The following is a 140,369-nucleotide window of genomic DNA, read 5'->3' as shown; positions in this document are numbered from 1 at the left end:
TATAAGTCATGATGGGGGTGTTGCAGAGCCATATTTAAGGTATAATCCCATAAATTTTTAAAAGTGCAGAGCAAATGCATAAAAATATGATTTTACAGGCCTAAAAACAAGCATATAGATGCAAAAATGGTGTGAAAACAGAAAACATTTACTCTTCACTTATACACCTCCGTACCAACTGAAATGTTTTTGCATTAAGGATGCTTCAATCTTATGCCACTTTTTGTCAATCCCCCCACCACCACCTCCAAAAAAAATCTTCGAATCATACAAAACTTGCATCCTCTAAGATGTATTTGATCCAGTGCTTTCATACTTTTCTAAAATATTCCGACAAAACATTTCTTGCAAAGCATGCACATACACAATCACAGTGTTCTCTTCTACCATTACCAATCATTGGCCAAGACCCTTTAAGGGCCCTGGGAACAAGAACTACTAACACGGTTGTCTTTAACTCCCAGAGCCTAACACTGCTGCCCTGCAAGAGTCTGCTTCCCAAGACAGAAGTGTCAGAGTTCTCAGGGCAACAACTCCATGGGGACCAGAAGACAACAACAGATTTATGTCTCCTAAGACTTGAATGATACCTACTTCAGGTAGGTTTATCAAATTGAATTGACCTTTTCAGAGTCCAATAAGCTCACTTAATAATGTGCAACTTTACTACTCAAAAATAAATTATCGTTTAAAATGTCCAATACTTACCCTTTGTCAAAGAAAGACGTATGTCCTGATCGAGAGAACTTTGTGCCATTGCTATTCATCACCCCACAGTTCACATTCCCTGAAATATAGGATTTTCGTGATGCTTGGTCCTTTGCAAAATTCCTGCAAGCTGCTAATTTGGATTCTAAAGCCTACAGAAAGAAGGAGGAATGATATGGTTGTCAAAACAGTAGCTGTACATAAAAATCTGCATTTCAAACCATTTCTATTTCAAGACTAAAATTACTCTCTCTGTGTTGATAATGGTAGCCATTCAAGCCACAATCAATCACCTCTGATAGAAAAGAGGGAATGTTTATTGCTGACTCCGATCTCATGAGCTCAGAATAACGTACTAATTCCTCTCAGTATTACTGATGAATACAGATATAATCTTGACCTTACAACTTAGAAAAATGTGACACGAGTAGACAGATCCCAGGGCTCTTGACCTACACCCATGGTCCTTTCTAAGTTGGGATTGTTAGAGAGACACTAATTTCTTGTATTCATTCAAATACCTGCTGAGCATGATCATCTAGCAGGTACAAGCTGTGTCTGAGGCATCGGTAAGACAGACGTATAAAGGGAAGCACCAGGTCCAGCACTGGGGGAAAGAGTGGTCAAGAAATGCAGACTTAGGGCAGCCCAGGTGGCTCAGTGGTTTAGCGCCGCCTTCAGCTCAGGACATGATCCTGGAGACCTGGGATCAAGTCCCATGTCGGGTTCCCTGCATGGAGCCTACTTCTCCCTCGGCCTATGTCTCTACCTCTACCTCTCTCTCTACCTCTCTCTCTCTCTCTCTCTCTCTCTCATGTCTTTCATGAATAAATAAATAAAATCTTTAAAAAAAAAAAAGGAAAGAAAGAAACGCAGACTTAGATTTCATACCAGGTAACAAAGTCAGGGCTATGAATGATAAGATCAGGAATTCAAGGACAGAACTCTGAATAAAATCAACCTGAAAGGGTGGGCAGATAAAGACCCAATGAGATGGCAGAGAGGAATGGGCAGGAAGCAGACCTGACACAGCAAAAGAGCAGCAAAGGAGAAAAAAACATTGGGAAAAAAAAAAAAGTCGGTATTGAATGTTCTAAGTAAAAGTAGGGCAGAACAGCATCCACCGGGCTTGGTAGTGCTGAGATCATCAATGAGCAGTTCTGGTGGAGTGAGCAGGGAACTGAGTCCAGACCAGGATGTCTGGGGAGCAGGTACAGTCAGACATGCTAACTATAAATGAAGACATGCTTTCGAAAAGCTTGGCTATGAGGGAAGAGAGAAAGAGGGTGACAGCTAAAGACAGATACAGGGTAAAAGAATAGCTGTTTTTACTTTTGTTTTTTAAGATTAAAAAATTGTATGATATGTAATACACAAATATTACATATGAAGTATGTGTATCATATATAATGTGTAATCCATACAGATTATGTATATAAATACCAAAATACAGTAAAAGGCTGAAAATACAGGAGACATCAACGAGAAGGCTGGAAGGGATGGGATCCAAGGCACAGAGGGACAAAATTAGCCACAGGCAGGAACAGGATCCTTTAACCACTGAGATAAAGAGGAAGAATGGCTATAAACAGAGGCAATAATAGGAGCGTAATAAAAGAAGTCAGAGAGGAGAACAAACAAGTGGGAATCAAATGGCCTAGAATTCTCAGTGTTAGAGGATGCAGGGGTGGGGATGGAGCCTCCAAGCTCAAGTCACGGGACAAAGGAGGCAAAGAAGTAGAAAGGGAAGCACTTCGAAGAGCAAGCAGGGGCTGGCTGATAACCACAGACCAGAAGTCCCAATGATATCCTGGAGGCGGAAGGTCAGCCCAAAGGACAAACCGAGGGAGGACTCCCAAGATCACCTTTCATGCACCATTTCTGAATAAATTACATAACTTAATCAGCAAAACAAACAAGGGACAGAGAAAGCTGCAGACATGAAGCCCAGGAACAGACAGAAGTAACTCAGGAAGAGAAATGAGGCAGCGTGCCAGCCCTGCAAGCCCCTCAGAGTGCTCAGCAGAGGGAGAGAAAGAAGCTGCAGACGTGAGATGGAGCCAAGAAAGGATAGGTTTCTTCTACCCACAAGAAAAAGAAGGTAAGTGAGAAGATGTGGAAAAGGAAAGTGTACATGAGGCAGCTCTGATACAAATATAAAACCCTTGGTATGATTTTGAGTAAATGATAAAAAACGTAATACATGAAACATCTGTTGAGATGTTACAGATAAAACGACCCAAGAACCCAGCTCCACCTGATTTTGCAGTCTACAATCCATACATGGGCAGAACATTGTAGAAGCTGCTAATTTTCAATTTTCAGAACCAACCAATGCAGGGTTCAAGACAGGAGAGAGAGAAAGACACAAACATACAACAGGGAGATAAGATGCAATCTAATAAATTCAGAAACAGAGGTTTGAGCATGCCAAAGATTTTAAATTATCAAAAGAACAGAAAATTTAAAAGTGGGAGCGTGGGAGTTAAATTCTTCATCTTTTTGCTTAAAGTTGGTAAGTCAAGACACCAAAAAATAAACACATCATTTTGAGTTATGGAGCCAACTGTCACATCTCTTACAACAAATAGCATTAAAAAATGGTTATGTTATGAGGGAAAATTACTCTATACACTGTGTGAAATAATTTGTGTGTGTTGCTTTTTATAGCAACGTTGAACTGCAGATTCAGAATTAATCTAATGATCAGAAAATAATTCTGTAAGTCAGAAAAGGCAAGCACAGGGCCTTGTACCTCAGCCTCCCATTTCTTCATTATGTAAAGTATAATGCAATTTCTGCTTTTTTCAGCAGATGTCTCTCACAAACAAGTGAAGGGGCGGTGGATCGCGGGCAGTTTCAGGGGTAAATTACTGAAGGGAGAGGTAAAAGTTGCCCAGGGAAACAGGAAAGGGAACCCACGCAGGAGATGCTAACTTCACAGTGGCGTGAGTCCACAGTTATGTAATTGTTTCCTGCACTCCAGATTCAGGGAAGGAGAGCTCCAACTGCTGGACTGATCCAGACTGTAGGTCTCTTCCATGGCCAAAAAGACCATGAGTCAGCAGTGACAAAGGAAGCCATCTGTGGGATCACTGATGAGCAGGAAGGAACAAAAGTAAGAGATAGCTAAAAAACCCAGAGTCCAACTGTTGATGAAGTCAAAGAGTAGGTATTCTACAAAGCAAAAAACTGAATAAGCAGAAAAACAAGTTTAATATTTCCAAAGCCCAACTGTTCTGGAATCCAAGATTAGAGCCAAGGAGACAGCACAGAAGCTAAAGTGGCCAAGGAGCAAGAAGACGGACATAAGTAACTGAGAGCCCCAAGTCCTTTCCGGGAGCCAGTGCTGAAGTCCTACAAGGAGAAAGCTCCAGGGCGGCCCCAGGGAGGGCAGACTGCGGCAAGCACAGGATACAGGAATGGTCCAGAACACACAACAGGCCAGAGAGCAGTAATCTTAGGAAAAGACAGAGGAGTCGTGATGGAGAAACAGTCATGGGGAAACCGAAGAGTGCCCAAGGGGGATCTCAAGGGCAGCGCACAGGGCCTTTTGCAGAGGCACCAGCAAGCCCAAGCCCAGGCGCTGTTTACCGGGAGCAGCCTCAGTGGTCACTGGATGCTCCCGCCTCTCTGCCGATTTACAGCCTTCACCACAGGAAGGAACCCTTCTTTCTTCCCGCACTTCAAATTAAGAACTCCACACCTTGACAGCTTCAGTACTGAGGGCTAAATAATGGAATGCTTACCCCTACTTTCCGTAAGAGATCTCCCACGATGTTTAGCGCTGATATCCTAGCAGAAGGAGTTAGTGGACTGGCACCAAAACCATTTGGTATAGCTAGAGAGAAAGAAAAGGTGATTGATTACACTTGCAGGTCCCTTTTGTTGTTGGGTGTCACTGTGCAGCATATGTTCAATGACAAATCAATATAGTATGCCAAACTATGGGTGTAAGGTTTAAAGTGGAGACACCCTAAGTATGCTGAACGGTCTCCTTCAGCTGATTTTACATCATGAATAATGCTAAAAGAACACATATCCTTAAAACATCTAGACAAGTATTTCCAGAGAAGAGATTCCTAAAAATAGAACTGCTGGATCAGAGGATATGCTCATTTTCTTCACCTTAATAGATACTGCCAAAACACTCTCTGAAAAGGTTGTGCCAATGTCAGCAATCTCTATGGTTGTGCCCTCAGTAATATTAGACGTTACCTTTTTTTTGGGGGGGTCAATTTGATAGTCATTTTATTTTCTCTTTTGTTTCCTTAACTAATTATTTTAATATCTTATTCTAGAAATCATGTTTATCCTCTGCACTTTGTCTACCGGGTTGTCTTTCCTTTAATCAATTGGGCAAGGGCACTAAATGCTATATATATTCACCCTTTCTCTCATAGATCTTGTTTTTTTTTTTTAAGATTTTATTTATTTATTCACGAGAGACAGAGAGAGAGGCAGAGACACAGGCAGAGGGAGAAGCAGGCTCCATGCGGGGAGCCTGATGTGGGACTTGATCCTGGGGACTCCAGGACCAAGCCCTGGGCCAAAGGTAGGCACTAAACTGCTGAGCCACCCAGGGATTCCCCAGATCTTGTATTTCTCAATGTGACATTTATCTTTCAAACTTTCTGTTTTGGTGAGGTAAGTTTTGGCTTCCTCACCTTGTTTTCCTAATTTTTTTTTTTTTTTACATTTAGATTACTTAATTCATCAAATATCTAAATTTTTTTTTCATCCAAATGGATAGCCAATCATCCTAATACCATGTTGTGAAGACTCATCTGAAATGGCACTTTACATATACTGAATTCCCTATATATTTTAGTTCCACTGAATTATTAATCTATTTCACCAGAAACATGCTGCTTTCATTATTACAAAGTTAAAACATACTGTGGTACCTTGAAGGGGAAAGCCTCTTGTCTTCACCTTATTTCGAACTTTCTTGGCACAGTTATTCTTCAGAGTAACTTTAAAATCAACCTGCCAACTTAAACCCTGTGTTGATGTCATTAGGAATTTAAACAGCTGACTGATTTGGATACAATGGCTACTGTAAGAGGCTTCCCATTCAGAATCGGAGCCATTCAGGGTGACATTCCCATCTTCTTGCACGCCTCTCGGCAAAGGTTTTCAGTCATGCACATTTCTTCAATTTATTTTTGAAGTCATATACACGATGGTTAATAGCTCTTGGGCTACACTGCAAGAGACAAGTCCATCTCTGCCATTCAGTAACTGTGTGAGCTTTAGTAAGTTGCCCATATGTAGAAGAGGGCTAATGACAGCACTTATAAAGTCATCATGAAGTTTCAGTTACTATGCTTTTTAAATACCTAGCACATAGTTAATACTCAATAAATGTTAGCTGTTATTCTTTCATCCATTTTCTACAGAGTGCTCTTCAGTATGTAAATGCTTTGTTGCTGCTGCTGTTCTGTCCTCAGCCTCCAGGAGATAATCTCACTGAAGATAGGGACTTCACCTTATTATTCACCAGTCGACCCCCACCACCTAGAAAAGTGCGTGGCACAGAACAGGCACTTGACAGGATATAAATAAACTGCTGTACTTTTCCCAGCAAGGATTTCCAGATCTCAGTTCTCCCTGTTCTCCACAAATTATGAAACCTGTGCTTTTATGGTAAGTTGTCTTAAATGCTTTTTGGAAACAGTCATTGTTATCGATGAAATGCAATTAAAGACAGACCACTTCATCGGGCTCAGCCTTTCCAATTTGCACTGATTCCTCTAACCTCCTGCTTCTCATTAGGTCTGTCCTGACTGATTTGTCATTCAACTGCTGTGATCCAGCGCACAGCAGCTTTTAGGTTAGTGAAAGTTCATGCCATCAGTTCCAGTCTAAAAATCTGTCTACTTGGACAAATTTCCTGCCTTGGAGTTGACATGTCTTAACCCTCTGCCAGAGCAAGCAAGCTCTGTGTCCCACTGACCTCGCCCGGCTCACCGCAGCCAAGTCCCTGAGTTAAAACTCTAATCAGCTATTAGAGGATGGGCACCTCCCTGGGTATTAACCTTGACTGAAGTTCCAGACTATTCAGAAGATTAGTACTCAACTAACAAATTTTCAGAACTGACCTGCAGAATTCTAGTTAGTACCTAAAAGCAAATCTTTGTTAATTCTCAAATGTTAGCAATTCTGAGATCCTCAAATGCCCAAGTAGCCCTTCTGAAAAGTGGACAGTGAGTTTCTGATGGCTGCTGTCATCTCTACCCTGCCTGCTCTCATCCTCAGCAGCACACTCAGCATGAGTACAAATAACACCACCTCTGACTCTACAGTATTTTCACGCTAATAGCTAGATGAAAGTGGGATGAGTAGTTATCCATTCAAGGGCTTCTGGGCACCTGAAATGCAGCTAATACAACTGAGAAACTGAATTTTAAATTTTAACTAACATTAATAGAAATGTGAACAGTCACATGTGGCTAGTGGCTACTGGAATGGTCGGCACAGACACAGAGCACTTACTTCACTAACTGCCCAGAGAAAAATCCTTCTATCACGCTGGAAGATAAAATCCTTTACTTAAAAAAGAGGGGAAGAAAGAACTTATTTTGGGAAGAAAAAAAGTATGGAGGAATAGGAAATGCTGAAATAGCAATAAGCTCAAAAACAAAATAAATCTGAATTAAGAGCTTTGGGGTTCCATTGTAAGGTTCTGTGTATAGTGGCTGCTAAGTGTTTTCTCTGCTTATCTGGATTAAAAAAAAAAAAAAAAAAAAAAACCTCTGCTGATGGAAAAAGGAACATTCTCCATGTATTAGTCATTGGTTACTCCAAACGTCACCTCTGAAAACGGCAGCCATGTAAAAGAACATGTATGCATGTAAGCATGTAAAAGAACAGCCGTGTCCACCTGAGCCAGTCTTACATGAGACTGAATGGCAGCTCAACGAGTCTCTATACAGTCTGTGTAGGAAGGCTTCTAGTCCTTTACAATCGGTTCAGTGGCAAGAGAAATAAACCATATATAAAAATGATCCCCAAACGTGAAACAAGTAGGCGTGTGCAAAAACAAACAAGCACATATGGCAGGGAAATTTGGTGTCAAGAGTAGTTGGCTTTCAGGGGTAGGACTGAAGAATGGGCCCCTCTCTTTTCTTTCTCGATTTTTTGGCATAAGCGTATATTACTGCCATCATCAAAAGGTCGACTTTGCCTGAAAACCTTTCTTTTTAAAATCTCAATTGATTGAGCTGCTCCTGTTTTACATGTGGCCACCGTCACCCCGCTCCCCGTGTGGGAGCAACCGTGGAAACTTCTTCTGCCTCACAGAGCGCGTGACTTCCCCAACTTCTCCACTGAAACCATCGCTTACACGTGCCTTGCCCTGCTTCCCCAGCAAACCCTCCTCAGTTGGATAATCTACCACAGGTTCAGAAAGAAAAGACACTGCAAACCTTTTGGTGAAGGAAAACTGTTCTCTGTGCCCTTGCCAACAGGAGTGGCTGGCAAAGAAAGTGACGCCTGGACAGCAGAGTCCATCTTTTCACAATCAAGAGTCGGAGAACTGGGGGCCGACTTTCTGGTTACTTCCTGTTGTCTTTCCCGAACTGCCAGTTCTTGTCTTAAATCTGCAAAATGGGGCACAGGTAATAGAACTCACCAGAGGAAGCAAATCACCCAAGCAAAGTCACCTCTAAAATGCCATAACTTCCACAATTACTATATCTCAAAAGAAGAGTTTCCTACATAACACTTTTTTTTCCTCAGGGTATAAAAATGACAACCCTACTGTCTAAATGATCTTTGAGAATAATTTTTAAATGCTAGAATTGATACAAATGCTATAACCTAAGAGAACAGTTAACTATGCTCATTATATAAAAATAGGGCAGAGTCCAAAGAACAACTCGCAGTGAGCCTATATGACACAAAAATAAATATTCTTTTCAACTCATTTGCTTTTATTTTGAAATGATGTACTTTGGCAATTACTGCAAAATCAATGAAGTACATTTTTATAATTTTATATGGGTTAGTATTTTTTTATTAGTTGTCAAAATGCACTACTCTGTTTTAGAAAAGAAGTATTCAAAATAGTTGCAATTTTTTTCTTGCTTTCAAATACTGAATTTTTAAGCCAAAATTAACACTTTCTTTTCCAGTTATGCAACTGACCTACAGAACACACATTTAAAAAGGACACAAAGTTATCCCATTTCTGAGTATTATATCCAAATGTCTGCCCATGGATAATGGATAAAGAAAATGCAATACAAGCATTTAATATGATCTTATTCAGCCTTAAATAGGAAGGACATTCTGATACGTGCTACCACATGGATGAACCTCAAGGACATTACACTAAGTGAAAAAGGACAAAACCCCAGTGACAAAAGGACAAACACTGTATGACTCCAGTATATGAGGTCCCTAGAGTCATCAGATTCATAGACACAGAAAGGAGAATGGTGTTTCCAGGGGCTGGGAGGAAAGGGGGAGGGAAGTCAGAGTGCTGTACACATATTATGCATGTGGTGATTATATACTTTCCTTTAAAAGTCTCTTTCCCTCCCTCTCTTTTTAATACATGGTAGAATGCAGAATATCATAAAGACGAAAATAGCCTCTTCTTTATAATATGTGCACATATGCAGTGTTACTATGTGCATAACACAAAATTATTTACACAGAAGCAAAATATAAAACACCAAAACAAACCAAGCAGGACATGAACAGTGGGAACAGAATTAAGGTTTTGGAAAAAAGACCATTGTCTGAATTCCCACTGAAAAGCTCTTAAGGCTTTGGACAAAACTCAAACTCTCCATGCCTTGGTTTTCTGACCCATAAAATGGGGATACTACCTACCTCTCAGAGTTGGCTCATAGGTGTTAAGAGACTAAAAACACTTAGTGTAGTGCCTGACAAAAGTATACAAATGTGCACAACTTTCAGAGCAGATCCCAAACCTAACTTAGAACTCGGACTTAGAGACATTAAGGTAAAGGATAAACTTTAAGTTGTCAGTTTTTACCTCTTGCTTCATCCTTTAACCGTTGTACGGAGACCAACAAAGATTCCTTTTCATCAAGTTCACTTTCTAAAAATGCATTGCGTTCAATGGCCTGATTTAACCTTTGTTCAAAGTCTTCCAGTGAAACTATTGTTGCCCTTAAGAAAAAAAAAAAAAAATGGAGTCCACAAATTAAATAAGCAGCATGCAAATAGCTAATACAAAAGAAAAATGTCAGTTGATCTCATGCCATTTCCTGACCTAGAAAGCCTGGCCCAGTTGAAAGAGAATGATCTCAATGCCTTCTGACTTTTGGTGGCATTTAGTATCTCTGCTATTAGTTCGGGCCATTCAATATATTCTTTTAAATTCCCGCCAAAATTCCCTATGATTCCTTAAAGGAAGGCCATTTATTACACATTATATCTCCCCACTGAATGTTAAACAATCAAAGTTTACACATTTTCAAGAAGAAAACTTTTCAACAATTTTAGAGTACACTAAGAATTAGTTATTTGTTTGAAACATCAAGTCCTAGCTCCCACTCCATTTACTTCCTAACTCCTCTTTCTGCATTTTTTATGTTACTCATTTATTCAGCAAACAGTAACAAGCACCTACTATGCACCACCACCACCACCACCACCACCACCCTGACAATATGTGCTATCTGCTACAGAAATAAAGTTCTATAACCTCCAGTTAGAACTCCTAATGCCCTGGCCAATTTTATCAAGAAGTCTCTCAATTCCAGACTCCTAACTCTGGGAAAAGAACAAGGGGTAGTGAAAGGGGAGGTGGGCAGGGGGATGGGGTGACTGGGTGACGGGGCACTTGTCAGGATGAGCACTGGGTGTTCTATATGTTGGCAAACCGAACTCCAATTAAAAAATATACCAAAAAAAAAAAAAAAGATGTCTCTCAATTCCATCTGCTCTCCTCCAGTTTTCTGTCCTGGCTTAATTCTTCATCCATCACCTAGATCACTCCTCAATGGTCCTTCCTCTCTACTTCCAATTCCTCAGTATTATCCTCTCAGCTCAAAATCTGATCTTACTCCCTTGTTTAAAAAAATTCTTTACAATTTTTTTTATTTTTTTTATTTTTTTTTAAAGATTTTATTTATTTATTCATGATAGTCACACAGAGAGAGACAGAGAGGCAGAGACACAGGCAGAGGGAGAAGCAGGCTCCATGCAGGGAGCCCGACGTGGGATTCGATCCCAGGTCTCCAGGATCGCGCCCCGGGCCAAAGGCAGGCGCCAAACCTCTGCGCCACCCAGGGATCCCTAAAATTTAAAAAAAAATTTTTTTTTTTTAATTTATTAAAGAGCCCCTCATTGCCTACAGAATGGCTTTCAAACAGAGCAAAGTTCTCTGTAATCTGGCCCTAACCACCCTCCAGTCTCATCCCATTCAGCCACACTATCTCTATACACTTCAGTCAAAGTGAAATATTCCTACCTTTTAAGCCTTCCTGCCTCTCTGCCTTCATATCTCTCTCTTCACTTGGCTGGCTTCTTTCCTCCTTGCAAAGTCAGCTTCAATACCGGCAAACTTCCCCCAATTCCCCCAGGGCACTCTAGAGGCTCCCTCCTCGGAGCCCCAGAGCTGCCTGTACACTCTCTTCACCAGAGTATTTCTCAGGTGCAATGTCCACATCTGTCACCCCTAAGAGTAGAGTAATCTCCTCAACTCTAGCATCGAGTCAGGCATTTAAGAGTCACTCACATATTAATAATTGCAAAGTAACAGGAATTAAGTTTGGAATGGTTAAGAAATGCGAATTATAATTACATAATAGCTTAGCAACAGTAACAGCAAGCCGCTCTAGGCCGTGCCGCAATCGTAAGGGAAGCGGCACTCTGAGAAAATCCATCGGTTCTGTTAAAGCCAAAGAGAACAAAAAGGAGTTGAGATGTAAAGACAGATCAGCCATGAAGAAACTGCAGACTTTGGGAAGAAGATCCAAGGCCCATGACAAGTGTGGGAGTGCTGAGAGAACACAGAGGGAAAGAGAGGGATGAATGAGACATGTTTTAGAGAAAAACCAACAGGACCGAGCACCAGACCTGCAGGGAAGGAAAAGGACAGAGGGAAAGAAAACCCTAGAAGGGTACAATCTGTGGAGATAGGGATTTGGGGTTGGTGTCGATATGACCAGTTACAGGGGACGTGAAACACCAAAAGGAGATGTCCTGGGACTAAGACCCAGGTGACAGGCTGAGCCCACAGACCTAGATTTTTGTCATTGATGGCCACCTTCACTTATTCTAACCAAACAAGCATCCTCCATTTACCTTTTCGCTCGCTCCAGGTCATCATTGGCCTGCTCCAACTCTCTCACGTACTTATGCAGCTGCTCCTTAATGGCCCGAGTCTGACTTAAATCATCTTCCAATACTGACACCTGCTTGTAGCTCTGTGCATACTGATGTTCTAGTTTCTCCTGAAGGCACAGATATAGGAAGGGGAGTGGAAGTCATTAATATATAGTTTTCCTTAATAAAGGAAGTAACCCAAGTTATAGGTGCAGGTGGCGGGGTAGGGGGGAATCCAAGGAATTTACCCACAATCTGAGTTGATGGTATCCCTCTCCTCCTTGTAATATTAATTTAAAAAAAAAAAAAAAGACACAATCATCCCAACTACTTTAACTCATAAATTTAGAGAGTCAACCATTCTCCTCTCAGAAAGAAATCTAATAATGATCTCTCTGAAAAGTACAACAGTGAAACTGCCACCTCAGAAATCCCACAGTTGGTGGGAGGACCTCTGCATTCTCAGGCTTAAACGCAGCCGGGGAAGCAGAAAGGAGACTGCCACTCTTGAGTTCCAATTCCCTCACTCTTACCCACCATCCCCACCTACCTAGAACCATGCTCTCCCCAGGCACAGAAACGGCTCAAGCACTTGGCTCAGGCAGGTGCTGAACAGCAGCAAAAGGGGTTAATCCTTTTACTCCTGGAAATCCCTATTTAAAAAGGAATTTTTTTAACCCTAACTAAACTTCAAAACCAAAGAGACTATGAACAATAATGAAGTAAATGTGTATTTCATACAAATATAATTTTAAAGTACCCTGGAGTGAGGCAATCTGTCAAATCAGGCAGCTTTTGAAAATGAAAGGAATTACATTATTACAAGAATAGTATTGCTAAAAAACTGACAGCTACAGAGTTTCTAAGTGAACTCCGAAACTCTAAACCACCTTTTCCCTGGCTCCCTGAAAGAAAAGTTTATTTTGAAAATTTATTTTGGAAAAAAAAAAGAAAAGAAAATTTATTTTGAGCCTTTTCTATTTTGGAGGTCCCTGAGTGGCTCAGTCGATAAAGCATCTGCCTTCAGTTCAGGTCACAATCCCAGGTCCCTGGGATGGAACCCTGCATTAGGCTCCCCGCTCCTCCCTCTCCCACCCCCTACACCCCCAGGTGTATGCTCACTCTGTCAAATAAATAAAAATCTTAAAAAAAAAAAAAATACAATAAAAGCCTTTTCTATTTTCATGGTTGCCTGCTGCTCTGAAGCTCCACCTAGAAAGATCTATTTCTCACTTTAATCTAAGCCAGCACATTAGATACCCTTCTACTTCCAAGGTTACCTTTAATGCTTCCACTTCATACTTCAGTCTTTGGTTATCAGCTTGCAAGTCTCTGTTTCTTTGTTCAGCCTGTACTAACTGTGCCTCCAGCTCTGCTTCTAATTCTCTGCTTCCCTCCTGGAATTCAACTAGCTCATCCCGAGCTTCCTGGAAGCTGATAAAGAGATAAAGTGGGAAAGAGGAGTTAGAGCAAGAATCACAGGGTCAGCTTGAAGATGATCATGTATCAGTTGAGTAATTTGGCCTGAATGTGGCACTACCACCAAGTAGACTACACAATAAAGACAATCTGTTCAGCAACTCGTACTCTATACTTGGGGTTCAGTGAAAGTGAGTTAAAAGGCCCCGAAGGACTCACATTTTACAGACTTGTACGTCTTTCTTATTTAAGGTATTAATAAAGCAGCACATACTACGATGCCACAAAGTCATCTAATACTTACAGTTGCTTTCCTTTGTAATTCTATTATTTAATCTTATACGTTTAAAAGCACTATTCTGAGAAGGGGTTGCAGGTTTCCCCAGCCTATTAAGGCATCTATGGCACAAAAAAGATTACAAACCCCTACCACAGACTGACCCCTTCTACAACCACTGGCCCAATAACTGCCTTCAACAATAACAATGAAACAGCAATAACAGGTGTGATAAGGCTTAGCAAGCTCTGTAAACCAAAGCAGAAAAATGTGTATGTTACAGTATGTTTTAAAAAGAAATCTAAGACAAATTTTGGTGCTTGAAGGTTATTATATAAAAGTTTTCCCGGGGATCCCTGGGTGGCGCAGCGGTTTGGCGCCTGCCTTTGGCGCGATCCTGGAGACACGGGATCGAGTCCCACGTCGGGCTCCCTACATGGAGCCTGCTTCTCCCTCTGCCCCCCTCTCTCTCTCTCTCTCTCTCTCTCTCTGTGTGACTATCATAAATAAATAAAAAATAAATAAAAATAAAAAGTTTTCCCAACTAATTAAAATAAGTGAGATTTTATAAAATGCTCCATACCCCTGAAACTCTTCTCCCCACTTCACAATGATGCTGGCTCCCAACACTGATTGAACTTGCCTGAAAAGACTAGATTCTGCTGTGTGCGCCTGGGACAGCTTATCAGAATCTCCAAAGACCACATCATGAGGCAGAATCAGGGCACATACAGAAGGCCAAGGACAGCCAAATGTAATGAGCATAAAAGCAGGTAAACTACCAGAAGAAATCACAAATATTAAGTTTTCTTACTCTTTCAATAATTTGAGTAATGAAGATTTATGGTATTATTATACTATTTAAACACAAGCAATGCTAGGACTATTTCCAGAATCCTAAACCTAAATCTGAAACTCTAAATTTAGCTGATGGTTAAAAACAACAAAAACCACACATGCTAGAGTTGCTATATTCCAAATTCCCTCCCCTATTTCCAGGATGCTTTCAACATTACCTTTGTTTATACTTCAAGGAAAGTTCTTTCCAGTAAGCAGTTTCCTCCTTTAAACTCGAAAAATCTGGTATATCTTCACCATCCATGATCAAGAAAGCCTGTGAAATATTAAAAACAAATCTTTAAACTAAATAGAAACAGGGGCACCTAGCTATCTCAGTCGGTGGAGCATGTAACCCTTGACCCTGGAGTCATGAGTTCAAGGCCCACATTGGGCAGAGAGCTCACTATAAATAAATAAATGACAGCTATTAAAAACAAACCATATGAAATTTTAAAAAAATAGAGAACATAGAAATCTAAATAGAAGTATAAAATCTGGGACATTAAATCTGCAGCATTCTGGATGGAGTTAAACACAACAGATTCTGAGAGTGATTAATTCTCTATTATATGTCAGACACATGAATCACTTTACTGCCCCAACCTTAGGGACCACCAGTATTGTGGATAAAGGCAGCACAGGAGATCTACAAAGTGCTCAGGTATGAAGGCATATGAGGCACTCTGGGTCGAAGCATTAGGTTCTAGGTGAACTAGACCCACAGAATCATCCCACACATGGGGCTCCAGCAGTTGGGTTACAGCCAGCCAGTCTTCTGGGAGTCAGGTGACAGGAGCTGATGCTACTACTGCACATCCCTCCCTGCTGTACAACTGCTTCACAAGGCCTCTCTGAAACATTTCATGCCAGGTGACCATACTAGGAAATCAGGTACCACATTCTCAATAATTTACCATCATTACATTTCTAAAAACTTAATTATCTTTTAACCCCACAGCTTCCTCCGTAAATTCACTAATCCCGAGCTTCAGTATTTTCTCATCTTGGTTGCTCTCCCAAAGCACTATTTAACATTGCATTTGGACTAACCACCTAAAAACCCCCAACTGGCTGGACACTGTGCTCACCCTCCATTCACACCTAGACCAAATGTCTTATTCCTACAGTACACCGCCCGCCCCCCCCAAGTGTTCCACTTCACATTCCAGCAATACTGTTCAAAACCGTCATAACGCAACATCAGGTCTGGACACTTTCTCTACCTGGAACGGCTCTCCCTTCCTTGTGCATTTGGAAAGTTCCTGCTTGTCCTTTAAAATGATGACCTAGCTGTCATCTTTTACAGAAAGTCTCTCCTGCCCTCACCCAGACAGCACAAAAATCCCCCACACTCTTGCCTACCAGACTACCCCTGAATATACTTACCACACAGTAATGCATTTGCTTTAACCTGCATCCCTATTAGGTTGTGTATTATTATTTCTTTCCTGGCACGATGTCTGCACAATAGCAGAGACTCAATAATATTAGCTAAACTACACCTAAATTGAATCAACTTAATCTATACCAGGCAGTAAGAACTAAACCAGCTTTGAAAGTAAATTAATAGAAACCCAGAGTTCACACAGCACAATCCACTGGCAAAGGCTGAGCAAGAAGTAACAGACCAGAAACTCCAACTTCAGGAGGGGTATGCCGAAGAGGTCTGAGAGTGATTTCTCGCTGACTAATATTGACATATCATTTCATATACTTAGTTTGAGGCTGATTGCAGTATTCTGTTTCAGCCAAGTCTTCCTGACCACACCACTTTCTGACTTTTGACAAGTTAGTCAATCATCTGATTATCTGAAATTCCCTATCAGCCCAGAGCTCTTTGAAAAGAAACAGACTCTTGGGGTGCCTAGGTGGCTCAGTCAGCCACACATCCAGCTCTTGGTTTCAGCTCAGGTCACGATCTTAGGATCATGGGATCTAGCCACACATCAAAAGCCATGCTCCGTGTGGAGTCTGACTGATATTCTCTCTCTTCCTCTCCCTCTGCCCCTCCCTCCACCTGCACATGTGTGCTCTCTCTCTAAAATAAATAAAATCTTTACAAAAAAAAAAAAAAGGAAAGAGATGGATTCTTGACATGCTTTGCATCCCTTCATGCATAATACTTTGCTCAGAGAAAGTACTTAACACTTTCAAGCATTTACTGAGCAACTGCAACAGTGTCAGACACTGTTAAGTACTGGAGGAGTACTTAGGACCCCAGCTGTGCCCTCCTCCAATGCCATCACCCCTACACTAGTACACTCCTGTCTGTACCATGCTCTTAGGGTCCAATAACACATGAAAACATAAACTTCAGAGTGGGGAGTTCTGCCGAGACCAGGCTCTAGGGTTCTGACTCTGCCATCCAACTCCTTAAGCTATCTGCCTCACCCTTCAAGGTCTGTTTTTTCATCTAATGAGAGTCTGGACCAGATGACAGGGTTCTTCTAGTATGTGAACTCACTAGTAAATATTACGGATTAATTTTACAATCCTATCCTTTCATCAAAGTTCCCAATTCCCACTCCATTTTCCCAGTTGTAGCAATAATCTCATTTATAGCTACAGTTTGTAGTAAAGTGTCATGAGGATGAGGCTAGTCTAGCAGAAGTATCTGTATTTCAGAATATCCAAAAGCCCTTGAACAGGCATCACCATGTGGTGACAACCTCTCAATAACCCTTGAGAGCTCCTGCCTAAGTCTCGTTAACGGAAGGGGCAGATTTTGTATGAACAATCCAGATGAAGGTATAATTACAGCACAGAGGCATCTCAAGGTGAAGTAACAATCTCCGTGTCCCTTGAATGCTCCACATAAGGTCCTTCCCCAAACAAATGCCAAAAAAAAAAAAATGCTGGTTACATCTGAAATCTATGAATCTAGCCCTAAAGAAGGTCATAGGCACAGGTCCTCAAATTTGGAAATGCACTCATCCTTTGAACACTGGCAACCATATTATCAATGTATAGTTCAAATATCCAGTTTTTTTTTCAAATATCCAGTTTTTGATACACAATCCGATCAATTATGGTTTTTGCAAATTACGGGACAGGAGAGGCAAAGTTTGCTGCCACTTATTCTAGCTCAAGTAAGAAATATTTATAGAATCATAATGAAAGGGTAAGTCTCTCTAGCCAGCCCCTTGAGGGCAGGACCAGTGTCTTAGTTATAAATCCCATCTGCATCACCAGAACACAGAACACAGTAGAAACTCAACAAATGTTTGAAGTGACTTATAACCTCTTTACTTTCCAAAGCACTGCTTTCCTTTATTAAGATCTAAATTCCTATTTCAGGAATGTTGTAAGAAAAAGATGTGTGGGTAATTTATTTCTCACAATGCACCACCATGTTTTTTGTTTTTTGTTTTTTGTTTTAAGATTTTTCATTTACTTATTCATGAGAAACACAGAAAGAGAGGCAGAGAGACAAGCAGAGGGAGAAGCAGGCTCTATGCAAGAAGCCCGATGCAGTACTCGATCCTGGGACCCCAGGACCACACCCTGGGCCGAAGGCAGCGCTAAACCGCCGAGCCACCTGGGCTGCCCTGCACCACCATGTATTAAACCAGGATTATAAAACCTATCATTCTCGGCTAGACAAAATTATCAGTCTGATGCATGCCAAGCCACATTCATAGTCACTTAAAAAGCTCCACGCAGGCTCCACACCAAAGAATAGAAAGTGGACGGAACTAACTGGGGAGAGCCTCGGAGACTCTGCCACGTACTCACTACCTAAAATAATCACTGTCCAGCTCTTCAGTCTTAAATATAAATGGACAACCAAGAACCACCGGACAAAGACAAAACCCAGGAGCATGAATAAGAAGATCCTAGGACCTACTGAACTGAGAGGAAACAGGTAATTCAGACAGTGAGAGAATTTTTTTTCTCCTACAAGAACTCAGGAGGGTTACCTCCCACACACTTCCTGAGACAGTTACAGAAGGGAGAGAAAACCAAGACCCCCGCAGCACAGGGTGCAAAAAACAGCGGCTCTAGCTTAGGACTGCGAAGAACAGAGGTCCCCAGATGAAGAAGCCTAGTCTACCCATCAGACCAAGGGAGTACCTCAGCCAGACGGAAGGCTCCAGGAAAAACAAGGAGCCTGGGAAGCTGGAGAAATCTGAGGTTGTGTTGAAAGCACATAGCTCTTGTGCCAATCAGAAAAAAAGCAAGTGGGGGCACTTGGCTGACTCAGGAGTGTGTGTGACTCTTGATCTCAGGGTTGTGAGTTCGAGCCTGATGTTGGATGCAAAGATTACTTTAAAATCTTGAAAAGAAGCAACTAAAAACTCCAGAGGGGTGCCTGAGTGGCTCAGTCTGGTTAAGCATCTGAGATCCTTAAGAGCCCTGCATCATGCTCCCTGCTCAGCAGGGAGTCTGTTTCTCCCTCCCCTGCTCCCCTTGCCTGTGCTCAGTGTCTCTCAAATAAATAACATCTTTGAAAACAAAGAGAAATGAAAACACAATCTAAGGTCCTGACCCTTATATATACTATTTTAAAATTAAATATCTCAAGTCTAAAATTTTTAATTTGCTGATTTTATGTTATTTATGCATTTGAGACAAGTTCCATATTTTACAGCCATCAGTATATTTCCTATTTTTGGCCTTAAATTTGCCCTAACTAAAAAAAAAAAAAAAAAAAAAAAAAAAAAAAAAAAAAAATTTGCCCTAACTTTTGTGTGTTGCTCTTCTGTAAGGTTCTAAAATTCGATGCACGGGTTTGTATTATTTTTTTAGGCTTTTTAATTTTGTACTTTGATGATAATACTTCTCAACCTTGGTCTTTTCAAGGTGAATATTTCTTGTCTTTGTAGCTTATAGTCACCTGGCAGCCATCTTTGTCCCTTAAATATGTCACTGTCATGCTTCGGACCTTCTCTAGATTACATATATGGCTTTCTGGAATTGGGGACTGGTGTCTCCTCAGTATTTCAACATTTTATTCATGGGTAGGATATTTTTAAAGTTTTCAGTACTCTTCCTGTTTCTAGACAGTAACGGCTAGGGGTGGATTGTGTGGTCCATGGACCAGAGTCCTTACGGAAGTTATAATGACTATCAGATGCTGTCCTTGCATCTAATATTTGAATTTTTTTAAGATTTTATTTATTTATTCATGAGAGACAGAGACAGAGAGAGAGAGACGAGAGAGACACAAACAGAGGGAGAAGCAAGCTCCATGCGGGGAGCCTGATGCTGGGCTCGATCCCTAAACCCCAGGATGACACCCCCGCCAGAGGCAAAAGTCAAAAGCAGCCCCACCACCCAGGCATCCCTATTTAAATGTATTTTAATGTGCAGCCAATCCTTCTACAAATAAATTTTATTTGTAGAAGAATTGGCTCAACAGTTTTTAATCTACAGACATTATCATTCAAATGCTCAATGTGAAACTTTTCTGGGTGAGGCTCTTCTGTTGACATTGGCTCTTTACTCAGTATCAGAAGACTCATGAGTAGTAAAGACACTGAGAAGCACTGAGCTAAGTAGTGTTCCCTAAGGAATCTACCTGTTTACACTTCTGGGTGTGCTATAGAGTATTCATTTGTCCCTGATTTTTGGTTCCTAAATAGGGCCATATTCTTAATACAACCACCAACTTTTCCATCAGTATCCCCTGGTGACTTGGGTTTTAAATAGACTTTCCTGCGAAACTTCTTCAATATCTAGCTCTATTTCTTGTGTCCTCCTTGTCCAACTACCTAGTTCAGTGTCAAATAATGCTAGCAAAACTAATATGTGTTTTTATTTCACACATGCATCTCCTATTTTCTTGCTGAATCTTACACAAATTGAAAGTTGACTACAATTTTTCAGTTAACAGGCTACTTTTACAACTTGTTTATTGGCCCCTCAAACAGTATAATCAACAACTGAAGCCTTTTACTAAAATGACCATTGCCTTTTCCAGAAGAAACCAATTAAAAACATTTAACCTGGGAACAAGTGGGAGAACCAACACAGCAGTAGTGGGGAGCCCAGACCCTGGAGCCAGACTCCTATATTCACTAGCTAGGTGACCTTGGGCAAGTTACTCAACAACCCCATGCCCCCGTTCTTCACCTGCACAATGGAGATAATAATTTAAATAGGGCCGTTATGAAGATTAAGGGAATTAATATTTATAAAGTAGTTAGTATAGAGCCTGGCACATTGTAAATACAGCATAAATTTAATTAAATTGTAAAAAAAAAAAAGTTTAATAGTGGGCCTCTGAAGTATGACCACAAAATAAATGTGCTTCAGAACTTATAACATATAAATGATTCCTTAATTTCTTACAGAAGCTATATCCATAGTCCAATGATACCACCATAACTGAAAACATTTTTCAAAACCTGTTTTGGAATAGCCTTCAAGAGCCAGATTAAAAACTGAAGGGGAAAAAAAAGTATTTATTTGTGGTCACACCTCATTCTTAATGCTTCCTGGTTGGTATTACCTGTTTTACCACTCTGGTTTTATTCATCAGAAGTACCCTTCCCAAAAAAAATCAGAATTTTTACAAATGATCAAAACTTGCTACTACCATAGATATTCAAAAGATCTTCTCAGGGGCTATGGAGATAGTCTGTTCAGTTTGTTTCAGGTTACAGGGGGAGGATGTGTTCACTGTGTTATTTGAAACTATGTAACTGGAGATATGAAGGCTATAGAAAGGTAGCCAATACAGACAAATTCACTGCTAAAAAATGTTTTTAAAAAGCTTTAACAATACATCAACAATCTTATGAGGCTGGTGAAAGCAGATAATTATGTACTCTCCCCTGCTCCCCAAATATTCCCTCCATACCATGTCTCACACAAACGGGAGTATGGATCTCAAAAATATGACAACTTTCACATAGGGCATATCACACTGTATGTGACCTTCAGTTAGCAACTGACAAATCAACTCATTTGGGTGAAAAACAGCCTGTCCAAAATGCTATACTCACTGAGAACTACTTTTTGTGCAATGGTAAGAAAATCCATCTCACGTGATATGGTCATCCTATTTTTTTTTAAGATTTTTTTTTTATTATTATTCATGAGAGATGCAGAGAGAGAGAGAGAGAGAGGCAGAGACACAGGCTGAGGGAGAAGCAGGCTCCATGCAGGGAGCCCGACGTCGGACTCGATCCCAGGTCTCCAGGCACACCCTGGGCTGAAGGCCGCTAAATCGCTGAGCCACCGGGGCTGCCCTGGTCATCCTATTAATAGTTCTACTATCGATGAATGAGTTCTGGAACTCACTTTAGGTAATACATGCCTTTTAACCAAAATCTTCTACTTCTCCCAAAGGTGACATTTACAGAATTTTTTCCTTTCCAAAGCTGATCATAAATACAATCTCCGTCTCGGTCCTGACCACCAAATTTCTTCTTCTGCCTTACAAAGTGATCAGGCACGTATGTCAGAAGTCATTTTAAGCTTTAGTCACCACATTTATCTCAGCATGATTTAAAAGGAGAATAAAAATAAGTTTTGCAGATGTCATGAAACCCAGATGTAAGTGTTTACTGAGGTTTTCACTTATTTTTAATGTCCCTTACCCAACTCAAATTTATTAAGTTAAAGGAGTCTACATTGAACTGAAAAAGAATAGCTTTGTAAGATTTAGCAACTATGTGGACCAAGTCAACCTCCAACCAGAGCCACCCAAGGTCTTCTTTGTTCCTTATAATCTCCCAATTTTAAATATTAGTTGTAATAAAAATTTGTAAGAGTTACCTTCCTCCGCTCCCCTTTTACTTCTCTTCAACCCACGACTTAAGGTTGCGTTTACCGCACCTCATGATTTAGCAAAGGCATTACCCTACTTCAGAAGTGGATCAAGAGCAGCACAATTTTTCACGCAGAACAATCAGCCAGCGACCCAAGAGCTGGTTTCAGACAGAGTAGGATTCTCTTGATGAGCGAGTAGCAGTTCTCATCCCAGATGAGTCTGCTCAAAAAATATTCGAAAGCATCTTCTACTAGGTTCTAGCAAATTTTCGTCAGGTCCAATTTTCTGCCGTGCTTTTCTTGCTGAGAAGGGTATAAAAATCACAAACACACACACACACCGTAATTTCGAAGCAAAAATGTAAAATCCCATCCAAACGAAGCCGTTCGCCAACTGGTAGCATCCAAAGCACCGTATAAATTACTTCCTCCCCCAGCCCCACCCCTACCCCCCGCCGGGGCTCAATTTCCCCACCCGTCAAATGGAGGTCACACAATCAGGCACAAGCACAGGATGATGAGATTCAAGAGACGGCAAGGAGTGTTCTGAAATGCGTCAAGGCGCTGCAGAATTGTAATGTCATTATCGGCACCGAAAGAACCCCTCACTTCCTCCGCAAAACTTAAAAGGTTACTTCGGTTGCTTACGAGCAAAAGAAAAAAAAAAGGAGAAGAAGAAGAAGGCGGCGAGCACAGAGAGCCCGAAACTGTCCCCGGTGCGGGGACACTTTTGCCAACTCCAGGAGGGGCGGGGAGTCACGGGGACGCCCCCGCCGCCGCCCCCGCCGGGAGAGGCCCCGGGCGCCGGGAATCCGCGCCGGCCCGAGCCCTGGCCGCCCTGGCCGCCGAGGGCAGCCGCGGAGGAGGCGGGGGAGGGCTGGGCGCGCCGCGGCCACCAGCGCCCCGGCCCGCGGCGCCACGTCCCGGCCTGCGCCCGCGCCCGCGCCCGCGCCCGGCTCCCGGGGCCACACCGCGCACCGGGGCGGGCAGTTAGAGCGGTTGGAACAGCCGCCCCGGCCCGGCCGCCCCCAGAGCCCGGGCCCCGGCCCGCGGGCCCGGCCGGCTCCCCGGGGACAGGCCTCGGCGGCGCCGCCCGACCCGACCCCTCGGGAGCGGCCCCGCACCGCCCGCTCACCTCCAATGTGTCAAAAGCGCATGTTCGCCGCCGCTCGACCGACGTCTCCGCTCCGCTGGCCCGGCCAGGCCCGCCCAGCCGCTCGGCTCCGCTCCCCTCCGCGGCCCGGGGCTTCCCTCCGCGCACCTCGGCGCCGGCTCCTCCCCGACACGTCAGGGGCCGCCAGGGGTCCGAGGCCATTCTGTGACGCACGGGGGCGGGGCCCGGAGCATGCGCGAGAGCGCGCGCGGCCGGGGCGGGGCTGCGACGCGGGGAGAGGGCGCGCGGGCGCGGCGCGCTGACGTCCGGCAGGCGGCGGCCTCTGCGCAGGCGCTCCCGGGCCTCGCGGTTTCCCCCGAAAGCGGTGCGCTGTTCCGGGGAGGCGCCGCCCCCCCGAGGGGTGACACCCTCCTGCCTCCCCGTCTTACAGCCAGCGAGGCCCTTCGAGTGTGAGTCTCAGGGAGCTCGTTTATAAGGACTCACCTCGGAGCGCACCCCCAGCACCCCGGTCCCCCTCGTCACTCCCACCGAGGCCTGCACGGTGTTGACGGCACTCCCTCCAGCTGACATTGCACGCCCCGACTTGTCTCCCTCTGGCACATTGTATATTCCACGAGGGCTGAGCCCCCCATCCCCCACCCCGTCCAAGGAGCTTGGACACACAGTGGGCATTCAGATACCTGCTGATCAGAGTGAATGGACTCGTTGAGGGGCATACAAATACATCCCCTTATATATTTTGCATCTCTAACTGTATGTTATTAGTGGTTTTCTCCCCCTGGGGCCCCTGAAGACTCTCACATCTATAGGGGACTTGAGACGGAAGAGGGCTGAGGGGGTACTCAGCTCAAAAAGTAGAGAGGTGAGGGATCCCTGGGTGGCGCAGCAGTTTAGCGCCTGCCTTGGGCCCAGGGCGTGATCCTGGAGACCCGGGATCGAATCCCACGTCGGGCTCCCGGTGCATGGAGCCTGCTTCTCCCTCTGCCTGTGTCTCTGCCTCTCTCTCTCTCTGTGACTATCATAAATAAATAAAAATTAAAAAAAAAAAAAGTAGAGAGGTGAGGATGAGCAACTGCTTGGGGAGCAGAAACTTGAGTAGAGCTGTTTTAAAAACACCTCTAGGAACTTTTACTGCATAACGTGCAGTGTAATTATCTCTGATGTCAATGCTCTCAGAATTGGATCTGTGGGTTTTTTGGACACGGTAATCATGTGAAAGACAGGCCTCAAGGCAAAAGCAAGGTGAGGGTGGGAGATCCAGTTATGTTTTTTGAGGCAAATGGACATAAATGAGAACCATGCAAGATGGACTGGAAGAGGGGTCCAAATCAATAAAAATTGGAGATGTGATGAATGGGATTTATGAGAAGGATGGCATGTTGAGCTAGACTCTGAAAGATAGAGGCTTGAGAAGATCATGATAATGACAGTAAGAGTAGTCCACTTTTGTTGTGCTGTGTGTATGCACTGGCAATGATGTGAAAGTTTGGTGTGCATAATTTAATCCACACAACGACCCTGTGAAATAGGTACTGTTAGAATTCCCATTTTATTGACGCCCGAGTGGCTCAGCCATTGAGTGTCTGCCTTCGGCTCACGGCATGATCCCGGGATCTGGGATCAAGTCCCACATCGGGCCCCTTGCAGGGAGCCTTCTTCTCCCTCTGCTTGTGTCTCTGCCTCTCTCTCTGTGTGTGTCTCTCTGTGTGTGTCTCTCATGAATAAACAGATGAAATTTTTTTTTAAATCCCATTTTACCAATGAGGAAACAGAGAGTCAGCAAAATGGTGTTGCCCAAGGTCAATCAACTAGAAAAAGAATAAAATATAAAAGAGGACTCAAGATCCAAACCCAGATGTCTGGATGGTTTCATTCCAGAAACCACACTATTAACCACTACTATACTGCCACTCAACTAAGGATCTGTTCACAATAACTACCATTTATTGGGCTAGAGCACTGTGCTAAGTGCTTTACATAAATTGCCTTCCTCAGTCCTCACAAGCAGCTGGAATTATTACCTCAAAGTGAGGCCCAGAGGACCTGGAGTCTAAACCCAAGCTGGAGTTTAAACTAAGTGTCCAAGCCCAGTGACCTGTGGGACACTGCGGAAGCTCTTTCAGGTCTGAGGCTCTGCTTCCCTGGTCAAAGCTGTGGTCTGACCGATGAGATCACAGGCAGAGAGATAATTAGGCAGGGAGGCCTTCCTGTGGACCTGGAGCCAAGATATAGCAGTCCCACCCGGAGAGGAAAAAACAGAGTCTTCGAGTCTTGTCCCCACCTCCTGGCTGAAGTCCTGGGAAATACACTGAGTCACCTAATGGCAGGCCAGGCCCTGCAGAAAATGTTGGCGTCATCTTGCAGGCCACCACCCCTCCTACTCAGTCTGGATCCAGAACTGGTGTTTGTCAGGACTCGTGCATTGGCCCCATCTTAATGAATGGGCTCTGCCTGGCCAGGCTCTCAATAAATAATATCAAAGCCCTTTACTGATCTTCCACTGTGCTGTTGCGCTTTCTCCCAAGTAATAGTCAACAACCTTTGCCCCACTCCCTGTTTCCACTATGCCCTTCCAGGAAAAGTAAAGTGGAAGTGAAGCCAGAAAGCAGTCTCGGAGGGGAACAGAAGTGACAAAATCAGCTTTGTAAATGTAAAAGAGATGAGTGAGGTTGCTGCATCTTCTGCCTTCATAAACTAGGGGGGGTTAGTAGTTTAGTAGGGGTTTCCTGAGGCATGGGTCCTGGCACAAGGTCCTCTTCGGGTCTTTGGAGCCAAAGGGGTCAATATCACAGTCCCTGAGAGCATGCACAGAATCTCACCTTCCCTCCCACCCCCTCAGAGACTCGGGAAACAGAGGCCAGTTTCTACTGGGGGAGGTAGGGGTTGACCAGTTGCCTTAGGAGAAGTTTGGCCACAAATGAAAACTCCAGCTAATGAGAATGTAGGACTCCAGCCACATCACACACAAAAGACCTGCTCCCTGCAGGCCTGCCTTGAAAACGCTGGAGAGATGGGATCCATGTAACCCTCCATTGAATCAGGTAAGCAGAGATCATAATCAAAGGTTTGATTCAGCCTAATAATCTCTCCATAATTTTTTGGCCAATATTTTCTTTTTTTTAAGATTTGTTTATTTATTATTCATGATAGACACACACAGAGAGAGAGAGACAGACAGAGACAGAGACACAGGAGGAGGGAGAAGCAGGTTCCATGCCAGGAGCCCGACGCGGGACTCCGTCCCAGGACTCCAGGATCGAGCCCTGGGCCAAAGGCAGGCGCCAAACCACTGAGCCACCCAGGGATCCCCTGGCCAATATTTTCTGCTGGCCTTTCAGGGCATAGATCTCTTGTGCCCAGGCTGGCCAAGGGACTCCCAAAGGGTGGCTGGTTCCTAAAAGCCAGCTGGATACATCTACCAGACATCCCACCACCACCTCCAACTCTGCCTGAACCCCACACAAATCCTCCCTTTGCCCCAGTGGAAATTTCCAAAATAAGTTTCATGTTTCTGACAATGTGTTGACACTCACCTAGTTACTAAGGCACAAAAGGCCTCCTCCGATCCCCTTAATTATCCCCTTTCCCAGGGTTTTCCCAGCTTTCATTTCACTCTTGAGGTCACCAAACCCTGGTAGACTCTCCCATCACCAACTCTCTCAAATCCATTTTCACAGTATTTTCCTCCTGGATCTTCCCAGTTCAGACCATGCAGCCATCAGAATAACTTTTGCCAAAATCCCTCTGGCTATAGAGAGCATCACTGGTTCCAAAACTTGTTTCAGCATCCTGTTGTCTTTGTGATAAAGTACAAACTACAAAGCCAAGCATTCAAGGTCCTTCTAACCCACTTCTACAGTCTACTTCCTGCAGTTCACCTATCTGGGTCTGGCTAGACCCTCCACTGTGTCTCCCAAACAGTTCCCTTCCTCTCTGGGCCTCTTATTGTCTCCCACTGCACTATGGACTACAGCTGCTCCCTAAGCCCGGCCAACCAACCTTCCTCTCTGCCTTTTGAAGTCACATTCATAAGTTACCTTCTCCAGGAAGCCTTCCCTTATACCTAAAGTCCCCAAATCAGTGCTCCTTCCACTGAATTCAAGTAGAACCCCACATAGTTCACAGGAGAATTGCTGAACATGACTTTTTGGTCATGGAGGTGTCTAAGCTCTCCCCAGGGAGTCAAAGCTCATTGAGCACAGGGGATATCTGTCCTACTATTGATTATCCTACTATTCTCCAGCAACAGGTATTTAGCAAACTCTCAGTTAGATGTGTTTCAATTAGGGACGCCTGGGTGGCTCAGTGGTTGAGCATCTGCCTTCAGCTCAGGGCGTGACCCCGGGGTCCTGGGATGGAGTTTTGCATCAGGCTCCCCACAGGGAGCCTGCTTCTCCCTCTGCCTGTGTCTCTGCCTCTCTGTGTCTCTCATGAATAAATAAATAAAATCTTTTAAAAACAATAATAAATGTACTGCAATTAAAAGTGAAAGAATGAATTAGTGGTTTGGTGGCCATAACACCAAACACAAGACTGATAGAACTTTCTGGAAAATGCTCCAAATTTTGAGGAAAAAATACCATAGAGAGAGAGATCTTCACCAGTTTGAAAGGCTGAACTTAGGCGGTGATGAAGGATGTGTAATTCAGGTCATGGGCAATGATGCCTTTCCATAGCCCAAATCTTAAACCCAGACTATATCATCTTTAATCCCCAAAGCGACATATTTTGCTTCTGTATTAAACAAAAATAGTCATAGGGACATCTGGGTGGCTCACTGGTTGAGTGTCTGCCTTTGGCTCAGGGCGTGACCCTGGGGTCCTGGGATCAAATCCCCTATCAGGCTCCCTGCAGGGAGCCTGCTTCTCCCTCTGCCTGTGTCTCTGCCTCTCTCTCTGTGTATCTTTCATGAATAAATAAATATTTTTTTAAAGAATAGTCATAATAATAATAGGGTTTTTTATTTAAAAATTATACTCCTGAAAAAAATTATACTCCTGGGGCAAAAAAAAATTATACTCTTGGACCTTGAGGTAAGAAGTAGTTTTCTAGAGAGAGGTAAGTCTCTCATTCATCTGCTAGGAGTTTAGTGCTTGCTCTGTTCTAGGCCTTGGGGTTCAAGCTGTCATCACTATCAAAAGCACCCCACCTCCACAGAGCTTATCTTCTAATGGGGAAGATGGATAATAAGCAAACAGATCAATTTATTTCTGTCAGATCATGACAGATGCTATGAAGAAAGATGCCCAGGGTAAGAGCATAAGGTGTGGCAGGGGCTGCTCCCAGAGGGAATATCGGGCTTAATGTCATGGGATCGTCTTCTCTATAAAACTGACAAGACCCTTAAAATAGAAGACTGCTATATAAAATGCAACAGAGATGTGGAATTAAGAACATAATAATGTATGCCAATGCCCTAGATAGAGAAGCTCATCTTACTTTCTATCACAGTGCCTGGCATAGAGTGGGCAGCCAATAAATACCGATTGGGTGAACCACTTGCTAAGTGGTCTACAGAATGCCCAGCCTTCGGTCAGATGATAAATTCCCCCTTCTAAGATAAGGCATGATAACCAGTTCATGTCTGATTTAAGAATACCCACTTCTGGGGCACCTGGGTGGCTCAGTGATTGAGCATCTGCCTTCGGCTCAGGGCGTGACCCTGGGGTCCTGGGATCGAGTCCCACATCGGGCTCCCCACAGGAAGCCTGCTTTTCCCTCTGCCTGTGTCTCTGCCTCTCTCTGTGTGTCTCTTAGAAATAAATAAAATCTTTTTAAAAAAGTCTTTGCTTAGCCTTTTTTTCCTCCCCATTAATGGAACCTGATATCCTGCCATGCTCCCATGAATCTCTTGGAGCTGCCCTAATTATTCCCCAGCAACCTACCTGAATTGTGGGCTTCCTCCCGTTCTGGAACTATCTGAAGCCTTGTGGCGTTCCTGGCTTCAGAGCCTCCACTCCCCCCAAGCTTCTGTCTTCACTGTCAGCCCTGGCTCCCAACCAGCCGGCCCCTTGTGTCACTACCCACACCCCTGAGTGATAGCTGCCTCCGCAGGAGAGGATGGCACGACATTGTTAATTGCTAGCATGGTTAACACCTGGCAACCCCAAGGGCTATTGACATCACACCTACATAAACAATGTGACCATCCCCAGACAAAAGATCTCCTCACATACCTTTACACAGGCAAGGTGGCACTGGTTTTGTTCACTCCCAAACCATTCTGATGAAATGACAAGGCTGAAAAGAAATGGAGTGTTTCTTACCAAGCTGAGCCAATCATATTAGGCAATTTCAGCCAAATTCCCATTACTGGGGAAGCCAGTGAGTCAAAGTTACCAGGACTGAATGATCATGCACGCAAGCATTCAACAGATCGTCTTTTGAGTGCCCTCCCTGTTCTAGGATCCAGGAATAGAGCAGTTAATGACACAAGCTCACAGAAAAGACAGGAAACAGAAAAGAGAGACACATTAGCCCATCAGGTAGTGATAAGTACTGAGGAGAAACAAAGAGGCTAGAATTTTTAATATTTTATATTTCAGGGGGCATTTAGGACAGCACCTGGCACGTAGCAGGTGCTTAATTGTTGAATGAACAAATACCCTGCGACGAATGTTTTTAAGTTCTGAGATATTTTCTTTGCTCTCAGCTGCTCCTTCCTCTTTTTTTTATTGTTTTTTTTAAGATTTTATTTATTTATTTATTTATTTATTTATTTATTTATTTGAGAGAGAGAGCGCTCAAGCAAGGGGAGGGGCAGAGAAAGAGGGAAAGAAAGAATCTCAGGCAGGCTCCTTGCTGCACGCAGAGCCCGACGCAGGGCTCCATCTCACAACCCTGAGATCATGGCCTGAGTCCAAATCAAGAGTCAGATACTCAACCAATTGAGCCACCCAGGTGCCCCTTCTTTTTTCTTCCTTTAATCAAATCACTTTTTATTATTTAGAACTCCAGTAAAGAACTCTCCCATAAAACAAAATAAGCAAGAAGAAGCAGCTCACAAAATTTAAAAATACAGGTGACTAATGCGCATATCATATTCACCTTGCTGCTAATCAAAAGCATTCCAAATAGAACAGCAAAGAAGGTGGGTGCTGGGGTGGCTTAGTCGGTTAAACATCTGCCTTCAGCCCAGGTCATGAACTTAGGGTCCTGGGATGGAGTCCCACGTCAGGCTCTTGCTCATTGGGGAGTCTGCTTCTTGACTTCTCCCCCTGCTCCTCCCCCCTGCGCTCTCTCTCTCTCTCTCTCTCTCTCTCATATCAAAAAAAAAAAGAAAAATATCTGGAGAAGCTCCAGAGAGTTTCTTTTAAAGAAGAAGGAGAAGGAGAAGAAGAAGAAGAAGAAGAAGAAGAAGAAGAAGAAGAAGAAGAAGAAGGGCAGCAGTAAGGAAGAGATTCCATATTTCATCCAACAAATGTATGAGATTTTAAAACAGTAGACTCCAATATGCAGATGAGAGCACATAAAAATTAGTACTGCCGTGTGCAGCGCCCAGGGGGTGTCCCTAGGTGAGAGCTTTTCTGGTACACAGCTTAGCAGCAGGAATTAAAAACTTTAAAATGCGCAACCCCTGTGATCCAGCCTCCCCTCGGAATTTATCCGAAGAGAAATAGCAAGGATGTGTGCAAAGATTTTTCCATTAGGATTTTCATCAAGGCATTGTTTAGCAAAAATTTGGAAGCAAACTAGGCAAAGAAGTGAGTTGAGTGGAATGATGTGATTGCCCCACCATACCACAGTACACAATTGGTAACAATGTTACTGACGAATATTTAAAAACAAAAGATATTCACAGATACGCCCTTAAATGAACAAAGCAGTTAACAATATGTGTAATACAATCCCACTATTGTAAAAGAAAAGAAGAAGAAGAAGAAGAAGAAGAAGGAGGAGGAGGAGGAGGAGGAGGAGGAGGAGGAGGAGGAGGAGGAGGAGGAGGAGAAAAACATGTGTACGTTAAACATAGAAAAGTTTGGAAAGGTAGATGATGTTAACAGTGGCCAGCTCTGGGAGATGAGATCACAGGTTATATATTTTTTCTCTTTCTCTCTCTGTCATCTGCTCTTCCTTCCTTTTTTGTTTCTTTTCTGTACCTTTGAACCAAAAATGATTAAATGTATGTTTTTTTAATTTAAAAAAACATAAGAAAGCAGCCACACTTAAGCTAATTTCCTCAAAATTCTTTGCAAGTGATTTTATCCAGTCTGTGGCTTTAGGACCTTTTTAAACTCCATCCTTGCAGCCAAGTCTTTCCAGCAGATACAAGAGTGATGTGGACACACTGGGATCAGTAAGTTTTAATAGGGGGGCTCCTGGGCAGCCTGGGTGGCTCAGTGGTTTAGCGCCACCTTCAGCCGGGGGGCCTGATCCTGGAGACCCAAGATAGAGTCCCACATCAGGCTCCCCGCAGGGAGCCTGCTTCTCCCTCCCTCTGCCTGTGTCTCTTCTCTCTCCCTGTGTGTGTCTTTCATGAATAAATAAAATCTTTTTTAAAAAATAGGGGGGCTCCTAGTGGTGTGGCACTGATCTTAGGAAATACCTTCTTCTGCTAAGACTCCCTGATTGGCCCAATCTGATGTGATTCCCTCCCATAAGCATGTACATAATCAGTTTCCACCCTACAATCTTTTTCAACTTTGTATCACCTAAATACCTGTTAACTGACAACATAATGATATTTGGGATTTTGAATGGTGGAACTACCTTGGAGGTACCTGGAACTACCTGGAACTAACCTGGAACGTGAGGATTGCTTTTCTGTGGGGGGGTGGGAGGTGGCGGGGAGGAGTCTCAATAAGGGGAACAATACCCTGACCATGTATAATTATAAACTAACTTGGGATCCCTGAATGGCTCAGCGGTATAGAGCCTGCCTTTGGCCCAGGGTATGATCCTGGAGTCCCAGGATGGAGTCCCACATCGGCCTCCCAGCATGGAACCTGCTTCTCCCTCTGCCTGTGTCTCTGTCTCTCTCTCTCTGTCTCTCATGAATAAATAAATAAAAATCTGTTTTTTAAAAGTGTTATTTTAAAAAAATTATAAACTAACCTGAGTCCCTGGGATCTTGGAGGAAATTGCCACTAGCCTTCATCCATCCCTACCCAGTATAATGCAGAGCAGGTCCCGATGTCCACTTTGCAGACTGAAGAAGAGGAGTTTGTGATCTGAACACGAGAAACATTTTCTGCTCGAAATTAGATTGGGCTTTTTTCAGGAGTGTATGCTCCACGGAGGCTGATTTTGACTCACAAATAGTGCAGAATGAAACATCCCAGGTTTTGTGTTAATTATGGTAGAGGGACACCTGGGTGGCTCACTGGTTGAGCATTTGCCTTTAGCTCAGGTTGTGATCCCAGGGTCCTGGGATTGAGCCCCGCATCGGGCTCCCCGCAGGGAGCCTGCTTCTCCCTCTGCCTGTGTCTCTGCCTCTCTGTGTGTCTCTCATAAATAAATAAATAATCTTTAAAAAAAAAAATCACGGTAGAAATGTGCCTGCCATGAAATTCATGTCCTTTGGAGGAGAGTGGGCCAGGCAGAGAAGATGTTGATTTAAATGCTGGCTGCAGGACCCAGGTGTGGGTTAGAGCAGAGTGGGGGAAGAGGAGGACAGGAAAGCCTTTTCCCCAAGCATGTTGCTGTTTCAACGATTTTCAAAAGTCATGTGTTGACAGGACAGTTATTAAAACCCTGATAAAAAGATATTAGAGGCAGGGCTGTGAGAACAAGAGGCCCAGACACACAGAGAAGGCATCAAAGGGTGGAAGGACCCACCCTCTACCCCCAGCCAGAGCCCCGCCCCTTCTCAGGTCTCCTCACCCTGGTGTGAGAACCTGCAGCCTCTGCCTGGAGCCCTTCCCTCCCACCACCTTAGACATCCAGGAATTTCTTCTACTCCGTCAAATTGGGCCCCATCACAGGTGATTTTGCCCACATCTTGAGAGTCTCGGGTTCTTTCTCTGTAAAACGAGCAGGTTGTTGGCAGCTCCCATGAGTCAGGACGAGTCCTGCCCTCTAGGTGCCCAGCACCCTCACGGGGGAGGTGAGATCCCTGCCTCTCCCGGGCCAATTTACCCTACAGTCATGGCAGGGTCAGGCCCCTCCTCCTTCAGTGCGGGCAGGCAACTGAGGAGTCTAATTCTCCTGTCAAGTTCCTTTGCTATGCTCTAGAGAGTCTCTGACCTTGCAGAATGAACCACTTCCAAGGGCATCCCACGTCGGGTGTATTCGACTTCTGCGGCCACTCTAACAAATTACCACATGCTTAGTGGCTTAAACAGCACTACTGTATCCTCCTACAGTTGCGGGAAGTCAGGCATCCAAAATGAGACTTACAGGGATAAAATCAAGGTGTTGGCAGGGCTGGTTCCTGCTGGTGGCCACCTCTCTCCAGCAGCACTTCTGGGGTCACGTTGCCTTATCTGACTTTGACCATCACCGCCCCCCCACCTTCTTCTCATGAGTACCTTTCGATTACGTGGGGCCCATGTTGATATCTCAGAATAATCTCCCCATTTCAAAAGCTTTCACCACCTCAGCAAAGCCCTTCTTGCCATATAAGGCAACACATAGGTTCTGGGGGTTCAGGTGTGGACATCTTTGGGGGGCTATTATTCTGGCTACCACATCTGATGTTCGCATTTTACACTCTTCACAATATTTGCCATTTCTGCATATCATCTTTGAATTTTCTTTGAATTGAGTCCTTTTTAGTTTTTAAGTAGGCTCTATGCCCAGCATGGAGCCCAACATGGGTCTTGATCTCATAACACCAAGATCGAGACCTGAGGTGAGATCAAGAACTGGATGCTTAACCAACTGAGCCACCCAGGCATCCCTAAATTAACTCACTTTAAAAAAAAATAGACCTAAATCCTTCATTAGCCTCATCCTAAATAATCATATCTATGAAATCCTGGAATTGATCCCAGTCCTATTTTCCCTAGTATTCCGAAAAATAAATACGTAACAATTAAAATGTCAAGTGTCGGGGCACCTGGATGGCTCAGTGGTTGAGCATCTGCTTCTGGCTCAGGTTGTAATCCCAGAGTCGTGGGATTGAGTCCTGCATCGGGCTCCCCACAGAGAGTCTGCTTCTCCCTCTGCCTGTGTCTCTGCCTCTCTGTGTCTTTCATGAATAACTAAATAAAAATATTTAAAAAAATAAAATAATAAAATAAAATAAAATGTCAAGTGTCCATGTCTGTGCCATGTAACATCACTTTGCCTGCTACCAGTCATATAAAGGACACTCTTTGGGGAACAAAGATAGAATCCAGCCTGCTGGTTTTACAGAAAAGGGTAATTTGTCCAAGAATGTATAGCCGCAAAGAGCAAAATTTCAGCCACACCCACAATTTCTTCCCCCTGCTCCGTGCTCACTCATCACAACTTGAAAGTGTGTCAGTTTTTTAATAGCATCCCTACGTTGGTGATTCATATCACCTCGTGCTCAGGTGCCCTCCTGTTACACTCATGGATATTTTATATTTAGAAAGTGGAGATTCCTATTACATCCCCTGTCCACCAACATTCGTGCATTCCACTTATCTGTGTTCAACAGTCGCATGTCTACTTGGCCTGCATCTGGACAGTGTCCAAGCCCTGGGGAAGAATGATCTGAAAAGGAAGGTCAGTGGCCAGTGGTGACTTTATACTGGACTCGTTGGCATCTGTCCCAGCTGCAGACTGCACTTTGAAAACCACTTTTGAGATGACAAAGTTCTTTTCCATCCACACAGTGTGGGATGGAATAATTACCCTTTCTTACATAACGATCGGCGTGCAATAAAAATAGCTTTCATTTATTGGATACTTGGTATGGGAAGGCCCTGTGATAAGTGCTTGCCAAACATCCATTCACAGCAACTCTATGAAGTAGCTATTAGTGTTCCCACATTACAGATGAGAAAACCAAGTCTCAGAGAAGGTAAGTAGCGTGTCCAGATCACACGGCAGGTGTGAAAAGTCTGTATTCATAGTGCCTTGGAAGATACAGGAGAACTTAAAAATCCACCAGAGATGAGGAAGGAGGGTAGGGAACCCAGAGAGGCTGAGCAGTCTGCCTGAGGAAACACAGTTGGTGACAGGCTCAGGGACAAGATTCAGGTTTCTTCCATGCTCAGATCAATTCATTCTTTCTGATTTTCTCTCTTAAGATAGTACTTCTTGGATGATTTCTTCAGACACCTGCCTGATATGTTACTGTTGTCTCATCATTACAAACATCCCTCTTCCCTAGTCTTTTGCCCTCCATCCTGTTCACCTGGGGTGAAATCTGTGGAGGAATCTAAGGAGAACCCCCAGTGACCTTTCTCCATCTCTTCCTCCAACTCACAGGAAAAAAAAAAAAAAAAAAAAAAAAAACAGACAAAGTGCTTGAAAATCTCTGTGAGTCCGTATACACTGATTTGGAATTAGTAATCATTTAACTAGGAAAGGATTAAAGTTTGCCTTTTATCCTTCCCCCCTCCAAAAAAGAGATTGCTAAGCAGATAATACAGTAGCAACAAGCTTAGATGAGGTCATGATCAAAAGGAGAACTTGTTAGTGAAGATTTTAACCCAAAAGAACTTAAATGTCCATCAATAGGGTATTGACTAAATAAACGATCATATACCTATACAATGGAATACCATGTTACCACTAATAATGATGTCATACAACAATGTATAACAATACAAGGACATTGTGCTTAGTAAGTTGAAAACATGAATACACATTAAAATGGCTCTTTTATAAGCACATAACTATAGAAAAGGTGATTCGTGTTTTCTCTTTTGTTCATCTATATTTTCCAAATTTGCCATAGTGAACACAGATTTCTTTCTTTCTTTCTTTCTTTCTTTCTTTCTTTCTTTCTTTCTTTCTTCTTTCTTTCTTTCTTTCCTTCCTTCCTTCCTTCCTTCCTTCCTTCCTTCCTTCCTTCCTTTTTTTTAAGTAGGCTCCACATTCAGTGTAGAACCCAATGCTGGCCTTGAATTCAAAACCCTGAGATCAAGACCTGAGCTGAGATCAAGAGTTGGATGCTTCATCGACCAAGCCACCCAGGCACCCCTACAGGTTATTTTCTTAATCAAAGGGAGAGGAAAAATATCATTTAAAATTGTATACACAGTCATTAAAATCCACTGTTTTCTGAAGCCTGTTCTCTGAGACTGAATATATAAGAGCTCTTTACAGAGCTGGCCATATACCAACAATTTAACAATTTTGCTACCCCACTAGAAAAATGAGCAATGGATATAAATAAGTGGTTTAGAAGAAAAAAAACACAAATAGCCAATAAATATGTGGGAAGATACTCAACCATATCGTTAGTAAGTTTTGAACATGTAAATTAGAATAACAATGAGATATCATTTTGCTTATCAGATTAGCAAAGTTTAAAATAAACGATAATGCTCATTGTTGTTAAAAGTATGCGAAAGCCAATGCTTTTGTATAATGCTGGTGAGTGCAAATGTTATAACCATCGCAGTTACCATGTGGATTGAATACTTGTATCTTCACTTCCTCTTGAAACACCACAAAAGGGTGCCTGGGTGGCTCAGTGGTTGAGCAACTGCCTTTGGCTCAGGTAGTGATCCTAGGGTCCTGGGATCAAGTCCCTCATTGGGCTCCCCACAGGGAGCCTCTTCCCTCTGCCTGTGTCTCTGCCTCTCTCTGTGTGTCTCTCATGAATAAATAAATAAAATCTTTAAAAAAAAGGAAAAAATCACAAAAAAGGACAAGAATTCTAAAAGGCATAAATCCACCAAGACGCAGTACAGAAGAGAAGACAATGATGGACACAAGGTGTTAACAGGATCTTAGAAAATGGAAAGTTAGACTGGTGAGTGGTAGCTGATGGAGTGGATCAGAGAAGGCTGGAAACCGAATGCCAACCATAAGCAAAAAGTGTTATGCCTCTGACCCACAGGCAGGCTCGGGAATTGGAGGTGGCAGCTGCATTAGAAGGTGTGGTGGGGCGGGGAAGATCTGTTGAAATTATGGTATGTTTACAAAGCATTTTAGAGGCTGACTTCACAGCCTAGGCAATGACAAGTCACTCACTCTAGCAGGAGGAGGACGTTTACTCTAGAGAAACTAAACCAGAGAAGCTCCAGACCAGGGGACACTGGGCCACATTGGAGGGCAAGGCTAAGTCACCATGCTACAAAGAGAAGGCAGATGGAGGGAAGGTAGATTCTTCGAAGGCTGCATATAGAATGATGAGATCCCAGCTTCCTTCCCCTGACAGCCTCCCAGAATGCCTGCAGCCTGACTTGTACCCCCAGGCAGGAGATCAGAGAGTTTTTCTCAACAGAACCCAACTGGCTCAAGAGAGGTCTCCCAACCACATGGTCTGCTCTGGATTACCTGACAGAGAAGCCCAACAGCCAACTAGACCCCCTCCCACCTGCCCAATCCCCGTACACACAGAGCCTCCAATCAGCTTATAGTTCCTTGATCATAAAAATGAACGTGTAGCAAGGAACCACCAAACACTGAAAAAGCCTCCAATGTGAAAAAAGAACAAAATCACACAAAAGAAATTCAAGAGTAGTAGATACAATGGAGGAAGCAGAAGTAAACTGGAAAAAGAAAAACTTTAATATCTTCTGAGAAATAAAGGTATCACTACATCCATAAAACAAGAACATGGTGTTACAAAAAGGAGCAAGACAAAAACCTTTTGATTTTGATTTTGATGAGAGTTGAAATTAAAATATGTGGCAGTTGAAAACAAGATGAAAACAGAGAGATTGTCTGACCTCTCTGATCCTATTGAGAAAAATTTTAAAGCCCTGTTGGAGAGGAAACATTGATATGTATGTGAAAACTAAGAAAATGAAAAATTGAGGCAACCATCAACTCCAGGGGGGAAAACATAGACAAAATGAAATGTAAAATGAAGGTAATAATAATAATAAAGTAGATAGCTCAGAGAACAATACTTCTCCCTTTCCCTCTCTCCCTCCTGCTATTCATGCTCATGAGCTCTCACATTCTCTCTCTCTAATAAATAAGTAAATAAAATAAAATATTTTTTTAAAAAAGGCAAGGTAGGGATCCCTGGTGGCGCAGCGGTTTGGCGCCTGCCTTTGGCCCAGGGCGGGATCCTGGAGACCCGGGATCGAATCCCATATCGGGCTCCCGGTACATGGAGCCTGCTTCTCCCTCTGCCTATGTCTCTGCCTCTCTCTCTCTCTCTGTGACTATCATAAATAAATAAAAATTTTTTAAAAAGGGCAAGGTAGATATTTATAAATTAACCTTAGACAATACCCAAATATTAATGAAAAAGTCTTTTTTAAAGATTTATTTATTTATTCATGAGAGAGACACAGAGAGAGGCAGAGACATACACAGAGGGAGAAGCAGGCACCCCATGGTGAGCCTGATGAGGAACTCAATCCCCAGACCCTGGGATCATGCCCTGAGCTGAAGATAGACGCTCAACCACTGAGCCACCCAGGCATCTCAAATGAAAAAAGTTTAAAGGACAGAATTTGACATAAGAAACATTTGTTTTAAAAGTCTAGTCAACTTCCAGCATATTTAAAGAACTCCTACAACTCAACAGCAACAAGAAACAACTCAATTGAAAAATGTGTGAAGGACTCAAATAGACATTTCTCCAAAGATGTATAAAAATGGCCAACAAGCATATGGAATGATGTGCTAGGCAATCATTGATTACTCATCACTGATTACTACGGAAATGCAAATCAAAATTGCAGTAAGATACCACTGCACACTCAATAGGATGGCTACTATCAAAAACACAGAAGGTGGCAAGTGTCAGCAAGAATGTGGAGAAATTGGAACCCTTGTGTGCTACTGGTAGGATTATAAAGCAATGCAGCCACTATGTATGAAGTAACACAATTCCTCAAAAAATTAAAAATTAAAAATAAAACTGCCATATGATCCCAGCAATTCCAATTGTGGGCATATACTCAAGAGAATGGAAAGCAGAGACTCAAACAGATATTTGTGAACTCATGGTCCTAGCAGAATTATTCACAATAGCCAGAGGTGGAAGCAACCTAAGTGTCTATGAACATACAAATGACTTAACTGAATGGTGTCTATACATACAATAGGATCATACTCAGCCTGAGAAGGAACGGCAGTTGTGACACATACTACGATAAGGGTGAACCTTGAGAGCATTAGGCTAAGTGAAATAAGCCAGTCACGAAAGGACAAATACTGTATGATTCTATTTATATGAGGTTCCTAGAGTCGTCAAACTCACAAAAACAGAAAGCAGAACAGTGGTTTCCAGAAGCTGGGGAAAAAGAGAGTGAGGAGGTGGTATTTAGTGGGGACAGTTTCAGTTTTGCAAGATGATCAGAATTCTGGAGACGGATGATGATGATGGGTGCACAACAATGTGAATGCCCTTGATGCTAAACTGTGTACCTAAAAATGGTACATTTTATGTTATGTTATTTTATGTTTTATGTTATGTATATTTTACCACAATACATTTTTAAGTCCAGAAATCATGAAAAACAAAACAAAACAAAAAACCTTTCACTTTTCTGTATTGTGGGGGTTTATAACGACTATTGCACCAAGAAAAAAAAAAAAGTTGAGTTCCATTTAGAAAATGAAATAAAAGTAACCTCAACTCCTTTAAGGATATCATCTTACAGTTTATGAAACACTTTCATAATCGTTGTCCTGCTTAAGCATCGCAAAAATCCCACAAAACAGAGACACTGTGACATTTAGTAGACAAGAAAACACGTTCAGAGGGGAGTAACTTGGCCATGAGTGAAACAAGGAGCCTGGACTCCTGGCAATCTTCTAACTTGGTCAGCTCAGTGTGATGTTAAGCATCACATGGACTATGTATATCTCAGGCAGCCCCAGATAAACCTGTCTGAACCCAGGAAATTCTCTGCAAGCCTAGAAAATACCATCGAGGCAGCCCAGGAAGCAAAAAGAAACAACAAGGCAATGGGATCTTAGGGGGATGTGGAAAGACAACGCAGCGCTGGGAAGCCACCAAAACAAGTGGCTGGTGTCACTCCCACAGAGGCATAACCAGCTTGACAAGCTGACCTCAGCCTTTGACAGTCTCTCCTACTACATGGATGGAGAGAAGGTCCGCAGGCCACCAGGAGTCCCCCATGTTGGAGTGTCTCAGGCTGACCCCCACCTGGCCCAGACCTCCTCCAGTCAGAGCCCCCCCGGTCCCCTGCTCCCCACCACCCCATGGTACCTGGTCCTGTGTCCCGTGCCTCACCAATCAGACCACCAGCAGTACACGGTTCCTAGCGCTGAACCAGCTGAAAACCAAGCAGAAGTCAACAGGAAGCATGAGAAATCACCGTATGACAAAAGAGGCACAAGGACAGGAAGTGGGTTCAGCCCACGAAGGCTGGGGCCTGTCATCTGGAAGTGAGGCAATCCTGTCAGCCTCCTCACTGAGCTGGAGTCGAGCAACACTTCCTTCCATGGTCCCGAGGAAGGGGAGAGAGAGATCAGGTCCTCACCCTCAGCCAGGCGTTCAAGGCTCCCTGTCACAACATGCCTGTATGCTCTGGTCCCTGTATTTGGAGAAGAATGAGGGAAAAGCTGTCACTCGCTAAAGGTAGGAGCTGCGCAGCACCTGGCATAGCACATACGTGGCATAGAAGAGGATGAACTGAAGGCAGAGGGCCGTCATCACTTTTATAGCTGGGAGGCCTGAACGAGCTCTTGGGGTCTGAGTCTCACTTTCCACATCTGTGAAATGGAGGTAATTCTAGCACCGGTACCCACAGGTCTGTTTACGCTTGAATGACATAATGTGCGTAACAGGCTTCACACAGGTCCCATGAGTCCCTGTCTGTCCCTCCTCCCCTCTGCCTCTGCAAATCTGGCCCACTCCTCAATCTATATTAGATTGGACAACCCTGGTCTGGTTCTGGTCTGGAGACTCACCCCAAACAGCAGCTATCATTTAGTCTCCCTATGTAGGAAGAGCACTGTTTCTTTTTTATTTTACTTTTTAAAGTATTTTATTTATTGATTCATGAGAGACTCAGAGAGAGAGAAAGGCAGAGACACAAGCAGAGGGAGAAGCAGGCTCCACGCAGGGAGCCCGGTGTAGGACTTGATCCCAGGACCCCAGGATCACGCCCTGGGCCGAAGGCAGACGCTAAACTGCTGAGCCATGCAGGCATCCCTTATTTTATTTTACTTTATTTTATTTTATTTTGTTTTATTTTTATTTATTTATTTATTTATTTATTTATTTATTTATTTTAGAGAGAGAGCACAAGCAATGGGAGGGGCAGAGGGAGAAGCAGACTCCCCGCCAAGCAGGGAGCCTGATGTGGGGCTGGATCCCATGAGGTCATGATCTGATATGCTCAACTGACTGAGCCACATGGGCGCCCCGAAGAAGCACTGTTTCTAAGAACCGCTACTGAGGCCCTGCACTGGCTGACCATTCCTTTTCCATGGTGATGGGTTACCTCCCTAGGGACACCCAGTGAGGGTAGAGGCTGTGTGGATCTGTCTCTGATTCCCCCAGAACATCTAGCAGAGCACTGGAAGTCAGTCTCTAAATGTCCATGAGCCTTTGAGATGCTGTGGAAACACCACCCTATTTAATGCACGCAGGCAAACTCAGGAGCCTGGGCTGGGGACCTCACAGCAGTGGGGTGAGGCTATAGAGGCCAAGGCAAAGCCTTGCATGAGGGCAGGGCCAGGATGAGCTTTGGCTCCTCTTAGCACCACTCATAAATCCCTAAAATCTTTTTTTTTTAAAGATTATTCCCTCCAATTTACCACTCCCCCAGGGTGGGTGCCTAGCTTCTTCTTTTAGTGCACCCTAAGCCTTGCTGAGGCTTACTATGTGTCAGGCACAGTACTAAGTGTCTTACCATAGGACATCCTGCTTTAACTTTCAAACCACTCTCTAAGGAAGGGGCTGTTAATCTCCCCTTTTTTTTTAAGTTGTTATTTTTTAAGGAATGTCTGCACGCAATGTGGGGCTTGAACTCACAACCCCGAGATCAAAAGTCACATGCTCTTCCAACTGAGCCAGCCAGGCGCCCCTCTTCCCATTTTACAGATCAGGAAACTGAGACCCTAAGAGGTCACACAGCTTGTCCAAACTCACCCAGCAAGTGGACTCACACCTTAACCCATATGGGAGACATTTCAGTGATATTTTACTCCAGAAAGCTGCAAGTCCCGAGGGCAGAGCCCTCTTCCACCTCCTGTAGTGCACAGAACTGAGACCTTGTGGACAGTGTGTTCTAGATGTCAGAGTTACTGAGCATGAGTCATAACCAGGGAGTTGGAAATGCAGATCTCAGCCCCACCCCAGGGCTACTGAATCAGAATGAGCATTTTCTTTTTTTTTCTCAAGATTTTATTTATTCATTCATTCATGAAAGGCACACAGAGAGAGGCAGAGACACAGGCAGAGGGAAAAGCAGGCTCTCTGTGGGGACCCCGATGCGGGACTCGATCCCAGGACCCTAGGATCACAACCTGAGCCCAAGGCAGGCACTCAACCACTGAGCCACCCGCGTCCCAGAACTTGCATTTTCACAAAAGAACCACGTAGGTGATTGGTTTGCTCATCTGGACCCATGTTGTTCCAAATTAAATTGAACAGATGGTGCTCTACAGGTACCCACAGGGGAATATAGGGGATATGGTGGGGGGAATATAGGGGAAAAACCTCTACAGGGCTCTTGATCTTGGGGGTCTCACCTCTGGAGGAAGCACAGAGCCAAAAAGTTAGGGCTCAAGACTGCTCGTGCCTCAGTTTCTATTCCCTAGGCACTCAACCAAGATTTTGGCCCCCTCCAAGCTTGGATGGCAACGGCACGTCTTTAGAGTGCCACCTGCTGATTTTGTTTAGGTATGCACCATACATTTCTGCTCCAGGCATCCCCTCCTGAGAAGACAGAGAGCCCCAGGTCAGTGTCTGGGGCTGGCTGAGCTGTCTCTCAGGGGTTCTCTCAGTTCTTGCCAACCTGGTTGACTTCTGCTCCTGCCTTCCACATCCACTCTCCACTATTCTTGCCACTGGTTCAGATAACTCCTTCCTCTATACGTGATAACAATGCGGGGCCCCGTGGTGGATGAGCATAATGACCTTCTCAATTCAGTTCATTTCAATAGGCATTTCTTGAGCTCCTACTGGATGCAGAACATAAGACTTCAACCGACTTCATTCCTCTTCTCACTGACATCAGAGCGAGTGGTCAAAGCGGGAGCATAGTGTTCGAGCTAAGGCGTCAAAATTTAAAACTGATCTCTACCAGAAAGTATTTACAACATTCACACCCACATATCTCTATTTACCTCTATTTACATCCATCTAAAATCAATAAGAAAAGGAAAGCCCACTTGGCGGGATGAGCACTGGGTGTTATGCTATATGTTGGCAAATTGAACTCCAATAAAAAAAAAAAAAGATTAGCTATTTGGCAAAACAATTTAATTGAAATTCTCATCCACTTACACTAATATAAATTCCAGTAAAGAGTAATGTAAAGAAATAAAGCACTACTAATACTGAAAAGGAAAAAGAAAAGGAAAGCAACCAGCTAGAAAGCTGAACAAAAGATATAGATAAGTTCATGGCAGAAGAAAATCAAATAGCAAGGGCATTTTTAAGAAATGTCCCTATTTTAAACCTTTTTTATATTCTTTTTTTTTTTAGCTTATTTGCTTATTTAAGTAATCTCTACATCCAGTGTGGGGCTCAAAATCATGATCCCAAGATCAAAAGTCACAGGCTTTTCTGACTGAGCCAGCCAGGTGCCCCCAAGCTTTTCTTACGTTCTTTTAAATTTGATTTTTAAAATTATTTCTCTTTTTCCCCTATTAGCTTCATAATGAATTGTACATTCTTTTACTATTCTTTTAATGGTTATCAAGAAACTATGTGCATCTTTGAATTATTAATCCACTAGAAGTTATACTTTTCCCACTCCCCAAATAATTCGAGAATCTTACAGTTTAATTCTATCTATCCCCTGCCTGCTTTATGTTATTACTGTAGAGTATTTTAATGTTTCACATATTTTTAAACTCTTAAGATTTTTTTTCTGTGCAGCCAATATTCATATATTTTTCCTACACACGTGCCTCCTTCCTTCATTCATTCCTTCATTCTTTGCTCCCATTGGGATCATTTCCATTCAGCCTAAAGAGTATCCTTTAGTGTTTTTTAGCATAGTTCTCTTCTCAATGAATACTCTCTGCTTTCATTTGTAAGCCTCTTTGTTTCACCTTCATTTTTTGAAGACTATTTTTCTTCATATAAAATTCTAGATTGGCAGTTGTTTTCTTTCAGTCATTTAAAGATTATATTTTTTAAAGATTTATTTACTATAGACAGAGAGAGAGGCAGGCAGAACACAGGAGGAAGGAGAAGCAGGCTCCATGCCAGGAGCCCGACGTGGGACTCGATCCTGGGTCTCCAGGATCATGCCCTGGGCCAAAGGCAGGCGCCAAACCACTGAGCCACCCAGGGATCCCTCATTTAAAGATTATAAAACATAGCCTTGACTTCCACTGTCTCCTGGATCCCATCATTTATTTTACAAATCAGCCGTCAATATTGTTACTGCTCCCCTAAAAGTAATGTGTCTTTTTCTCTCAGCCAATTTTCTTTTTTTTTTCTTTTTTTTTTCTCTCAGCCAATTTTCAAAGATTCTCTTTGTCTTTGGTTTTCAGAAGTTTTACTACAATGTGCCTATGCGGGGATTTTTTTTTTTTTTGTATTTATTTTGCTTGAGATTTGTCATTTGTTGAACTTGTGGTTTAACATCTTCATTAACATTGTAGCATTTGTGATCAGTAACTCTTCAACCACTGCTTCTAAACTGATCACTAACACTCCTTTACTTGAATGCTTCCAGTTAAATGTATCTAGATCTTTACACCATATTCCATATTCTCTGATGTACATATTGTCCGTGCTTTTCCCCCCTCCATGTTTTGCCCCCCTTTTTTCCCCACTCCATGCTTCAGCTTGTCTATTTGCTACTGAACTATCTTTCAGTTTACTAATTTTCTCTTCTGTTATATCTAACCTGCTGTTAAACCCATCTATAGTGGGGTTTTTTTTCAGTAATTGTATTTTTCAGTTTTAGAATTTCTATTTGGTTCTCTTTATTTTTTTAAAAGATTTTATTTATTCATTTTATTTATTCATTTTATTTATTCATTCATGAGAGACACACAGACAGAGGCAGAGACACAGGCAAAAGGAGAAGCAGGCTCCCTGCAGGGAGCCCAATGTAGAACTTGATCCCAGTATCCCAGGATCACACCCTGAGCTGAAGGCAGACAGATGCTCAATGGGGGAGCCACTCAGGCATCCCTCTATTTGGTTCTCTTTAAAAATTGCTTCTGTGGATAGAGGATGGGCAAAATGGGTGAAGGGGATGGCAAGTCCAGGCTTTCAGTTATAGAGTGAATAAGTCGTGGGGAAAATAGCATAGCATAGGGAATATATAGTCAATGATATTGTATTAGCATTGTATGGTGACAGGTGATAGCTACACTTGTGAAGAGTAGCATGACATATAAAGAAGTTGAATCATTATGTTGTACATCTAAAATTAATGTAGCATTGTGTGGGGATCCCTGAGTGGTGCCCCGGTTTGGCACCTGCCTTTGGCCCAGGGCGCAATCCTGGAGACCCGGGATCGAATCCCACGTCGGGCTCCCGGTACATGGAGCCTGCTTCTCCCTCTGCCTGTGTCTCTGCCTCTCTCTCTCTCTCTCTCTCTCTCTGTGACTATCACAAATAAATAAAAATTTTTAAAAAATGTAGCATTGTGTGTCAACAATACTCAATTTAAAAAAAAATTAGGGACACCTGGGTGGCTCATATGGTTGAGCATCTGACTCTTGATTTCAGCCCAGGTTACGGTCTTAGGGTCAGGAGATTGGGCTCCACATCAGGCACCATACTGGGCATGGAGACTGCTTGGAATTCTCTCCCTCTCCCTCTGCCTCTCTCTCTCATTCAAAATAAATAAATAAATTGGAAAACCAAAACCTTTAAAAATGTTTTTGAAAACTATTTCTAGTTATCCTTTTACTTTCTTGAATACAGTAGAGTCTGTGTACAATAATACTAATATAATTTTCTCCTTTGGGTCTGCTACTATCAACTATTTTTTCTCTTGGTTTTTGTTTATATAGTCTTGTCTTCTAGTTTATCTGTTAAATTTTGTTAAAAGCTGGATGCTGGATGAAAAATTTCAAAGTCTCTGAATGATGTTATTTTTCCAGAAGATATATAAATTTCTGGTTGGCATTTTTTTTTCAGGCTATTAGAGTAGGGTCAAATCATTTGATCCAATCAGGACTGAGACTTCCAGGCTTTGTATGGACTGGTCCCGGTCAGGATTGTCCTTACTGGGATCCCTGGGTGGCGCAGTGGTTTAGCGCCTGCCTTTGGCCCAGGGCGCGATCCTGGAGACCTGGGATCGAATCCCACGTCAGGCTCCCGGTGCATGGAGCCTGCTTCTCCCTCTGCCTGTGTCTCTGCCTCTCTCTCTCTCTCTCTCTCTCTCTCTCTGTGACTATCATAAAAAAATAAATAAAAAATAAAAATAAATAAAAAAAAAGGATTGTCCTTACTCCTAGGTCATAGTCCTGCAGGTGTCTCAGCTGAAACCCTAGATTGTCAACCAGATTCTTCTTTCTTGTCAGATATTGAACTCGAATTTTTTAGCAGTGTGATAATGCCAAGATTTTAGGCCACCATTTTCTGCTCAGTCACAATGCCTCCTGAGTAAATCAGAAAATTCATTAAAGAATTTCTCTAGGGAAAGTAGAAGAGAAGATGCCCCTTGGCTCAAAGTATTTTCTTTCTCTGCAGGATCCTGGCTACTTAAGTTCTGCTCACATTGACTACTCTCCAAAGCTTTAAAACAGCTGTGTGTATGAATGTGCATGGGTGTGGGTACTTATGCATATAATATAATTTTTATATTGTTCTCTAAAGGAATCCTAGTCTGATACAAACCACCCTGTCTTGACCAGAAGCAAAAGTCAATTAGTACACATTTTTAAAGGATAATTCAGGGGCCCAGGGTGGCTTAGTTGGCTGAGAATCTGACTCTTGATCTTGGCTCAGGTCTTGACCTCAGGGTGGTGTGTTCAGGCCCCACATTGCACTCAGTACTGGGCATGGAGCCTACTGAAAAAAAAGGGATAATTCAGACTATTCTTATAGAAAACAGACCACAGTGGGTCAGGTGAGGGATGAGAGGGAAAGCAGGAAGGAAAATTAAAAGATTATATTGCAGTATTCAAACAAGTTGCTGATAGTGTCTTGAGGCAGGATATTGACAGTAATCACAGAGAAGTTGAAGATTTCAAGATTTTTCTTTTTTTTTGGTAAAGATAAAGTTATAATAGGCAAAGCAGGGTGAGTGAGGGGATAAGGCAATTCTACATTTAGTACATTTATGAAGGGAAATTTGACAGTATTTATCACAAGTATTTAAAATTCTATTATACTTTGACTCATCAATTCCATTTCAAACAATTATTTTAAAGAAATAACACCAAGATTTTTCAATAAAGACACTTCCTAGGGCACCTGGGTGGCTCAGTCAGTTGAGTGATCACTCTGGGTTTCAGCTCAGATCATGATCTCAGGGTGGTGGGATCCAGGACTAAGATCATGATCTTAGGGTGGTGGGATCAAGCCCTGGTGATGGACTCCACAGCGAGTCTGTTTCCCCTTCTCCCTTTCCCTCTACCCCACCCCACTCACATACACTCTGTCTCAAATAAGTCCTTAAAAAAAAAACCACTTCCTGCAACAATTTTTTATAGTAGGGGAAATTGAAAACAAATATCAATTAATAGATTAAATAAGTGACTACATCTATTAAAAATGAGGGCATAGAGGTGCTTCGGTGGCTCAGTCAGGTAAGTACCCAACTTTTGTTTTCTGTCAGGTTGGTGAGTTCAAGCCCCTCCTCCGACTCTACACTGGGCTTGGAATCTGCCTAAGATTCTCTCTCTCTCTCTCCCTCTCTCTCTCTCTTAAAAAAAAATGAGGGCGTAAAAGACTGTTTATTGGGGACCACAAGGTAACAACTGAAAAAAATCAGGTCCTAAAAGTATTTACACAATGCGATCCTTCCCACTTATTATCTTATTATAATCATATATTATATAATACATAATTATTTTAACACAACCGTATATGGTAAATGTATCATTATATCCAAGTAGGCTGGAAGAATAAACGCCAAAATATTTATGGAAGCCACCTGGAGAGATGGTGTAGAGCTTATGTGTTTTCTTCTTCGTTTGTGCTTTTATGAATTTTCTACATTTTCTCTCCAAGGGCAGTTCTCGTTTTATAATCAGAAAAAAATATAATTTTCTTTCACTCCTGAGTCTGCCCCTGACTCTGGCCTCACCCGTCTCAAGCACTGAGGACTCTCAATTGTCAGGGAGGTTTTCAGTTCTGGGATAAAGAGCGAAGACTCAAGTAAATCCTCCATCAAAGCCTCGGTTGTTATTTGTTCTGTTTTGTTTTGTTTCCCAGCTCTCTTTCTCCTGCCACCGCCCCCAGGAAGTGGGGAGAGGTCTCTCTTCTACTTAGAGCCCTGAAATCAAACTTCCCCGCCTGCTTCTTCGGGCTCCCATTCCGCACCTGTCTCAGAGCGCTTCAGGACCTGTGGTTAGAGACCCGCAAGGCAGCCGGCCAGTGAGTTTCAGAGGCAAGGGGGCGGGAGCGCTCGCGGAGCAGGTGAGCGGCAGGTGCGCACACCCGCGGGCTGGGGCATTCCTCCCAGCCTTCCTGCTCGCCGCGCCCGCTGCCCCACCCCTGCTTCTCTGCCTCCGCCCACACCCCCGCACCCCGGTCCTTGCCAATCTCAGCCTCACGTCCAATTTTTTAAGTTTTTATTTATTTATTTATTTTATTTATTTATGATAGACAGAGAGAGAGAGAGAGAGAGAGAGAAAGGCAGAGAGAGAGGGAGAAGCAGGCTCCATGCACCGGGAGCCCGACCTGGGATCGAATTCCACGTCTCCAGGATCGCGCCCTGGGCCAAAGGAAGGCGCCAAACCGCTGCGCCACCCAGGGATCCCCCAAGCTGTCTCCTTTCAGGAGGACTTCTCTACTTGATCGTACTCTGTGGCTTCTGTGCTTCCAGGCCAAAGGGCTCTTGGAAAACCTTGCTTTTGTTTTGTTTTAGGTTTTTTTTTTTTTCCTATTCAACAGTAGGTATTAAATGTGCTACTTATTAAAAATAGAATTGGAGGGGATCCCTGGGTGGCGCAGCGGTTTGGCGCCTGCCTTTGGCCCAGGGCGCGATCCTGGAGACCCGGGATCGAATCCCACGTCGGGCTCCCGGTGCATGGAGCCTGCTTCTCCCTCTGCCTGTGTCTCTGCCTCTCTCTCTCTCTCTCTCTCTGTGACTATCATAAATAAATTAAAAAAAAAAATAGAATTGGAGGTGCCTGGCTGACTCAGTCGGTGGAGCCTACCACTCTTGATCTCTGGGTTATGATTTTGAGCCGCACGCTTGGTACAGAACTTACTCTTTTTTTAAATATATTTTTTAAGCATAATTAGAGTATCAGAAGTGTGATTTCAAAGGTATAGGTGCTTCGGAGGTCAGAATACATACTTAAGTTTAAAATGTGATTCTATTTCTTTTTTCAAGACAAATCAAGTGGGGCACCTGGGTGGCTCAGTGGTTGAGGGTCTGACACCTTCAGCTCAGGGTCCTGGGATCGAGTCCCACATCAGGCTCCCCACAGGGAGCCTGCTTCTCCCTCTTCCTATATCTCTGCCTCTGTGTGTGTGTGTCTCTCATGAATAAAAAAGTAAAATCTTTTTTTAAAAAGACAAATCAAATAAACAATTGTACACGTGGCACTTTGATACGGCAAAAATCACTGAAGACACACAGCTAGGTAGTGGGGCATTCCTCCCTCTTCCCCAGACCATCATCCCTCTCCTTCCCACACTCACCTCCTGTAGAAGGACCATGCCTTTTCAAAGACAGCATTAGTGAACAGTGGCTAACGTAAGGCTCTGACCAGAAGGTGGGCTCATTCTCCTGTGTCCAGCCACATTGGAGGTTTTCAAGTCTATTATGACTTTGAGGGGGGAACTTTCATGTAGATTCCAAAGGGGTGTCCAACAGAGAGTTGAACAACCATGTTTCCCGGGCTTGCCTTGCACACCACCCCAGCCCCTAGCCCCACACACTTGAACTAGGCTTGTGAAGGTAGATCTATTCATTTAACAAACATTGATTTATTGGGCTCTAAGGATACCTGGCCACTGTTCTGCACCCCTCCTTGAAGGTCTTAAAAGGTAGAGATGCAGGTGGGAGGGGCAGGTGATGAACTGAGAGCCATCTCTGTGGCCACAGTGTGTGGTATGAGGCACCCAAGGGGAGGGTGATGAGAGCCTTGTGGGCTGGCTGAGTGTGGGCTTTGCACGGAGGGCTGTAGGAAGCCACAGAAGTCCTTGGAGGGAGGGAGAAAAGGGGAGACACCGGTGAAAATGCTCTGTGGCTGCTGCATACCATGGTACAGTTGGGCTAAGAAGGCTGAGGGCCAAGGGGGTAGTTGGGAATGAAAAGAGGCCCTTTCTGCCTACCAAGCCCTGTGCCTGGGCAAGGCTGCTTTCAGCCCAGACAAGGGGCATCTTTGTTTTCTGTCCAAAGGCCCCTGGTTTCACCTGTGCTACCAGCAGCCCTAGGCTATGTCATAAATGAGGAGAGCCCAAGGAGGTAGAATGAAGGGAACAGGGAAGGCAGAGATTTCAGAGGCCTGGGCAGCCTTAGGGGGAGGAGGTGAGCCCAGGAAGTTTATAGGAGTGTGAATGACTGAAACCCCAAAGCAGGTCCCAGAGTTGGCTGGCACGAAGCAGGGCCAGGGTCCAACAGATGCACAGGGATGGGGAGACCACCAGGGCTGCACCTAATTCTGGGTCCTCCTCTGGCCACACTGGGCAGGGGTGGTGTGTGTGGCCTCACCAAGGAGGTCCAAGTGGCTGGACTATGCTGGCTGGTGCCGGAGAGGACAGTGGGGCGTCTTCAGGGATGACTAAAGCCTTAGTCTCTGCCTGGGCTTCCCTGGGAACCAGAGGCTCCTCTGCTCCATACTTTGGGGTCCTCGGCCCTCCTGGGCTTGGCTTTCCCATCTGCCCACATTCCTCAGGCCAATCAAGAAGCTGACGAGTGGAGGCAGAGCAGGAGGGGGGTCAAGGGTCATGTACACACACACATACACACACGCACACACGCTCAAGTACGGCAAGGAGACACCCACCTCCTGCCACACAGGCATCATTTAATTACAACCACTGTGAGCATGCACAGGGGCACAGACAAATTGCCCCCCATCTCCTACCCTGCCCCCCTTTATATGACTCCAGCCTCATCCAGAGCCAGGATGGAGCAAACCTCCACTGCCAGAATATGGACAGTCAGGCCAATGGTCTCCTGTCTCCTAACCAAACACAGCCCTCGGTATTCCTGATCAGGTCCCGGTCCTTGCTCCAGGTGTGCCCACAGCTGCATGTTCAGCTGGGGAAGATCATTGTTAGGTTCACGGATGGCAGTGATCTAAAGACCAAGATCCTCTGTTCTAGCAGAGGTTGGCCTTAACCTTCATCCCATTCTTCCTTCTCCTCTCCTACCCCCTCCACCCTCCATTGCCTCTAGCTCCAGGTCTCCTCCCCTTGGCCCCTCCATCCCTTTTAGTCTTCAATATTTAGGGTGACCCACTTTACTATTCTCCTTAAATGATTGGCCCTGGCATAAGGTTCTGAATGGCAGGAGTGACTCCATCCTCTTAGGGCAGCCCCTGCCTAGCAGCCCCACCCGTCCCCACAGCAGGTGGAGAGAAGGTGGAGCAGAGGGTGTAGTGTGCCCCTGCTACCACACATCTGGAGTCTCTCCAGGGGAGCAAGAGAGCCAAGATCTGCAGGGAATCCCACCTCCCTGGGGGATGCTACAGAGGGATGCCTCTGTCTGAAAGAGCCACCTCAGCTTCTGGTCCTCCTCTACCCATCCTAGAGGAAGGAGTGAGGATGGAGGTCCAAGCTACCCAGGACCCCAACCCCAACCTCTGGCCTGGGAGAGGTTCCCAGACAGGCCACCCCTTGACGTTACTTGGAGAAGTTGCTAATTCCAAAACCGCACTGTACATGTGTGATCATGGAGAAAGCTCCAAGATGTCAGTTCAAGTAGGATATGCAAGATGCAGAAGCATGCGTGTGGAGCGCTATCTTTTGGTGAAAAAAAAAGAAGTGAGAAAGGAATACAAATCAAGATCTGTATTTTCTCTGCAGATATAAAGAAGATACACAAGAATAACCACTAATGACAGTGGTTATCTCTTCTAAGAATTGTGACAAAACACGTACAATATGAAATTTACTATCTTAACCATGTTTAGTGGCATTCAGCACATTCACATTGCTGCACAGCCACCACCATCCATCTCCAGAACATTTTTCTTCTTCCCAAACTGAAACTCTGGACCCATTAAGAAATGATGCCCCATTCTCCCTCCTCCAGTCCCTGGCCACCACCATTCCCCTTTCTGTGCCTATAAATCAGAGTCCTCTAGGAACATCATGTAAATGGAATCATACAGTATTTGTCCTTTCATGGCTGGCTTATTTCACTCAGCATAATATCCTCAAAATTCATCCATGTGGGAGCTTGTGTCAGAATGTTCTTCTTGTTTAAAGCTGAGTACTATTCCATTACACGCATATGCCACATGCTATTTACCTACTTACCTGCTGGTGAGTGGACGTCGGTTGCTTTCACCTTCCAGCTGTTGTGAACTATAAACAGGGGTATGCAAATATCTGTTTGCATCCCTGCTTTCAGTTCTTTTGGGTATAGATTCACAAGTAGGGTTGCTGGAGCATATGGTAACTCTACATTTAGTTTTTTGAGAAACCATCACAATGTCTCCCACAGTGGCTGCACCATTTTACATTGTCACCAGCAGTGCCAAAAGGTTTGAATTTCTCCATGTTCTTGCCAATATTGGTTCTTTCTGGGTATTTTGTTTTCTTTGTTTTTTATAATAGCCACCCTGATGGGTGTGAGTTAGTGGTGACCTTTTGGGACACACAGAAAATGGGCAGACAAGGAAGGAAAAAGAAGGGGAGAGAATCTCTACTGCAGGACTTCTAACACTTGTTCTTTCTTTTAAAAAATTTTTTAAAAAGATTTCTTTATTCTAGAGAGAGAATGTGTGAGAGAGAGCAAGCAAATACGGAGGAGCAGAGGGGGGCAGAGGGAGAGAATCCTCAAGCACAGAGTCTGACACAAGTCTCGATCCCAAGACCCATTAGATCATGACCTGAGCTGAAACCAAGAGTTAGATGCTTTGACCAACTGAGCCACCCAGGTGCCCCACATTTTAAAAATCTGGATATATTACTTATTCAAGAAATTAAATCATTGTTCCAGCATTTATTGTTATTTCCAAACATACAGCAAAGTTCGAAGAATTTTACAGAGAACCCATACATGCAATACTCAGATTCCACTAGCATGCAGTATTCTTACATTATATCCATCCACTCATTTGTCCATCCAATTAAAAAATTAATATAAAATATAGTTTCCTAGGCCTCTCCCAAGGTCTGCTAAGTCCTGAGGTAGGACCTTGGAATCCGTATCTTTCATCAGTTCTCTAGATGATTCTGATATTTGAGAACCTCTGTCCTGATCCAGCCATTCATTGCATGCACAAACTACACTTCCAGTCATTTGTCAAGTCAGCCAGCCTCAGTCAGGATTCTATTCTTGTCTGAAGGCTCCCTATGCTCAGAGAGGTCTCTCCAAAGAAGGTCTTATGGGGTCGCAATGGTCCCCAGACCCATCCCTAACCTAGCTGGCTTCTTCCCCAGGACACACATTGGTCCCCCAGCAACACCACCCCTAATGTGTCCCCAAAACTGGACACAACTCTCCAATGTGGCCTGACCAGAGCAAAAGCCACTGGTCCCATCCCTCCCTGAGCTGAACTAGCCTTCCACCCTTCAGCGTCCATTTGTCCTCTCTGCTGAGAAAGGCAGGACACTATAAATTGGGGTGGTGAGATTGGCAGGACAGATCGGCTCAGACCCTCGAAGTAAAAATTGTTCAAGTCCTCTTATCGCTCTGCAGCCTTCTCTTTTTGCTGTGATAATGACAATGATGATTGTAGGGGGTAATGTTGACCGAGCCCTTAACATATAAGAGGCGTGGTTTCAGGCACATTATTTGCACCCATTCATTGAATCACCACGATCCTAGAGAGTAGGTAATATTATCCCCATTTTTCAGATGAAGCAACTGAGACACAAAAGGATTAAGTAACTTACCCAAAGGAACATGGCACATTCTCTTTATATAAACACAGAGCAAGTGTACTTCTGGCTAACTTACCTGTGATCTAACCTTCCCTGATGGCTAATTCCCCTTTGCCTGTCAAAACCTAATAGTCCTATGTCCCACCTTCTCGGGGGCAAGATGATAGAGCCAACCTAACAAAGTAAAGCTAAGGTTTCTCCGGCTGATATATTTCCTGTCTCGGGCAGGAGGGCTATATGCGCACACACACATGTGCACATGTTTATTTATACATACATATATATATAAATTCCAAAGTTAAATTCCTATTTTGGAACACAAAACCATAACAGACTATGGTAATAAGTATTCATTCAAAGTTATCTTCAAAGTCAAGCTTCATGGCAGAGCTAGTAGAAGAGATTTGGGGGCTCCAGGAACTTCCTGTCACCCCAGGGTCACATCACATTAGTCTAAAGACAGGCCAGCCTGGATCAGTCCCCTCCCCCAGGGACATACAGGGCACAGAGGATGAGTATCTGAGTCTCCTTTTCTCCCAGAAGCCCTAGGCAGAGTCATGAGCCAAACTATTGAAGGGACCCCTGGTAGTGCTGATGGAAGGACAGAAATTCGGGGAGCCCTCTCAGACGGGAGAAGATGCAGAATGAAACATACAAAATTGTCCAGTGAAATTTGAATTTTAGATAAAGAATGAATAATTTTTTAGTATAAGTAGGTCCCAATTACTGAACTGAGGATGCTCATACTTAAAAGAAGTATTTGTTATTTATCTGAAATACACATTTCCCCAAGGCAGTCTGCATTTTTATTTGCTAAATCTAGGACTGCCTGAAACTCCTCCCCTTCAGCTCTTGTAGAAAGAACATGAGACTGTCGTGACAGTTGGCACTCAGCCATCCCCATGTCCCTGGGCGAGGTGGCTGGGTGCACCGCCTTGACTACCCTACCCAACCGGCCTCTGGGTCCCCGTGGAGACAGACCATGATGGGACAGGTCAGGAGGAGCCATCCTGGGGCACCCTACTGAGTCACACTCACGCAAGTCACACACTATGCCTTGGATCCAGGAAGCTCCTTTTTCAAAAGATAACCAATTTTTTGAGGACTGGGCCTCCAGCCCTGAGAAAACTGGGAGAGAATCCCTCAAATGGTATCCAGTTGTTCTCTCACTGTCACCCTCTTTGTTCCTGCCTTATTCTTGTTTATTTATTTCTCATCACAAAATAAGCAGGATGAACATTCAAATACCACAGAAATGCATAAGTTAGAAAGTCCCTCCAGAGATAACTACTTTCAAGGTTGATATATCATATTCCAGATTTTTCTCTATAAAAAATATATAATTTCCATAAATAGAATCGTATTTTACAAATTGTTTGGAAATTTATCCCTATTCCCCATGATGTCAGGGATTTCTTTCCAGGCAGGTTCATGTTTCTTTTTTTTTTTTTTTTTTAGGTTCATGTTTCTAATTCATTGGTTTACTCTGCCTCATTCTTTACCCCCATGGTGTTTGGTCTTGGGAGCTCTGAGTCTCTTTGAGTGTTCGATGAATGGCAAATGCATAAGGACACACCACCCAGATATTTGTATATGATATTGGGTGTTGTGGCCTCCCTGAGGCTGATGTGACCCCCCCCCATCCAGTGCATGGCAGCGGAGCAGGGGTTTGAGAAGAGGATCACTGAAATGGGTCCGGGAGGGTGAAGGACCATGAGGATAAATTTCTTATTGTTGGAATTGGGAGACCCACCCATAGGGAGCCCACCCTGGGTCCTGGGTCACTGCCTCCACTGGGAGACTCATCCCTGGGCTCCCCCTCAGATTGGGGGCTCCTCTCCGAACATCCTTGTCAAGATCACCTGACTCCAGCAGCTGCCAAAGCCCTGGGCAACGCCAAGAGCCTCCTGGCCTCAAACGGGTTGGGCGACATTCACTTCCCTCCACTGTCCTCCAGACCTGCTCAGTCATTAGGAAATGCCTCAGCGGCGGCTGTCACAGTAACAGCAGCAGGAAGACGTGCTGTCTGCCCAGCACCTGTGGGTGGCTCAGATCTGCTCCGCGGAGGACGTGGTGGAGAGGTGGATGCTGATCCCAGCAAAGTGAGTCTGGGGGCCTGGCTGGGGGCGGGGAAGGAGTGGGATCCAGCCAGAGCGTGGCGAGGTTCTGGACTGAAACTGGAATGCCACAGGGGTGTGGGAGTGTGTGTGTGTGTGTGTGTGTGTGTGTGTGTGTGTGGTATCTAGGGGAGTGGTCACAACCGAAGCCACAGGGCTTCGCTTTGGAAATCCAGGAGGGAAGCCCAGAAGCATCTCTCTGCCTCAGGGGCTCACAGTCCCAAAGTGGGGAGGCAGGAATCTCCTGGGCTGATGATTCCCCCAAACAGCCCTCTCGATAGGCTGCTGCTCTGGGTGAAGTGGGGCACTGGGGCTTCATGAGGTCAGCGCCCCTTGGCGGGCCCAATCCTTGCCTCACAAGTGGCTGGAGTGGCAACCTTGTTTAGAGTCACTCTCAGGAGGGACTTTACCAAGGTAAAGCAAGTTTAATCTTTTCCTCTTTTTCTTTTTTTTTCAAACCACTTTACAAGATATGCTAGACATAAAAAAAGCTGGATTCTGGAGCTCCCAGAAGGTATTTTCATTCGTGGATTAAAAAAAAATTAGTTATTTATTCGTGAGAGAGAGGCAGAGACATAGGCAAGAGGGAGAAGCACACTCCCTGCGGGGATCCCTACGCAGGACTCGATCCCAGGACCCTGGGATCACAACCTGAGGCGAAGGCAGACACTCAACCACTGAGCCACCCAGGTGCCCCCTGTGGATATTTGTTAAATCAGTATTTCTGCACAGGTATGAGGGCTGGGACCTCCTGTTCCATCACCCTGCTCTCCTTTGGAGGCACATCCAAACCCCCACTAGAGTTGGCAATCCCTAGCGCCCTGGGTCTATCCTGCCCCAGCCGTGTGACTTTGAAGAAGTTACTTAAGCCCTGGGCCTCAGTTTCCTCATCTGTAAAATGAGGATAATATCTACCTCCCAGAATTGTTGTCAGGATTGCATGAGGAAGGGATGCGACATGCCAAGCACATAATTAGTGTTCAATAAATGGTCGCTGTTATAATTATTTATTACTAGCTTGACACTGGTCCCACCTCACCTAGAAAGACTTTCCAGCCCTCCTCTCCCACCATTTCCTAAAGCACCAGTGGGGTTGCCTCTTGGCATAGAACGTCTCATGTTGTATTTGAGCTAGAGTGCACCCAAACTAGAGCATGGTCCTTGCATTTCTTCTGTTGCCTTCACCCTGGCCCCAGCACCCAAGACAGAGGCATGCCCAGGAGAAGAACTCAAGGAGCAAGAATGAGTGGAATCAAGAGAATGAGAGGGAGTGGGCAGGGAAAGACTGAGAAAGAGAAGTGAGTAGAAGGTGGGGATGGGTGGCACTGTCCAGGCATGAGTGACGTGCCTCTTCTGAAGCCTAGGAAGAAGAAAGGATTGCCCAGGGAGGCCACCAGTGGGGACCTGGAATGTCTTCTGCATCCCTGGATCCCTTTTACTTTTCTTCAAACTCCAATGACTATTAGAGGCTCTCCTCCCCCCTCCCCTGCTCCTCCTGAGGAGGATAGTGCTTCCTGACTCAGCTACATAGCTACTTACAACCCTCTAATGTTCTCTATGTCATCTATAGAATTTCCTCTCTCCGTCCTTCTCTCTCTCTCTGCCATCTCCCTCTCTGTCACCTTCCCCAAGTGACTTCACCCAAGTCATTTCCTCCTCTCTGGACCTACCTCTGCTCCCCTATAAGACTAGATTTGACTAAATGACCTCAAAAGCCCTTCCTTCCCCTAGCATTCTTTAACTATCTGCTTTAATTCTCTTGCCTACCTTGATACCTACTTCTCAGTTACTCAAACAACTTCAGCTACCTATCACCATTCCTTCTTTTAAAAAAAAAATCTTGGGCACCCCAGGTGGCTCAGCGGTTTAATGTCGCCTTCAGACCAGGGCCTGGTCCTGGAGACCCAGGATCGAGTCCCACATCGGGCTCCCTGTCTGGAGCCTGCTTCTCCCTCTGCCTCTCTCTCTCTCTCTCTCTCTCTCTCTCTCTGCGTGTCTCTCATGAATAAATAAATAAAATTTTTTAAAAAAATCTCTTTTTCAAAACCAGTTATACATATCCACTACTCTAAAGTTTCATGAAGGACCTTCTTGAACCGGCTTATCTTCGATGCCAAAGGTCAGTACCTAGCACACAGCAGGAGCGCAATAACTATTTATTGAATAATTGGATGGATGGGTGGATGGGTGGGTGGGAGAATGGAGGGATCAACGGATCAATGGATGGATGGAACTGCTGCCATATGCCTGTGGGGCACTGTGAGATACAGGAGGACATATTAGAAGTTGGCTTAAGAGAATCATGGTCATCCTTGAGAAAACCCCAGTTTAGTTTAGACATCTGCAAGTGTGTTATGAAACAGAAATGACAGAAACATTGGATTCACCATCTTGATTGTTATCTACTGCCCATCATTTATCTAATCCCTCCTTGAACCTGTTGTCCAGTCTGCCCCGGGAGCCACAGATCTTCATCATCTTGTATAGTTACTCTAATTTGACGGGGGCTTCCCTCTGTCAGAGATGTGCGTTACTTTTTTTTTTTCTAGTCATCTACATAATAAGAACAACTGGAAAGAAGAAGAAGATAGATGCTAGAGGATTTGGCTGGCCTTAACAATGACATCTACCATTTGTTAAGCATGTACTGTGTGCCAAACTCTTCACTCATATTAGCTTACTTAATACTCTGAACAACTCCAGGGGCACCTGGGTGGCTCAGTAGGTGAAGCATCTGCCTTTGGTTCGAGTCATGATCCTGGGGCCCTGGGATCAAGACCCACATTGGACTCCCTGCTCAGCAGAGAGTATGCTTCTCCCTTTCCTGCTACTACTCCCCCTGCTCATGCTCACTGTCTCTCTCAAATAAATGAAATCTCAAAAAAAAAAATTACTCTGAACAACTCTGAGAGGAAAACAATACTATTACCCCCATCTTAGAGATGGGGAACAGGCTCAGGTTAAACAATTTGCTTGAGGTCATACAGACAATAATAGGTATATCAAGGATTTGAACTCAGTTCCAGAGTCTGAACATTTGAAACCCTCACCCCCAGCCTGGGGGCCACACTGATCACCCAGAGACCAAAGCTTGAAAAGGTTTTGGAGCTGTCTTCAAGGTCCCAGTTCCCCCATCCCCACCTTTACATATTTTTGCTCCTTATTCCTTATGGGGCATTTTCAACTTGGCAAAATGCACTTAGGACCAAGCCAAGAGAGGAGAGAGATGCCAAAAGATTTATGATTTGAGAAACTACAGTTTTTTCTAGTAACTGATCTGGTTCCCATTATGTCATCTCTTGAGTCTAGGGGCTGGCACAGAGTTCTATTTGTCAGTGTGTTCAGGTGTCTTTTGTCTACATCCTTGATGGAAGAAAATGTCAAAGACAGGTGATCACAATTCCTTCTAAAGAGGCTAACCTAGATGAGTTTAGTCTACACAGTTATGATACAGGGGACTTTTTTTAAGATTCTATTTCTTTATTCATGAAAGACACAGAGAGAGGCAGAGACACAGGCAGAGGGAGAAGCAGGCTCCCTGAGATGAGCCTGATGCAGGACTTGATCCCAGAATGCTCAACCACTGAGCCACCCAGGTGCCCTGATATGGGGGAATCTTAAGTGAGGACATTTGGACTCTTAAGTGAGGACACTTGGACATACATCTGGACATCTGGTGTCTGCCTTCAAAGCCAGCATCTTGAGGAGCTGTGTACTTAATCCAACAATTCTGCTGTTGCTGAGAACACCTTTGGGGTCTCAGATTATGTTTAAAACCCACCTAATTACTTTATGGTGACTGTATCTTCAATTTAAAACAGTATCATGCCATTGATCACTCCTGTACTTTCTCACCAGGCTTCGATCCCAGTGACTTTGGCCATTTCCAACATATCAGACACATCCTCGAAGGATGAAAATCTGCCTTTGCCAAGGTTAACCAGGAGGTTCTCTCTCACTGCCTCAGGCAGCGCAGTAAGAATCTGAAGAATGAGTGAGCTGTGGCAGGCGGAGGTACGAGCCCACAGCTCCCTGCCGTGACTACACAGAGGGCCAGCAGGCATTTGGATGTGTAAGTTCTGAGCTTTATTTTCAAAACAGTCATTGCTTTATAGCCACGCTTAGCACAGAGGAATGCAATCCAATGGCTGGATGCGATCCAATGGATCAGCCAATCCCTGAGCAGGGAGATAGAGGAGCAGCAGAGGATCTTCTAGGAAATGACCACTCTGGGGACAGCCACACTGGAGACCGGGCTGAGTCTGGGGGAGCATCGGCTTAGCTGCCTGCTTCCCCTAGGAACTGGGTCCTGCTGCCTTCACTGCAGGCATCCAAGCAGGAAGAGGTGAGGTGATGACCTCACCAAGTCAGTGTGCCCAGGTGAGGTATCAGGGAGGTCAGACTTCAACACATTCCATGTACCTCGAACCAGTTTCCCGGGGCTGGAGTTGCTCCTTATGGGTCTCCCAAAGCCCCTTGTAGAGGTGCCCCCCTCATCTCCTCCTAAGGGGCCTGGGCCCTAGGTCCTAGTCTCAGTGTAAGCCGAGTAGGCACTTGGGGAGGGGCAGCAGAGGAGGACAAGAGAGAGGGGGGCAGAAGGCAGGTGGGAGGGAGTTGGGAAGGAGGGAGAGGGCTGGCAGCTCCCGGCCCTTCCCTCCCGCAGCTAAGGCCCTGCCTTGGCAGAGTGGCCATGTCCGAAGGAGAGAGCAAAGACAGCTCGGGCAGCGAGTGCCCCGTGTGCTACGAGAAGTTCCGCGACCTGGAGGGCGCCAGCCGCACGCTGAGCTGCGGCCACGTGTTTTGCCACGACTGCCTGGTCAAGTACCTGCTCTCCACCCGCGTGGACGGCCAGGTCCAGAGGACCATCGTCTGCCCCATCTGCCGCTACGTCACCTTCCTCAGCAAGAAGAGCTCCCGCTGGCCCTCGGTGCTGGACCGGAGCTCGCAGACCCTGGCCGTGCCCATGGGCCTGCCCGACGCCCTGGGCCACACGAACCCCCAGGTGTGGAGGCCGGCCCCCAGCCAGGGCGCCCAGCCCCCCTCAGACCCGCCACCTGGCCTGGTCCGGGAGCCCCAGGTCTTTGTCATTAGCCGCCACGGGATGCCCCTGGGGGAGCAGGACAGCGTGCTGCCCCGCCGCAGCCTGGCCGAGCTGTCTGAGGCGTCACCGGCCCCCAGTGCAGGCCGGGCCTTCTGCTGCCGCTCACGGGCCCTGCTGCTCATCACGCTCGTCGCAGTGGTGGCTGTGGTGGCCGCCATCCTGCCCTGGGTGCTGCTGGTGAGGAAGCAGGCCTGAGCGCCACCCTGGGCTGAGCGTAGCTGGCGGGGGAGGGGGGGCCTGGATGGGGCGAGACCCCAGGGCCAGCAGTCTGGACCCTGGATGGCGTCCCCACCTCCCACACCACCTGCCTCATGGGGGGAGGCTGGGCGCTGATGATCTCTACGGCTGGAGCTGAGCTCTGGGCCCAAACCCAAACTCCATGCATCCAGGGTACAAAATGGGGTGCCAACCCTTTCTGGGAGCAACAGCTATGTCCCCCCCTGGATGGGGGGCTATCCTCAAAAGATACTTCCCCCTCCTCCAGGCTGGAACTGAGCAAGGTGGGAAGACAGGTGGTCCCCCTCGTACTATGGGGTCACCAGCCCTGAGATGTGGTCCCTATCTGCCAGGTGACCCACCTGAAGCCAGGTGGGGCCAGATGGGGCCCTATAGTGGCTGGATGGGGGCTCCAAGGCAGGACTCGTCCAGGTCAGAGTTCCCACCCAGGCTTCTCTAGCTGGCTCGCAGGAACAAACAGAAGGAGTGGCTCAGGGGTCAAAGCACCTTTCCCAGGATCTCAGCAACCACCCATGAGCCTACAGCTGGGCAAGTATATGCCTTCCCGCCCCCAAATCACCAGCCTGTAAGGTCTTCGCTGGTGGAGAAGCTGATCTCAGAGGCTGTGGCCTAGGATTTCTGGGGGACATGACAGGAAAGCATCATCCTGGGGAATGTGGCAACATCAAGGCACAGGAGTGGAGGCTAGAGGTCTCTGCAAGCCTCCCAAGCCCAAGGAGTGGTCCAAAGTTTGAATCCTGGAGTTCCCAAGGATGGACTGGTGGGCCAGGAGCACAGGGGGAGCCTGAAGGCCGAGACTTGAGTCAGCGGAGAGCTATGCGGGCAAATTAACCCCTAGGGGCTGCCCCCACTCCTTCCTAGCCCAGGTCCTCCTCCTCCTCCTCATGACCCAACCACTTATTAGAGGCCACACCAGCTGGGCCAGTTTCCCTGGGCGGATTCCCAGCTGGGCAAGGATGGGTGTGCTTGTCAGGGACGCCACTGTCTCAACAAATGCTGAACCCCAGCTCCTGCCAACCCCACCCTGGGCTGTGCTAGGGCTCCGCAGGGACGGCCACTCAAGAAGCCTCAGACTGGGTCTTGCCTGTGGGGCAAGTCACTTGCAGACAGCTGTTTTCTATTTAGTAAGGGCCATGATCTTTATTTTTGAATTAAAAACAACAAAAACTTCCAGATCCTCTCTCAAACAGGTGGTTGTTCACAAGCCAGGCGTGCCAGCAGCTAAGTCCCCCTGCAACTTATACCTCCCTCGGCAAAGGTCGCTATCGGTGGGGAAAGAAACAGCACCCTGCCTTTTATCTGGTTCCCAAGTCCCCAGACCCATTTGGGGACCCCTGGGGAATGGGGTTCCCCCCCAGAGGGGATATTTGGGACACATGGAGAGCTGATTGAAAACACTTATGGTCTTCTTTATGCTCTTTTCAAGACTAGAGAAGCACATAGGTGCTATTTGGGGAGGGATACAGGTGGGTTCATGGGAAATATATTTATTATAGGACTAAAAATGCTAAATTTACAAAGACTCCAATGAGTCTTGTTTTAACCTCAGCCAGGCTGCTTTAAACAACGTCATGAATTTCTGGGGATGTGATTCTCAGATTCCGTTGCATTTGCCAAAAGTTGATTTCAAAATACCCGCAGTGTTTTCATATTGTTCAGAGGTGACTCCCAGACGGCACTTCTTTTATTTTCAGAGAATGTCGAATGGCTATTTTATAAATAAAGGTATATGTATATTTTCTCAAAGATTGCAGAGACATCACCGATGCACGTGCAAAGCGCTGAGCTTGGACTTTCCGGATAATCCACATTAGATGAAAGAGACAGCTCAGAAAAGACTAATGCAAATGGATCTTAAGCATCTAGTCGGTGACACTTGTGAAAGACATGTAAATTAAAACTTCTACAGGTGTCCCAACTTTCACCTGTTAGCCTGTCAAACCCTGAAGGACTCAAAACCCACTCTGCCGCCAAAGGAAGGAAAGCAGGTTCGGTGGTGGGATGTATATGGGTAAAGCCCCTGGGAAGGGAAATTTGACATTAGCTATCAACATTTCCACCTTTTGATCCAGAAAGTCCTATCCTAGAAATGTATCCTCTAGATCAACTTGTGGATATTGCCACAGAGTATCTCCAAGGTACAGTGGCCAATGGGAAAAACACAGTGTGGAACATTGTGGAAGGGTGGGGGGAGTAAGAATTCACATTCCTATGTGTGCTTTTTTAAAAATATTATTTATCTATTCATGAAAGACACAGAGAAAGAGGCAGAGACACAGGCAAAGGGAGAAGCAAGGGATCCCTGGGTGGCGCAGCGGTTTAGCGCCTGCCTTTGGTCCAGGGCGCGATCCTGGAGACCTGGGATCGAATCCCACGTCGGGCTCCCGGTGCATGGAGCCTGCTTCTCCCTCTGCCTGTGTCTCTGCCTCTCTCTCTGTGTGTGTGACTATCATAAATAAATAAAAATTAAAAAAAAATTTAAAAAAAAAAGGGAGAAGCAAGCTCCCTGTGAGGAGCCCGATGTGGGACTCATCCCAGGACCCCAGGATCACAACCTGAGCCAAAGACAGATGCTCAACCCCTGAGCCACCCAGGTGCCCCTCACATTCCTATGTGCTTATTTATGCATCAAGAAATTGAGAAGATCGCAAAAAAAACTAGTCACGGTGATTAACTGTGCAAGGGGATGATAACTGATGGGACAAGACGGGGGTGATTTTTCCTTCCCTTTGATACTTTTTTAAAAAACTCTTTGGAGAAAAAAAAATTCTTTAGAGAGAGAGAGAGAGAACATGAGCAGGGGGAGAGGCAGACGGTCCACCGAGCAGGGAGCCAGATGCAAGTCTCGATCCCAGGACCCTGAGACCATGATCTGAGGCAGATGCCTAACCCACTGAGCCACCCAGGCGCCCCCGCTTTGATACTTTCTGAAACAAGCAAAGGTACTACTTACTCAAAAATTAAATTGAAAAATGCTATCCGATGCTAGGGATATTTTCAGCATCCACACTTGTTACTCCATGAGGTGCTGGCCCCAAGAACATCCAAGAACTGCCCCTGACTACCTGACTACCCCTACTTGCAGCTCAAGAGTGTCAGCTACCGACCAGTTTGGCAGGGCTGGCTTGTCTGGTTAGAGGTGTGACATCTCCTGCTTAACAGGAAGGAGGTAAAAAAAAGCTTCATATTTGACTCAGTGTTTCTCAGTTCCTATGGACATCTTTGGGCTGGATCATTTAATGTGCCCGTTTGGATTTTTCTCTGCCTTCTTTTCCTTTGTCAAGTATAAGCTTTTGCTTTAAGCAACCACCCTGAGGTCAGGACACTCCAGAAAGATGCCATTAGATAAGTAGATAGACGGGTGGATGAATGCCTGGGATTATGCACACACACTTTGCTACCTCCTCTCACAATAATCTTTAATTTAATTTTATTTTTTTAAGATTTTATTTATTCATGAGAGACACACAGAGAGAGGCAGAGGGAGAAACAGGCTCCCTGCGGGGACCCCGATGTGGGACTCGATCCCAGGACCCCTGGATTATGCCCTGAGCTGAAGGCAGATGCTCAACCACTGAGCCACCCATGCGTCCCTAACCTTTACTTTTAATAAGTACTTGCACAGTATAAGCCTACCAAGCTAAATGTAAGGATCCATACATTTCTGGTGAGCCCTGGGCCAGGATTCCCAGGAGTCTCTATGCCCCTCAGATACCATCCCATGACCTCCACCCTCAGCAAAGCCTGCAATGACTCAGACAGCCCTGTGAGTCTCTTCACTTCTCCCTTTGACACCCTCATCAGTCCAGATGTCCTTTTTTTGTGGGGGGGGGGCAGAATAACCTGGCCTCGTCCTCACAACTTCCCTCATCCTCCTCTTACCTGAGACAAACTGATTCGCAACACAAACTATTTGTAGATCCAACAAGTTCTGTTGGTGTAGGACTCGAGGCCTTTGCTTGGGTGGCTCCCTCTACCTGGAACATATTTCCCCTCTTGTCTACCTGAAAAACTCTCACCCAGCTTTCCAGAAACAGTTTAAGTGTTCGCCTGTAGAAATCTCACCACATCCAACTTCAGTTAGAATTGGCTGCATCCTGGGGCACCTGGGTGGCTCAGTGGTTGAGCATCTGCCTTCGGTTCAGGGTGTGATCCCTGGGGTCCTGGGATTGAGTCCCACATCACGCTCCCCGCAGGAAGCCTGCTTCTCCCTCTGCCTCTCTCTGTGTGCCTCTCATGAATGAATGAATGAATGAATGAGTGAATGAATGAATGAATAATTTTAATATAAAAAATGGACAGCATCCCGTCATCTTCCCAGGGACGCTGTGTTATGCCCATTTGTTGACAGAGCCATTTCTTCCTTCTAGACACCGTGCCCCTTCAAGGGAGGCTAGATCTCACTGGTCTTTGTATCTTACTGGTCTTTGTATATGAAGCTTGCATGGCATAGGATTTGGTAAAGAGTAAGAGTTGGAGAGATCTTTGAAGAATGCATGAGTGAAGGCAGGAAAGCAGGGAGAAAGGAAGGAAGAAATGGGATGGTTTGGTGTCTAGAAAAAAAAAAGTTTAGTCCAAGGGATGTAGATGTAGAATCTGAATAGCCAGTTTGTCTTAGGGCTTCGCAAAGACCAGCCTCAAAACAACCTGACAGAGTCCATTTAAAAGCCACCACCGTTACCTGGGTGGCTCAGTGGGTTAAACGTCTGCCTTCAGCTCAGATCATGATCTCGGGGTCCTGGGAGGGAGTCCCGCATTGGGCTCCCTGCTCAGCGGGTAGCCTGCTTCTCCCTCTCCCCCTGCTGTGCTCTCTCTCTCTAATAAACAAATAAAATCTTTAAAAAAATAAATAAAAGGACCTTTGTCAAATCATGTAAGAGACATGTAAGGAAGTGGAGGGGCAGCCAGGCTAGGTGGCCAGAGGATCATGCAGAGCTGAGCCAAGACATTTATGCAGGTAAACAGACTTCACAACAAGGCCACCAGTAATTTGCATCTGTGCATGCAATTTGTACCCTGGCAATCTTCGCACCACACAAAGTGGCTGTGCTGTCCAAATGGTGGCCTGAAGGTTTAATTTCAATGACTCAGTGTTGCATGGGGAGAGAGAGCTAAGGAGGCCTCCAGAGGGAAGGGCAACAGCAGAGAATGATGAGGATGATGAGACAACAGAGAGGGCCTTTGTGGGAAGAGAGGAAGAGGCTAGGGGAGACCCGAAGAAGTGGGGGTGAATGGGCAACCAGCTGGCTCCATCAGAAGAGCATGCAATGCTTGATCCTGGGGTTGTGAGTTCGAGTCCCACATTGGGCATAGAGATTACTTAAATAAATAACACTTGAAAGAAAGAAAGAAAGAAAGAAAGAAAGAAAGAAAGAAAGAAAGAAAGAAAGAAAGAAAGAAAGAAAGAAAGAAAGAAAGAAAGAAAAGAGGGGGTTAGGGAATCTAATAAGAACAAAAAGGGAGAGGATGAGTCTGTGAAGACCAGAGAGGAAGACAAGGTAGGAAGGCAGGAGCCTTGAGCATCTCCCTGTAACTTTCAGCTGCCAAATGAAATTCAGATCAGGTGGGAGCCTCATGGGCTTTTCTCTGAACGCTGCTCACTCCAGCCACAAGGACCTAGCTCCGGGAGACAACACGTCATGCTGCTTCACAGCTGCAAGCCTTCCTGAGAGCTACTCCTACTGCCTCATGAAGCTAACTTTAACATTCTTCAAAACTCAGCCAAGGGTGATCTCACCCCAGAAGTCTTCCCTGACCCCAGAATGCTCTCCTATTCCTGAAGCACAGAACTAGTAAAAGTGGGGCGCCTGGGTGGCTCAGTCCATTAAGCAGCCACTTCTCGATTTCGGCCCAGGTCATGAGCTCAGGGTCATAATGTCAGGATGATGAGAACCAGCCCAGCAATGGGCTTAGCATGGAACCTGCTTAACCCTCTCTCTGCCTCTGTGCTCTCTCTCTTTCAAAAAGAAGAAAAAAACCCCACCAAGGGCAGCCAGCTCATAAAGCACTTTTCCTGGGGTCCCATGAATGCTAGTTTCACTGTTTATCTCTCCTCTTAGACAATGAGCTTCCTGCAAGTAGAAGCTCTAACTAATTTCATTTTTTAAGTCCAGTGTCCAGTTTAGGGATGGCAGCAAAAGACGCTCCATAAACATTTGTTGGAAAGAATTGCAGAGGCACCTGGCTGGCTCAGTCCTGGAGCATATGGCTCTTGATCTTGGCATGGTGAGTTTGAACCCCATGTTGGGTGTAGAGTTTACATTTTAAAAAGTTAAAAAAAAAAAAGAATTGCAATAGAGGTAGTCTCACTGAATTTTTCAATTAAGAATAAAATCTGGGGCTGTTGACAGTATATTTAAAACACAACTTTTTTAAATCATGAAAACCCTGTGTTCTTTACTGACTTAACTCTGGCTCCTCAAAGACATGTTTCCTCACTCTTTTTTTTTATTTTATTTATTTATTCATGAGAGACACACAGAGAGACAGAGACACAGGCAGAGGGAGAAGCAGGCTCCCTGCGGGGACCCCCGTGTGGGACTCAATCCTGGGACTCCAGGATCACACCCTGGGCCGAAGGCAGGCGCTAAACCACTGAGCCACCCAGGCATCCCCAAGTTACTTACTCTTTGACTTGACCTAATGGAGTCCTAGAAATTGGGATCGAATCAGAAGGGACTGGAAAGAGCTTACATGGGTTCATCTATAACCTATGGGTTCAACTTAATTGGTACAAGTTCCTCTCACTTCTCTGTGACTCAATGATCCCATCTGTACAGTGGGAACGATAATACTGTACCAGCATCACAAGGCTATTTGGTGGATTAAAGTAGTTAAAAGAGATGCTAGGGTGGCTCGGGGCTTGAGTGCCTGCCTTTGGCCCATTGTGATCCCCGGGGGATCCTGGGATCCAGACCCGCATCTGGCTCCTTGTGAGGAGCCTGCTTCTCCCTCTGTCTATGTCTGCCTCTCTCTCTTTCTGTTTCTCATGAATGAATAAATAAAATCTTAATACATATATATATATATATATATATATATATATATATATGGAGTTAGAAATGTAGAGTGAGTGGAAAAGTGTCTCCAGGACTCAGCAAGCTCACTACGTCCTATTATGACCGTGAAATGCGTGTCTTCCATCCGTGTGACACTGCATCATTCATTCAACGATAATGCTTTATTCATTCGAGGGAAACGGATCCCCCACCGGCTGCACGGCCAGGCAAGCTGCAGGAGTTAACCCCAAGCACTGCCGCCTGCCCCAGAAGCGGTTTGCAGGCAGCACACCCCCTTGCCCTGCTTCCACCAGACCTTGAACTGAATGACAGCGGACAGTAACACTTAGGGGCACAGTTCTCCCCTTGCAAAGGCTCCTTCCAAGTGTGGTCTTGGACCTGCACCCTGGGCATCCGTCACCTGCGAGCTCGTTAGAAATGCAGGTTCAGGCCTCCCGGCGCGGGGGTTGGGGCGAGGGAAGGATCGTGGGTCCCCACCCTCGCAAGGCGGGTGTGCGGCTGCAGCCGAATCTGGGGCGGGCCCCACGGCCCCTCATCCAAGGGCTGGCGAGCTCGTTGTCCACGGAACCCACTTCAGTAGCGGTCACCTGGCGGCCGCTACTACAACCTGTCCTTTCTCGGAGAAGGGGGCGCCCGCTCCCTCACCACGCACGGGGGGACAGTCACGCTCTGAGCAGCTCCTGCCACCTGCCCGGGAACGACCCTTCCTGGACCTGCCCAGGGAGGCACCAGGGTCTGAAAGACGCGGTTTTGCAGCTCCTTGCAGTTCCCCTCCAGGCCGCGGGGGGCACTAGTCATCCATTTCTTTCCCAGCTTCCTCTTGTCATTCAAATCCCGCGCCTCTCTCGCTCCTGGCGATGATCGGTCTCGCGAGATCTCTTGTAAACTTACAGAACCGGAAGTAGCGTGTGGCTCTCTTCCCTTCTGCGGCCATCGCTGAGGCGCTCGCAGGTGAGTTTTGGCGATGCGAGTGCAAGTAATCCGCGGCCATCCTTTCGCGGGCGCGGTGTCTTTTGACCCCAGAGGCCCGATACTCTTCCGGCGAACGAATAGCACCCAGGGAGAGCGGCTAGGATGATCTGGACCTGTTTTCCCGCTAGCTTGAGGGCCGCCGGACTCGGGAAGGGACGGGGAGAGGGGATTTGAGAACTCGGCATCGGCGCCTGGAGGGGAAGGGCTCTTTGCGGATGGAGAGAAGTCTAGTCGGGGTCGTTTCTTAAAGAATGGTCTCGAAATAGCTTTCTGTTGAAGCCGGGGGGCCTTCCAGGCCCCGCTTGCCCAAGAGGCGGCTTTTGGGACCCGGGATTTCCCAGGTTTGGGGACGGAGGAAACGCTGCACTTTGTCGGGAGCTCAGTGTCCTCTCACTCGAGTTCACAGCGTGTGGACGTTGTTGGTCTTTGCAAAGCATGACGTGCTAGTAGAGTGACTGAGTTTGTGGGTCCGGTTTGCTCTCACGCATGGAGGTGCGAATTGTCTTCACTTCCTCCGCCGGGATTTCGGAGTTTCGGAGGGTGTGACCTAGAACGGGTATGTTTGTGGAGGAAGCATCCCGGGAGAACGTGACCGTGTCCTGAGCTTGCTCACCCTCTCAAGGTGACGTTGCTGTGACCTGTCTGGAAACCGGACCACATCGTGCAATCACTTTAAGGGTTTTTAACGCGTCTTTTGCTTTTTCTCTGCAGCCAACATGAAGTTCAATCCGTTTGTGACTTCTGACCGGAGCAAGAATCGTAAGCGGCATTTCAATGCGCCTTCCCACATTCGCAGGAAGATCATGTCTTCCCCGCTTTCCAAAGAGTTGAGGCAGAAGTACAACGTGCGGTCCATGCCCATCCGGAAGGATGACGAAGTGCAAGTGGGTGCAGTGATACAGGTCATCCTGGCGGATGTCCTGCACATCTGGCCTGGAAGAGGGATTGTGTTCGGGGAATGATGCACCAGAGCAGGGTTGCAACAGGAAACTGAAAAATGAAACGGGGGGTGGGGGGCGCCCAGGTGGCTCAGTCGGTGAAGTGTCTGCCTTCCAGCTCAGGTCACGATCTCCGGGTCCTGGGATCCAGGCTTATGTCCTACACCCTGCTCATCTGGGAGTCTGCTTCTCCCTCTGACCCTCACCCTGCTTGTACTGTCTCGCTGGCGCTCTTAAATAAATAAAATCTTAGAAAATCTAACCGGAAAAAGTATTGATTGTTCCAAACGTCACAATGTGGACATAATTAATCAGAAGAGGAGAGATGATTCAGAGCCAGGGCATTGCCCCCTCCCCCCGCTTTTTTTAAGATTTTATTCATGAGAGAGCCGGGGATATAGAGGGAGAAGCAGCCTCCATGCAAGGAGCCCAGTGTGGGACTCGATCCTGGGATCATGCCTGAAGCCAAATGCCAACACTCATCCCCTGAGCCATGCAGGCGGCCTGCCCCAGGACATTACTTTGTGATGAGCTTTTCTTGGTGTGGTTGGTCACCAAAGATGCATTTGAGGACAATCTACAGAAGTCTGTCTGAATCAGAACCCAGATGCAGAAGCCCTAACTGAACAATAGTTTTAACGTGGTGGTATTACGTTTACTAGTAAATAACTCATCAAATTGGGGATCCCTGGGTGGCGCAGCGGTTTGGCGCCTGCCTGTGGCCCAGGGCGCGATCCTGGAGACCCGGGATCAAATCCCATGTCGGGCTCCCGGTGCATGGAGCCTGCTTCTCCCTCTGCCTATGTCTCTGCCTCTCTCTCTCTCTCTATCATAAATAAAATAAAAATTTTAAAAAATAACTCATCAAATCAGTTTAAGTGAAGATCTTTGTGTTTTCTTAGCTGTAACCTGCAGCTGCTGTTGATAAGATTCAGGCAAGTCTCTAAAGCAGCTTGTCTGTCCCCAGTATTATTGGATGAGGTTAACGCCCATTTAAATAAAAAAAAAAAAGTCCCCAGATAGTGGTGTGGGTTGAGAACAGCCACTGGTTGTTACTGTGCTGGTGCCAGGATTGCCAGTGGATGCGGGAGGTAGTCTCTGTTTTCCAGATCTCGTAATGTGAGGAAATCTGCAGCTGTAAAGAACCGTCTGTGCAGAAGCACTTTGTGTTGCTGCCTGACAAATGTGATCACTAGGACTCCTGGGTAGGAAACTGAAACTTTGGGAAAGAATTGGTTCCCAATTTTAGTATATGTGCTGCCGAAGCGAGCACAAAAAATTGGTTCCCATACGTATTTGCTGCTGCCAGCTCTGGCACTGAGTTGGACGTTTGAATGGGTTGTGGATTTAATTTTATGGCCTCTTGCTTCCTTCGAGATGAAGTAAAAGCTCCTTGTTGTCAACCTGCTATGAAAAGCTGAAGTGTGCTCGTTTTTAACCTTTTACCAAGCCCACTGCTGCTTATTGACCACCAGTTGATGGATGCGCTGTCCATCACTATACTTTGGTTTATTTGCAGGTTAAAGCCAGAGAGAATTACTGGCACGTTTCCGTTAACTGTTAAGTCTTTCAAGATTGAAAGGTCTTGCAGATCTGATGTTTATATGATTTGTAGCTTTCTTGGTTCACAAGGTTAATCTTAATATTTCTGGGGTGTTTTTTTTTTTTTTTTTTTTTTTAATTTAGGTTGTGCGGGGACACTACAAAGGTCAGCAAATCGGCAAAGTAGTCCAGGTTTACAGGAAGAAGTATGTCATCTACATTGAACGAGTACAGCGAGAGAAGGCAAATGGCACAACTGTCCACGTGGGCATTCACCCTAGCAAGGTAGGTATTATTGAGAATGCTCGAGGGTAGAGAAGGAAGTTCCCGGAAGTGTTAGCAAATGTGATAGCTTGTTTGCAGAGCCGTCCCAAAGAAATAGAATCCCTGATTTTAGAGGTTCTAGAACGCAGTATTTTTTTTTCCTTTTATCTTTTACAAACCCTTGTGTCAAGCGTGGACTTTCAGTAGATCGCGGGAAGGGAGCCACTCTGCTACATTCAAAACCTCAACCCAGGGATCCCTGGGTGGCGCAGCGGTTTGGCGCCTGCCTTTGGCCCAGGGCGCGATCCTGGAGACCCGGGATCGAATCCCACGTCGGGCTCCCGGTGCATGGAGCCTGCTTCTCCCTCTGCCTGTGTTTCTGCCTCTCTCTCTCTCTCTCTCTGTGTGTGTGTGAGACTATCATAAATAAATAAAAATTTATAAAAAAAAAAAAGCCCCAACCCAGAAGCAGGATGTCTGAATGGTTTAGGACCAGATTCTCCACGACCCTGTGTTGCTTGACAGGCAAGGGGGTAGCCCCTTTTCTGACCAAGCCGTTTTTGGTAAGAGGGGCTGTCCACACCGGACCCTGTCCAGCCAACATCCCAACATGGGCACGGCTTGCCATGCTAGGAACTAGTCTTAAACATACAGTATTTGAATGGAGTTCTGGAAATTTTTTCAAATCGAGGGGTCTTTAACAGTCATCGTGTATATTTTATGTATTTTTTTCCTCAAAAGTCACAGTGAACAAATCTTAAAATCTCAGAAATACAGTAATTTTTCTAGTAAATGGAGCTGATACCCTGTTGAGTAAGCAGGGGTACCTGGGTGGCTCAGTGGGTTAAACATTCGACTCTTGGTTTTGGCTCAGGTCATGATCTCAGGATTCTGGGATTGAGCCTCCCTATGGGGCTCCCTGCTCGGCACAGTCAGATTGAGATTCCTTTTTCCCTCCCCTCCCCTCCCCTCCCCTCCCCTCCGAAAACAAATATTTAAAAAATAAATAAATAAAGCCAAGTAAGTAGTATGGCAACTTTATGACCCTGCAAAGTATTAAGCCATTACAAATGGGAAAAGCGAAGCCCAGAAGCTAAGATCTCGTCGATAGTGGTAGTGTCTGAGCAAGGATAGAAATTCTGGTCTGCCATAGTAGGTGCCTGTCTGAGGCTTGAATGTGAATTCTCTGATATTGCAGTCTCAAGTTTTTTTCTAACAATTTTTAAAAGTTCTTCTGGTGCTGCCATAAATCTGTTTTTTCAAACTACAGAAAAGTTGAAGGGTTGATGGAGCAAAATTCCTGCATCTCTTTGAGCTGGAATTCACTACTAGCATTTTCCCATGTTCCTTACTTCCCTGCCCTATCCCCAAAGGATTACAGGCGTGATGACCCTTCCCTTTAATTCTTCTATGTGTGTCTCCTGAGAGCAAGGAATTGGGCCATTTTCTAGGCATCGCCAGTCTTATATTTGGTCCACCAGTAGATAGGCTGTTGTCCTGGTCACCAATCCAAGGATACATTCTTCGTTTTTTCAAGACAGCACGGCGTAGGATTGCCTTCACTGTGGCTCAGTCCTCATCTGTTATATTTCATTCTGAGGAATTCAGACCTCTAAAGGCTGATGACTCCAACCCAAATATCAATACCCAATTGCTTATTTTGCCTTTCAGCTTGGATTTCTAATTGATAACCGCAAACCTAATATGTTCAGACTTCTGAATTTGTTCACTATTTGCCATCCTTACCTTGTATGGCAGCTTGTCTCCACTCACCCCCACCCCCTTAGCTGCTGTCAGGTTATATCCAGAATCCCATCTGTTCCCATCAAAGTGGCCTGCAAGGTCTTGATCCCCTCACCAGCCACTTGTAGATGTCCTCTTTTCATGACTTGGTCTACTGGTCTCCTGGCTCCTCTTCCAGCCATGTTAATCGTGGTGTGTCCTCTGTTAGCAGCATCACCTGGCCCACCTGGTAGATTCCACATTCTGTTCCCAGCTCTACTGGGGACAGGGGGCAGGGTCCAGGGATCTATGTTAAGAAGCTCTCTGATTCTTAGGCACACTTAAAATTAAGAAACACAACCTGTAAAACTTCCAAGTTGTTCTGCCCCTGTACCTTTGTACTTGCTGTAACTTTTACCAAAGCAACTCTTCACTTTCTTTAGGTATTCCTTTCTTTTCAGGTATTTGTCTTTTTTGTTTCCTTCTTTTTTTTTTTTGGATTTTATTTATGTCTTTGGTAGAGGGAGGAGCACACTCCCCGCTGAGCAGGGAGCCAGACATGGAGCTCCATCCTAGGACCCGGAAAGATCGTGACCTGAGCCAAAGGCAGACATTTAAACAGACAGAGCCACCCAAGTGCCCCATGTTTCCTATTACAGAAATACATTTAACATAATGTGTAAATTAAAGGTGTGTAAGATGTTCAATAGATTTGTATATAAAAGGATTTGTATATAAAGGGATTGCCGTTGTAGGGATAATTCACACTTTTAATGTGCTATATAAGTATCTTAGCAAGCTTGGTGATTATGATACAATATTGGGTATGTATCACTACTGTACTGTAAGTTCATACCCTTAACATCTGTCCTGTTCCCCATCTCTTGCTGACCATATTCTTGTTTTCACAAGTTTGACTTTACAATTTCCACCTATTAGTGACATCATACAGTACTTATGGTCTGATGTCTCTCACTATCCTGTGTTCAAGGTTTCAGGTGTCTGTATGTAGCCTTGTCAGTAGGGCCTCGTTTGATCACCCTATAGGATTTAGCCCCTGCTTGGCAGCAGTCCTTAGCGTCCCCATATTGCCCTGTTTTTCTATATATCAAAGTCTGGTGTGCATCCACTGGATTGGTTTGCGGAAATACAAGCTCTCTGACGGCAGAGATTTTCCTTTCGGTTCAGGTTCCCAGACCTATATTGGTTCAGTGCCCCCTTACCCTTTTCCTCACCTTCCTTCAGAAGACCAGAATTTACCATCATCTGGAGGCCTCTAACAGATTTGTCACAACATACTGTGGTTTTGTGGGTTGAAGCTACATCTCTATTCCAACTTAATGATCCTCAAATTGCAATAGAAACAAACGTGTGTCTGACTTTGGTTAGCTTGAGAAGCTGGTAACTGTTGAAAGCTTAGACATGTTTTATTTTTCTGCAGGTGGTTATCACTAGACTAAAACTGGACAAAGACCGCAAAAAGATCCTTGAGCGTAAAGCCAAATCTCGCCAAGTAGGAAAGGAAAAGGGCAAATATAAGGAAGAAACCATTGAGAAGATGCAGGAGTAAAGTAACCTTATATGTGACTTTAAATAAAAACTTAAAATGAAGAGCCTTTGCTTTCTGTGTGGTGCTTGGGGAAGAATCCTCCCTCTCAGTGAGTGGGTTTGCCACCTGGAGGCAGGCCACCCTGTCCTGTGGCTTGATCAAGTAGAGTGGGTTTTCCATTTGAGCACCAGCTCTTGAGTAATCGAGATTAACACAGTCCTGGAATCATGACTGATAGGTAGTGGGGGTTTCCCCCTTTCGAAGCAGGCAGTATTTGGGGGGCACTGTGGCTCCCAGAGAAAAAGCCCTGTGGGGTCCTGTGTCTCCTGAACGGGTTCTGTCTCACTGCTACTGGGCTGCGGCTAGATGTGCATAGAGTGTGAATGTTCAGTCTTGCGGGTGGGCTAAGGCTTGTGTGGAACAAGAGCTGCTGATTTCCACTGCCCCGCCCCCCTTACCGTCTTGTTTGTGCTGGTGCTGCTCCGAGGGGTGGCAGTCTCAGAAGAAGTGCTGAGATTGCACTTTTAAGGAATGTTTTATTTTTTTTTTTTTTAAGATTTTATTTACTCATGACAGAGAGAGGCAGAGGCAGAAGTAGGCTCCATGCAGGGACTCTATCCTGGGTATTCAGGATCACACCCCGGGCCGAAGGCGGCCCTTAACCGCTGGGCCACCGGGGCTGCCCAGGAGTGTTCATTTTAAACGGACGGCACGTCCGCCTCTGCCTTCGCTTAGTGAAGCTTCTAGGTGCAGAATGACGAATGCAGCTTTACTTTCCTATTTTCCAGGCTGCAGGCTTTGCCACAACGACGGGGAATCACTGGTCCTGCTGCGGGGGTCCGGGCTTGGTGGCTCGCCCTGCCCAGATCACGCAGACGGGCCGCTGGTACCCCAGACCGCCAAACGACAGGCGGCGCACGGCCCGCGCGGGCCCCCGTCCGGAGCAGGACAGGCGCCCGGCGGCTCGCGGCGTCGGGGGAGGGGCTTCCGGCCGGCGCCGAGCGGCTTCCGGTGCGAGCTCCCTGGGAGCGCCGGCGCCGGCGGGAGGTGTGGCGGCGGCTGGACGCAGGCCCGCGGGCGGGGGCGGGGAGGGGACAGGCCCCGACGCTGCGGCCCCCGGCGCACCTACCCTCACTGCCCCGGCCTCCGTCGTCCGACTGCCGACCCGCCGGGGTTCGCGGGCCGCCAGCCCTCCTTGCCTACCCCCGGCCTGGGAGCTGGAGGCCCTCGCAGGAGAGGGGGTGTGGCCGCGCCCCGCGGGGGTGCAGGGAGGAAGGCTACGCAGGGGAGGTGGCGCCCGCGGCAGGTCTCCGGGAGCTGGCGGAGTGTCTGTCGGCAGGTGCGGGGAAGCGGTGCTAAGTGCTTCATCTGCCTTTTCCCCGCTTCTTCATCAGGCGACCGGTACCTCCCCCTGTTGTGGTTAGGGAGCTGAAGCCTCAGAAGCTGCCCGAGGCAGGCACGCGGTCCGTGCTAGAGTCGGAAGTGGAATTCCCAAGCCGCCAATCAGTCGTCCCCGCGCACGGCCTGGCGCGCTGCACCTGTACGCACCTGTACGGGAAGTGCCTGCCTCACATCCTCTGAGCATCTTCTGTCTCAGCTCTGAACCCCTCGGCCCTCTGAGAGAATACGGCTGGGTAAATGGCTCAGCCCCTACCTGCTGGGTTGTGTCCACCTGAACCAGTCGACTGCAAATGCAAAACAGAGCGCTCCAGTGGGTGGCTCGGGCTCTCCGGAGGAGGGAGAGGTGGCAGTCAGCTCGAGCCGCTGATTGCATCAGGAAGGCGGCTGAGTTGAGCTGGGCAGGGATTCGCAAGATCAATGAAGGACATTCCAGGTCTGGGACGCTGAAGCGAGGACTCACAGGTAGGTGAGGAACTGAGATGTTTCCAGTTTCCTCCAACCAAGGTCATTTATCAGTTACCCCATGTCACAGATCGCACCAGTAAGCTCAATGCAGTTCTTAATCTCTCTCTCTCTCTCTCTCTTTTTTTTTTTTTTTTTTTGAGATTTGATTTTATTTATTCATGGGAGACACAGAGAAAGGCAGAGACCCAAGCAGAGGGAGAAGCGATGCGGACTCGATCCCAGGATTCCCTGATCACGACCTGAGCTGCAGGCAGCCGCTCAACCACTGAGCCACTCTGGTGCCCCTGCACTGAGGATCTTAAGCTCAGACTTAAACAGCATTTGCAAACATTCTATTTCTTTAATACTAAAATGTATGTTACCTTCAAATAGTAATTTGGATGTGTTCGTTTAATATAGATTCTCTGTTTTTTCCCCTCAAAATCATCAGTAAGTCAACGGTTTTATAGTCAATAATGTCTTAGAATCAGGAATATTCTATGGCCAACTAGTGATGGTGAGCAAAGGAGTTTGAAGCCTTTTTAGTGGAGAACCTTCAGGACCCCAGCTTAACTAAGATTCAGAGCTTTGAAAGCTTTTCATCTTTCTCTGCTTTTCAGGATTCTGCTCTGCCCCTCGGCTCTACAGTTGATGGCTGGGATCCCAGGGATCTTGTTTTCCTCAGATTGTTGTTATCTCCTGTTTTCATCATGTGAATTCTTCCTGGGGCCGCATCACCATCCTATAACCGGGAGTTCTAAGAAATCTCAGTTGAGTGTCAGATTCTCTCCCTGTGAAATTCTCCAATCATGGTGGAGTGTGGACCATTTGGCATACCTCTTTTTGGCATGATACTCTGCTGACAAATCTCTCTGCACATAGGTGCAATTTTTCCATTTCTGGAAACAAACCCTGCTGCCTCTCTTCAGAGCCATCAAGCCTGTACCCAAAAGTGTCTCCCAGTCTTGGAATACCCAAGTTCACTTGGACTCTCTGCTTTGTTCCGGAAATATGTGGGCCTCAGCTCAGGCAACGTCAAAACAGTCTAGGCTTGTAGATCTCCTAGGAGGCCAAAACTTGTTTTCCTCACCCACAAAGCTGGACTCATCTGTTGGATTGGAGAGCATTTCTTTACTTCTGTTATCTTCCTTATAATATTCCCATGACTCATATTCTGAGCCGTTTATACTGGCAGGCCTCCATTCCTGGTACCTTCCACTGTCTCTCCCCAAATCCTGCTGTAGCTAGCTGTTCTGTAGCCCAGGCCCCATTCTTGGCAGCAGCTGGTGTTATCTCAAGAGGTAGTGACATTTGAGGATATGACCCAAGATTGGAAGTATTCAGAAGCCTCTGGGAAAGACTACTGCAGGGGAAGATGTTAGACAGTTATGAGAACGTGGTCCCTGAGGGTAAGGACTCAGAATCTTCATTCACTAATCCTCTGTACAGTCAACAGGGAAAACCATCATTCAAAAATTTCCTACCACTTTTCTCCTTGATTCTCCTAAAATGGGGACAGACTCTTCAGCCACAAGAAATGGTTATGTTGATTGTGGGAAGGCTAAAAAGCCCTCCCTGGTGCTAACTTCAAGTTCAGAGTTTGCTGTTATCATGTGTTCCTTCCAGCAACATTCTCCCATTTATATTTTAAAAGTTACTGAAGGAGGATATTAGTCTACTTCCTTAAGCATTTCCATTTATCCTCTCTCCCATTCAGTTAATAAAGACCAGTTAGTCTTTGCTTTATGAGCTAACAGTTTGATTTATTCTGTTTGCCTAAAGTCTAAAATTACTGCATCTTTGTATATGTATCTTGGTGATTTAAAATTCTTTTGACATGCTCTGGTTTGGGTGATCTTAGCTGGCTTTCTAGTTGCTTTCTGTTACTGCCTTGTACTGTTACTCTGTTATCTTTCTTTTATGTAGTAATCTTCAAAAATCAGATGGAAGAGTGAGGAACTTTGTAGGGAAAGTCTTCCATATGGAATAGCAGTGATTTTTAACGTGGTTTCTCTTTCCTCTTCTTAGACTCCTTCTTGCAGTTCTCCATGATGCCCCAGAAAGCTGGAAGTAACCCCTCTGGCATTTCCAATGCAAGTGATATGGAAGTGGAGATACATAACATGAGAGAGAAGTTTCTCATAAGTGTGACAAAGTTAGTAGAAAGCAAAAGTTACAACAGCAAGGTATTTTCCAAAGAAAAGTACTTTCAAACAATAAAGGAAGTCAAAGAAGCTAAGGAGAAGGGGAAGAAGTCATCACGTGACTACCGCCGTGCAGCAAAATACGACGTGATCTCTGTGCAAGGCACAGAGAGACTAATAGAAGCTACTCATGGAGAACATGATCGAATACGGTATTACGTGCATAAGGAAGAGTTGTTTGATATTCTCCATGATACGCATCTCAGTATTGGACATGGAGGGCGGACACGCATGCTCAAGGAGCTACAAGGAAAATACGGCAATGTCACCAAAGAAGTCATTGTCTTGTATCTGACACTGTGTAAACAATGTCACCAGAAGAACCCAGCACCTAAGAGAGGTCTTGCCCCCAAGCCCATGACTTTTAAGGACATTGACTCCAGATGCCAGATTGAAGTACTTGACATGCAGTCAAATGCTGATGGTGAGTTCAAGTTTATTTTATATTACCAGGACCACTTGACCAAGTTTATTATTTTACGGCCACTAAAAGCGAAACAGGCCCATGAGGTGGTCAGTGTCCTATTGGATATCTTCACAATTCTTGGTACACCTAGGATGTTAGAATCTGGCAGTGGCGTAGAGTTCACAAACCAGGTTGTTAATGAGCTCAATGAGGTATGGCCGGACCTAAAGATTGTCTGTGGCAAGCACCACCCTGGCCAAGGCCCAGGCTCCCTGGAGCGAGCAAGCCATGATGTTAAGAACATGGTAAATGCCTGGATGCAGAGTAACCGCTCACGTCGCTGGGCCGAAGGCCTGAGATTCATGCAGATGGTGAAGAATCAGCTGTTTGACGTTTCCTTACAGCAGAGTCCATATGAAGCGATGTTTGGTTTTAAGGCCAAACTCGGGCTGTATTCTTCACACTTACCCCGGGAAACTGTGGCCGTTTTACAAACAGAGGAAGAGCTGGAAATTGCTGAAGAACAGCTAGAAAGTAGCCTTTGGATCAGGCAGGAAGAAAGGGCTGAGGTTGGGGCAGACCGATCTGATATGGATGAGGACCTCGATCCCACTGCTCCAGAAGCTGCAGAACCCAGCACCTCACAGGGGGCCCCGGGTCTCTTCTGCTGGTGAGAGGGCACCTGCTGAGTGGGCACCCATGGCATCCGTGGGCTCTGCACAGCCATGTGGGAACTGGTGCCATACTCCCCAGGGAAAGGGATATGAAGGCTACCCTCTGGTTGGTCATATTGTCCATGGCAGTCCTTGCTCAAAGGGGAAAACCAGGTAAGGTCTGGGACCTCGGGCCTCCATAACAAATGATCACAAACTTGGCAACCTAAAACAATAGGAATTTATTCTCTCACCATTCTAGAGGCCAAAAGTTCAGAATCAGTGTATCAGCAGGGTCTCTTCCTTCTGGAGGCTCTGAGGAAGAATCTATTCAATGCATCTCTCCTTTCTCTGGTGGCTCCCAGCAACCCTTGGTGTACCTTAGCTTGTAAAATAAGTCCAGTCTCTGCCTCATCTTTGTGTGGGTCTTTACATGGCCTCCCTTCCTTGACTGGGTGTGTTCTCCTTTGTCTTTTACAAGGACACCGTTGGATACCAAATCTGTGTCACTGGGTTTAAGGCCCACCTCAATCAAGGATGATCTCATCTCAAGAGCCTCACCTTAATTATATTTGCAAAGACCCTTTTTCCAAGTGAGGTCAGATTCACAGGTATTGGGGGTTTGGACTTGAATGTAGCTTTCTGGGGGACAGAGTTCTACCAACTACAGGTAAGAAGAGTATGTTTGCCTGCAGAACATGAACCGATGGGGTCTTAAGTGTGCTCCTCTGACAATGTCCCAGAAGATGGGGGCATCAGGGGAAAAGATGTAGATGAAGAACAAGTAATGAGAAAAGAGGTTGCTCCAACATACCCTGGAGACTGGCCACCTCAGCATCTCAGCTCTATTTCTTGCTTCAAGGAAAACCATGTGTGCCCTCCATGCTCTCAGAACGGCATGGATAGGGAATTGTGGGACTTGCCTGAAACATATTTGAGAAGTTGATCAGAATGAAGTCAGGAATGGGATTTGGGTCTGAGTCTGCCAGGTGTCTCTGCCTCAAGAATAGAAAAGCATGTCTTTCTGGAACAAGTCAGTACATTCCAGGAAATGACCAGTAGCCAAGGACTGTGGAGCAAAGTGCAAACATTGGCCAGAGGTCCCTGCGCCAGCCAGAGAAGAACAGAGCAAGGGCCAGTCAGGGTCATGGTTCAGAGTGAGGAAAACTGACCTAGCCAAGGAGAAGGCTAATGCCTTGCATCTGTGTACTGCTGTGCCCCCAAGGCCCAGACGAATGCCTAATCCATCAGAGGTGTTCAGTAAGGATTTGTTGTGGGAATGAGTCTGCAGAGGAGGGCACCGGGAAGGAGAGGGGCCTGCAGTCTGTGTTCTCCATGTACCTTTCCTGCATATTCTGGAACTATCCGGAGCCCATCTGAATTGCCCCTAGAGCTGGTTTCCTCCTCTGTAAAGGGCAGTACCTACCCCTACCTGCAGAAGGGGAGACACTGCCTGCCTCACAGCATTGTGAGACCAATGAGGGAATGTGTGTGGAGGAGCTTCTCTAAACACAAGTTCTATCATGTGAGTTGTCTTTGCTACCAGCAAATCCCACCACCACCCCCCCCACCACCCCCCACACACGTGAAAGCTGGAGGCCTCGGTCCTTTCTTTGCTGGTTAAACTGTTAAGTTGGGTATCCAGGAAGGCTGCATTATTGTTAGAAAGGAGGCATGCACTTCCAGCTTGTTTCGGGGGAGGCAGAATCTTGCTCCACACTTGGCCAGGACCTCACTCCTGGCATTGCTCCTTTGTCACTCACCCTGGCAGGGTCTGGGAGGCCTGGCTTGACCCAAGTTACCCTCATGCTGACCTAGCATCTCCTAGTTGCCAGGCCAACCAGGAAGCCCATCATTGACCCTTGCGGGTGAGAGGTAAGATGGGGCACAGCATCCCTGTCTTCCCCAGGGAGGGGGCGACAAATAACCCAGGTTTCCCGAGCTGCGCTGTTGCCACTCTTCCTTCCCCTTTTACTTCTTAATTTTGGTAGTGGGAGAGAGTGGTGGGCACCAAGATCCAGTGTGGCCTTGACCCTCCCTGTCAGCATCTGTTCAGAGGCCTACCTGCGCACCACCAACTGCTTTCAGCTTTTGTGTGCAACTTAGAAAAATTATTGCCATCACTCTCAAAATGAGATTTCACAGGGACGCCTGGGTGGCTCAGCGGTTGAGCATCTGCCTTTGGCTCAGGACATGACCCCGGGGTCCTGGGATCAAGTCCCCACATCAGGCTTCTGTTCGTTCGGGGAGCCTGCATCTCCCTCTGTGTCTCTGCCTCTCTCTGTGTCTCTCATGAATAAATGAATAAATCTTTAGTTTAAAAAAAGAATGAGATTTCACATATACCTCTTGAAAACTTAGAAGAGCTGGCAACACCAGGCCTGCATCTTTGCGTGGCAGCAAAGAACTAGAGCTCAGTGGTAGCCCCCAGGGGGCAGTCTGCATGTGTGTCCTCCAGGGGCCACCATCTGGCCGTGCAGAATGCCGGCACCTGTATTTCTGTGCCTGTTGCTGAAGAAAGGTATGTGGAGTCAGAATACGAACCAACGCCAGAAACTGACCTCTGTGCCTTTAAGGATTTATGTAAAAGTGGCATTCCACATCAGCGGGAGGGGTGGTATCTGGCAGTCAGTGGTGCTAGATCAACTAGCTGTTCATCAGGGAAAACATGAAGCCTGATTCCTAAACAAGAAATGAAACTATAAAAATACTGGGTGAAAGATGGGGGATTGTCATGATCTCAGAATGGAGAAAGACTTCCTGAGCACTACAGAAAATTCAAAAGGCATAAAAGAAAAAATATATTTGCCCTCGTGAAAATCTCAAATACATATGGAATTTTAGGTATTGTTGTTTTAAAAAGTGAGCGAATGGGGCGCCTGGGTGGCTCAGCAGTTGAGCGTCTGCCTTTAGCTCAGGGTGTGACCCTGGGGTCCTGGGATTGAGTCCCACATCGGGTTCCCCGCAGGGAACCTGCTTCTCCCTCTGCCTGTGTCTCTGCCTCTGTGTGTCTTTCATGAATAAATAAAATCTTAAAATAAAAAGTGAGCAAAGATACATGAAAGATATTTGCGACAAAAAAAAAATATTTGCGACATCTAAAACCTACTAATTAATTTTTAAAAGGGGACAATGAAAAGAGCAGCCAGTAGAGAGCGAGCAGAGGCTAGCCACAGAAGAAAAAGAAACGGGTAGTTAACACCCTATGTGCCTGTGTGCAGCAGCGGTGTGGAGGAAGAACGCTTGTCATCAGAGCAGGGCCGTCATTTTCTACGAAACGCTCGAGCTGGGCGAGAGTTTTAATGTTTCCGTTGTGCATGCGGGAGAGGAGAAACGTGCTGGTGATCCTGTCTTGAGTGAACAAATCTTACTGATGAGATACAGTGATTGCTACGTTATTTTCTAGACTGCTGTATGAGTTTCCTGGGGCTGCCCCCAATAAACTGGGGGCCAAAGCAAGAGAATTGTCTCCTATCACAGCTCCGGAAACCAGAAGTCCGAGATGTCAGCAAGGTTGGCTCCTTGTCAGGGCTTTGGGGAGACTTCCGTGCCTCTTCCAGCTTTGGGTAGCCTCAGGTGAAGTTCCTGTGTATGTCTCTCCATGTCCAAGGGTTCCCTTCTTATAAGGAGCCCATTGTGTTGGATTAGGGCCCACCCTAGTGATGTCACTTTAACTTGTTCATCTGCATCCTTTTTTGGAAGTAAGGTCACATTCAAAAGTACAGGTAGGTATGCCTTCAGCCTCCTTTTTGGAGGGGTGGAGGTGGGGGCTGCTGTTGAACCCATAGCAACAATTAGAAGGACAGTTTCTTTCAGAGGTAATTTTTATGAGGTGCAGCAACAATTTCTAAAGTCGTGGGTTACTTACAAATCTCAGTATTCAAATAACACTTGCAAGAGCAGATTATATTAATAGAAAACAAATTAAAAATCATACAGATCTTCCGTTTTGCACAGCAAATTGCTATTTTTTTTTAAGATTTTCTTTATTTAAGAGGGAGAGAGAAAGCACAAGCAGGGGGAGAGAGAAAGAGGGAGAAGGCTCCCCACCCCACCCCCTGCCAAGCGGGGACCCTGATGCAGGGCTTGATCCCAGGCACCCTGAGATCATAACCCGAGCTGAAGGCAGACTTATCTCCACAACTCAACTGACTGAGCCACCCAGATGCCCAGCAGATTGATACTCCTTTTTTTTTTTTCTTTAAAGATCTTTATTTGTGAGACACAGAGAGGCAGAGACACAGAGGGAGAAGCAGACTCCCTGCAGGGAACCCGATGCAGGACTCGATCCCAGATCCCAGGATCATGCCCTGAGCCGAAGGCAGTTTCATAATGCAGAATGGCTTCTACCTCCACATCTTTCCAAGACTCCCTCTGTGACATATGAAGACTTGCACCTTTAAGGCTAATCTCTAGAATTCTGGGAGGAGGCCCGTGGAGTTCAGTTTTCCTAGAATACAATGGAGAGCAGGCTGAAAAGGATCCCCTGAACAGTGAAGGAAGGATACTGTAGCATCCTTCCATGGAGCTCAGGCGCTGCCTCTGCACGTACCCTGCACCTGCCACCTTAACCATCCCCTAAACTCCAAGCTCGTGCATGAAATGGAGCTGATGATAACCCCAACCTCAGGTGGTGACCCCACATGGTACTTCCATGGTGACCACCAAGAAAGGCATAGAATTGTTGAAGCAGTACATTGTACACCCGAAACCAGGGTAGTGTTGTATGTTGATTACACTTCAACCAAAAAGGCTTTTGTTGAGTAATAATCCCCACATCACAGAGCCACTATGAGGTTTGAGAGAGGGAGCATCTGTACGGGCATGGGTCAGCACAGGGCTCTGTGCCCTCGTGCCATCGTCCCCTCTGCGTGTTCACACGCACAGCAAGTTCTCAGCCCAGCTGGCCCTGGAGCACTGGGTCGGGACACGTTTAGGCCTTCAAGTTTGAGCGCACCGCTGCCGTTGGCCTACCCTCGCTGTTCAGAAGTTGCAGTGGAGCTAGTCTGCTCAAATACACTTCTGCTTTCTTTGTGTGGGTTTTTAGGGTTTTTTTTTTTTTTTTTTTTTTTTTTTTTTTTTTGAGGGAGGGACGATCCTTGTTTGTTTGGATTTGGGCAGTAAGAACATCTCACATGAGATCTCCGTCTTAACAAATTTTTAAGTATACAGTACAGTATTGTTAACTACAGGCAAACACACCGATGTCTAGAATTTAATCATCTTGCATAATTGAAACTCTATACCCATTGAATAGCGGCCCCCCGTTTCCCCTCCCCCTAATCCCTGGCAACCACCATTCCGCTCTCTGCTTCTCTGTATTCTGAATATTTTTGGTACCTCATAGGAGCAGAACCCTGCAGTGTTTGTCCTGTATGACTGGCTTATTTACATAATGCCCTCAAGGCTCATCCACGTTGTCACATTTGGCAGGGTTTCTTTCTTTTTTGAGGTTCAATAAACCATTTGGGGGCATATAGTACATTTTCTTTATCCGCTCATCTGTTAATGGACATGTGAGCTGTTGCCACCCTGGCTGTTGTGACTAATGTTGCTGTGAGCATGGGAGTGCAAATACCATCTCAAGATCCTGATTTCACCTCTTTTGGATACATGTGTAGACGTGAGACTGCTGGATTATATGATATATCTATATTGAATTTTTTTAGGAACCTCCATATTGCTTTCCACAGTGGCTGCACCATTTTCCATTTGCGCCAGCAGTAGGCCAGAGTTCCCATTTCTCCATATTCTCTCTAACTCTTGTTACCTTTTGTGTCTTACTGATAGTACATTCCTAACAAGTATGATGTATCTCACTGTGGCTTTCATTTGCATTTAGGGAAATGACTAATGATGTTGAGCATCTTGTCATGTACCTGTTGACCATTTGAATGTCTTCTGTGGAGAAATGTCTATTCAAGTCCTTGGCCTATTTTTTTTTTAAGATTTTATTTATTTATTCATGAGAGGCACAGAGAGAGAAAGGCAGAGACACAGGCAGAGGGAGAAGCAGGCTCCCTGCAGGGAGCCCAATGTGGGACTTGATCCCAGGACTCCAGGATCACACCCTGAGCCACAGGCAGATGCTCAACCACTAAGCCACCCAGGTGCCCAAGTCCTTGGCCTATTTTTAAATTGGGCTATTTGGGGGATTTTTGCTTTGAGTTGAAGGAGTTCCTTATATTTTTTGGATATCAACCCTTTGTCAGATAAATGATTTGCAAATATTTCCTCCCATAGTGTGTCTTTTCACTCTGTCCTTGAGTGTGTAGACACTTTGTAGTTTGACGTGGTCCCACTTGTCTATTTTTGCTTTTGTTGTTTGTGTTTTTGATGTCATCCCCAGGAAATCACTGCCAAGACCAATGCCATGAAGCTTTTCTCCTGTGTGTTCTTCTAGAAGTGTTATAGTTCTGGGTCTGAACATTTAGGTATTTAATCTATTCACTTTTGCTATTAATGGGGGGAGGGAGGGAGGCGAGGAGTGGCTTCTTTTCCAGCAAGGCATTCCAGCCTTGTGTTGCAGTTTTTTTTTAACACTAGAAAGGGCTATATAATGGTACATGCTATGAATTACTTTCCCAAAGGTCACCAGGGTACCCTCACTTCCTAGCCCACGGCCTCTTACTCATTCCTAATCCATCTTGAACTTCTTTGGGATGTTAAATCCACTTCAATTTTTTTTTTTAAGATTTTTTTTTTATTTATTCATGAGAGAGACACACACAGAGAGAGAGAGAGAGAGAGAGAGAGAGAGAGAGAGGCAGAGGGAGAAGCAGACTCCATGCAGGAAGCCTGATGTGGGACTCGATCCTGGGTATCCAGGATCACGCCCTGGGCCGAAGGCAGGCGGTAAACCGCTGAGCCACCCAGGGATCCCCAATCCACTTCAATTCTTAACTCACCTTCTTTTCAGCTTCCATGAAACTGAAATCTAATGGGTTTTGTCCTACTTAGGTCCACTTGTTCATTCCTCCTTCCACTGAGATACTGTGTTCGAAGAATCTGGGTTTTTGTTCCCTTTCCTCCTCCTCAACCATTTTTTCTAGTCTATATCAACTAAAAGATTTGTGTGTGCCAAACTCCCTTAACCCCTTCCAAGCTCCAGTCTTCACATTACTTATGGTCTTCTCAGGGCCAGTAATCACCCCAGACTTGCTGGAAAAGATAAACTGAAGCACATTAGCTTTTGGAAGAGCTTATTGGCACAAATATCAATTTTAACTGAGCAGTGCTGACCCAAAAGTGGTTAGGAGTGCTCACCTGATAGGAGCTGGGGCAAGGTTTCACAGGGAAGTCACTGAAGCAAAGCAAGGCAATTATGTGATTGGTTATACTTAAGCAGTCACCTTACTTAGAAAGCCTAGTTGGCTGCTTGTGATGGGTTCTAAAGTTTCATTTGCCTGGATTTGAGTTCTTTGGCTCTGGCCTAAGTTTTGGTTTGCTTATGGAGGCTATTATGGTTTTAGCACCACCCCAGTTTAATGGCCTCCTTGTTTGAATACTTTAACAATACCCTCTGTGTTCCCAAATTCTGTTAATGGCACCACGGGGTCACCTAAGGCAGAAACCTCAGTAATCCTCAATAACTCATTCTTCCTCACTGCCTGTAGTCAATCATTGGCAGATCATGTCATTCCCTACCAATGGCAGGCTATGTTTTCCAGGCATGGATGGGACTTTTATGATGCATGCCCTTCTAGACTCCCATCAAGAGATGGGTTTTGTCATCTCCTTGAACTTAGATAGACCTGCATTCCTGCCTGGACCAGTAGAGTACAGAAGAAGTAGTCTTGTCTTTGGAGATGAAATCACAAATACCACCTCACTGTTTTTGGAATGCTCATTCTTGGAACCAACCACCATGCTGTCAGGAAGCCCAGGCTTTCCCTGTGGAGAGGCTCACTTGGAAAGGAACCAATGCCTCCAGCCCTCAGCCCTGGCTAAGCTCTTAGCCAACATCCAGAAACAACTTACCAACCATGTGAGTAAGCCATCTTGGAAAGAGGACCCTCCAGCTCCTGGTTGATCTTCCTCAGATGATGCTGTATGAAACAGAGACAAGCCCTGGCCAAATTGCAGATGCGAATTTGTGAAAAATACATGATTGTAGTTTTAAACTACTAAGCTTGGTGGTGGTTTGCTATGGAGTAATAGATAACTGATATAATAACTCTGAAATGTCTCTTAAATCTGTTGCCATCTCTCCCAATTCCCCGAGTCAGGCCCCCATTACCTTGCTTCAACTGAGAGACAATCTGCCTCATGAATCTGGTAGTAAAGCTCTGCTCACAATAGTAAGCACCACCAAATGCCGATTTATCTAAAATGCTAAGGTGCTTTGAATTATGTTATTTAATCCTTAACAATTCCAGAAAGTAGTTTGAAGCTGAATAAGTTTAAGTAGCAAAGTCACTTGACTTAACTTCTCTCTTTTACAGTGGAGGAAATGATGCTCAGAAAGGGCATCTATCCCAAGATTTGAACCCAAGTCTAAGTCCAAGGTCACTTCTTGACCTTGCTCATGAATTTCTAGTAGCACCTGTTGCTCATGTGGCACACAGTGTGGTCATGACACGTGCACGATGTGCAGATTTGGTTCTGTGTGAGGCCTCAGGTCCAGGCATGTGAATCTTTCCATTGTGCTTGTCTTATGGGTGCAGGAGGGAGAAAGTCAGGCTGTCAGCCGTCTAGGCTCCCGCCGTAGTCACTTACACTTGCCAGGACCTGGTTCCCTCAACCAAAAACAGATGATTGAACCAGCCCAGATTAGAGCTTTCTTCCTGCTCTCTGTGTAATGTGGAAACTGTCCTCTTGTACTTTTGTACTTCCTGCCTCTCTGAGAACCCCAGCGCCTGAGGTTCCCATCAGGGCTCATGTCTCTGCTTCCAAGAAGGTGAGAGAAGATGAGAGACTCAGAGATAGATGCTCTAGCAAATGTTCTCCACCTACCGCTTTGTCAGAACTAGCTCTCTGTTGTGAAATAAATGCTTTTCTGCAGTTCTAGGAGAAGGAACATCTTCTTCTGCTATCTCTGAGATGCTGTTCCCAGTGGCTTTGTGAGGCCAAGCACTGGAGTGTCCCTAGTTAGCACTGAGAGGAGCAAAGAAAGTTGCCTGAGAACCTGACTGACACACTTGCTTCCCAATTATGGGGCATGCTATTTGGACATTAGAGCAACAGACCATTAAAGCACGGTTTGCCAAAGCCAAGTTCAATCACCGTGGAGGCTAATCACCCCTGCCTACTTAACCTCTTCCAGTTCTGTGGCTTTGGGGTGTAGTATTTGAAAGGGAAGGTTCTGAGGAGTTTTTTTTTTTTTTTTAAGATTTTACTTATTTATTCATGAGAGACACAGAGAGAGAGGCAGAGACACAGGCAGAGGGAGAAGCAGGCTCCATGCAGGGAGCCTGATGTGGGACTCTATCCCGGGTCTCCAGGATCACGCTAAAGGTGGCGCTAAACCGCTGAGCCACCCGGGCTGCCCAGGAGTTTGTTTTTAAATGGTATTTACACACCTTTCTTCTTGACTTGTGGACATTTTACAGAAATTGATTGAAAACCTGAGATGATTTAAATATGAAAGAGCAAGAGTCCTCACCAGGACTTTTTTTTGTTCAAAAAGTTAACCAATGGCAAAATAGGTTTCTCCCTGGAATCTTCTTCTGAGTTTTGTCCAGAATTCTACCCCTTTGAATTTATTGAAACGTGGTTTCTCTTTTAGTTCCTGGTTCCTTTTATTGTTTTTATCTTGGCGCTAATCTCTGTTTACCCAGGTTCTGACATTTCTACCCCAGAATTAATTACCCCAGATGGTCTGCTCTCCTGTGTTTTCCAAGCAAACAAAGTGGGCAGGAAATATGAGTTTCCTGAGCAAATTGGCCTTCCGTTTTAGTATGAGACTTTGCCTTTTAGAAGCTTGCTTATTTTATGTCTACCTTTTCTGTTAATAACTGATTAAGGATTTTTCATTTGGATCTAATTAGATCTTACCTTTTCCCATTTAAAATTTAGTCCTAATATTTTGCCTTTTTCTTCCCTGAGTCTCCTTCATAGAATCCACTGCTTTATTGAATTTGAACTGTGACATCCTCTCTGTTGACTAGCTCCTTGCTCAGAATAGCTTCTCCACACCTGGAACGTTGGCCTCAGATTTCTTCTCACTTTTAGGCACTTCCCTTGACATGGCAGTGTGAGTGAGCTCTCGTGAGCCTTGCCTCTTGGAGTTTCACACAGATGGGTCACTCCTGACCTTGGTGAGTCATTCAATGACCAGAAGTTGCTTCTCTCCTCCACCTCAGCACCAAGTGTGCTGTTCTTTGAAGGATATCACCTCTTTCTGCCTTTCTGCAAGGCAGCAATCCGGAAACGGCTGCCTTAAATGTAGGGACCACTAAGGTCTTCCCTCCACATGTTACCCAGATCACCAATGATAACCCAGTCCCGAAACACTGCCCCTCTGCCTAAACTAGAGTTAGGCCAGGCTGGACACGGTAGCTTCCTCTCCAGTTGCAGACACTGGATCAGGAAAAATCTCCCCAAAATCTGTCGTCAGGCTGGACTTTTCCTCTTCTCTCTCTCCTCACACCCCCACTTCCATCCATTCATTCAGTGTCTATAGACACCAACTGTGTGCCAGTCATGCTGGTCTTTGGACACCACCAGGGAAGTGACCGTGGTAGCATGCTAAGTGCTGACTCAGGACACGGCAAAGACTTCTCAGTCTATAAAGGGGAGTGAAGGCTCAGTGATGGCCCCACATGAAGGCTGCTCAAACTGAGTGTTGAAAGATTGTTTGCAGTTCATCTGTGAACATCCTCCATTCTGCCTACTTTGTACCAGAGGACTGCTCTCGGGGGGAAATAAGCTTGGCGGGATGGTCAGCAGAAAACCCTAGCAGACACCACCTTAACCCAGTGATCAAATTAATATCCCCAGCATTTGTACAACACAGCACTTCTGTGACGTTTCTACCCGCAGTGCATTACCTGAATCTAATTATGAAGAAATGAGAGAAAAGCCCAGATTGAGGCCCATCCTGCAAAACAGCTGGCCTGTGCTTTTCAAAAAGATAGAAGGTGTGGAAGACAAAGACTAAGGACCTGTCCTAGTTAAAGGAGGTCAACAAGACATGACAACTGGATGCAGCGCATGGTCCGGGACTTTTCTTTTGTTGTAATGAACATCACTGGGACAATTGGCAAAATCCGAATATTACCTGCAGGTTACAGCATTGTTTTATCAATGTTAATTTCCTGACCTTGAGAATTGTACTGTGGTTATGTAGGAGTTCCTAGGAAATACACAGTGGAGTCTCTGAGGGGAAAGGGGTATCGTGTTTAATTTATTCTCAAATGATAGCAGAGAAAGTGTGTGTGTGTGTGTAGAGAGAGAGAGAGAGAGGCCAGGGGAGATAAAGCAAATGTAATCATGTTAACATTTGGGGAAATCTGGGTGAAGAATTGGGTGTTTATACCACCCAAATCTGGTATAAAAGAATTCTTTATACCGTTCTTGCAACTAATATTCTATAAGTCTGCAATGTCTAAAACAATTTTTTAGGAGTGCATGGGGTGGTTCAGTCTGTTAAGCATCCGACTCTTGGTCATGACCTCAGAATCATGGCATCAAGCCCCATGTCCCGCTCCTCACTCAGCAGGGAAGTCTGCTTGAGATTTTCTCCCGTGGCCCCTTTGTCCACATGATCTCCCTCTGTCTCTCTAAAATAAATAAATATTTTTTAAAAATGTTTTTTAAACAATTGGTGGGTCCTGGGTGCCTGGGAATTCCAAGGATTTAGTAGAATACAGTGTCTGACAAATCCCTAGTCAGCTACACAGACAGAGCCAGACTTCTCACAGGTGCCTGCAGTTTCTATCTCATCAATCAGCTTCCCCCTCAAACAGTAGTCCCTCGTTAGCTGAATCCTTTCTGCAAAACAGGGGTTCTTAGCCTGTTTCTGTCGAATGATCTGTGGAGGCAGAAAATTATAAGGCTTGTGTTTTCTCCATTGTAGAAAATTAAACTCTATATTCTCTCTGTCTTGGCACTTGGTGGAGTGTTTATTTTTTGTGTGTTTGTTTAATGATAGACAATATTTGAACGCAGTTTTAGACTCACAGTGAAACCAGGCACAAAGTACACACAGCCCCCAGGTACCCCAACACGCAGACCCACACACACATAACCATCTCCCCGACACCAGCATCTGGTGCCAGTGTGGTATGCTTGTGACAGTCAATAAGCCAACAAGATGCATCATTATCTCCCAAAGTCCATAGTTTACATTAGGGTTCACTCTTGGTGTTATTCATCCTATGAATTTCGACAAATGTAAAATAACATGTATCCACCTTTATAGTGTCACAGAATATTTTCACTGCCCTAGAAGTCCCCTGCACCACCACCCCCCCCCCCCCACATTCCAAATGCCTGGGAACCACAGGTCATTTCACTGTTGCCATGGTTTTGCCTTTTCCAGAATGTCATATGGTTGGAACAATACAGTAGGGAGCCTTTGCAGACTGGCCCCTTTCACCTACCAATATGCATTTACGTTTCCTCCATGTCTTTTTGTGGCTTGATAGATCACTACTCTTTATCACTGACTACTATTCCATTGTATGGACAGACCACAGTTTATCCATTCATCTGTTGAAGGACATTTAGGTTGCTTCCAGTTTGGGAAAATTATGAATAAAGGTGCTATAATCACATGCAGCTTTTTGTATGGGTATAAATATTTGATTCACTGGGTAAATACCTAGGAGTACAATTGCCAGATCATAAGGCAAGGGTATGTTTTGTAACAAACTGACAAACTATCTTTCAAAGGCACCATTTTGCACTCGTACCAACAACGAATGAGAATTCCTGTCTCCACATCACTGCCAGCATTTGCTCTTGTTCTGGATTTTAGCCATGCGAATGGGTGTGCAGTGGCCTCTCCTTGCTTTGATTTGCAATCCCTTCATGTCATGTGACCTTGAGCGTCTTTTCCTATGTTTATATGCTATCTGTGTGTCACCTTTGGCAATCTGTCTGTATTCAGATTGTTTGCCTATTTTTAAATAAGATTGCTCTTTTCTCGTTGATTTTTAAAAGTTACGTGTATATTTTGGATAAGAGTCCTTTATCAATACATTTTCTGCAAATGTTTTTTACTTAGTCTGTGGCTTCTTTTCACATTCTCTGGAGGCACTTGGTTTTATTCACCTTATTTATATCTCCCTGTTTCACTGCAGGTTTGCCAATCCTACAGCCTGAGACTACAAGCTTAACAGCAGCCCTAGGGGTTAAAAAAAACAAAAACAAAAAAAACCCCAACTGGATTCTCTTCATGATAAAAGTTTATTTACTCAAGTGCTATGAAAAGCAGCATACTAAGCAGTGAGTTCATTTTTTTTTTAAGATTTTATTTATTTATTCATGAGAGACACAGAAAGAGGCAGAGACGCAGGTTCCCTGCAGAGAGCCCGATGCGGGACTCGATCCTGGGACCCCAGGATCACGCCCTGAGCCGAAGGCAGCCGCTCAACTGCTGGGCCCCCCAAGTGCCCCCAAGTTCATTTATTTTTTTTAAATAATCTCTACATCCAACGTGAGGCTCAAAATCACAACCCTGAGACCAAGAGTCACATGCTCTACATACTGACCTGGCCAAGTGCCCCAGCAGTGAGTTAGTTTAGAAAACTATAATAACTGCAGAATATTTTTTAAGACATTAGATTGAAGATACAAAGAATGTAAATCCTAACCTACATTGAGGAAAAAGGGCCCCAAAATCAAATGTATACATGTGTGATAAAATCTTTTTTCATTGTTTTTCTGTCAAGATTATTTATAGGGGGTGCTTGGGTGGCTCAGTAAATTAAGTGACTGGCTCTTGGTTTTGGCTCAGGTCATGATCTCAAGGTTGTGAGACTAAGCCCTGCATCAGGCTCCATGTTTAGTGTGGAGTCCACTTGGGGCTCTCTCTCCCTCTTCTGTTCCTCCCCCCTGCTCGCTTGCTCTCTCTCTCTCTCTCTCTTGCTCTCTTCCTCTCACTCTCTCTCAAATAAATATATAAATCTTTTTTAAAAAGAATATTTATAAAAGTTTCTTTAGCAAGGCACCTGGATGGCTCATTTGGTGAAGCACGAGACTCTTGACCTCAGGGTTGTGAGTTCAAGCTCCACCTGGGGCATAGCAATTACTGAAAAATAAAACCTTTTCTAAAAAGTTTCTTTAGTCATTCTGACGTCACACATGTATTGGTATCTCTTGTGCAATCGCAGCAGCTTCTTCAGGCCTTGCCATCAGACCTTGGTCATTTGAACCAAGGTCCAAAAATCCCCTTCTGTTGGATTTGCAGTTGCCTTTCTAAAGGTAGAGCAGCTTCGGCCTCACTGTATCGTTCTCTTTTCCTTTCAGCCAAAGGGATCGTGCCAATCAGAATAGTCTCAGCTATGCTGAGAGGATGAAGAACCCTAAAATCTTAAAATCCTACAATCTTGTAACAACCAAGGTAACACTCACTCACACGACCTACCTTAGTCTTCAGGCCTCCATAACAAGATTCCACAGACTGGAAGCTTAAACGACAGACATTTACTTTCTCACAGTGCTCCAGTCTAGATGTTTAAAATCAAGGTGCCAGCCAGTTGGGTTTCTGGTGGGAGCTGTATTCCTGCCTTGCAAGCAGCTTCCATCCAGCTCTGCCCTCAGGTGCATGTGTACAGAGATGAAGCAAGAGAGCAGCTCTATGGCATCTCTTCTTTAATGACATCAATCCTATCGATCAGGGTCCCACGTGTATGACCTCATTTAACCTTAATTACTTCCCCAAAGCCCCATCTCCAGAAGGAGCCACACTGGGGTTAGGATTTCAACCTATGAATCTGGGGGGACACAATTCAGTCCATAACACTACATATCCACCAAAGGTCAGCTAGAGGCTCAGCTTCCATGTCTCCTCATTCTAGCATCCAGGGTGACAGGTCAGCCAGCATCTTGACGATGGCCAAGGCAATGAGATCCCTAGAGGGTTTCCCGCTGGCAGTTAAAGGCTCTGGTCCAGAAGTAGAAGGGTGTGCTACAATCTGTTGGCCAGAACTAGTCTCAGGACCCCATCTGATGACAGGGGAGCCAGAAGATGTAATCTTAGCATACCCTCAGAAGGCAAAGAGCTAGAAATATTTGGTGAACAAAATTAATGACCCTCATAGGAAAGAAAATATATGGCTATTACTGAATCCAGCAGACTCTTTGGCTTAAAATCACATAAATGAGATTGATTCACAGCAACAGGATTCACAGTTGCCAAAAGGTGGAAACAAGCCACCTGCCCCTCAATAGAAGAATGGATAAACAAAATGAGATATACTCATACAATGGAATATTATTCAGCCTTTAAAAAAATGGAATTCTTGGGGTGCCTGAGTGGTGCAGCCAGTTAAGTGTCTGACTCTTGATATCAGCTCAGGTCATGATCTAAGGGTTGTAAGATCGAGCCCCAGGTCAGGCTCTGTGCTCAGCTTGGAGTCACCTCATACCTTTCCCTCCCCTTCTGCTCTTCCCCCTACTTATTCTCTCTCCTTCCCTCTCTCTCTCTCTCAAATAAATAAAATCTTTTTTAAAAATGTGTATATACACACTAAATTCTATCCCTGAAACTAATAATACACTATATTGAACTAAACTTAATTTAAATTTTAAAAAATTTTAGGGCACACCAGATGGCTCCACAGTATAGCGCCGCCTTCAGCCCAGGGTGTGGTCTTGGAGACCCAGGATGGAGTCCCACATCAGGTTCCCTGCATGGAGCCTGCTTCTCCCTCTACCTGTGTCTCTGCCTCTGTGTGTGTGTGTGTGTGTGTGTGTGTGTATGTCTCATGAATAAATAAACAAAATCTTTAAAAAATAAAAATAAATAAAAATAATTTTAATGTGTATATACATAACAATAGAGCTTCAAAATGCTTAAAGCAAAAATTGACAGAACCAGAGAAGCAAATAAATCTACAATAATAAATTAATAAATTAATTTGGAGATTTTAACACCCTTCTCAAAAATTGATAGAACAAGTAGCCTCCCCCCAAAAATCAGTACAGATATAGGTTTTTCTCTCCTTTTTTGATTTTTGATTTTTTTAAATTTAAATTCCACTAATTAACATATACTGTATTATTAGTTTTAGAAGTCGAGGTCAGTGATTCATCAGTCTCATATAATACCCACTGCTCATTGCATCACGTGCCCTCTTTAATGCCCATCCCCCCAGTGACCCTGTCCCCCCTACCCCCTCCCCTCCAGCAACACTCAGTTTGTTTCCTATGATTAAGAATCTCTTATGGTTTGTCTCCCTCTCTGTTTTCATCATTTTATTCTTCCCTCCCTTCCCTTGTGATCCTCTGTTTTGTTTCTTAAATTCCACACATGAGTGAGATCATATGATAATTGCCTTTCTCTGATTGACTTATTTTGCTCAGGAAAATACCCTCTTGTTCCATTCATGTCATTGCAAATGGCAAGATTTTTTTTTTGATGACTGAGTGGTATTCCATTGTATGTATATCCCACATCTTCTTTATCCAGTCATCTATCGATGGACATTGTGGCTCCTTCCACAGTCTGGCTATTGTGGACATTGCTGCTATGAACACTGGAGTGCAGGTGCTCCTTCATTTCACTACATCTGTATCTTTGGGGTAAATACCTAGTAGTGCAATTGCTGGGTCATAGGATAGCTCTATTTTCAACTCTTTGAGGAACCTCTGCGCTGTTTTCCAGAGTGGCTGCACCAGCTTGCATACCCAGAGATACAGATTCAAACAACACTGTCAGAGGCCTGGGTGGTTCAGTTGGTTAAGTGTCTGCTTTCAGCTCAGGTCATGATCTCAGGGTTCTGGGATTGAGCTCCTCATTGGACTTCCTGCTCAGCAGGGGGTCTGATTCTCTCTCTCTCTGCCTTTCCCCACCACTCGTTCTCTCTCTCTCCCCTAAATATATAAATAAAAATCTTAAAAAAAATAAAAAACACCATCAACTAACTTGTCTTAATTGACTCTTAACGCTGTATCCAGCAACTACAAATACACATTCTTTCTAAGTGCACATGAACATTTATCAAAATAAACCATATGCTGGGCTATAAAGCAAGTCTCAATAAATTTAAACAGATTATTATCATACAAAATATATTCTTTGACCACAACAGTATTGAATTAGAAGTCAATAGTAAAGCATCTAGAAAATCCCCTGGTACTTTAAAATCAGAGAACACACTTCTAAATAACCCATGAGTCAAGGGAGAAAAAAAATCACAAGGGAAATTACAAAACATTTTGAACTGAAAAAAACAAGCACAATATATCAAAATTTGTGTGACGCAGGGAAAGCAGTGCTTGCAGAGAATTTGTAGATTAGTTCTTATAAGAAATTCATATTTATATTTTTAATTCAAATTTTTAAAAACATGTAAAATCAATCATCTAGGGGATCCCTGGATGGCTCCGCGATTTGGCGCCTGCCTTTGGCCTCAGGGCATGATCCTGGAGTCCCGGATCGAGTCCCGCATCGGGGCTCCCTGCATGGAACCTGCTTCTCCCTCTGCCTGTGTCTCTGCCTCTCCCTCTCTCTCTCTCTCTCTCATGAATAAATAAATAAAATCTTTAAAAAAATCAATCATCTAAACTCCCATTTTAAGAGGCTAGAAAAAGTAACTAGTATAAAGGGGGGGAAATAACTGAACTTCTGGCCCAGACCAGGATGCAACAGACAGATTTCTTCTACAGCTTAAACCCTGATTGTTATATATAAAACAAATACAAGTTGGCTCTGAAAGGTGGAGTCAAGAAAGTCTGGCTAGGGATCTTGGATCCTAAGAACAACATGCAGTGAGCTTGCCAGGTTTTCTTTTTGCCTTCAGAGTATCACAGACTGGGTGGTGGCCAAGCCAGCAACTTGGAAATGCCAATGAGAAGAAACTAAAAAATAAAGTTTGCTCTCTCTAAGCCAAAGGACCAGGAAAGAGGCAACCTAGCAAGACAGAAAACTTGTAGAAAATACCTACCTTATTCCAGCCAAACACCATGGAGAAAACCATGGCCCCTCTGCCAGCCTCATCAGCAGAGCCTGAGTCAGGGAGCCTGGACTTCTACTCTTGACAGGCTCTCTTACCACCCCTGCTTCCCCTACCTCTAGCCGAGTGGTAGCAGATAAGACCTAGTGAGCAACCAAGACTTACATTCCAACCAGGTGGTAACAAAGCCCCCACAAACACACAGTTAAGAGTGGAGACCACATGGGAATCCTGGACTTCCCCCCCACCCCCTGGTAATGAGGTGGCCTTTCTCCTCCTCTCTCAGAAGAGGCTGAGTGGGAAGCTGGAACTTTCAGTATCATCCAGTGGTCAAAAAAAAAGCTCCCACCCCAAATAGAGGCCACATGGGGAGTAGTATTAAAGTACATTTCCCCCTCCCACCTAAGGAAGCCTGGGGAAATCCCACCTCTGACCAGCAGTAATGAAGTACCCCTCCCCCTGCCGGGGTGTCCACAGGCTGAGTGGAGAACTTGGACCCTTACTCTCACCCGGCTGTAGTAAGGAAACACTCCTTTCCTCCAAAGCACAATGTCAGAGAGGGCCTGCTAAAACAGAAGATTTAAATAATATCCAGAGTCTCGTAATGTAATACCAAAATGTTCAGGATACAATACAAAATCATGCATCATACCAAGAACCCAGAAAATCGCAAGTTGAATGACAAAAGACACACAGGAGACGCCAACGCTGAGATGACACAGACACTGGGATCTTCCAACAAGGATTTTAAGGAGCATCACAAAAATGTTTCAACAAGCAATGCTGACCATGCTTAAGCAAAAAAATTAAAAAATAAAAGGAAAGCCTCCACAAAGAAATTGAAGATACATGGACTAAATGGAGATTTTAAAACTGAAAAATAGGGACACCTGGGTGGCTCAGCTGTTGAGCTTATGCCTGTGGTTCAAGGTGTGATCCCGGACTTCTGGGATCGAGTCCCAGCTTGGGCTTCCGGCATGGAACCTGTGTCTCCCTCTGCCTGTGTCTCTGCCTCTCTCTCAGTGTCTCTCATGAATAAATAAATAAAGTTTTTAAAAATAAATAAAACTGAAAAATACAATAACTGAAATAAAAACTCAGAGGATGGGCTGAATAGCAGGCCCAGATGGTGTTAGTGGTATATCAATCAAGACTCAACCAAAGAAGTAGAACCACGAAGGGATTTTTTTGCAAGTGGGGAGCCAGTTAGATCGTCTATCTAAGGCTGATGTTTCTGTGCCTAATTCTGGAACCTGAAGTTGTCAGACTAGGCTGTCAGAAGGGAAGATGTGAAACGGGAGTGCAAAAAAATAAACTAGAACGTACAATGCAGAGACAGAACTCCTGAGGATGGGCTGAGACCTATGTTGGTCTCCTACTGCCTCTAAGCTTCCAACTTTGACAGTGAGAGGGGCCTGTCTGTCATCATGGAGTTGAACATAACTTTGGCCCAGGAATTGGAGAGGTGGAAGGAGAATTTGGCAGGAATTGGAAGAACATTGGGTCGCCGGGCTGCCCCAGGCCAACCAGGTGAGCCAGCAAATAAGCAGTAATGTGTACATGGACTAACATAGTCCCCTGCCATTTCCAATCGTGCTGTTATAAATTTAATAGTATTAGCTTCACAAATTCTTTAATACTCCCCCTTCATGAAGGGCTTAATTTCCCTCTTCTTGAGTGTGGGCTGGGTTAGTGACTCTCTCCTAACAAACAGAATATGGTAGAAGTGATGATGTATGATTTTTGACACTAGATCATTAAAGATTGTAGATCTCTCTCTCTTATAGATTTTTTGCTCTTGACAGTTCCAGTTGCTATGTCATGAGGATTCTTAAGCAGCCCTTTGGTCCACATGGCTAGAAATGTAGGCCTCCAGCAAACAATCCTATCTGGGTGAGTCTCCTGAGAGGGAGACAAGTGTAGCTCCTGCCAACCCTTTGACTGCAAATTCATGAGAGATGCTGAGCTGGAACTAACCAGCTATGCAGCTCTCACATTTCTGACCCTGATCTTTGCCTGGAAGCCATTTTTGTCTAGTGGAGTGAATATCAATAAGAGTCTCAAGAGGCCACAGAATGTTTCACAGAAGTTTGGCCGAAATACCACCAGCATGGTCTGCAAATGATAGAGACAGTACAAAAAGAAAGAGAGGCTTTGGACCCTAAAAATTCTACTAGCAGGATGTAGACTGGGAAAATTTCACAGCTGCAAATACAAGCTGCCTTTCATGGAAAGAAGGATGACTCAGAAAGTAGCACCAAAGGCCTCACAGGTGGAGCAGTGGAGGATATACAAATGCCCTATAGGCACAGGAGATGTATCTTGGGAAAATGTGTTAGGAGAATTCAAATCAAAACCACAATGAGATACCACTTCACCTCTACTAAGATGGCAAAAATTTTAAAAATGGACAAAAAAAAAAAAACTGTTGGCCAGGGTATAGAGAGAGTGGAATCCTTGTGTATTACTGGTGGGAAGGTAAAGTGGTACAGCTGCCATGAGAAACAGGCTCCTTGAGAAGTTTACCATGTGACCCAGTGATAACCGCTCCCGGTTTGATACACTGGAGAATTGAAAACATGTACAGAAATGTTCATAACAGAATTATTCATAATAGCCCAAAGATAGAAACAACCCAAATGTTCATCCACTTACAAATGGATTTTTTTTTTTAAGATTTTATTTACTCATGAAAGACAAAGAGAGAGAGAGAGAGAGGCAAAGACATAGACAGCAAGAGAAGCAGGCTCGGGATGTGGGACTCGATCCCGGGACTCCAGGATCATGCCCTGGGCCGAAGGCAGGCACTCAACCTGAGTTGAGCCACCCAGGGAGCCCCACAAAAGGATTTTTTCAGTATGGCATATCCAAACAATGAGATATTATTCAGCAATAAAATGGAATGAAGTACTGATACATTTTACAACATGAATGAACCTTAAAAACATTATGCTAAGCAAAAAAAAAAAAAAAAAAGCCAGACACAAAAGGCTGCATATTGTATGATTCCATTTATATGAAATGTCCAGAATAAGCAAATGCATAGGAACAGAAAGTAGACTAGTATTGTCCAGGGGCTGAAAAGAATGGGAAACGGGGGACGATCAGTGAAGTGTTCTGGAATTATAGTGGTGATGGCTGCCCATTATGAATATACTAAAACCACTGAATTCATGTACTTTAAAATGGTAAATTTTATGGCATGCTTGTTATGTCTAAAAACAAAAAACAAACAAAAAAAACAATAAAAAAAAACATGGAGACACAGCTGGGCAGAAATAGGACTGAGTCTTAATCAAGGAAGTTTCAACATTTTTCCCCCAGCTGGATTTCAAAACTGCTATGGACCAGTGACTCCTGTGTGCTCCTCATCCCTCCTCTGCCCCCTCAGTGTTATATTAGCTTCAAGTGTACAACATAGTGATTTGATAATTCTATACACTACTCAATGTTCGTTATATGTCACTGTCCCCCTTTTTAAGCAGTAACGTCTGTAAAAGTTACCCCTTGACTGTCCTGCCATTGTTTTCTGGATATGTGGGGGATGGTCACATGTCTCCGTAGGTCACAGATATTCAGATTGAGAGCAACTGAACTTGAGGCATTACATCCAAAGAGCCTCATGTGTACCTGGACCTAATTTAGGTGGTGTATTGGTTTGCTGAGGCTGCCATAACAAAGTACCAGAGACTAGGTGGTTTAAACAACAAAAATTTATTTTCTCACAGTTCCAGAGGCTGGAAGTCCAAGATCAAGTGCAATAGGCTTGGTTTCTTTTGAAACCTCTCTGACCTGGCTTGCAGATGAGCACCTTCTTAGTAGTGCTCTTGATCCTTCCTGTGTGCATGCATATACCTGGTGTCCTTTTATGTTTCTAATCTCCTTTTCTTATAAGGACACCACTCAGGTTAAATGAAGGCCACTCACCCATCTTAATCCCATCCTTAAAGATCCCATCTCCAAATAGTTATGTTTTGAGGTACTGGGGGTTAGGGCTTCAACATCCGAATTTGGGAAGAGACACAATTGAGCCCATAGCAGATGGCAAGTATATCATAAATTCTTAAAACCTCATATTTGCCTGATGCCTCAACATCTCCACAATTAGGCTGTTAACACCTCACCAGATAGGCAGGTGCACCAGTGTGATGAGGCTGGTTCCTGCCACAAGTTCTCCTTCTTGCCCTCCCTTGGCTACAACCTAGTAACATTCAAATGCACTAGTGAAATTCCCTCATACATTTGCTTGTGTGCTCCACTCTGATCCCAATAAAGGCACTTGGCCATGGGTCCTCACTCTCTCAGCTCCGCAACTGTGTGGTTGAGTCTGATCTCTGGGCACTCCTTCTATGTGGTCTCCATGTGGAACATCATGCCTCCCTGTTCTAGGACCTATGGATATAATGAGTCCTCCACTTTTATATACCTCTGTGAGTGCAACTTCCACAGCTTTGTTGGAATAATCTTTAAAGACCCTATGAGAAGGACTTAGTTCCTCATTTACAACACAATAGAATTCTGAACTTTTTAAAAGATTTTATTTATTTATTCATAAGGGACATAGAGAGAGGCAGAGGGAGAACCATCCCAGGACTTGATCCCTGGCCTCCAGGACTACAATCCCAGGGGTCTTGGGACTCGTTCCCAGGACCCTGGGATCACGACCCGAGCCAAAAACAGACATTCAACCACTGAGCCACCCAGGCACCCCAAATTCTGAACTTTTTGCTGGTTGACACTCTACTGGGATGAAGATTTTCGAACCTTGAGAGAGGTGAATGTGTCTTACATGTAGGAGGAATGTAAATAATTTGTGACCAGAAGGCAGAATGTGGTAGTTTTAAAATATATCCACAGATTCTTGGTATTCTTCCCCTGGAGAGGTGAAACTTAATTCCCCTCCCTTGAGTGCAGAGTGGATGTAATGACCGGCTTCCAACAAACAGAACATGGTGAAAGTAACTATATTTCTTCCAAGACTTGGTCATAAAGGGCACTGGCGCTTCCTCTTCTTCCTTCCTTCTCCCTTGCTCCACTTAGATCACCACTTTGGGGGATATTAGCTCTCAACAACCTAGTAGCCCATGAAGAGACCCTTGTGGCAAGGAACTGCCAACAATCATGAGTGAACCACAATGGAAGTAGGTCCTCCAGCCCCAGTCAAGCCTTTGGATGTCTGCAGCCCCGTCTGACATTTTGACTATAACCTCATGTGAGACCCTGAGCAAGAACCATTCAGCTAAGCTGTTCCCGGATTCCAGATCCCAGAAACTATGTCAGATAATGTAATATTTATTATTTTAGGCCATTAAGTTCAGGGTAATTTGTTATCCAGCAATAGATAATATACCATGTCTTTATCAGAGGAGGGAAATTATATACAGATGGAAGCATAGCCCCCTTTATCTATTTATGCTACCTGCCTAGTCTCTGTAGGCATTTGAGTTTATGGCTTCTTCCAAATTACAAAATCCCTTCTCCAATTATGTATATATAGCAGAGGTCATGACATCACTTTGTTTGATGTCCCTTCCCCCAGGATGATTAATTCAATTCAAGTCCTTCCATAAATCCTTGCTACCAGGGGGAAGGAGTATAAGGTGGATCATGAATGGGGATTTGTGGAATGCCTATTCTGCCCAAATTTCAAGCCCATATATTTGATTCTTCGCTCAGACCGTTTGCTTGGAACTAAGTTAGGAATTCCACTACTGGGCAGCCCTGGTGGCTCAGCGGTTTAGCACCGCCTTTGGCCCAGGGCGTGATCCTGGAGACCCAGGATCGAGTCCCATGTCGGGCTCCCTGCATGGAGCCTGCTTCCCTCTGCCTCTGTGTGTGTGTGTGTGTGTGTGTGTGTGTGTGTGTGTGTGTGTGTCTCATGAATAAATAAAATCTTTAAAAAAAAAAAAAAAAGGAATTCCACTACTGCAGGTCAGGTGTAGTAAAAATAATCTTAAAAAGAGCCTCAGAACCAAATAGAAATCAGCCATACATACTAGGTTGAACCATATTAAATCACCAGCATTTAACTCCTAGAACAGCAGTATCATATGGTTCAACCTAATAATACATATCCAATCCACTCATAATTTGTCCCTTCCCTCCTCCAACTGGCTGGCATGATGGCTCCATCTGACAAAGATCACTTATAGCTGCTGTCTTGGGAGGCCAGCCTTTCTGTACAGGATGTCTGAATCCCAACAGTCACTGCCAGCGCTGCCTGAGACAGGCGCTGCCTGTGTTCATGAAACTGAGTTCATAACCCAAAGGTGCAATTTGTCTCTTGAGCTTAGGTCTTAACTCTTAATATTTTCCTTCTTGTCATGTTTTATTACTGCTGTTACAGGATGGAGAACTTGGGAGGCTTGGGTAGAGAGCTGTAGCCAGAGCAGAGGTGGTAGTAATGGAGGTGGTAGTGATGGTGAAGGGGTGATGGAGATGGGTATGGTGGAGGTGGCACCCAGGCACAGAGCTCTGGGACTTCTCAGTCACCCAATCAGGACACAGAAGGTGGGATTGCTGCCCAACGCATACAGTACAGCCACACCCCAGGTACCTGCCTCTTACCTCGGAGCTGGTTTGCTCTTGAGTTGTTCACTATGAATAAACCAACTAGTTCATAAGTCATCTCTCGGGACACCTGGGTGGCCCAGTGGTTGATTGTCTGCCTTCAGCTCAGGGCATGATCCCAGGGTCCCAGGATCGAGTCCCACATCAGGCTCCTAGCGTGAATCCTGCTTCTCCATCTGCCTGTGTCTCTGCCTCTCTGTGTCTCTCAGGAATAAATAAAATCATTATTTAAAAAAATAATAAGTGATATCTCTCTCCTGATCAGTCCCCCTATTAACAAATGTTGAGATTGAGGGAGCAAAGTTAAAAGAGGCTTAGCTCTTGAAACATCTGTTTACAAGTGTGCTATGGTAGAAATTGGGCAAGTCTAAGGACCAAGGGGCGCCAAAAGGCTCCTAGGCAGTAACAATTGGGAAACAAAGTTGTTCTTTCTCCCTTCCTCTCCTTCTTTGAGTTGTCTCAACAACAGCCAGATGTGATAAACAAGAGACAATTTATTCCACATCACACATGCTGTAAGGAGGCCAGAACAAGGAGGAGAAGCACAAAGATGACCTAATGTCCTCCCTCTCTAGTTCTTTGCAGTGATGAAAGCCAATCCCCCCAAGGCTGTGAGAAAGGATGAGGACAGGGATTCAGGTGAATGGGCACAACATGGTGCCAGGATTTCCAACAAGGCTACAGAGATCCATTCTTTTGCTCAGGATTCAGGGTTTCTCCCTGCTTGATCGAGGTGTTTGAGACTATCAGCTTCTTCAGAAGATTTTGTTTGGGGCTGGAGCTGTTGCTGCAAAACATGGTGCCACGGGGATGGTTCATAATCACGCTCCAGAAATGTTTATGGTTGAAGTAGCAAAGGGCCGCTGGAAAAGCACAAAGGGATGGGGAAGAGGAAATTTGAAGAACAGGAGGAAACTGGCCAGTGAGGTGAAGCCAACGGGAAGATAAATCCCCAAGACCCTGTCCCTGGGCATTGCCAGCCCCATCCCTGCGCACTTCTTCTGCCATTAATCACCCGAGTCCCCTGCTTCCCAGGGCCCTCGGGCCACTCACCACAGGTGACATAGAGGAAAAACACCAGCCAGCCTATGAAATAGCTCCAGCCGATGGGGATTGATAAATTCTTCTTCAACTCAAAGATCCAGAGGTTAATAGGGAACAACAGGAGGGTGAAGAAAATAAGGATAACTAGGAGACAAGAACCAGAGAGATCTTGTCCTTACCTAAGGATCCCACAGGGATTCTCCCTCACTTGTTGGGCCGCAGCCACAAACCAGGGGCTTCAACCATCAACCCCTCCAACCCCACCTCTCCAGGGACTGGGAAATGATGGAACTCAGTTCTCCATGACTACCAGTTCTGTTCAGCCATCACCCCTCAAACCCCTTCTGTACCCCTAAAGAAAGGAAGAGGGAGAAGTGCCCAGGAAGATGTGGTTTGGGAGAAACTAAGAACCATTTCCAGAGCCAGGGGATACCTTCAAAGAAGCTCATGATTGTCCCAATCCAGCTAAAGAAAGGCAGTCTCTGAAGACCAGGTAGGTACGGCAGGTGCAGCCAGATGGTGAAGACAAAGCCCAGCCCCAGCGCCAGGCAGAAGGTTATAATGGCCACGCCAAAGACTGGGTGATTCGTCCACAGCTTAAAACTATCTGTAGAAAACAAGAAAATAGAACGAACTTAGGATTCACAGAGGAAAAAAAGTCACCTGATGAATATGAGAAAAAGTTAACTGAAGAAATGCACATTTTTCTTAAAGATTTATCTATTTCTTTGAGAGAGCTTACAGAGGGAGGGGCAGAGGGAGAGAGAGATTCTAGCAGACTCCTCACTGAGCACAGAGCCCGACATGGGGCTCAATCTCGAGACCCTGAGATCAGGAGCTGAGCTGAAATCGAGTCAGACGCTTAACCGACTGAGCCACCCGGGCGCCTCAGAAATGTGCATGTGAGATAACAATGGAATATCACTTTCACTTATTATTTAGGCCAGGATTCTTGATATGGAGATTGTTTGATAATCCCAACCATACAAAAATGGAAAACGGACAGAGGACTTGAACTATAATTCTCAAAAGAAGAAATAGAAAAGTCCAATATACCCATGAAGCTCCATACAAAGAATCACAAAGTAAATGTGACTTGGTAATCTATCAAATAAGCAAAGATGGAGACAAAATTGACGATACCTGGTATAGGAAAAGATTTAGAGAGAAGAGGTGCTCTCACACACTACCACAGGGCAGTGTTTCTGATGAGTCATCTGGCACAAAATATCAGAAATAATGTAAATGGTTAAGGCCACTTGACTCAACAATGCTTCTTGGATTTTATGGTAAGGAAATAATCCAAAAGTGGCACTAAAATCTGTGTTCAGGGATCTTCTTTACACAGATACTTATATGTCCAAGGAGAGATTTGTTAAATATACTGTACCCATATGTTGGATCATTGTGTGTTCATTTGAAAAGGATATGGGGGGGGATGCCTGGGTGGCTCAGCAGTTGAGCATTTGCCTTCAGCCCAGGACATGATCCTGGCATCCCGGGATCGAGTCCCACATCCGGCTCCCTGCGTGGAGCCTGCTTCTCCCTCTGCCTGTGTCTCTGCCTCTCTCTCCTTGTGTCTCTCATGAATAAATAAAATATAAAAAATAAATAAAAAGGATATGGGGGTGCGTCTGGGAGGCACAGTTGTGTAAGCATCCGACTCTTGGTTTGGGATCAGGTCATGATCTCAGGGTGGTGAGATTAAGCCCAGGCTCTGCACTCAGCATGGAGCCTGTTTGAGATTCTCTCTCTCTCTCTCTCTCTCTCTCTAATAAATAAATAAATCTTTTTAAAAAAAATATGATAGGGACACCAGGGTGGCTCAGTGATTGAGCACCTGCCTTCAGCTCAGGGCATGACCCTGGGGTCCTGGGATCGAGTTCCACATCGGGGTCCGGGCAGGGACCCTGCTTCTCCCTCTGCCTGTGTCTCTGCCTCTGTGTGTCTGTATGTCTCTCATGAATAAATAAATAAAATCTTAAAAAATAATAATAATATGTCTCCAAACAAGAGTCTTTTTTTCTTTCTTCTTTCTTTCTTCTTCTTCTTTTTTTAATGTTAAGAGCATGAAGACCTGGAACAGAGATCCAAAACTCTGCTTTGGCACAAGAGCTGAGAAAGGCTGGGAGCCGGGACTAGAACCGGCAGTGAAAGGCCACAGGATGCTGGGAAGGAAAGACACGGAAACCCAGAGCTGGCCCAGAGCAGCAGAGACTGCGGCAGAGGGGGAAAGCAGGCTGGCACCAGGGCCAGGGCCAGGGAGGGTAGAGCAGCCTGCGGACTCCTCCCCAAGCTCTGGCGCCCCGCAAGCCTAGAGGATGGAAATTCCCCCTGACAGCCGGGCCCTGGGGTGGGGTGGGGGGCGCAGAGGGGCCCACCTTTCCCGTTCTCCGAGGGGAAACAGCTCTTCAGCCTGCAGATCTGCAGGAGCCCCATGGACATGACGTGGGCCGACGTGTAGATGCCGGTGCTGACGTTGCGCGGCCAGCGCTGGTAGAAGCGGCTCCGGGAGGGGTGCAGCCACCTCTTGGAGAAGACCATGACCAGCAGCAGGGCGAAGGCCAGGAGGCTGAGCTCCGAGGCGCCCACCTGCGCTATCCAGCGGGAGCTGTGCGTGATCCTCCACCACATGGGCAGCACGGAGATCCTCCGCGGCTCGGAGCAGTGCTCCCCGCACGCCTGCCCGTTGCGGTCCGGGCCCGACAGCCGGTTCTGCACCTTCACCTCCTGCTCCAGACTCCACTCCTCCTTGTCCTGCTTCCCAGCCCCCCGCTTCTTTTCCAGGTCTCTGTTGCTCATCCTTTCCTCGCCCCCCACCCCAGGGAGCTCGCCCCTAAAGTCCGCGGCCCACATCCTGAACACCCACCGTCTCCCCTTGTCTCCTCCACCCCATCTCCCCCCTCCCCCGCTGGGCACAGTGGTCCCTCATCTTTTAAATATTTTTCTCTAGCAGAGCACTTTGCATCGCACGGCCTGGCATCTGGGAAAGACCCACTCAGTAGGACAGGGGCCGTAACTGCCATGGAATATTCCCGACCCCAGGGGAGGGGGAGGTGGGAAGGGGGGGAGTGTCAAGTGGGGGAGGGGCCCACCGTGGCAGCCCCAGTCCTAAGAGCCAGCCAGGCACCCCACAATCTGAAATTTTTTTCTAACTTCCCTTTTAAGTTACAGGTAAATGATTCAGAGACCCCTGGGGGCAGCCTGATGGTAGTGGCTTCTAGACCTCAGACCCCAGAAGCTCTCCCCAGGGAAAAATCCTTTCAGATTTGGGATGTGAGTTTGAATCCCACCGAGTTGGTTTACTCTGTGGAGGCAGTGATACATGGGGTGAAGAACACAGGTTTGGGGCTCCAGTTGGCACAGAGAAGACCATGGGCCTGTGAACCTGCCTATAGCCTATAGCTTCTGCATCCCTCAGTTTACTGATCTGTAACACAGGGACAGTGATACTTGGTTTGAATATTAAATGAAGAGGCGTGAGGGATCCCTGGGTGGCTCAGCGGTTTAGCTCTGGCCTTTGGCCCAGGGCGCAACCCTGGAGTCCCGGGATGGAGTCCTCCCGCGTCGGGCTCCTGGCATGGACCCCGCTTCTCCCTCCTCCTGTGTCTCTGCCTCGCTCCCTCTATCTCTATGTCTATCATGAATGAATAAATAAATAAATAAATAAATAAATAAATAAATAAATAAATAAATCAAGGGGCGCATGGGTGCCTCAGTGGTTGAACGTCCACCTTCGGCTCAGGTCATCACCCTGGGGTCCTGGGATCGAGCCCTGCATCAGGCTCCCTGCTCAGCAGGGGCCTGCTTCTCACTCTGCCTCCCCACCCCACCCTCTTGTACTCACTCTGTCTGTCAAATAAATAAATCTTTTAAAAGATGAATATCAAATGAGATAATAAAAGACACTCATGTCTTCATATTAAATTCCCAGAAAGTGATAGTGGTTATTATTACATTATGATTTTTTAAAAGATTTTATTTATTTATTAGAGAGAGAAAGCACGGGGTGGGGGTGAGGGAAAGGGAGAGGCAGGCTCCTCCAGATCAGGACCAGACCTGAAGGCAGCGCTTAAGAGGCTGAGCCCCCAGGCGCCCCAACAAGCAGTTCTAACAGCATGGGAGAACCTTGGAAATACAATGTTTCCTGAAAGACGGTTAACTCCTAAAAGACTACACTGTAAATATGATATAGTTTGTATAGAGCTGGTCAACAAACACAACTAAGCAAAACATTGTTTAGGCACACATACTGCTATGATTGCACAGTGAGGTTTTTAAAAAATCAGCAGAGGGGATCCCTGGGTGGCTCAGCAGTTTGGCGCCTGCCTTTGGCCCAGGGCGCAATCCTGGAGTCCCGGGATCGAGTCCCACGTCGGGCTCCTGGCATGGAGCCTGCTTCTCCCTCTGTCTGTGTCTCTGCCCTCTCTCTCTCTCTATCATAAATAAATAAATCTTTAAAAAAAAAAAAATAAAAATAAAAATAAAAATAAAAATAAATAAAAAATCAGCAGAGGGACACCCAGCTGGCTCGGTGGGAGCAGCATGCAACTCTTGATTTTGAGGTCGTGAGTTCGAGCATTGGACATAGAGATCGCTTAGAAATGAACAAATAAATAAATAAATATTTTAAAAACAATAAAAATGAATATCAGGGGCGTCTGGGTGGCTCAGTCGGTTAAGCACCCGACTCTTAATTTCAGCTCAGGTGGTGATCTCAGGGTGGTGAGATCAAGCCATGCCTGGGGCTTGGTGCTGGGGGTGGAACCTGCTTAAGATTCTCTCTCTCAAAAAAAAAAAAATAAAATAAAAAAATAAAAATAAATAAAAAATTAAAAAAAAAAAAAGATTCTCTCTCTCTCCCTTTCCCTCTGCTCCTCCCCACCCCTCTCTAAATATTTTTTTTCTATTTTTATTTATTTATTCATGAGAGACACAGAGAGAGAGGCAGAGAGAGAAGCAGACTCCCTGCGGGGAGCCCAATGTAGGACTTGATCCCAGGACCCCAGGATCATGCCCTGAGCCAAAGACAGATGCTCAACCCCTGAGCCATTCAGGCATCCCTTTCTTTTGATTTTAAATGAAGCTGGATTGAAGTTTTGAATCTTATAATTTTGAGTCTACATTACTAGCAATTGTACCACTGAGCCACCCAGGTATCCCCAAATAATAAACTTTTCAAAATATGAATAAAAAGCAAAAATCAGTGGACTAATAAATGCAAAATATAGAACAGTGGTTATTTCCCAGAAGAGGCAAGGGAGTGACAGGGAATGACAGGGAGGGAGAATGGCACTGGTACCTACATGTTATTGATAATAGGTTATCAGTTCCTGAGTCAGGTGATTGATGCACAGGTATTCATTATATAATAATCATTTATAACTAACATATAATTCATGTGATCCTGTGAATGTATCAGGTATTGTTTTCTAAAAGGTAATGAAAAGTAGTCTAAGAAAGGAAATGCAATCTTAACGATTATTAGGTCTGCAATGAAAGCTATTTATGTGGTCACAATATCTAAGGTAAACACTGTTAATTGAGTTTCGACTTTTAGAATCAACAGATAGACAAAGCACGGAAGACTTAACTATGGTCACAAAAGTAAACATGGCTGTTATCAGCCTTGATACCATCCAAGTAAATGCTTAAAAGAGGTAAACTGGCAGGTGGAAGGACGAGAAGAGAGCAGAAGGGAAGGGTGGGGGACCTGATAACAGGGTCTCCACAGAAGGCTGTGCAGGATGTGCACTGCACAAGCACACACACAGAGCTTGGATGGCGGTGGGGAGGGAGAACTGAGGTCCAGTCTGCTCAATAACTGACATCCCTCCAAGGGGGCCCCCTGACCTGGAGGAAGAGGCACTTTGTTGGGTATCTCGTTAAGATGCAACTCCCCCAAGACAACCACTCCAACATCTATCTATTCAGAGGGGCTGCGTGTCAACCACAAGGGTGGAGGCATCCCAAGAGGGGCCTCACAGGCCGGCAGCAGGCCTGTACACACAGCGACGTGATTGTGTATCAGTGGGAGTTGTCTGGTCACAAGCAGGGACCCAGACTAAGTCAGGCAAAAAGAATGTCTTGGGGCAAAAGTGAGAGAACACAGACTCGGACAGGAAGTCGAGGTCCAGGCTAGAACTAAGCAGGAGTGGGGCGCACGGGTGAATCATTACAGGAGCTGGCCCTCTGCCCACAGTACACCCCTAGCCCCCTCCATCCTTGTCTATTCCTGGTTGGGATTCCAAATCCCACAGTCTGCCTGGCCTTAACGGGGTTACGTGTCCACCTCTGAGGTGGGAAGGTGGACACCCTGGCCGACAGCCCACCAGAGCCACATGGACTTGGAGAGGGACAATTCTACAAAAGAAAGGAAGCCAAGCGGTCAAAATATAATGATAATTTGAGACTCAGAAGGTGGAGCTTGTGACTCTTGAAATTGAGGTTGTGAGTTCAAGCCCCACGTTGGGGCTTGAACCTGTAGAGGTTACTTTTTTTAAAGATTTTTATTTATTTATTCATGAGAGACAGAGAGGGGTAGAGGCAGACAGAAAAGCAGGCTCCTTGCTGAGCAGGAGCCCTCGATATCATAACCTGAGCCGCAGGCAGATGTTTAACTGACTAAGCCACCCAGATGCCCTAGGTGTAGAGATGATAGATGATAGATAGATGATAGATAGATGATAGATAGATGATAGATAGATAGATAGATAGATAGATAGATAGATGTAATGATAACTTGCTGGCACAGGTACAGAGCGGAAGCGGAATGGAGTGCCAGGCTGGGAGATTTCTGAAAAGGAAAATGCCCACCGTCCGACCTGACAGCGTGCGTGCCTGGACATCCCAGATGGGACAATAGCCTCTCGGTGACCACAGGCAGGGCTGACCTGGAGACTGTGGACTCAGACTCACACAGGCTTATTTGTCGCTCCTCGTCGGTCCACAGGGACTTGCTCTGCTGTCTCTACAACCCCCAGAAACAGTCCTACCCCAGGCTGGCTCTCCCTGCTGCACACACCAGTGCGAATCTCCTTTGCGGTGAGCTCCTGGGCCCCTGGTGTTGCTAGAATATGTCAACGGCCAGTGTCCATGAGCTGCAAGGTGGTTTCCCTTTTATGTCTGTGAAAGCCATTGTTGGTTTTTCCTCAAATTCTAGTGTGTGTTAAGGACCCGGGCATCCCGTTACAACGCAGGTGCCACACTTCTAACAAGCTTCTAGGTGGTGTCCACGCTGCTGGTCTGATGATCACACACTGAGAAAATCTGGGTTGCCAGGCCACCTTCCCCAAGATGTCCCTTGACCTCCAGACTTTGGACACATGTGAAAACAACGGGCACACCTGCTTGTCAGTGTGTCCCACTTGCTTGGTTCTGCCTCTGTGAGAAACTCCATTGCCTTATATAAACCAGCTGAACAGAAATAGAAAGAAAAATATCGCTGCTTACAACAAAGCAAGAAGTGACTGCGAAATTAAGAATTTCTGCCCTCTGAAAAAAACACAATTACCAGAATGAAAAAGACAATCCACTGAATGGGAGAAAATATTTTCAAATCTCATATCTGATAAAGGACATATAGCTAGAATATATAAAGAACTCTCAAAATACAAAAATGAGAAAATAAACCACCCCTTTTTTTTCAAAAGCCGAGAGTTTCGAACACCAAAGAAGATATACAAATGGCCAATAAACGTTTGAAAAGATACTCAGAATCATTAGTTGTTAGAAAATCTGCTGAGCAAGGATCCCAATGCAGGGCTCAATCCCAGGACCTGAGATCATGACCTGAGCCCAAGGCAGACACTTAACTGACTGAGCCCCCCAGATGCTCCTTGGTGTTGTTTTTCTTTTTTTAAGACTTTTTAAAATTTTTAAGCAATCTCTGTACCCAGTGTGGGGCTTGAAATCACAATCCCAAGACCCAAAGTTGCACACTTTCCTGACTAAGCCAGCCAGGTGCCCCCCCCAGTTTTTAGTAAACTTAAACATACACTTACCATGTGACTCAGCAGTACCACTCCTAGGTGTGTACTCAAGTGAAATGATAGTTGTGTTTGTACAAAAACCTGTATAAGAATAGTTGTAGGGCAGCCCGCGTGGCTCAGAGGTTTAGCGCCGCCTTCGGCCCAGGGCATGATCCTGGAGACCTGGGATTGAGTCCCACGTTGGGCTCCCTGCATGGAGCCTGCTTCTCCCTCTACCTGTCTCTCTCTCTCTCTCTCTCTCTCTGTGTGTGTGTGTGTGTCTCTGAATAAATAAATAAAAATCTTTTAAAAACAACAAAAAAAGAATAGTTATAATGGGGGCACCTGGGTGGCTTGGTGAGTTAAGCATCTGCCTTCAGTTCCAGGTCATGACCCTGGGGTCCTGGGATTGAGCCCCTAGTCAGGCTCCCTGCTCAGCAAGGAGTCTGCTTCTCCCTCTCTCTCTGCTGCTCCCCCTGCTTGTGCTCTCTCTCTCTCAAATAAATAAAATATTTTTAAATGTTTTTAAAAAGAATATTTATAATGGCTTTATTTGTAATCACTTAAAACTAAAAACAACCCAGATGCCCCTCCATTAGGGAACAGACAAACTGATATATCCAGACAGCGAAATATCACTCAGCGATAGAGTAATGAAGTACATGGATGCATCTCGAATACATTTAGCGAAATAGCCAGACTTGAAAGGCTACCTACTGTATGATTCCATTTATATGATATCATAGAAAAGGCAAAGCTACAGAGGACAGAAAACAGATCGGGGTTGCCAGAAGCTGGAATTGAGGAAGAGGTTCACCACACGGGAGCACAAGGGAGGTTTAGGGGGTGATGGAAGGCTTTTGGTTCTCCATCATGGTGGTGGTTACATGACTATCTATATACGTTTGTCAAAAATCTCAGGACTTTACACTAGAAAGGGCGAATGTCTCTGTATGTAAATTGTACCTTAAAAATATGCCCTGGGGCACCTAGGTGGCTCAGTAGTCAAGTGTCTGCCTTGGGCTTAGGTCGTGATCTCAGGGTCCCGGGATCGAGTCCCACAACCGGCTCCCCACAGGGAGCTTGCTTCTTCCTCTGCCTGTGTCTCTGCCTCTCTGTGTCTCTCGTGAATAGATAAATAAAATATTTTAAATATATATATACCCTAGTAATGCATAGAATTATTGAATGACTATATTGTACCCCTAAAACTAATTGAACATGTAGGTTAACTATAATGGAATTTAAATAAAAATAAATAAAAATGAAATATATATATCTTTTATTTTTTTAAAGATTTATTTATTTATTTATTTATGATAGACAGAGAAAGAGAGAAGCAGAGACACAGGAGGAGGGAGAAGCAGGCTCCATGCCCGGAGCCCGATGCGGAACTCGATCCCGGGACTCGATCCCGGGACTCCAGGATCACGCCCTGGGCCAAAGGCAGGAGCTAAACCGCTGAGCCACTCAGGGATCCCCTATATATATATCTTTTAAAAAGAGAAGGGAGATTGTATTTTACAAATAGCAAAAAAAAAAAAAAAAGTGAATCTGTGTTCTCCGGAGGGTGGGTGGCATAATTTCCATCGAGATTTAGGTTAGTGCTTCACAGACAGAAGAGTGAAGCCAAGAGCCATGCCCCAGACCTCGATGGTGATGAAGGCGAAGCTGACATGTGAAACTTCTGCTGGGGCCCAGAACACAGTGGGAGATGGAGACGGCAGGGGGGGTGGGGGGGCAGGGGCATGAGCAGGGCGGGGCAGTGGAGAGGTGGGGGGACCGGGGAGTGCCTGTCGTGGAGCCCGCAGTTTGGTCTGGGCGTACTGGGGAGCCAGGCAGGTGAGGAGCCGTGGGAGGACGTGTCCTCCGGCACCGGATGGCATGCCTGCCTGGCGAGCTGGCCAAGCCTGAGAGCAGGAGCCATCGCCATCAGTACCCCTGTTGCTGAAGAGAGGAAGGCGAGCCCTGCGAGGAAGGAGGGAGGGAGGGGGACAGAGATGCCAGGCTGAGGAGCGCTGGACAAGATCGCAGGGAGTGGGCGGGAGGGCTCGGTGGGGCTAGGAGAGGAGGGGAGAGCTAGCCAGCCGGCTCTGCAGAGAAGGGAGCACAGCTCCTCTCATCCACCTGTTCCTTGTGGCCATGACCTTCTGCCACCACGATGTTGACCAGATGCCTTCAAAGGGCCAGTGCAAGGACCCATCAGCCCCTTTCCTATCTTCAGGATAGACTCCCCAGAAGTGCAGGCCTCACATAGGAGCCCGGCTGTGGGTAGAGGAAGGGCTTATTGACTGGCAGAGAGACTCCCCCCAAGGGGCCCAGCTTTCTCACTGTCCCCACCTGCACCTCATTGCCTCAGGTGCCACCTCTGTCACCTCCCCACAATCCAGCCTCATTTCTTGTCCCATCCACACTCTCCATCCTGCACCGTGGTCCTCACTGCCCACCTCCACCCTTTCCCAGCTCCGGCGGTGCTTCATGCCGGGAAACATGAAGGAGCACAGTGTGCACCAGCTCCCTTCTATGACCACTGCCACCTCTTCCTGGACTTCAGTCTCCCTATTGCCACCTCTCGAAGGCTCTTTGCCCAGATCTTCCCGGGGCTGCTTCCTTCTTGTCCTTCCCTCCTTGAGGGCAGGACCCTGGTCCTTTTCATCTCTGTATCCCCATGTCCTAGAACAGTGCCTGGTACAGAGAAGGCACTCCAGAAACAGGTGTAGGATTGGATTGCATCACACAGAGGTGCTCCCGGTCCCCCAGCCCCAGGCCCCAGCAAACTGACCCTCAGTCTCAGAGAATCTCTTTCCGAGCAGCCCCATCCGCTTCCAAAGCCACATTTGGAAACCACCTTTCCTTTAAGCACACACTCTGCTCACTACAGGGCCGCCAACATTTATTGAGGGTTTCTGGTATGCCACGCACTGTGCAAAGTCCCAGATGGCCAAATGCCAGTCACTTTCTCCCTCCCCGGCTTCCCAGAGTCTTTGCATCTCCTATGGCTGGCGTGCAGTTGCTGTCCTGGGCTGGCTGCCATATATGAGCTGAAGGGACAGCGGGACAGCCCAGCTCAGGGAAGGCCTGGTGCGAGGCCAAGGTCCTCCCTCGCCAGCAGCTGCCGGCTCCGCGCTGGCTCAATCCCTCCCCTCCTTCTGGCATCAGGACAGTTTCTCCCCTGGAAGGAGATGCTGGGGGGTGGGGGGCACCACACTGGCTCTCTGTGCTCCCTCCACTGCTCGCCCCAGCGTTGCTGGTGAGAGGTCCAGGACGGAGGCAGGAGAGCCTTCACTGGCCAGCCCGCGAGCCATAGCTCCTGTTTCTTCACCCAAACCTGGGGCCCAAAGCCAGTCCAAAGCCCAAAGCTGAGGCTGGATAACTGGTGCCAGTTCAAGCAGGTTGGAGGCCGAGTCTGGGGCGAGGAAGCTTCAGGGGGCTTCAGGCCGCAGCTACTGGCCATCTTCAAGTCCTCGGGCTCCTCCACCGGGCTGCGTGGCCGGTCCGCAGCTTCACCCTCCAGCTGCTGTGGGTCCCTGGCCCAGAACTCAGGCTGCTCATCCCCGACTCTAGCCACACCCAGCACACCCCTCTTGAGCTCAGACCTCCTGACTCCTTGGAGAAAATAATAAGAAAAGCAGGGGGTGAAGAAAGAAATGGAGCACTCAGTCATCTGGGAGGGGGCGAGACCACACACACACATCACGTCCAGCAGGACCACCTGCCCTGATACATAGAGACCTGTGCACACACACACACACACACTGACTCTCAGACACACGCTCTGGATCCTTCTAGGAGAAAGGAAGTGGCTTGAGAGGGCAGAGGGGTCACCCCAGGAATGGAACCCAGCGCTCCCCATACCCAAAGGGCAGGACAGTCATTGCTACAGAACCAAGCAGGGTCACCACCCGCCTCTTGGGCCCAGAGCACCACCCTGCTCGTTGCCGTTGGCTAGTTTATCCTCAGACTTTGTCTCCGTTTGTAAAACTTTATTGACCCAGTTTGGTCTTCATGGCCGTGAGCGGAACAGAGATACTCCTGGGCCAGTGGCTCGGCCAGCTCAGCACCATTGGCTGCTCTGTCTCCGTGGGCCACCCACTCGAGCCATCCTCAGTCTCCATCACCGGTAGGCCCGGCAGCCTTGTTTTCATTGGCTCCTCCTCCTGAAGCTCGATCCCTTTTGGTGGCCAAGAGAGGTAGCTTTTCCACTGACAGCTAATCTGGTAAGATGGACAAGCTTGGTCCTCTCCACGCGCACCGGGTGCCGGCTGTCCCAACCTGTGACCACCACCGCCGCCGCCCAGCCTGCATTAGGGTGGGGGGGCACTGGGAGAGCCTGAAGAGGGTCCAACAGCCTCAAGGAGCCTCTGGTGCTGGCGCAGGTGCTTCCTCCTTTCGTGTTCTCCTGTGACTTCACACACCAACTGGGCAGGGAAGGCCCCAGGAAACCCCTTCAGCCAGCCTGGGGAAGGAGAGATAAGGGGCCCAAGTGGAGCCAAGGCAAGGGAGAGGAAGGAAAGGAAGGGGGTCTGATGGGGTCTAATGCCCAAGGGTCACAGTGAGTGTGGGGATCACTGGAGAAGCCTGGAGCATCAGAAGATGTGACATGAGAAGTAGAGGTCACTGCAGCAACAGAGGATGCGGGGGTCCCTTCTGTCCAGCCCTGCAGCGGGCACTCAGTTCACTCAGAGGGAGAGCCGGAGTTCTTACAGACCCAACGAGGACCTGCATAGTCTGATCGCCGGTACCTCTGTGACCTCACCTGCCCTGTCCCCTCTTTTTCACTCCCTCTACCACAATGGCTTCCTTACTGTTCCTCAAACACACCGGCCAGCAGGGCCTTTGCACTGACTCCTGTCTCTGTTCCAAGACACTTTTCCCCCAGACACCATGTGCCTCATCATTTTCAGGCCCATCTTCCTACCTCAGCTATTCTAGAACCTACAGGCTGTATGCTGTCACCCAGAGGTTCTGTGAAGAAAGCACGTACTGAATGTTCATTTGCTAGTCAATGATATCAATAACGTGACAGTGAGAACGGGATGAAAAGGAAACTTGTTTCGAGTGCAGAAGTCAGAGATGGGTCATGGCTGGGGAGGAAAGGCGAGACAAGCTATAAGACTATGGAGACCAGAACCCATGATCAGGACTCATGATGAAGAATTTCAAAACACTGGCCTTATTTATTTTGCTATTTCTATTGGTAGAGTATTGGACTGTTAACAATCATGGGTGGTTTCTGCAATTGATATTTAACGATAATTCCAAGATTTCCAATGCCTCTAACAAAATACCATACTGAACCCCAACAAAAATCTTTTTTGCTGGGGCACCTGGGTGGCTCAGTGCTTGAATGTCTGCCTTTGGCTCAGGGTCCTGGGATCAAGTCCCACATCAAGTTCTCTCCAGGGAGCCTGCTTCTCCCTCTGCCTGTGTCTCTGCCTCTCTCTCTGTCTCTCAGGAATAAATAAATAAAATCTTTACAAAAAATCTTTTTACTGATCTACCTTCAAATACTATCTAGATGAGGAGTCAGTACACTTTTTCTATAAATGGCCAGATAGTAGATTTTTCAGGCTTTCAGGCTTACTCAACATAGTAGTTAAGCACATAGAAGACAAAAGCACTCAGATCATATGAAAACAGACGGGTGTGGCTGTGTTCCGATAAAACTATTTACAAACACAGGTCAGAGTTAGCCCTTAGGCCACAGGTTGCTCACTCCTGATCTAGGCCAATATCTAGATATCAATCTCTCCATACCATACTAGTCTTTTCTTTTCTTTTCTTTTCATGATTTTACTTATTTATTAATAAGAGACACTCAGAGAGAGGCAGAGACACAGGCAGAGGGAGAAGCAGGCTCCCTGTGGGGAGCCCTATTCGGGACTCGATCCCAGGACCCTGGGGTCATGCCCTGAGCAGAAGGCAGATGCTCAACCACTGACCCACCCAGGAACCCCAATATTAGTATTTTCTATTTGATTATCTCTCCCACTACAGGTTTGAATTTTATTTCTGGACACACACACACACACACACACACACCACAAAAAATGCCTGGACAACAAATACTGCTCACACTTGAGAAATTATTTTGAAACTCATGTTAAGATGCTAACAACAGTGGCTTGGCAGTTGAGCGTCTGCCTTCAGCTCAAGTGGTGATCTCAGGGCCCTGGGATCGAGTCCCACATCGGGCTCCCCGGAGGGAGCCTGCTTCTCCCTCTGCCTGTGTCTCTGCCTCTCTCTGTGTGTGTCTCATAAATAAAATCTTCAAAGAAAAAAAAATCACCGAAGGAATAGCTACAAGAATCTCTCACCTTCGGGGCTCTTGAGCGGGTGCCTGGGGGGAGCCCTGGACTCCAGACCTCGTCCCTCAGTCCTGGCTGGCGCAGAAGGCTCCGAACACAGTTCCTGGGAGCAGTCTGGTTGGGGGTGAGTGACATGCAGTGGGATCGAGACTCTTCTTGGCTTCTCTCTCATTTTCCCCAGAAGCCTTGCCTCTCCCCACCACCTCCCCTCTGGGGGACACTCACCACAGTCCTCATAGACGGTATCTGGGGAGCAGGGAAGGGGACCCGGGGTGGGGAAAGCTCCCAGCCAACGCTGCATGTCTGATCTGGTTGGGGACACAGGGAAGGGTCATGTTTGAACCAGGGATAGACAGTGCTGGGATAATCAGGGCTGCAGATTGGGGAGATTGAGGAAGAGGGGGGCGGGCTCTGAGAAGCCAAGTGAGGGTCTGGGGCAGGGGGGTGTTTCCCCAAAGGAGACACAACTCACAGGGATGAAGCTTGTAGGAGCCGGTGGGTGGGGCGGCCCTGGTGGTTGCTGAGAAGGGAGAGGCGGAATGTAGGGGGTCCAGACGGGTCCGGAACCTGCTGCGCCTGGACCAGGGAGCGGTGGGCATAGTCCAGAACCTGTAGCCGCTGCCCGCTGCCCGGGAAAGAGGCAGTTGAGATGGAGAACGGGCACCCGCTGGACCCCCCCTCCCGACATCAGCCTGGGCACCCTCCCTCCCTGGGACCCACCTCTTGGGCTGAGTGATGAGCAGCAGGTCACTGAAGAGCAGCAGGCAGAGGGGGGTGAAGCGGGGACGTGAGGTGAAGAGCACACCCCCCCTCCGGCACCCTAACTCGGTCAGCTCCCCCTGCAACTCCAGGCGCCTGGACCAGGACACCAGGGGCAGGGCCTGTGGAGGAGCAGGCGGTGGTTCTGGCTTGTTGCAGATACAGGAGGGGAGGGGAGGAGAGAGGACGGGGGGGGGGGGGGGGGGGGGGGGGGGGGGGCCGGGGCAGGGACCAACCTTGACTTTGTGAAAGCGCAGCCTCTGCGTGAGCCGGATCAGCTCCTCTGTCTGCTTCATGCGCCCCACCTCGGCGCTGCACCGCTCAATGATCTGGGGTCAGGGAAGCCGAGTCACCCACCCTTACTGGCTGCACCCCTACCGACCACTTGTCTGTCTGGTCACGTCACCTCCCCACCCCCCAGTCCCAGGTCCCCAAGCATCCCTCCTGCCCACCTTGCTGACAGCACCCAGGGCTTTCTGTGCATTCTCCTGGCGGCTGGACCCTTCCTCTGTCTGGCGCAGGATATTCTGGAGACAAGGAGGGGCTTCAGTTCAGAGGGTCCTGCCTGGCTTGACAAAATGCTTAGTTTGGGGTCACAGGGCTGCCTCAACGAGGCAGGGGGACCTCACCACTCACTGGTTCTGCACAACCCCAAGCGTGGCAAGTTACCTCCCTGAGCCTCAGTGTTCCCCATCTGTCAGGTGGGAATAATTAATACCCACCTAGCATACCAACAGCACTGCCGTGAGGATTCAACAAGGTAAAAAGACACAAAGTACTCGCCATAGTCCTCGGCACACGGCAAATACCAAGAAAGAGGGCTGCTACTGCTTTAATCATCGTCAACCACAACTCTTAGCACAAACAATATAGCAGAGTGGTTCACAGTGCTTGGGTTCGGGGCCCTGGGTGGCTCAGTGGTCGAGCGTCTGCCTTTAGCTCAGGGCGTGATCCCAGGGTCCTGGGATCGAGTTCCACATCGGGCTCCCCGCAGGAAGCCTGCTTCCTCTGCCTGTGTCTCTGCCTCTTTCTGTGTGTCTCTCAGGAATAAACAAATAAAATCTTTAAAATTAAAAAAAAAAAATGCTGGTAATCTAGATGTGGCCTCCTCACACCGGATCACCTGGTTTGGGGAGAAGTTTCTACTTTGCCATGAAAGAGTTTCAACCTTCCTCCTACCCCCCACGCCTCAGCATCACTTCATCAAGGAACCCTTTTTTTTTTAAAGACTTTATTTATTTATTCATGAGAGACACACAGAAAGGCAGAGATACAGGCAGAGGGAGAAGCAGGCTCCCTGCGGGGAGCCCGATGTGAGACTCAATCCCAGGACCCCGGGGTCTCGCCGTGAGCTGAAGGCAGACACTCAACCGCTAAGCTACCCAGGGGTCCCATGGAGCTCTTTTAGACGTGTTTTCTCCAGGTGTCCCACCAGCCATGAAATTTTAATACCCCAAATACGCTGTGCGCCTATGTATGTGGCCGTGGGAGTACCATCAACATCAGCATAGCTAAGAGTTTCACACCCCCAGAGAACTAATTTTTGCCCCTTTGGGAGTGACATCACCCCTGCTGGGAAGGCACACAGTGGGACAGTCCAAAGATCACTCCCCACATTCCCCCGAGACCCCTGAGAGAGGGAAAGGGACCTGCCCAAGGCCCCTCAGCCAAGTGGTGGCAGAGCAAAGTCCAGAACTGGTGTCTCCAGCCAGGGCCACCTTCATGGCATGCAAGCTGCCTGATGAGATATGTGGTTAGCTCCAGGGAGGCCTGGTGGGTCCTGGATTGAGAAGCCTGGCAGGAGGCTTGGAGCAGGGTTCCCCACCACCCCGACATGGGGTCTGGTGTGGGGCAAAGAGGCCCCCCTCCCCACCAGGACAGGCACCTGCAGCAGCATGCGGAGCCGCGTAATGCGCTGAAAAGGCAGCAGCAGGAAGGAGGGCAGGGGCAGCCGCTCGCACTTCGGGAGGCTCTGCAGGCGCCGCAGCTCGGCAGAGAAGCGCACATTCGTGTCCCTGGGAAAACAGTCCACCTCCAGGCCCTGGCTCCCCTGCCTGCCCAGCCAGGCCCCCAGCCCTGCTCCCCGGCTTCCTCCCACACAGCTCCCCCCGCACACTCACATGAGGCGGCTGTAGGTCTCCTCCTGGTATTGCTGATTCCGCACGTAATCCACATACACTGAGAAGGGCCCCACAGCGTGCTCATGCACCACGTCACACAGGTCGCTGATGTGGGGGGAAGACCGCACTCGGGACAGTAGTGTCCCTAGAAACCTGAAGGAGGCAGAGCAGAGAGCTGGGTGTCCCGGGTGTTTGAGCCAAGAGCTGAGCACTAACTGGGCGCGTGGAAGGGAAGACCTGGGACAAGCAGAAAACTACAGGAGTGCCCAGCAGCCCGAGTTCTGGTGGGCTGCGAGGACAGGACCCCACTGACCGCTCGCTGACACCCTGGACTCGCTGCACATTGGAGAAGAGGGTGTGGTGGTCCCGGGGGGTCAGCGTGTCCCGTAGAGCCTGGCTCAGCACGAAGGTGTCTGTCAGTAGCCGCAGGGAGCGCAGGTAGGAGGCCTCAGATGTCACCACCTCAAACAGGCTCTGAGGAGGGAGGCAGTAGTGGAAAGCCCAGCTCCAGGCAGCCCAGAACCGGAGTCCCACCCTCCTCCTCCCTGGCCCAAGCCCAGGCAGGCCCCCACCTCCTGCATGCGCCTCTCCTGGGGGCTGAGCGTGTCCAGGAGGCCACTGGCTCGCACAGCCGGAAGCTCCTGCCACAGTGTGTTGCGAGGTCCAGGCGGCCGAGCGAAGGTGGGAGCTTCACCGGGATTTGTGGGAGACGGACACCCATCCTCACTGACTCCCCAGAGCTCCTCTGATAGCACAGCTGCCCGATAGTTCTGGTACAGGGGCTCTGGGGAGCAGACGGGGCACATCAGGGACGCCCAGCACCTCAGAACCCCTCCCAGCTGCTTGCTGGTCACACCAGGGGGGGGGGTCCCCCAGGTCCAGAGGCCCTCACCATCTTGCAGGGGCAGCTCCCAGTTCTGCTCTTTCAGCTCCTCCAGTTCCTCCTTGTCCCTGCAGAGAGAAAGGGATGGAGGGCCCAGAGCCACCAGTTACCTCCCAGAGGCACTATTCATATGATAGTATGAATGAGTGCACAACTCCCATGCAGGTCATCTGCAGGGACTCTCACCCAAGTGCACACGCACAACTCAGTTATGAGCCTGTTGTGTGTGAGGCCCCATAGCGGGCGGGCCCCATCCCCTCCCAGGATCTCAAGCCTCTCTCTCCAGTTTCTCACGTTTGAAACCATTGTCTGGGATGTCCTCAGTGAGACTTAGCGAGATCAAACCCAAACTCACACCTCCCTGACCAACCTAGGAGAATTCACACCAGCAGTGTGGAATAAGGGAATGAGCCCAAACTAGCTCTGATGGGGGTGGTGACCCTAAAATGATTAACAAGGGGCGCCTGGGTGGCTCGGTCGGTTAAGCGTCTGCCTTTGGCTAGGGTCACGATCTCAGGGTTCTGGGATGAAGCCCTACCTGCCATGACATCACATGGAGCCCCAGGGCCACCTCCCTGCCCATCGGGGTGCCTGGTTCTCCTTCTCCCCCTGGCCCTCCCCCTGCTAGTGCACACGTGTTCATGCTCTCTCTCTCTCAAATTAATCACTTTTTAAAAATAAAATAAGCAAAATGATCAACAAGGCCAGATACACAGAAGTGGTGTTTCTGGAGCCAAATGGACTTGTAGACAATTGCTCTAGAGACTCAAGGTAGGGGAAGGTGGCATTGAGCGGGGCCTGAAGCTTCGTCTGCTCTGGGGTAGGAATAAGGCTGTGGATGTTTGGTACCTGCCCTCCACGGGTGCTGGAGGAGCGCTTGGAGGAGCTTCATCAGGATTGTCCCCTGGAGAGAGAGAGAGAGCCCGGAGTGAAGAGAACAGACCTCCAGGATCCCCAGCCCAGAACTCCCAACTCCAGCCCCAGCAGAGACCATAACCCAGGGCAGCCCCAGGGCAGCAGCTGGTGGAGGAACAGAGAGCCCCCCAGGCCCATTGAGGGTTGTAGGTGGTTGGCTTTTCCACCTCTCTACCTCCACCCCTTCCCTTCCCAACCCAGAGGCCCACTACCCTAGGCCCTGTACCTGTTTGGATTCCATCTTCCGAGGGCAGATCGAGATCCGGCTTGGGGGGGTCCCCAGAGATGGCGATGTCCTGCCTGACCCAAGTTGGTTTGGGGGCTTTCAGGGGCGGTAGGAGTTTGCGCTCAGCTGTGGAGCGGTAGGACGTAAGGACGACTGGGGGGAGACTGATGCTGGGAGGGTTGGGACGGGAGCGGGAGGCCCTCAGTGGGGAGGCCCGGCAGAAGGCCCTGGGGCCATCCTCATAGCCCCCCACGGGCACCCAGCGAAGCTCCAGGCCAGGCCGGCCTATGTGGCAGACACAGGGGCAGCAGGGAGGGCAGGCTAGGCCAGCATCTGTGGGAGACAGGGGGGGGAAATCTAAGGAGGAGACCCTTGGGGCCTGGCCCCACCCTGCCCTGGCCTCCTCCCTCCCTGAACCCGTCCAGCAGGGGAACTCAGGGGTCCAGCCCCAGGCATCTATCTCCTCCACCTGCCTGTCTTCAGACCACAACAAATTACTGAAACCGACTTTCCAAACATGGAAGCTATTGTGTAAGAATGTAGCCCTGGGGGCACCAGGGTGGCTCAGGGTTTGAGCATCTGCCTTGGGCTTAGGTCGTGAACCCCGGGGTCCTGGGATCGAATTCCCCATTGGGCTCGAGGGGAGCCTGCTTCTCCCTCTGCCTGTGTCTCTGCCTCTGAATGAATAAATAAAATCTTTTTTTTTAAATATCTTATTTATTTATTCATGAGAGACACAGAGAGAGAGAGGCAGAGACACAGGCAGAGGGAGAAGCAGGCTCCATGCAGGGAGCCCAACATGGGACTCGATCCAGGGACTCCAGAATCACACCCTGGGCTGAAGGCAGTGCTAAACCGTTGAGCCACCCAGGCTGCCCTTATTAAATAAAATCTTAAAAAAACAAATATACCCCTGCAAATGCCCCATCTTAAAGCACTGGAAACAAGAAAGGTGCGCTAGATGGGCACCCCCTCCAGCAGTGCCCCACGACGCACTTACCCAGAGTGCCATTCTCCTGGGACCCACTGCTGCCAAGGTTGACCTGTGGAGCCTCTCTTTCCCCATTTACATCCGCTGCCCCCTGGGGACCCAGCTCCAGGGCATCGGCAGCCTGGACCCTGCTTTCAGCCCCCCACTCAAACCTGCCAGCCAGTCTCCTCACAGTGCCTGGGGCCGAGGCAGAGCCTCCCTGGGCTGGTACCCCCACTGTGGGGAGCAGGGGCAGGGTGTGTGACCCGGAGGGTTTGGGTGGAGGCACCGGAGACCTGGGAACAGGTTCTGGGGAGACGGAGCGCCTGGATGCCGGACTAGGGGTGCTGGAAGGCGAATCTGGGGAAGTCTGGGAGTCCAGGCTGGCTTTAGAAGCTGACGGGGGCAGGAGAGCAGGGGGCTTGAGAGATGCGGCCGGGGAGTCCCAGTGGATGGGGGTGCACATTGGGGTCCCCGCGTCATTGGAGGTGAGGGCAGGTTCCTGTGGGGAGGAGCCGTTGTGGTGGGGCCCTGGGGACGCGGCAGCCCGGGGCCGAGAAGGGGGACGGGGGCGGATGATCCGAGGGGGCTTCTGCGTAGGGGGTGTCGCTGCAGGAAGAGACTGGGCTGACATCTCCCTCTGGGCTCTTCAAAGGAGTGGGGTCCTCTGCTGGAGTCATCCCCTGAGGAGGAGGGAGGGAGAAAGAGACCCTTAGCGCCCCCCCTCCGTGGGTAGACTGAGGCCTCTGAACAGAAATTGTTGGGCAGCAAACGGGCAGGACGTCAGGGGCAGGAGGGAAGGCGGGTGCCCTCCGTCTGCCCCTTTCTCATCTCCACCGGCTCGGTGGGCCCCTCTCACCACCACCCCCGCCACCCCCGCGCCTTCCAGGTCTGGCCTGCGTGTCTGTCTTTGGGCTTCAGGTGCTAGCCTCGGGCCAGAGGAGATAGGGAGGCGGGCATGGGGGCGCCCAGTTAGAGACCCACATCGGGGGGTGGGGGTGGGAGGCCCGGGTACATGAGAACTGGAAATGTCGGGGACATGGGGGCTTGCCCTGTGGCCACGCGCGTCTAGCTGCTGAGCTCTGTGTGTGCGCGGGTGTGTGTGTGTGCGTGCGTGTGTGCCATCTGCAGGGATGCCCTGAGATGCGCTGAGAGCGCACAGCTCTGGGTGGGCGGGGGCGCATGTGCGGGGTGGGGAGAGGTGGGGAGGCGGGGGCGCGTGTCCGGGGGAGGGGGCTCAGGTCCGGGGGAGAAGTGGGTGCCCAGGGGCACGTGTCCGGGGTGGGGGTGGGGAGGCACAGGTCCGGAGCGGGGAGGGGGGAGCAGAAGCGGGGGCGGGCGTGTGGGGCTGTCCGCGTGGGGCCCGTGTGCGCAGGCGCGGAGCTGGGCAGCGAGGGATGCATCACTATTTCCCTGCTCCCGCCGGCCCTCCGCCCCCCATTTCCCAGTTCCTCTCTCCGGACTCTCCCTTTCCGGATTATTTTTAGTCTCCTTTTCCTGCCCTGAAGATTCCTGGAGCCTCTGACCCCAAGAGACCAGAAGGCCCCGAGCATGGTCTGTCCTGCCCCGTCCTCATCCCTCCCTGCTCCCCGTCCCCCGCCCCCCACCGCCGCTGCCACCACCAGTCTGGCCAGAGAGGCCCCAGTGGCAGCCTGGGTCCCTCCAGGAGGCAGGTGGGTGGTCTGGAGACCCAACAGAAGATGAGGACCAGGGAGGCCAGGACGCTGGCACCTGGGCTTCGCCTCCTGCGGGCAGGCGGCGGCAACCCCGAGAAGGCTGGGGGGTGGGGGGAAACTCGCAGAGGAGTGAACACAGGACTGGACTGGACAGTCAGACCCCTCCAGGCCCCAGACTGGGTTCTGGAGAAAGGATGCCGGGTGGGGGCTGGGGGCCGGAGGCTGTGAGTCTTGCAGCTCAATGGCCTCTGTGTTCTGGCAGGAAGCTCCTTAGGTGGCCCGGGCAGTGTCCTCACTGGCCCTCGGCCTCCTCCCAGCCTTGGCCCCCCGCAGGGATTCCTCCCCCCCCTTCACCCCCCCACAGGTACCTGCCTTTACTTCCTTTCCCACCCCCCACTCGGGACTGTCTCTCAGGGACCTAGGTACTTGGACCCAAGCACTTACCCTCCGGTCCTCTCCCCTCTGTCCTTCCAGGGCTGAGTGAGTAGGGGCAGGAAACAGGAATCGGATCCTCCTCCCAACCGGACACCCCCCCCCCCAAACCACACCACACTCCACATGCGCACACTAGGGCTTTGGAAGATGTGAGGGACCCAGGATCCCGAGGGTCTGGGGAAAGGCTGAATCTCGGGCCTGGAGCATGGGTGGTGCCGTATGCACCCGCTCAGTCTGCACTGCGGTGTAGACCGGGGGCTCGCAGGGGCTGGGGTGAGGACCAGGTAGCAATGGCACAGGGCTGGGCAGGGGTGCTGGACACCTCTGTCAGCTAGAGGATCGTGTGTGTCCCTCCACGACATGTCTGACCATCTGTCCTGCACCTGACATGATGGCCTGTCCCTTTAGCTGCTGACCTGTCCCCCTGGGTGTGAGTGGGTCCATTATTTCACACCAAGATCCACCCCCACCCAGGATTCTCCCTCCCTAGCTCTGCCAGAGTGCGCCCCCACCCCCCAAAACTTACCTTTATCTTTCTGGAAGCAGTTTCTACTTTCAGCCTGTCCTGCCTACTATCCCTGGGAGCGACAAGTGTGGGGCCAGGTCTCCAAATGTCTGTTCCTGTGTTTCTGGGGCGGGAATCAAGGGCCCAGATTGAGATCTCTAGAGGAAGCCAGTTCCTCAGCCCCACCCGTCCATTGTGTCAGGCGTGTGTGCATGTGTGTATGGGGGGAGCAGGGGGAGAGGGCCCGGGAGCCGGCAGGAGAGGAGACCCGTCTCCTCCAGGTGGGCCTGTGACATTTGCTGGGACCCCTGCCTGCTCACTGTACTCAGACTCCCTCTGTGTGGGTCCCAGCCCCCGACTCTCCTTCTCCTACTGGGATGCCCTGATGTCCATTCCCCATGGACTGACAGTCGGTACCCCTGGGGCTGCGTGGGTAGGGGACCCTCTCACTTCGAATTTGCTCTGTGCTTGGGGTGCTGAATCCGGGGTGGGGGGCTGTAAAAACAACCGAGGGGGTGGAACCAGCCACACCCCAGCTGGGATGCAGGCTAGTGGGTGGAAGATCCAAGGGCAGTTTTGAAATCCGGGGGCCTCTGCCTATGCCCAGGTGCCACTCTTTCTAGATCTTCCCATGCACGCACACACACACAAACAAGGCACTAGAAAGAAAAGCCAGAAAACTGGGATAAAGGCGTTTGAACCATTTTTTCCTCCGAGTGAAAAGCAAAATTCTCCCAATGAACAACCAGGCACCACCACTACCCATCTACCCTCCGTCGCGCCCCCCCCCACCCCACTTGCAGAGCATTGGTAGCACATGCTGTCTGGAAGCCTGCCTCCCTAGACATCCCCATCCGGACGTCCTTCACCTCTCCAAGCTGCTGCTCAGACGCTTCTAGTGAGGCCTGCCCCACCACTCAAAAATTGCAGGCTGCAGCCCCACGCGGCATTCCCAACCCACCTTCTTTCCCATAAGCAATCATTCCTTTTTTTTTTTTTTAATTTTTATTTATTTATGATAGTCACACAGAGAGAGAGAGAGGCAGAGACACAGGCAGAGGGAGAAGCAGGCTCCATGCTGGGAGCCCGACGTGGGATTCGATCCCGGGTCTCCAGGATCACGCCCTGGGCCAAAGGCAGGCGCCAAACCGCTGCGCCACCCAGGGATACCCTTTTTTTCTTTTTTAAGATTTTATTTATTTATTTCACAAAAAGAGAGAGCAGAAGCAGAGGGTAGTGCAGAGGGAGAGGGAGAAGCAGATCCCCGCTGAACAGGGAGCCTGACTTGGGATCGGATCCCAGGACTCGGGGATCATGACCTAAGCTGAAAGTAGACACTCAACCGACTGAGCCACCCGGGTGCCCTGCAAACATTCCTTATACTAAAATGTCGGGGCGCCTGGGTACCTCAGTCAGTTAAGCATCCGACTCTTGGTTTCGGCTCAGGTCATGATCTCAGGGTTGTGGATCAAGCCCCATGTCGGGCTCCCCGCTCAGCAGGGAATCTACTTCTCTCCCTCTCCCTCTGCCCCTACCACTGCTCTCTTACTCTCTCTCTAAAATGAGCAAATAAATCTCATTTTAAAAAATAGCAAAACATTTATTGTTAAATCAATAAATTATGTTTATAGTTATGTTTTCTTTTTTTTTTAATTTATTTTTTTTATTGATGTTCAATTTACTAACATACAGAATAACCCCCAGTGCCCGTCACCCATTCACTCCCACCCCCCAATAGTTATGTTTTCATGTTAAATAATAAACTTCCTGGTGGCAGGATCTTTATGTTTTGTTCACTGATGTATCTATCCCAAAGTTCTGGGACAGGTCAGGCATATAATACATGCTTAATATTTTAGAAATTAAACCAAATTAGGGCGCCTGGATGGCTCAGTTCATGAAGCGTCTGCCTCTGGTTCAGGTCATGATCTCAGGGTCCTGGGATCAAGCCCTACATCGGGCTCCCTGCTCAGCAGGGAAGTCTGCTTCTCTCTCTGCCTGCCACTCCCCCTGCTTGTGCTCTCTCTCTTTCTGTCAAATAAGTAAATAAAATATTAAAAAAGAGGCGTACCTGGGTGGCTCAATTGGTTAGGCATCTGCCTTTGGCTTGAGTCATGATCTTGGGGTCCTGGAGTCCAGCCCATGTGGGTTCCCTACACAGCAGGGAGTCTGCTTCTCCCTTTCCCTCTGCCTGCCCCTGCTCCCTCTGCTGTGCTCCCTTGTTTGCACTCTCCCTCCCTCTCTCTCTCTCTCTCTCAAATAAATAAGCAAAATCTTAAAAAAAAATTGAATCGAATTAAATTCTCTGCTCATAACCCACTAGCACCCAACTCTCCTTCCCTAGAGACCATTTCCTCAATTCTGTTGATCACACACACACACACACACACACACACCAAGACCAGAAATCCAACTTCCCAGCCCTCATCTCCAGATCCTTTTGGGCTTGCAGAGTTCGGAAATCTCTCTGAGAGTACCTCACCAACCCACTCAAGAAAGCCAGATACACATATGTAGCCAAACGAATCCTGTTTTGTTTTGAAATAGAACTATCTTCTTCATTTTGCTACTTATAAAAATAACATTAAAAAAGATAACCCAGAAAAAAAAAAAAAAGATAACCCAGGACACCTGGGTGGCTCAGCGGTTGAGCATCTGCCCTTGGCTCAGGGTATGACCCCGGGGTCCTGGGATTGAGTCCCACATTGGGCTCCCCACAGGGAGCCTGCTTCTCCCTCTGCCTGTGTCTCTGCCTCTCTCTGTGTGTCTCTCATGAATACATAAAATCTTTAAAAAAAGCAAACTAGGTTTTACCATCTTGGTAAGAGCAGTCAAAGTCTTCTAGGCAACAATTCACCACCACTCCGGAACCGCCACTCCATATGGTTCCAGTGGGACAGCCTCCCCCTGGCCATCTCACCTGGGTTTGGTCCATCCCAGGACCCTCATTCCTCTGCCCGCAGAGACCGGCCCGGGAATGCACAAGTCACCCAAGCCAAGACAGCCTCCTTCCCTGGGCCCCTGGGAAAGAGCTTTCTCTTCCCTCCAAGGTCACAGAGCAGGAACAATGTAAGTCCAAAGCAAGCAGACTTGGCTGCCCTCCCCCCATACCCCACCCTGCAATGAAGGAAACTAGTCAATAGTGGGAGAAAATGACCCCCATACCCAAGGGAAGCAGAGCCAAGACATGGAGGGGGCCTGACATCTCATCTGGGTCCCTTGGACAGTCCCCCATTTCCTGAGCCACTGAATTCCCTTTTGTGCTAAAGCTAGCTTGAGCTGGGTTTCGTCACTTCTTGCTGAAAGAATCCTGATTATTACAATCCATTCCCAGTGCAAGATGTGTGGGTAGCTTTAAGGTTTTGCCATTATAATATATGCTGCAATTAACATATTTTTAAAAAATATGTATAGAAATCTTTTATTTATTTGAGAGAGAGAACATGAGTAAGAGGGGGGCATGGAGGGGAGCAGACTCCTTACTGAGCAGGGGGCCCAACTTGGGGCTCTATCGCAGGACCTGGGGGTCATGACTAAGCCAAAGACAGACATTCAACCAACTGAGCCACCCAGGTGCCTCATGTCTTTTTTTGCCCGAAACAAAACAAAACACTTTCCATTTGAAATTTGATGAACAAAGTAATCAGATTGGTTTTGAATCTCCTTGAGGATTCTTTTATGAAAGGACACATGAGTCCTCAGGTCTTATTTCTCATCTCTTGACCTCCACATCGGGCAGCATCGACTATTCCTTGAAAATCAGGTAGGGCCTGGCCAGACCAAGAGGCAAGACACAGGTGCCCACCTGGAGAGACCACAGAAGCACAGGTGCAGTAAAGAGGAATGTGGGCCCATCTGGAATCTTGGGGACATCTGGGTGGTTCAGTCGGTTAGACATCCGACTCCTGATTTCGGCTCAGGTCATGGGTCCTGGGATTGAGCCCAACATCGGGGTCGCCACTAAGCATGGACACTGCTTAAGGTACTCGCTCCCTCTGCCCCTCCCACTCCCCCACTCATGTGCACGTGTTCTCTCTCTCTCTCTCTCTCAAATAAAATATTTTTTTAAAGGAAATCTTAGCTTTTCAAAATGGAAAAAGTGATAAGAGGCTGGAGGAACAAGTAGAGGCCACATAGTGCGGAACAATATGGGGCAGATGGGCACTGAAGCTTTCTGAGCTGAGATGGGGAGAAGGGACAGTAAAGTTTTAACCAGTCCCACACTCACTCTCCCATCTTCTGGTACCTGGTTGTCCTTCGAGGAACTGCCCCCCATTCCCATCATTCTAGTCCAGATGGCCCGTTCTGGGGGTGGTGCCTGGCCCACAAGCAGCCGGTCAACACACTCTCCCCTTGCCACTAAGGTTGGATGGGGGCTGAGCATGCAACACAAGCAGGGCCAAAGCATAATTCACACAGGACTTACGCTCAAATTCATTGAAAAAGAGACTCGACTCTCCCTGATGGCTCGTTTCCACAGATGACTGCACAACCCTTCCCATCCCCATGCCCTATTGCTAGGTGACTCGGCTGCCACTCCTCTCATCAAGAGGAAGAATTTATTTTCCCTGCAATTCAGTCTGGGCTGGCCCAGCGACTTGTTTCGATCAAGAGAATTGCCAAGGAACCGACATTGTGCCTGTTTCGGGCCTGAAGAGGACTGGCAGCTTCTGCTTTGTTCTCTCAGGAGCCAGCCATCGTGTACAGAAATGTGGGCTAGACGACTGGGTGGTGAGAGGCCATGAGGAGGGAGGAACCACTGAGAGAATCAGGACGCCCACATGGCAAGGCCACCTTGGATCTTCCACCTCCAGCCCATCTGACACCATCCTGGGGCATCCACGCTGGGCCCTGCCCAAATTCTTTTTTTTTCTTCCTTGTTTTTTTGCTCAAATTCTTGATCCACAGATTCATGAGCAATGAAATATTTTGTGTCTCAAGCCGCTAAGTTTTGGAATGATTCATTATGCAGTTGTGCACAAGCAAAGCACTGTCTTTCTACTGGGGCTGCTAGGCTAGAGGGGGGGACACAGGCCCAGAGCTGCTGGCGGCCATCAGGGAAGTGGCCTCAGAATAAAACCAACACAAGGGAGAGGCGGAGAGACACAGATTTGAGTCCCTCATCCCACTGGCCCAAAATCATAATTCTGTTTGCACTTTTCCATTAGGTGAGTTTATGAATTCCCATTCTGTAAGCTGGCTTGGGTTGGGTTTCTGTCATTTGTTGTTTTTTTTTAAGATTGTATTTATTTATTCATGAGAGACACACAGAGAGAGGCAGAGACACAGGCAGAGGGAGAACCAGGCTCCCTGCGGGGAGCCTGATGTAGAACTTGATCCCAGGATCCTGGGATCATGCCCTGAGCTGAAAGGCAGACACTCAACCACTGAGCCACCCAGGTGCCCCAGGTTTCTGTCATTTGTTTTTTTGTTTGTTTGTTTTGTTTTTTTTTGGTTTCTGTCATTTGTAACCAAAAAAAGCCCCTTGCGAGGGGAGAGGAGCTCACAATGAAAGAAATGTTGAGTCTGAGTGGTCTCTGGGAGGACTGAGATCCTGAACTGCACTAGAATCCTTCTGGGAGTCCAGAACACTGGAGGCTCCTTTCTCATGTGGGCAGCCACTAGGGTATGTATCCGGGCTGTGGTGTAAGATGAATCAGAAGAGGACAGTGAGGAGAGGATCGAGGGCTCTGGGAATCCATACAAGTTCTGATCCCAGTGGGGAGAGAGGAATCAGTCCCACTGCCACCAGGTGGAGTCTGAGCACTTCAGGTGCAGAAGAGGCACAGCCCAGGGCCCTCCACCCTCAGCATCCACCTCCCTCCCCCCCTCTGTGGTCCCACCCTTTCTCTCAGGCACCTGGTGCCCACCTCGGGGGTCCTCCTTCAACTCCTCTCAAATTTGTCTCAGAAAATTCATATCCAGAAAAAGATAACGGTTGACAGTAATCAAGATGACAGGGTGTTAGCAAAAGACTGGACACAAAGAGAGGCGCCTGGGTAGCACAGGTGGTTGAGTGTCTGACTCTTGGTTTCAGCTCAGGCTGTGGTCTCGGGGTCCTGGAAGCGAACCCCACGTTGAGCTCCACACTGAGCATAGAGCCTGCTTTGGGCTATCTCACCCTCTCCCTCTGCCCCTCCCATCCCATGTTCTCTCTCTCAAATAAATAAGTGAATCTTTAAAAAAAGAAAAAAAAAAAAAAAAGATCAGGGCGCCTGGGTGGCTCAGTGGTTGAGCATATGCCTTTGCTCAGGGTGTGATCTCGGGGTCCTGGGATCTAGTCCCCCATCGTGCTCCCCACAGGGAGCTTGCTTCTCCCTCTGTGTCTCTGCCTCTGTGTGTGTGTGTGTGTGTGTCTCATGAATAAATACATGCAATCTTTTTTTAAGTAAAAGAAAGTTTTTAAATAGATAAAAAGCTCAATTGGAGAGAATACTCTAGAGAGAGACCATACAGATATATAGAGACTCTAGAGAGAGAGACTACACAAATACATTTAACTGATGTTTATCAAAAAAGCAAAGGCAGTTCAATGGAGAAAGGATAGTCTTCGCAACAAAGTTGCTGGCACAATTGGGACATAGATATGTTTTTTTTATTTTTTTATTTGTCTATTTATGAGAGACACAGAGAGAGAGGCAGATGGAGAAGCAGGCTCCCTGTGGGGAGCCCGATGTGGGACTCAATCCCGGGACTCCAGGATCACACCCTGGGCCAAAAGCAGGCACTAAACTGCTGAGCCACCCAGGGAACCCCATATATATATGATTTTTATTTATTCATTCATGAGAGACACAGGCAGAGGGAGAAGCAGGCTCCATGCAGGGAGCCCAACTTGGGACTAGATCCTGGGTCTCCAGGATCACAACCTGGACTGAAGGCGGCGCTAAACCACTGAGCCACCCAGGTTGCCATATATATATATATATATATGTATATATATATATATTTTTTTTTTAATCTCGACCCAGACCTTTACACCATTCACTCTAAAAACAAAAAACAAAAAACAAACAAAAAAAACAAAAAACATAGACCTGTATGTAAAATATAAAACTACAAGATTTCTAGGAGAAAATATAGGAGCTAATCTAGGCTACCCTGGGTTTGGCAATATGCTTTTAGATACAACACCAAAAGCACAGTCTGTGAAGGACAAAAATTTGACATTAAATTTTGATATAATTAAAAACTTCTGCTCTGCAAAAGATACTGTAGGAGAATGGAAAGACAAGTCATAGGCTGTGAGTAAACATTTCTGAAACACATATCTGATAAAGGATGATTTCATCCAAGATACACAAATAGCTCTTCACCTCAACAAACAAAAACAACCCAATTAAGATCCGGCACCTCACTAAAGAAGATATACAACAGTATAAATTTCCAGCTCTAAAATGAGTTCTGGGGATCTAATGTACAGAATGGCAACTATGATTAACCGTAATATTGAAAGTTGCTAAGAGTGTAGACCTTAGAAGTTATCACCCCCCACACACACACACACACACATACACATAGGGTTATCATATGAGGGGATAGAGGTGCTAATCTTATTGTGGTGATCGTCTCACAATATATATGTACCAAGTCATCAAGTGTATACCTTAAACTTTTTTTTTTTGTATACCTTAAAATTAACGTATGTTATATGTCAATGACATCTCCATAAAGCTGGGGTGGGGGAGATAAACAGATGGCAAAAAGCATATGAAAAGATGCTTGGCATCATTTGTCATCAGGAAATCACAAATTAAAACAGTAGGTACCACTGCACACCCATTAGAATGGCTAAGACTGGGGCACCTGGGTGACTCCGTGGGCTGAGCATCTGCCTTTGGCTCAGGTCATGAATTGAGCCCCAGGTGAGGCTCCTTGCTCAGAGGGATCTGCTTTTCCCTCTGATCCTGCTCATGCACACTCTTTGTCAAATAAATAAAATCTTAAAAAAAGAAAAAGATTGGATGAACCTTAAATATATATTTGGGGGAAGACCTGGGTGGCTCAGTGGTTGACCATCTGCCTTCGGCTCAGGGTGTGATCCCGGGGTCCTGGGATAAAGTCCCACATCGGGCTCCCTGCATGGAACCTGCTTCTCCCTCTGCCTGTGTCTCTGTGCCTCTCTCTCTCTCTCTCTCTGGACCTCATGAATAAATAAATAAAATCTTAAAAAAAAAAAAAAAAAAAAGATTCTCATCCCATCCACCAGGTGGAGAAATCTGGGAGCATCCCTTGGAAATTTTCCGAGGACTGTTTCAGTCCCTCTTGAGAAGCCCGGTGGGAAGTCCTGCTATTTGCTGTACTTTGCTCTGACCCCTCCAGTCTCCCTAAGGCTCAATGTGGTAGCAGGACAATGGCGAGATAGAGATGACTCAGACCCAGTCCCCAGGGGGTATCTAAGAACTCCTTGGGTAGGGAAGGAGTCAGACAGTAAATAACTGCTAATTAAAATGAGAAATGTGGATAACTGTTAGAGGAGCAGAGCCAGAGGGAAACAGCTTGAAAGTGGAGAACTTGCCAAAGCTTCCAGGGTCAGGAGAGACATAGCTCAAGGTGAGGAAGGATTGGGAATCACCAAAGGGGGTTAGAGTCATTTCCAGCGGTGGAAACAGGATATGCAAGTGTCACAGGGGTCTGACAGCCTGTGACTTTTCTGGAAACCTGCTATCTGAGCACTTAGTAGGAGTCCAACACTTGCACCCAGGTAAGAGCAATAGATACTTAGCATTCCCATTTACAAAAGAATCTCTGAAATGTTAAATAATTTGCCTAAGGTCATCTAGCTGGTAAGCAAATAGACACACACAGGAACTCCAAAGGGCACTCTGAGTCTAAATGTGGTGGCTGCTTCACACGCAGGCAGACAGCCTCTGCCGCCTCCTCCTCCTCCTCCTCCTGCCTCATCCTTTCTTTCTCCAAGCCTTCTTTCTCCCTCAAGCCCTTCCCGGAGTGGCTAGCTCCCCCAGCCTCTTTCACCAGTTCACCCGTGATTAACAGCTACCAGACTCACGAGCAAGGACAGGAGTCCAGAATCCCAGGCGCCCTCCCACCGCTAGCTGATAGTGGAAGGCTAAACCCGGGGATCAACCTCCCTGTCTAGCCCGGGTCCGCCCTTCTCTGGATTGCGGCGAGGATCAAGAGCTCAGGGCTGTGAGTGCGCTCCCACGCCATCCTTCGCTGCCCGCAGCCAGCCACACCCTGGCTCTGGGACCTACGGATCCGGTCGCCGGCCTTAGAGATCGGCCCGGTCCAGCAGGTGTGTCCCCTCCGCACCTGTGGGCGGAGCCCCAGCTTCCGGGCTCACCTGGCGCCAGAATCGGCGGGGGGGGGGGGGGGGGGGGGGAGCTAGCAGATCCGCAGGCTGGCAGTCCCCGCCTGCCGCCGACCCGGACTGGAGGGAAGGGAGGGGCGCCCTCCACCTGCCCCGGGAGCGGCGCCAACACCCCACCCCACCCCACCACCATCCCCCGCCCAGTAGGGGGCTGCTGCCTCGGCTCTCGGCCTCGGCTCGCCAAGCTGTCCTCCCCGCTCGGCCCCCGGGGCGCCCCTCCCGGAGCCCCGAGTCTGGGGCGCGGGCGCCGGCGCCGGCGCGGGGAGAGTTAATTCCAACGCTCTCCACGCGGATTCCGGGGGCCGGGCCGCCGAGGGCGCCTCCCATTGGCCGCGGAGCTGGCTCGGCGCTGATTGGCTGGCGCTGCCGGCCCCCGCTCGCCTCGGCTCCCCATTGGGCGCCGCGCTCCGCTGCTGGAGTGTGGCGGCCCGGCCTCCGCAGGCTCCCCGGGCCGAGCTGCTGCGAGCTCCGGCAGCTGCCTGGGGACATCATCCCCGGCCCGGAGTTCCGACTTCCTTCACCCCCACCCCCGATCCAGACGCCACCGATCTCCTCCCGGATCCTCTTCCTCCGTAACCTGCTGGTTTTCTTTTTCCTCTCTCTCTCGGCTCCCATCGCCCCAATCCGCCTTTCCCTTCCCTGCTCCCGGGCCCGTGGCTGACCATCCCCATCATCCCACCTGCCATCCGCCTGGCTTCTGCCCCTCCTTGACCTCGGATCCCGTGACCGACGGGGCACTGCCATAACCTTCCCACCAGACTCTCCTAAACTCCTTTTCCTTCTCTCTTTGCCAGCTCCTGACTCCCAAATTCCAGCTAACCTTTGACCTCTTGACATCTGACCCTAACATTCTTCACCCCAAATCTCTCAGTTCCTGCCTCCTGCAGTCCAAACTTGCCAAGACGGAGGCCTACCCCCTGAGTTCTGACTCCATTTCTGAGGCTCATTTTTACTTTCTTACTCCTGGGTCACTTCCTGTCACTGCGACCCCACCATGGACTTCTTGATGAGCGGCCTGGCAGCCTGCGGGGCCTGTGTGTTCACCAACCCTCTGGAGGTGGTAAAGACCAGGATGCAGTTGCAGGGAGAATTGAAGGCCCCCGGCACCTACCAGCGGCACTACCGAAATGTCTTCCACGCTTTCATCACCATCGGCAGGGTGGATGGCCTGGCTGCCCTGCAGAAGGGACTGGCCCCTGCCCTCTTATACCAGTTCCTGATGAATGGCATCCGCCTGGGCACCTACAGCCTGGCTGAGGCCAGAGGCTACCTGCATACTGCCGAAGGCACCCTC

The 140,369-nt window shown here is 47.0% G+C and overlaps 7 protein-coding genes and 1 long non-coding RNA gene across 34 annotated transcripts in view; 5 read left to right on the top strand and 3 right to left on the bottom strand.

Annotated features, from left to right (window-relative positions):
- The window catches only part of NDEL1 (nudE neurodevelopment protein 1 like 1), a 79,284-nt gene extending 38,556 nt beyond the window's left edge, over positions 1-40,728 (bottom strand). For 4 of the 7 annotated variants that reach the window (XM_035717135.2, XM_025428411.3, XM_035717141.2 and 1 more), the window contains exons 1-8: positions 23,409-23,586; positions 14,731-14,828; positions 13,299-13,452; positions 11,998-12,146; positions 9,719-9,855; positions 8,139-8,312; positions 4,458-4,549; positions 709-860 (exon numbers count right to left, since the gene is read on the bottom strand). In XM_035717135.2, the coding sequence (XP_035573028.1) occupies positions 709-860; positions 4,458-4,549; positions 8,139-8,312; positions 9,719-9,855; positions 11,998-12,146; positions 13,299-13,452; positions 14,731-14,816 (944 nt within the window). In that variant the 5' untranslated portion in view covers positions 14,817-14,828; positions 23,409-23,586. Of the gene's footprint in view, positions 1-708; positions 861-4,457; positions 4,550-8,138; positions 8,313-9,718; positions 9,856-11,997; positions 12,147-13,298; positions 13,453-14,730; positions 14,829-23,408; positions 23,587-29,272; positions 29,413-29,563; positions 29,628-40,611 lie in introns of those variants that run through there. The other 3 variants (XM_035717136.2, XM_035717137.2, XM_035717138.1) reach the window with 3 other exon arrangements.
- On the top strand, positions 342-7,463 carry LOC118354911 (uncharacterized). The gene is made up of 2 exons (XR_004816318.2): positions 342-599; positions 6,111-7,463. It is a non-coding gene; the product is annotated as an uncharacterized LOC118354911 (long non-coding RNA).
- A 15,471-nt stretch (positions 40,729-56,199) lies between the features above and the next one.
- Positions 56,200-63,930, top strand: RNF222 (ring finger protein 222). 2 transcript variants are annotated; one of them, XM_025428415.3, is made up of 4 exons: positions 56,200-56,831; positions 58,897-58,965; positions 60,705-60,918; positions 61,530-63,930. In XM_025428415.3, the coding sequence occupies exon 4, from the start codon at positions 61,537-61,539 to the stop codon at positions 62,140-62,142; it is 606 nt and encodes a 201-aa protein (XP_025284200.1). In that variant the 5' UTR covers positions 56,200-56,831; positions 58,897-58,965; positions 60,705-60,918; positions 61,530-61,536; the 3' UTR covers positions 62,143-63,930. The 2 variants fall into 2 exon arrangements, with proteins under 2 accessions (XP_025284200.1, XP_035572112.1); XM_035716219.2 differs by having other exon boundaries at positions 61,510-63,930.
- A 6,107-nt stretch (positions 63,931-70,037) lies between these two features.
- RPL26 (ribosomal protein L26) lies at positions 70,038-76,252 on the top strand. 7 transcript variants are annotated; one of them, XM_025428422.2, is made up of 4 exons: positions 70,038-70,154; positions 70,887-71,077; positions 72,800-72,940; positions 76,083-76,252. In XM_025428422.2, exons 2-4 carry the CDS (start codon positions 70,892-70,894, stop codon positions 76,209-76,211), a joined length of 456 nt encoding a protein of 151 aa, XP_025284207.1. In that variant the 5' UTR covers positions 70,038-70,154; positions 70,887-70,891; the 3' UTR covers positions 76,212-76,252. The 7 variants fall into 7 exon arrangements, with proteins under 7 accessions (XP_025284207.1, XP_048966157.1, XP_025284208.1 ...); XM_049110200.1 differs by having other exon boundaries at positions 70,039-70,154; positions 70,887-71,053; XM_025428423.2 differs by having other exon boundaries at positions 70,041-70,154; positions 70,887-71,059.
- A 921-nt stretch (positions 76,253-77,173) lies between these two features.
- KRBA2 (KRAB-A domain containing 2) lies at positions 77,174-98,278 on the top strand. Of its 10 annotated transcripts, XR_007410746.1 has the most exons (5): positions 77,261-78,053; positions 78,197-78,409; positions 78,656-79,444; positions 80,064-87,732; positions 92,282-93,350. XR_007410746.1 is itself a non-coding variant. In XM_035717091.2 (3 exons), the coding sequence occupies exons 1-3, from the start codon at positions 77,882-77,884 to the stop codon at positions 92,311-92,313; spliced, it is 804 nt and encodes a 267-aa protein (XP_035572984.1). In that variant the 5' UTR covers positions 77,258-77,881; the 3' UTR covers positions 92,314-93,350. The 10 variants fall into 10 exon arrangements, 1 of the variants encoding a protein (XP_035572984.1); XR_007410743.1 differs by lacking the exons at positions 78,197-78,409; positions 78,656-79,444 and adding an exon at positions 77,174-77,237 and having other exon boundaries at positions 77,585-78,053; XR_007410744.1 differs by lacking the exons at positions 78,197-78,409; positions 78,656-79,444 and having other exon boundaries at positions 80,064-81,472; positions 81,780-87,732.
- Positions 98,279-106,409: 8,131 nt separating this feature from the next.
- ODF4 (outer dense fiber of sperm tails 4) lies at positions 106,410-109,977 on the bottom strand. Its single transcript, XM_025428424.3, has 4 exons — positions 109,359-109,977; positions 107,411-107,584; positions 106,987-107,121; positions 106,410-106,796 (listed from the first exon to the last, which is right to left on the bottom strand). The coding sequence occupies exons 1-4, from the start codon at positions 109,831-109,833 to the stop codon at positions 106,612-106,614; spliced, it is 969 nt and encodes a 322-aa protein (XP_025284209.1). The 5' UTR covers positions 109,834-109,977; the 3' UTR covers positions 106,410-106,611.
- A 7,846-nt stretch (positions 109,978-117,823) lies between these two features.
- On the bottom strand, positions 117,824-132,750 carry ARHGEF15 (Rho guanine nucleotide exchange factor 15). 3 transcript variants are annotated; one of them, XM_025428425.2, is made up of 17 exons: positions 132,559-132,749; positions 129,766-129,868; positions 127,159-127,811; positions 126,159-126,491; positions 125,867-125,921; positions 125,027-125,085; positions 124,707-124,918; positions 124,448-124,608; positions 124,135-124,287; positions 123,900-124,029; positions 122,467-122,541; positions 122,251-122,343; positions 121,976-122,136; positions 121,728-121,880; positions 121,481-121,563; positions 121,265-121,369; positions 117,824-119,403 (listed from the first exon to the last, which is right to left on the bottom strand). In XM_025428425.2, the coding sequence occupies exons 3-17, from the start codon at positions 127,760-127,762 to the stop codon at positions 119,252-119,254; spliced, it is 2,529 nt and encodes an 842-aa protein (XP_025284210.1). In that variant the 5' UTR covers positions 127,763-127,811; positions 129,766-129,868; positions 132,559-132,749; the 3' UTR covers positions 117,824-119,251. The 3 variants fall into 3 exon arrangements, with proteins under 3 accessions (XP_025284210.1, XP_035572982.1, XP_025284212.1); XM_035717089.1 differs by lacking the exon at positions 129,766-129,868 and having other exon boundaries at positions 132,559-132,750; XM_025428427.3 differs by lacking the exons at positions 129,766-129,868; positions 132,559-132,749 and adding an exon at positions 129,249-129,331.
- Positions 132,751-139,469: 6,719 nt separating this feature from the next.
- Positions 139,470-140,369, top strand: part of SLC25A35 (solute carrier family 25 member 35) — a 9,565-nt gene continuing 8,665 nt past the window's right edge. For all 3 annotated transcript variants that reach the window (XM_035717087.2, XM_035717088.2, XM_025428428.3), the window contains exon 1: positions 139,470-140,369. This exon is cut by the window's right edge and continues 75 nt beyond it. In XM_035717087.2, coding sequence (XP_035572980.2) covers positions 140,070-140,369 — 300 coding nt within the window. In that variant the 5' untranslated portion in view covers positions 139,470-140,069.

Source organism: Canis lupus, chromosome 5 (genome assembly GCF_003254725.2).
Source record: "Canis lupus dingo isolate Sandy chromosome 5, ASM325472v2, whole genome shotgun sequence".
Taxonomy (NCBI): Eukaryota; Metazoa; Chordata; class Mammalia; order Carnivora; family Canidae; genus Canis; species Canis lupus.
Note: the sequence above shows the minus strand (reverse complement) of the source record. Positions and strands in the feature narration are given on the sequence as shown.

Excerpts from the sequence above, each read along its gene's own strand:
- RPL26 (XM_025428422.2), top strand. The coding sequence starts at position 70,892 with ATGAAGTTCAATCCGTTTGTGACTTCTGACCGGAGCAAGAATCGTAAG. Across the intron at positions 71,078-72,799 it reads AAGTGGGTGCAGTGATACAG|GTTGTGCGGGGACACTACAA; the intron begins GTCATCCTGGCG and ends TTTTTAATTTAG. Across the intron at positions 72,941-76,082 it reads TGGGCATTCACCCTAGCAAG|GTGGTTATCACTAGACTAAA; the intron begins GTAGGTATTATT and ends ATTTTTCTGCAG.
- KRBA2 (XM_035717091.2), top strand. The coding sequence starts at position 77,882 with ATGCAAAACAGAGCGCTCCAGTGGGTGGCTCGGGCTCTCCGGAGGAGG. Across the intron at positions 78,054-80,063 it reads GCTGAAGCGAGGACTCACAG|ACTCCTTCTTGCAGTTCTCC; the intron begins GTAGGTGAGGAA and ends TCCTCTTCTTAG. Across the intron at positions 80,664-92,281 it reads CATGCAGTCAAATGCTGATG|TGCATTACCTGAATCTAATT; the intron begins GTGAGTTCAAGT and ends TTCTACCCGCAG.
- ARHGEF15 (XM_035717089.1), bottom strand. The coding sequence starts at position 127,762 with ATGTCAGCCCAGTCTCTTCCTGCAGCGACACCCCCTACGCAGAAGCCC. Across the intron at positions 124,288-124,447 it reads GTCCAGGGTGTCAGCGAGCG|GTTTCTAGGGACACTACTGT; the intron begins GTCAGTGGGGTC and ends TGCCTCCTTCAG. Across the intron at positions 122,344-122,466 it reads CCCTGGGTGCTGTCAGCAAG|ATCATTGAGCGGTGCAGCGC; the intron begins GTGGGCAGGAGG and ends CCCTGACCCCAG.
- RNF222 (XM_025428415.3), top strand. The coding sequence starts at position 61,537 with ATGTCCGAAGGAGAGAGCAAAGACAGCTCGGGCAGCGAGTGCCCCGTG.
- ODF4 (XM_025428424.3), bottom strand. The coding sequence starts at position 109,833 with ATGTGGGCCGCGGACTTTAGGGGCGAGCTCCCTGGGGTGGGGGGCGAG. Across the intron at positions 107,585-109,358 it reads CCCCTCGGAGAACGGGAAAG|ATAGTTTTAAGCTGTGGACG; the intron begins GTGGGCCCCTCT and ends TGTTTTCTACAG. Across the intron at positions 106,797-106,986 it reads TTTCCTCTATGTCACCTGTG|CGGCCCTTTGCTACTTCAAC; the intron begins GTGAGTGGCCCG and ends GTGCTTTTCCAG.